This window comes from Canis aureus, chromosome 8, assembly GCF_053574225.1.
Source record: "Canis aureus isolate CA01 chromosome 8, VMU_Caureus_v.1.0, whole genome shotgun sequence".
NCBI lineage: Eukaryota > Metazoa > Chordata > Mammalia > Carnivora > Canidae > Canis > Canis aureus.
The window spans coordinates 59274202-59393936 of NC_135618.1; the positions used below are offsets into that span (position 1 = coordinate 59274202).

At 52.0% G+C, this 119735-nt stretch overlaps 4 protein-coding genes across 11 annotated transcripts; 1 reads left to right on the top strand and 3 right to left on the bottom strand.

Annotated features, from left to right (window-relative positions):
* Positions 1 to 6588: 6588 nt before the first annotated feature.
* Positions 6589 to 57747, top strand: SBK1 (SH3 domain binding kinase 1). 2 transcript variants are annotated; one of them, XM_077907132.1, is made up of 4 exons: positions 6589 to 8713; positions 52235 to 52467; positions 53172 to 53374; positions 53970 to 57747. In XM_077907132.1, exons 2-4 carry the CDS (start codon positions 52242 to 52244, stop codon positions 54834 to 54836), a joined length of 1296 nt encoding a protein of 431 aa, XP_077763258.1. In that variant the 5' UTR covers positions 6589 to 8713; positions 52235 to 52241; the 3' UTR covers positions 54837 to 57747. The 2 variants fall into 2 exon arrangements, with proteins under 2 accessions (XP_077763258.1, XP_077763257.1); XM_077907131.1 differs by lacking the exon at positions 6589 to 8713 and adding an exon at positions 33477 to 34296.
* A 27698-nt stretch (positions 57748 to 85445) lies between these two features.
* LAT (linker for activation of T cells) lies at positions 85446 to 89551 on the bottom strand. 4 transcript variants are annotated; one of them, XM_077907135.1, is made up of 12 exons: positions 89089 to 89550; positions 88882 to 88909; positions 88734 to 88768; positions 88368 to 88455; positions 88169 to 88233; positions 88048 to 88077; positions 87903 to 87966; positions 87728 to 87822; positions 86274 to 86336; positions 86078 to 86140; positions 85828 to 85941; positions 85446 to 85704 (listed from the first exon to the last, which is right to left on the bottom strand). In XM_077907135.1, exons 1-11 carry the CDS (start codon positions 89180 to 89182, stop codon positions 85835 to 85837), a joined length of 732 nt encoding a protein of 243 aa, XP_077763261.1. In that variant the 5' UTR covers positions 89183 to 89550; the 3' UTR covers positions 85446 to 85704; positions 85828 to 85834. The 4 variants fall into 4 exon arrangements, with proteins under 4 accessions (XP_077763261.1, XP_077763263.1, XP_077763260.1 ...); XM_077907137.1 differs by lacking the exon at positions 88048 to 88077 and having other exon boundaries at positions 89089 to 89551; XM_077907134.1 differs by having other exon boundaries at positions 85833 to 85941; positions 87903 to 88077.
* A 520-nt stretch (positions 89552 to 90071) lies between these two features.
* SPNS1 (SPNS lysolipid transporter 1, lysophospholipid) lies at positions 90072 to 98495 on the bottom strand. 2 transcript variants are annotated; one of them, XM_077907138.1, is made up of 13 exons: positions 98165 to 98495; positions 97873 to 98081; positions 97707 to 97772; positions 95373 to 95509; positions 94086 to 94237; positions 93911 to 93977; positions 92969 to 93114; positions 92517 to 92672; positions 92039 to 92228; positions 91571 to 91636; positions 91209 to 91307; positions 90704 to 90875; positions 90072 to 90424 (listed from the first exon to the last, which is right to left on the bottom strand). In XM_077907138.1, the coding sequence occupies exons 1-13, from the start codon at positions 98293 to 98295 to the stop codon at positions 90330 to 90332; spliced, it is 1686 nt and encodes a 561-aa protein (XP_077763264.1). In that variant the 5' UTR covers positions 98296 to 98495; the 3' UTR covers positions 90072 to 90329. The 2 variants fall into 2 exon arrangements, with proteins under 2 accessions (XP_077763264.1, XP_077763265.1); XM_077907139.1 differs by having other exon boundaries at positions 97873 to 98077; positions 98165 to 98390.
* Positions 98496 to 101735: 3240 nt separating this feature from the next.
* Positions 101736 to 115141, bottom strand: NFATC2IP (nuclear factor of activated T cells 2 interacting protein). 3 transcript variants are annotated; one of them, XM_077907142.1, is made up of 8 exons: positions 114740 to 115126; positions 114109 to 114181; positions 111584 to 111701; positions 110710 to 110790; positions 110432 to 110618; positions 108704 to 108848; positions 108466 to 108575; positions 101736 to 101888 (listed from the first exon to the last, which is right to left on the bottom strand). In XM_077907142.1, the coding sequence occupies exons 1-8, from the start codon at positions 115124 to 115126 to the stop codon at positions 101751 to 101753; spliced, it is 1239 nt and encodes a 412-aa protein (XP_077763268.1). In that variant the 3' UTR covers positions 101736 to 101750. The 3 variants fall into 3 exon arrangements, with proteins under 3 accessions (XP_077763268.1, XP_077763269.1, XP_077763266.1); XM_077907143.1 differs by lacking the exon at positions 101736 to 101888 and adding an exon at positions 104398 to 106588 and having other exon boundaries at positions 115115 to 115141; XM_077907140.1 differs by lacking the exon at positions 101736 to 101888 and adding an exon at positions 104398 to 106588.
* Between the last annotated feature and the right edge of the window lie 4594 nt (positions 115142 to 119735).

Sequence of the window (119735 nt, forward strand, 5' to 3'; positions counted from 1 at the left end):
CTTTTATAGTTTTATTTTTAAGTTTGAAACCCTTGCTCTATTTGGTGTTTCCCATGCTTTAAAGAGTGAGTTATCCAGTGAGTAAGGATCTGGATTTATCTTTTTCAAAGAAAATAGGGGAAAAAAAGAAAAAGAAAGAAAATAGAGAAGCTCATATTTTCCTCACTAATTTGAAACGCCCTCATGCCAGATATTAAGCTTAAACCTACCTCTTTACACTTGCTCTACAATGCGGAGGGCAGGGCTCTGCAAACTAGCTTTCTTCTGGGTCAGTGATCTGTGTACACAGAGGGGGTACTAGAGATAAATTTCAAGGCTGGAGGATAGAAAGGACCTTCCTGACCCTGATACTAGGACCCAGGGTCTGTGGTGATGCTAAGGGGTGGTTTGAGGGGCTTTCAACCTCCTACCAATTCATCAGATCCCCGTCAAGTCATCCCAAATAAGCATACTCCAAGTTCAGCAATACCCCTGCTCTCTCTCCCTGCCTCAAAACAAACTCCTCTTCCAATCAGATTGCCTTCCCAAAGATGCCTACAGAGAAATTCTAGAACTGATCTTACTAAAGTTCAGAAGGAGAGATCAACAAAACCTAAGGGGCTGCTGTCCCAGACCTGAGACCAGCCTCACTGAGATTTACACACAGCTCACTCAGCCCGTGAAACTTATCTTTGCAAAGCTGAGCCCACACGAGGGTACCAACTCAGAGATAGCATTCCCATCCCTTCACTCTCTGGTTCCTCCTCCCAGCCACATACCAATCCGGAAGAAGGACCCCGGTCTCAAGGCAAAGTCCCCTGGTGTCAGGGATGGACCCCACGAGACTGGGAACCCAGCCCATCTCTGAGGCCATCAGGCTTCTTCAGTTGTAGCTGGTGCCCCCTAGTTCTTTGGGCAGCTCCATCATAACACAGGATCATGGGGCAGCAGTTCTCTTGCTGGCATCTGTTGGCAGGACTGCTGTATTCAGGGGAGGGGTTCTATTCTGTATGACTCCCCAAGGACAGGCTCAAGAGCACAGGGCCTTTCCCATTGCTAGGAGCTGTCTTGGAAAGGAGTGAGTTCCCCATCCCTGATCCTTTGCCTGCAGTGTGTTCCCTCTGGTATTAACATGACTCACCACTCATCTCCTTCAGGTCTGTCACTCAAGTGTCACTTTATCAGGAGTCCATCTGTGACTGCCTTATCTAAAATTGCAAACCTCCCACTCCAACCCTCTTCCTTGATTCACTTCCTTAGCACTCATCATCATATATTTTACTAATTCATCTTGCTTCTTATCTGTCTCCCACCATTAGAATATAAACTCCACCCAGGCAGGGATTTCTAGGTTTTGTTCATTACTGAATTCCTCATGTCTAAAACAGTGCCTGGCACATAATAGATGTTCAACAAATATGTGTTGAACAAATTACTCCCACCCACTTTAGAGGTAAGTATTGTTTTTATTCTCATTTCACAGAAACTGAGGCACATGAAGGTGAAGTAACTGACTTTAGCAGCAGCTGTGAGTTTCCAGTCCCAGGCATGTGCCCAGCGCCTGTGCCCTTATCTCTACACTATATTGTGGTTACAAAATGCTTATTGCAGCATTGCCTGGAACAGAGGAAGCCTGGAAACAACCTAATTTCCCATTAGTAGGGGAGCAGTATAAATTACAATACTAGGCATCCTGTAATAGCCTATAAAACCAACCTATAAACGAATTAAGCAAATCTATATGCACTTTTTGGAACAGTCTCCAAGATATTGTTGAGTAAAAAATAGCAGGACTCAAAAGAGTGCATTGCATGTGCTTTTATCCATAAAAAATAAACAGGATAATCATACGTACATTGGTTGGATATGCAGAGAAAAGTTCTGAATGGATACAGAATGGATACAGTTCTACAGAAATGGTTGACAAGGCAAAAGGAGAGTTTGGGGGTCTCTCATAGGAGGAAGCCTTTGCATTCCATTTTGCATTGTTGAGATTTTATTTATTTTTAAAGATTTTGTTCATTCATTCATGAGAGATCCAGAGAGAGGCAGAGACACAGGCAGAGGGAGAAGCAGGCTCCCCACAGAGAGCCCAATGTGGGACTTGATCCTGGCACTCCAGGATCACGCCCCAATCCAAAGGTAGACATTCAACCACTGAGCCATCCATGCATCCCTGTATTGTTGGGGTTTTAAATCATGAGCATGATTTACTTTTTTTTACAGCATAATAGATCTTCCACATTGTTTAAAACTCAAAAAAAGCTATAGGGCTTATATAAAAAAATTGGCAGTCTCCTACCCCATCCCTTTGTACTGCAGGTCTTTTCCTAAAGGCAACAAATTCAACTCTTATAGCTGTTCCTTCTGTTTGCTATTCTAAGTTGAGTTTCTCAAACTTTAAGGAGCATGTGAATCACCTGGGATCTTATTAACATACAGGTCCTGGTTCAGCAGGTATGTGGTGGGTTCCAAGATTTTGCATTTCTAACAAGTTCCCAGGTGATGCTGATGCGCTGGTCCATGGATCATTCTTTAAATGGCAAGATTCTAAGTAACATGCTAATAACCTATTTCTTGATTTTTCTGTATTTGATATTCCTAATATAGAAAATGAAAACTTAGTTCTCTTACACCCTCACTCCAGCCTCTCCCACACACATGCATCCTGTCTTCATCCTCCCAACATAGTTATATACTCTTTTTGGTTAAAATAAATTTTTAGTATTTATATTATTATGCCTTCATAGATAAAATTCACAGCTCAGCCATATAGTATGTTATGATTACATTTCCCTTATTGTGCAACTTTTTGTTTTCCCTGGAGTTAATAATTGCTTTCTTTTTCTTTTTTCTTTTTTAAGATTTTATTTATTTATTCATGAGAGACACAGAGAAAGAGAGGCAGAGACACAGGAAGAGGGAGAAGCAGGCTCCCTGCAGGAAGCCAGATGTGGGACTCAATCCTGGTACTCTGGGAACACGCCCTGAGCCAAAGGCAAATGCTCAACCCCTGAGCCACCCAGGAGTCCCAATAATTACTTTATTTTTCATCTTAACTTTATTATTGCATTCTCAGACTCTCCTGACAAAACTGAAAATCTATTCTTAACAGATTCAAACACATCATATACTCTAAATCTTGGAGCCTCTGTTCTCTTGGTCCAATATAGATTAGTTATTACATATATTTCTTCAATTAAAAAGACCAAGAAATGAATAGGTAAACAGAGTTTGTGGCAGAAAGCAGAGAGGAGTGTTCAGTTCTTCAGCTGTAAATTAGGACTTCATGACTGCTCATTGCATCCTAATCTCCCTTATTCCTTTTAATAATACTCCATTCCTGCCCCAGTTTTTAGCTATGCATATTGCTGTACTGATAGAGGCTGAATTTCCCAGTGTCCTTTCAAGCTGGGGGACTAAATACTGACAATATGAGTAGATGTAAGGAATACCACTTCTGCATCACTCCATCTTGAGGACTAAAACATGAATGGGGTGCTCATAAGCCAGCTTCAGCCAAGAGGATCACCTACCTCTGGACTATTACCTGAAGAGAAATAAAATTCCACCTCACGATAAACTTGGACCAGACCTGGATCGACACAAAACTTTTCCCATGTGATGTAATTCACATGCTACTCTGGGAAGACATTGACATTCTCGACAGAATGCTTGAGCAACATTCTCATAAGCTTTAATTCATGTAAGACCTCTTCTAGGAAGTGAGCTTCCTACCTACTCAGCTGTCAGCTAGTCAGTGCCATGAATGATCCAGAATCAGACATTCTATTTTCTTGTGTCAAACACTGAATACCTAACCATTCTGTTCCCTATAAAAGGGAAAGAACTCTTTGAACCTAGCTGGTCATAAGCCTCTTTCCTCATGGCAAACTTGAAATAAAACTTTGGCATATGCTCCTAATTAACTTAAAAGACTCGTAATATGGGACCTCTTCGTTACAGTGGCTTAGCTGTACCCTAATTAAGAGAGAGAGAAAAACCACCTCCTACCCACCCCCACTGGACAGAAAATCCCCCACAGGTGGGACCCTTTCCTCTCTGGGCCTGTCTGGGTCCCTACATGCCTTGCCCAGCCCATGGCCTGGCCTAGAGCATGTACCCAGTGCCTGCTACATTTGAAGTTGAAATGCGAGGTAGCTGTGCTCATATTTGTTTCTTCACCAGACTGTGAGGTTCACCCCAGTGATCATGCAGGTCTTGAGTGAAGGACTCTGAAAACCAGCCGTGCTCACTATGCTGAAGGGGAAGTTGTTTTGTCCAAGCTTCAGAGAGCCCTGGGAGAGACGGCCAGCCCAGGAGATGGAACTTAACTGACCAGTTACTGTTGCCAGGCTTTTTACAAGCTCTGACTCATAGAATTTCAAGAGCTTGCAAGGTGGGTATTTGGAAGAAACCTCAGCAGCTTTTGCCTGCCCACCATCCATGGGGGGTAAAGGAAATAGGAAGATGAATAAAAACCGGGAAGGGCCCTGTGTTGACCAAGAACAGCAATGTGTCACGAACTGAAGAGGTGGATTAACTAACACCTGAATTCTAAATGGAAAATAAGGGGATGTCAGGGAACTTCTTCTGGGGCCTGGGTGAGGCCTGGCAGTCACCATTCTCCACATCCTGGTCCCTGGGTTCCGGAGAGCCCTGGCTCTAAGCTTAGGAACCCAGCAGACACCCCCTGCTGGTGGTCTGTTTCCAATCAGCCAGGCATGGGTCCGGGGTCCCTCAGGAAAGGCCTGGGTTCCTTTTTTGGAGGCTTGTTGTATTCTGGAAACATTAAGAAATGCCAAAAATAGCCTCAGGAAGACCAGAGGATTTCTTAAATGTTTACACTTGCCTAATTAACACTTTAAACATACACACAAATACAGTGCAACATAGTTGTTCTGTTCACAAGCTAATTACAGGATTCGTAAAGGATATTGACTCAGGGCACCCCATGGGATGCTGTGGGGAGGATGTGGTCTGAGATGGGATGCTAGGACATACTCTTAATGTCCCATGAATGTTCCCGCTCCTCAGTCCCATCAGGGAAATTCTCATGCCTGAATATATAACTGCACATAGAAATCATATCAGAAACTTACATTGAAGTCTCTTCGGGAATGTGAGGCCTGGACCAGATTTCCCCCATGCCCTGAGTGGGTCTGTGAGCCTGGGCTGAGCCCAGGAGGGTGTCTGGGGTTGACCCTGAGTTCTAGGCAAGGGAGCGCTCCCCTCAGTTGCAAACACTGGAGCCAAGGGCTGCAGGCCTAACTCTAGCACCCACAAGCTGATGGCCCATAGGTCTAGCAAAGGGACCATCCCTCTTGGAGCGAGGAGCAAACAGCTGAGAGTTAAGGGCTCAGACCCTCCAAGATGCTTAGGGTAGAGTTTGGAGCTGCCTGGTATCCCTAATCTTTCCTCCTCAGCTGGAATCAGAAGAGGGTAGGAGTGGGAGAGGGAAAAGTGAGGTCTCAGACCCCTACGAACTTGGTTCGTAGCTCCAACCCCACCCCCAGCCCAAGAGCCAGGCCCAGTCACCCAAACAGGAGACAGACAGAGCTTCACAGCCACTGAGAATTAAAACCTATTGATTTTCCCCATTAGCTAGAGAACGCCATCAGAGTGCATTAAAACCAGGCAAAGCACCAGCATCGTGAATAATTAACATCCACAAATGACAACCCATGGGGCCCAGAGGAGGGGGAAGGGGCACCTGGAGGCTTGGGACACCTTGACCCCTTCTGACTCCTACCCCAGGGAGCCATAGCCTAACCTGACCTGGCCTCCTCCTCCTCCTCCTCCTCCTCCCTGAATCTCCACTCTTCCTCCTGCCCACTCTCCTTTCCTCTCCTCTTCTCCAGGAAATATCAAGCCTCTAAGGGAAGATAGAGCACTAGGAAGAGAGTCAGGGTGCCCAGCTTTACTGGGTGTGTGTGTGTCACTGTATGTGTCACTGTATGTCCCCAGGGGAGTCAGCTCCTTTTTACGACCATTCCCTCCTCTATGGAGTGTCGGGGCTGGATCAGCGGGCTTCTAGCTAAGTCTATAGGTTTGTGGTTCCTGAGACAGACAGTACCTGACCCAAAGCATATGGCAGGACTGTAGCAGAGCCCACACCAGGGCCTGGGACCCCTAGGCCACTCCTCCCAACCTCACCTAAGGGGCACCTTTGTGCAAATCAGAAACATCACCCTCTTTGGATAGACCGATTCAAAGAAGGCATGCCTCTAGGTGGACTGATGTTAAGAAGGCACTCTTGAGGCTGACCCCCACCACACACACACACACACAGACACATCCCACGCTGCCGCAGGGCTAAAGACACAAGGCTTGGCAGAGCAGCGGAAGAGCTGGATATCAGCCCCCCTCCTCACCATCTGCCAGGATGCCCCGTGCACTGTGCATAGCCTGAACAACTACATGTGGGGGCTGTGTCCCCAGCCCCCACCTTCTCTAAGCCAAGGAGGTGCAGATCTGTCCTTCCAGCCAGTGGAATTCAGTTCAACAAATATAGATGTTTCTTTCCAAGCTTCTCCGCCCCCGTCCACCTCCTCAGCCCCTCAGCTGACCCAAGTTCCCGTTTCCATCCTCCTCCCATCCATCCTTCATCCCCAGAGCCCTGGGAGAGGCGCCTCTGCAAAGACTACCTGCTGCAGCCCTGACCGCATCACCTCCATCTGCCTGCCTTGCACCTCACCACCTATCCTTGCATCTACTCTGCTTTCTCTGCTCCTGAGCCCCTGGAAAAACTCTGCTCGCTCCTTAAGACCCAGCTTAAAGACCTGCTCCTCGGCTCCTCCCTGTCTTCCTCAGACAAGCCGGCTAGTTCTTGCCTCTGGGCCCTTGCACCTACTGATCCCTCTTTCTGGACAGTCTCTCCTCCAGATCTTCTGGCCGCCGCCTCCTCCCCCTCCTCCTGCTGGTTGCAGCTCCAAGGTCACTTCCCCTGGGGGTCCTCCTTGAACACCGTATCGAACCACCTCCCCATCTTCAGCCTCTCTCACATCTCCCTGCTTTATTTTTTCATAGCGCTTTTCACACTCGGAATTTATGTTTCCTCCGTTGATTGGTGTTTCCAGGGCCACTGTGAATGGTTGTGTGCGCTCTAAGTTGCAGAGGAGGTGAGTGGGGCTGAAGCCCAGCTTGTGATGGACACTACACGCTGCTGTTCTAGGGCCGTGTCTGCCTTTTTCTAATCCATACATGGGCACCACATAGATGAGCTGGGGCCTCACTGGCCTCCTGCTGGGATGTGCAAGCCCCCACTGAGGCAGGCATAGTATCTGCCCTTTCTGTTGCTGGGTGCCCAGCGCTCAGCACAGTGCCTAGCACAGAGATGCTTCAAACATTTCTCAAGCAAGCAAATTCTACCCAGGTTCCCCTACTCCCACCCTATTCCCAAGCCCCTCAATAAGATATATGACTGCATGTAATCCATTTCTGGGTCCCACAGGGGTTGCATGTAGTTCAACTGGGGGGCGTCCTAAAGGAAGCCAGTCAGGGAACTGGACCCAAAGTCAGCGACAGTGACTGTTCAGGGAATGGGGTGGGAGGATCCAGTGGGTTGAGGGGTGGATGTGTGAGTGCAGGAGTCCTGAAGATGCTCCCTGGAGCTCAGAGCCCTGTCCGTCCCAGGGGTGCTGTCCCGAGGCCCCTTCCTACCTGGCTCCCTGGAGGTATGAATGGGGGGTTGAGGTGGCCCAGGCACTGTGACCACGATGCCCGGTGCTGCACAGAGACTCCAGCGCAGGAGGGGGCATCTCAGGGTCCTGCGGAGGCAGGCAGGCTCGGGTGGGGCTGGACCTAAGGAGCCCCCCTTCCCTCTGCTCCCAGTGGTGGCCGCTGCCTCCCCGCCGGCCTTCCCAGCTCTGGCAGGGAAGGAGTTAACCTCCAGGCTTCTCAGCGTGAATGTGGAGCTATTAATACCCACAGCCAAGCGGTCTGCCAGAGCAGCCACTGGAGTCGGAGGGAGCAGGAGGGAGCGAGCTCCAGTCAGAGCCAGAGCCAGAGCCAGGACTCCAAGGGCCAGAACTTTTCTTGGGGGACAGCGTGGGCACTGTGCCAGCCTCACCTGGTCTCCACCCGCCTTCGAGCTTCAGGTCCTGATCCTCTCGCCTGGAGGCCACCCATGCCACCCACCCCGGGAGAGAAACACAAACTTTCTTAGCGAAATCACCTCTGCTGCCGGGCTGGCTGGACAGGGAAGAGCAGACGTCTGGACAGACAGATGAACAGATGGACAGGGCATCTGTGAGCCTGCCCGCCCAGTCCCGACTGACAGGCAATAGCAGAGCGGGCAGCCAGGGGGCCTAGTGCTCCACGGGGGGCAGCGAGGGGTCCTGCCGGACCTGTGTCTCCCTCCGAGTGCAGGCAGCTACCTGCATCCCGAGGCCGGCCCTGTGGGTCAGGACAGGAGTCCCCAGCAGACAGAGCCGCAGGCTCTTCCACCCACCGAGGCAACGGGTAACCTGAGTGAAAAGGCACAGGTGGCAGGTGGGCAGGCGCGGGGCCCCGAGGCCAACAGGCTGCTGACCCTGGAGCGCTCTGGCTCGGGCCCCCCTGCCCAGGCTGGGGACGATGCCGACGAGGCCACCACCAGCCACCCCTGCCCCGTCCTGGAGCTGCCTCCAGCCTGGCCTCTGGGCTGTGGAGCCGAAGATGTGCCAGCCTTCTGCTTCGTGTGCTTCCACAGAGAGGAGGAGGAGGAGCTGCTGGAAGAGGTCTCACTGCAGAGGTCAGTGCCCCCGGGGACGTGGGGGGTGGGCAGGCTGAGGGTGCAGCGCCCAGACCTCCCTAGGGCCTGGCACACCTGCCTCAGACTCTCCCTGTCCGTCCACTGCTTACCACTCACTGCTGCCTCCCTGAGTCAGACTCGCAGACACCTGGTCGTCACCGCAGCTTCCTCCCTGGCTCTCCCATTCTGGTGCCACGGTGCTTCTCCTGTCCTCTCCCATCGCGCTCATGACCACCCTGCGCAGAGCCCCCCGTGACTCTCCACCCCCCGGGATGAAGTTGTCACTCGGCTGGGCGTTTGAGGCCTGTGTGATTGGGCCGACCCCACCCACCTCATTGTGCTCTGCTCCCCTATATTCACCCCTAGAGAAGCCTCCCAAACCTCCTTCTCCACAGTTCCCATCCATCCAGGCCCGGCGGCAATGTGTCCTCCTCCAGGAAGCCCTCCAGGAAGCCCAGCCCCACCCTGAACTGAGAGTCACCTTTCCTCTCTACACTGACACTTAATAATGTTCAGTCTGTTGAATTACTCAGTGAAAATGTCTGTGTGTGTGTGTATATATATAGTATATATACTTGTGTGTGTGAGTGTGTGTGTGTGTGTGTTAAAGGGAGAGAGCAGCAAAGGGGTAGGAAATGAAGGTTTGTGTGGTTATGTGGTTGAGCATTTGCTGGGGGTGTGATTGTGAATGTGCATACATGCTTGTGGAAGTGGGTGTAAGTTCTATATACCTATGTAGGAGAGTTTGTGCACTCTGCCCGGGTGAGGGCTCGTGCCCTAGGGGCCATTGGCCCTTTTGCCAGCTCTCCCCACCCCCACCTGCAGGGAAGCCCAGGCTCCAGCCAAGTGCATTACCCAAGCTGTGACCACAGGCTCCGGGAATGGATGGAAAGTCTGCAGGGGACACAGGGGTCACCTCTGCTCCAACCCAGCCCGCCCACGCCTCCATCACTGCCTGAGTCAGCACTCCCCTGGGGTGTGTGGAGGGGGAGAAGGACAAGCTGAGGGCTGACCCAGGTGCCCCTTCTGGGCCTCTTTTAGGAGCGTGAGGACTGTGGACTGCTGTAGCCTGGATCAGGTTCCTCCCTGAATTTCTCTGTTGGACTCCCTCAGTCTATAAATTTCCCTCTGTGGGCCTCTGTCTCCTCATCTGTGGAATGGGGCAATACCCCCTGCCATGGTTGTCAGCTCATCACTCAGCAGTGACTGAGCCCTCCCCCCGCCAGAGCGCCAGAGCCCCTAGTCTTCACAGGGTCACAGCCGCTAGGAGGGACAGACAAGCAAACAGATCAGTTTGGCAGAGCGATGGGCCCCCGGATGGGTGTGGGTATACTATCCTCAGGGAGTCCGATGGGAAGACAGACCAGACCACTTGTGCCTGCAGGGCCTCTAGGAGACCTGCCAGGTCTGTCTTACTATCCAGGTCCTCTCCCAGGTGGTGAGTGACGTTGAGGAAAGAGCATGTGTCACAGGGGGTGGGAACAGCAAGAGCAAAGGCCTGGTGGTATGAGAAAGAAATTGTCTGAGGATGGGGAGTTGAGTCTGGCAGGGTCCAGGGGGGCCAGGTCACAAGAGGCCTTGACTGCCAAGCCAAGGACTTAATCCGTAGGTGGTGGAGTGAGAGATGGAGAGGGCCAAAGCAGGAGACTCAGCACCACTGTGAGTCCCAAAGCAATGGGCTCCTGAGAGCTACTATTATTTTCATAGTAGGGGCTCAAAATGCTTGTTGTGTAAGTGGAGATGGCATGGGGATATAGGATACCTAAATCACTGGAGTGGACTGTCAAAAAATACTCTGGGGGCACCTGGGTATCTCAGTTGGTTAAGTGTCTGCCTTCAGCTCAGGTTATGATCCTGGGGTTCTGGAATTGAGCCCCAAGTCTGGCTCTCTGCTTCTCCCTCTCCCTCTGATCCCCCGCCCCCCGCCCCTGCCATGGGGGATGCCCCTCTGCCTCCGGGGATACGATGGCCTGAAAGCCAGTCTCCTTTCCAGTTGGTGGGCTCTGGCCCTTTAAGGCCCTGAGAGGGGACACCACCAGGCTGGGCAGACAGTGACCACAGGTGCCAGGTGGTGAAGCTAAAAATACTGAATGATGTGGACACCCAGGCTGCAGGCTGGGGCGGGTGGGAAGGAAGGCTCTGGAATATTTCTTTCCTGCTGTAGGAGGGACAGTGAGTAGTGACGTTTGGTGGGGTCTCCTTAGGGGCTTAGAGAAGGTGCCCCCCTACTCATGTCCCTCTCAGCCCTCCTCCAGCCCCTGGAAGGCACCAGGATTCGCTCCCAGTAGCCACTGCCATATCTAGTAGCCCTGAGTCCTGCTGATTCTGAGGCATCCTGCTTCTCTGGAACCCTCTCTGGGCCTCAGACCCTTAGGGACAGAGAGGCAATGAGGGGTGCAGGCAACCAGGTCACTCATTTGTAAATTCAACATGCTTCCCCTGAGGTCCCCTAGGTGCTGAGGCCACAGACATGCCCATGACAGAGGCACTTCCCTGGAGGAGCTCACACCTGGTGAGGACAGGAGGACACCCACTGAAGTGATTGCACGCAGCAGTGCAACGTGCAAGAATAGAGATGTGAGCACCATGCAGGGTTTCTGTTGTGGGATGATGCAAGAAACCGCCCCGCTGAGAATACATCTGCATTTGATGAAGGCTTGTCAGCAAAAGCATCATGCATGGTGTTGCTTACCAGCCACCTACCTATGGTGCTTTGATGTATTAATTAAGGTGAAGCTACCTGTCATAACAAATAAGCCTGGAAATCACCGTGGCTTGACCCAGTAGAGCCTATGTCCTGCCCATGCAAAGTTTTAGAGGGGTTGGGGTGTCGAAGGAGACCGTTCCCCAAACAGTCTTCCGGGGACCCAGGCTCCTCCCACCTTGTGACTCAGTTGTCATCCAGGGCTTCAGAATCCACAGCTGGATTCTCTGCAACCACTCGCAGACAAAGAAGAAAGAGCACAGGAATCACATGTGAGGTTTTATGAGCCAAAGCTGGAAGTGGCCTACTTTACCTCTGCCCACACTTATTGGCTGGAACAGCTAATTGCAAAAGAAAAAAGAAAAAAAAAAAAAAAAACACCCTGGGAAATGTAGTCCAGCTGTGACAACCTCCTAGGGATGTAAAAATGAAATATTTGAACTATGTGAAAGCACCTGGAACATAACAGGTGCCCAGTGTGTCCGATGGGTCATTCATCCATTCATTCTACAAATCTCACTAGAGACTGGAAGGTGAAAATGCTGTGTGCGCGTGGGGCTTATATCCAATGCAGGAGCCACACAAAACATAAGTAAACAAATAAATATGATCAAAACCCATTGTTAAGGAAATAACCAGAAGGATGGTAGGGGAGACACCCCCTTTGCATAAGGTGAACAGGGCAGGTAGGATATTTCATCTGAGAGCTAAAGAATGAGAGGGAGCTGGGCAGAGTTGGGGGTAGGAGTATCACAGGCCTGAGGAACAGACGTGCAAAGGCCCAGGGGCAGATGAGAGTTCGGGGAGTGTGGAGAACGATCAGGCCAACATGACTCCACAGAGCAAATGGTGGGGAGAGTGGCATGAGGTGGGGAACAGGCTAAGTTACGTAGGCCTGGTGGACAGTGGTGAGGGAATGCATCTTATCCTGGATGAGATCAGGATACCTCCAGAAGCTTCTAAATGGAGGAAGAGATAACATCTGATTGACATTTTAAATGATGTCTCAGGCAGCTCCAGGGAGTTATCACGGGCAGCTGGGCCAGAGCAGACATGGGTACCAGTGTGGAGGTCACGGTGAAGACGGAGGGGCCGGGGCCTGGACCAAGGCAGGCCTTGGAGACAGGGAAGCAGATGTCTCCTAGGTATACTGAGGAGAATTTGCTGATGGGATAAAGGAAGAAGGGAATGGAAGATGAATCAGAGGTTTCAGGGTGGGAGAAACGGATGGATGATTGGAAGGCTCAGGGGAAGGAAGGTGTGGAGAGAAACTCAAGAACTCTGCCTCGGATGTTTTCAACTGGAGAAGCATGTGAGCTACCCACGTGATGATGTCAAGTGAGGGCTCGGTCCTGAAAGTCTGGGGCTCAAAGGGGGAGACTCTTGGCTGGTGAGAGACTGTCAGAGACATCAGCAGGAAGGTGGCATTGGAAGCCGCGTGTGTGCAGTCCCGGCAGCCAAGAGAAGAGCGTCTCCAGGAGAAGGGAGAGGAGACAACTGGACTCAAAGATGCCAAACAATCAAGGGAAAAGAGACGGCTCTTGAAGGGGTAGAGATAAAAGCAGACGTGAGTGGAGCCGGCTGGTTAGGACGGCGGATGGAACACACGCACTTAACTTCTCTGAAACCCCATTGAAAGGAAGCGAGTGGATGCTTCAAGGTATGCCTTTCAGTCCTGCATTTGCTGCCATAACAAATTACCTCAAAGTTGGTTGCTTAAGGCCAACCAAATGTGCTGTCTTACAGATGGTACGTCAGAAGTCCAACATATGTCTCCCTGGGCTAAAATCAAGGTGTCGACAAGGCTGCCCTAGGAAGCTCTCTCTGGAAGAACTTTCTGGAAGTTCTAGGAGAGAATCCATTTCCTAGTTTTTTTCTGAGGCATCCTTTTCCAGAGGACACCTACACTCCTTGGCTTGTGGCTCCCTCCCTCCCTCCCACCAGCAGGTAGCAAGCTCTGCTTCTTTGACCACATCGCTTTCTCTGATCACAGCTGGGGAAGAAAGGTTTTTCTGCTCCTTATGCTTCATGTGATTAGATTGGGCTCACCTGAATAATCCAGGATCCTCTCCTCACATCAAGGGCACATGGGCAAAGCCCCTTTTTGCCAGGTAAGGTTACATACTTAAAGGTTCTGGGGATTAGGACACAGACATTGGGGGCTGGGGGGGGGGCATTATTCTACCTACTGCAGTATGAATCAGCAGGAACTAATATATTGGACAGGAGACAACAACAAAAAATTTTGATTCCAGAAGGCAGATATATGCGTACTAAGTGGTTTCACAGCCTGGTGGCAGTGCACCTGAAGCCAGCCCCAAACTGGGAGGGAGAAAAGCAAGGAGCTCCACAGTTAACCCCACAAAACCCCCAAAGGCTGCAGTGTTAGTGGATTAAGTACTCCCTGGAAGTGGGAGTAGAGCTGCATCCCAAAACAGGAGGATTGGTGTAAGAAGGGCTTTAATCCTCAGCTTTCCTTCTCCCACTCTGCACAGCTGGGCAGCCACCCATCCCCTGCTCTGACAAAGGTTGAAGATTTATCCTCCAAAGAGGAGAAAACACAGGATCTCTGCACAGCACCATAAACAGGCAATGCTACACCCAACTAGAAAGATTAACTGAAGTCTACATCCTGAAAGTGGGAAGCCCTGCCCCCTACCCACCATCACTTGAGCCCTTCTTCCCCCTCTGGGCTTCCAGAATAGTGAGGTCAGGGCAGGGCACTCCAGAGTTTGCTCCGTTCAGCCTCCGGATAGATTGATGATGGGTATTTGGTTAGTGTTGTCGCTTGGTTTCCTATTCGTTTTCATTGTCTTCTCCCTCCATAGCATTTGTTTTCCCCAAACTGCTTTTTTTCCTATTACTTCTGTCCTTTATCTTAAGAGTCTGATGGGCCAGGAAAAGAATACCAACGTAGGTTGGCATAAGGGATTTCCCAATGAAACAGCCCGAAAAGAATTTCTAGTTTGAACCCCTGAGCCAGCCAGCCCCTGCCCCAACACAGGGCTATTCATCAGCTTGCTTTCATAAGCTATATTTTTGTATTCTTTAATCAAAATGTAGAGTGAAATACAAAGGTCTTAAGTGGCCACTTTAATGAGTTTTAACAAATGTATACACCTATGTAACCCACACCTCAATCAAGATCAAGAACATTGCCGTGTAAGGTAACACATTTGCAAGTTTCTTCATGCCGAGATCCATACCTGCCCCAACACACACACACAAGCAGCCACAATTCTATCAGCTCTTTAAATCTTTTAAGTATGAGCCAGGGACTGCCAACATTGGAGAAAAACCTGTAATATAAGAAGCAGAACAAAAACAAACAGAAAAACAGAATTTGGAGGAAACAGACTACACAAGGGAAAGAAAACCTCAGAACAAAACGATTATGACTATATTCAGAAATTTAGGAAACTACATTGCAACCATGAAACAAACACTAGATGCTATTTTGAAAGAAAAACACTCTGAAAAATGAACAAAACAAAAAAGTTCTTAGAGATTAATATCATCCAGAAATTTAAAATATATTTAAATGCGTTGGAAGAGGGGTCAGCAAACTACCACCTACAGGCCAAATCCATCCTGTCATCTGTTTTTTTTTTTTGTCATCTGTTTTTTTAAATAAAGTTTTATTGGAATACAGCCACACCCACTTATTTACTATGTCTTATGTACTATGGCTGCTTTCACATAAGCAGAATTGAGTAGTTGTGATAGAGACCATATGGCCCACAAGCCTCAAATATTTCCCAACTGGGCCCTGAATTTAAAATTTTGCTGGTTGCTGAATGAGAAGAAAAAGAAAAATTTCAAAAAGTAAAACAAAAAGGTAAAGATACATGAGTAGGTTTGGAACCTCCAGTCAATAGATGCTTCGATACAGAGTGAGGAATGCAAGAAATCCCGGGGGCAGATGTTCATAAAAAGAAAGGAAGAGGGGTGCCTGAGTGGCTCAGCTGGTTAAGCACCTGCTTTTGGCTCAGGTCATGATCCCAGAGTCCTGGGATCTAGTCCTGCATCAGGCTCCCTGCTTCTCCCTCGCCTTCTGCCTGCCATTCCCCCTGCTTGTGCTCTCCCTCTTTCTCTAATAAACAGATAAAAATCTTTAAAAAAAAAAAAACAAAGAAAAGAAAAGAAATAAGGAAAGATAGGAAGAGGAAGCGGGACTGGGCAGGGAGAGTCTTCAGACTGTGATGTAGAGCCAATCCCCATGAAATGGATACTGGAAGGAAACAGATCTAAGCAAGGAGGGTCTGACCTGGATACATATCAAACAAAATCGTGGCCAACCCAGGAGGGGCTCCTGGAGCAAAGACTTTCCATTCGAGGAGCCACATTGGGCAGAAATGGCCAGGCACTGGTGTCTCTGTTGAGCTCAGTTGCTAGCTGGGGCTGCCCAGAAAGACCTTGGTCTTGGATCAAAGGCTGTGGCAGATCTCAAAGACCCTGTATTTGGAGGTTGTCAGCCACATGCACTCCTCACAGCTGAGTTACAAGTTCTTCAGGAAGGGAGAACCCAGCAGAGCACCTCCAGGGCTCCCACGGTGTGAAAAGTAGAAAAGAAAGAATAAGAAAATGAGCAAGATTCCAGCGCAGGAATCTCACATCTTAACATGAGTTCCAGAAAGAAAAGAGGGGAAATCATCAATGAAATATTTCAAACATTTCTCCAGATGGAAAATCTGCATTTCTAGATCAAAAGTGTCCACTGTGTGTCCAACCAAAGGATAAAAAGAGACCTACAAAAAAAAAAAAAAGAGACCTACATTGAGGCCAGTCACCAGTGAATTTTAGAACACAAGGACAAGAAGAACATTCTACAAGATTCTACAAAGGATCAAGAATTGATATATCATTAAACTTCTCAACAGAAATCCTGAAAACCAGAAGACAATGGAGCTGTTTTCAAAGGTATGAAAGAAAGTGATTGTTAGCCTAGAATTCTATATCTAGCGAAACTATTCATAAAGTGAGAGTAGGAAGAAGGTTGTTTCAGATTTACAAGTACTCAAAAATTTTACCTTCCATGCACCTTTTTTTTTAAATTTTGTATTTAAAATCAATTTAGTTAACATATACTCTAGTATTAGTTTCAAAGGTAGAATTCAGTGATTCATCAGTTGCATACAACACCCAGGGCTCATTCCATCAAGTGCCTTCCTTCGTGCCCATCACTCAATTGCCCCATCTCTTACCCAGTTTGTTTTCTAGAGTTAAGAGTCTCCTATGATTTGCCTCCCTCTCCATTTCCATCTTATTTTATTTTTCCTGCTCTTCCCCTATGTTCATCTTAATTCTTACATTCTACATATGAGTGAAATCATATGGTATTTGTCTTTCTCTGATTGACTTATTTCCCTAAGCACAATACCATCTAGTTCCACCCACATCATTGCAAATGGCAAGATGTCATTCTTTTTGATGGCTGAGTAATATTCTGCTATATAAATATATCACATCTTCTATATCCATTCATCTGTTGATGGACATCTGAGCTCTTTCCATAGTTTGGCTATTGTGGTCCCATACATCTTTATTAAGAAGGATGTGTTTCACTAAAATAAGGGAGTAAATGATGCAAGAGAAGGACCTGGGATCCAGGAAACAAGGGAGCCAACACAAGAGAGAAAGGTAAAGGGCATCTTCCAGGTTATGGTGGAGGGAGATTCCCTGTGGCAGTGTCCCTGGACTGCAGGCGGCATCTCACACTGAAATAAGTCAGAAAGAGAGCGCCTTGCTGGCTCAGTGGGTTGAGCATAGGACTCTTGCTCTCAGAGTCGTGAGTTTGAGTCATACGCTGAGCTGGAGCCTACTTTAAAAAAAATTATGAAGGGACGCCTGGGTGGCTCAGTGGTTGAGCATCTGCCTTTGGCTCAGGGCATGATCCTGGGGTCCTGGGATCCAGTCCCACATCAGACTTCCTGCATAGAGCCTTCTTCTCCCTCTGCCTGTGTCTCTGCCTCTCTCTCTGTGTGTGTCTCTAATGAATAAATAAATAAAATCTTTAAAAAACATAAACACATAGAAAAAAACCTTTTGTGCAGAAAAGAGAAGGAAACTTAAAATTTAAAACTTCTGCTCATCCAAAAAATAAAAATAAAAAAATAAAACTTATGCTCTCTGAAAGACACTGTTTAGAGGATGAGAAGACAAGCCATAGAATGGGAGAAAAATATTTGCAAAAGACAACTGATCTGATAAGGAACTCTTAAATTTTTTTTTTACTTATTTATTTGAGAGAAAGAGAAAGACAGAGCATGAGCAGAGGGAAGGAGACACAGAGAGAGGGAGAAGCAGACTCCCAAGTGAGCAAGGAGCCCAATATGGGGCTTGATCCCAGGACCCTGAGATCATGACCTGGGCTGAAGGCAGATGCTTAGCCGACCAAGCCACCTAGGCGCCCCTGATAAAGAACTCTTTATCCAATAAAGGACTATTATCCAAAGTATACAAGGAGTTCATGTATACTCCTTGTATAAAAAAGAAAATGAAAATGAACAGTTCAATTTTAAAATGGGAAAAAGATTTGAACGGATACTTCACTAAAGAGTATATATAGATGGTAAATAAGCATATAAGCGATGCTCAACATCATATGTCATTAGGGGATAACAAATTAAGGCAACATGAGATACCACTACATACTTATTAGAATGGCTAAAATCCAAAACACTGACAACACCAAATGCTGGTGAGGATGCAGACCAAAGGGAACTCCCGTTCATTGCTGATGGGAATGCAAAATGGTACAGCCACTTTGTGGGGTTTTCTCCTTTTTAAAAAATTTTATTTAAATTCAATTAGTTAATATATAACTTATTATTGGTTTCAGAGGTAGAGCTCAGTGATTCATCAGTCTTATATAACATCCAGTGCTCAGCACATCACATGCCCTCCTTAATGCCCATCACCCAGTTACCCCATCCACCACCTCCTCCCCTCCAGCAACCCTCAGTTTGTTTCCTATGATTAAAAGTCTCTTATGGGGATCCCTGGGTGGCACAGCGGTTTGGCGCCTGCCTTTGGCCCAGGGCGCGATCCTGGAGACCCGGGATCGAATCCCACGTCAGGCTCCCGGTGCATGGAGCCTGCTTCTCCCTCTGCCTGTGTCTCTGCCTCTCTCTCTCTCTCTCTCTGTATGACTATCATAAATAAATAAAACCATTTAAAAAAATGCAAAAAAAAAAAAAAGTCTCTTATGGTTTGTCTCCCTGTCTGATTTCATCTTGTTTTATTTTTTCCTCTCTTCCCCTGCGATCCTCTGTTTTGTTTCTTAAATTCCACACAAGTGAGATCATATGATAACTGTCTTTCTCTGATTGGCTTATTTTGCTTAGCATAATATCCTCTAGTTCCATCCACGTCGTTGTAAATGGCAAGATTTCATTTTTTTTAGGTGGCAGTACAGCCACTTTGGAAGACAGACTGACAATTTCTTATAAAGCTAAACATAGCCTCAGTATAGGATCCAGCAATTACATTCCTTGCTGTTTACCCAAATGAGTTGAAAACTTATGTCCATGCAAAAACTTGCACATGAATGTTTATAGCAGGTCTATTTATAATTGCCCAAAATTTGGAAGCAACCAAAATGTCCTTCAACACGTGAATGGATAAACAAACAGTGGTCCATTCATACAATAGAATATTATTCAGCAATAAGAAGAGATTAACTATTAAGCCATGAAAAGACATGGAGGAACCTTAAATCCACATTGCTGAGAAGCCAGTCTGGAAAGGGCACGTACTACATGATTCCAACTATCTGATATTCTGCAAAAGCCATATCTATAGAGGCGGTGAAAAGATCCGTGGTTGCCAAGGGGCTTGTGGGGAGGGAGAAAGAGGATGAATCGGTGGAGCAAGGGATTTTTACGCCAATGAAATTATTCTGTATAATAGTGCAATGGTGGGTCTGTGACATTATGCATTTGTCAGGACCCATAGAAGGTGCAACAGAGTGAGTCTTCAGGTAAACTATGGACTTTAATTAGTAGTATGTCTATGGGTTCATCTGTTGTGACAAATGTACCGTCCTGATGCAGGACATTAATAATAAGGGAAACTGGGGGCGTGAAGGAAGGGTGTGTGTCCTTTCTGCACAATTCTTTCAACCTAAAATTATTCTAAAAGATAAAGTCTAAAGGTGCATGGCTGTCTCCATGGGTGGAGCATGCAACTCTTGATCTTGATGAGATACCACTACACACTAATTAGAATGGCTAAAATCCAAAACACTGACAACAACAAATGCTGGTGAGGATGCGGACCAATGGGAACTCCCATTCATTGCTGATGGCAATGCAAAATGGTACAGCTACTTTGTGGGGTTTTCTCCTTTTTTAAAAATTTTATTTAAATTCAATTAGTTAATATATAACTTCTTATTGGGTCATGAGTTTGAGCCCCATGTTGGGCATAGAGATTAAAAAAATAAAATCTAGGAGCGCCTGGGTGCTCAGTTGATTAAACGTCTGCCTTCAGCTCAGGTCATGATCCTGGGGTCCTGGGATCCACCCCCATATCGGGCTCTCTGCTCAGTGGGGAGTCTGCTTCTCCCTCTCCATCTGCCTCTCCCCCAGCCCAGCTCATGCTCTCTCTTGCTCTCTCTCTCTCTCTTGCTCTCTCTCTCTAACAAATACACTTAAAAATATTTAAAAGATAAAAGTAAAATCCATAAGGTTTCCTTGATATGTAGGCACCAGCAATAATCTGACGCTGATGTATTAGGAGGGCGGGAATAGGAAGTGTGTGGGGGACAGACGTAAGGGAGCTAAATCCTCATCTTCCAAAGTGGGAAATTGACAGGGAAAACCTAAAACTGGAAAGAAGCAATGTGAAGGTGCTAGGTAGGAAACGCTGAAATAAAAATCCCTGCAAGAGTCGAAGTGATTGTCCTTACGCAGCAGTACATGGCAGTGGGGGCTGCTCATGTTTCTTGACTCTAAGCTATGGGCACGTTTAACTGGAATAAAAACCAAAGCTATATGTACAAAAGGAAAGTGGAAAGAACAGTAAGAACAAAGGAGAGACCTGGAGGTGGCAGGGCAGCGACAAGAAGCCAGCTCTGCCAGGAGCTTTTCGCCCCAGGCGCGGGGTAAAGGAGGTGATGCCCGAGCCTGCAGGTGTCTGGGAGCGATCCTGGAACAAGGGCAAGGTTGGTGGAATAGGGAGCGAGGGGAGTCCTGGAGAAACAGGGTCCTAAGGGAGGCTGGGCCTCACAAGGAGGAGGGCTTCCCCCGACCAAAGCAGATGGGAGGAAGTGAGAAGTGAGCAGCTGGGTGGGTTTGTGCTTTCACGGCGGGAGGCAATCCGATCCATCTGTTTTCTCAGTGAAGTGGGAGCCGCGGTTGGAGGAAAAGGAGAAGGTGGGAAGGAGTCATCCAGGACCTTGCTGCTCCGAGTGGGGTGTACAGACCAGCGGCACTGGCACCACCTGGGGGCGGGTTAGACGTGATCCCCAGGGGGTCCACAGACAAATGAAACTTTGCCATCTCGGAGAAAGGGGGGGAAGGAGCTGGCAGGCATAGCGGGGGTCGTGGGGCAGCAGCACGTGCCTGTTCAGGACTGTGAACCGGGAGAGAGGCTGGCAGCCAGGTGTGGGGCGCTCATGCAGAGTTGGCTTGCTCAGTGCAGGCAGGATCAGGGACAGAAGAGGTGGGCACGGGAGTGGGGGTTCCGGACAGCAGCTCCGGTGACGTTGTGCGGAGCCCACACAGGACGAGAGGGATGCTGGTGGCTGAACGGGCTGATGGGCAGTGGACCGGTGGCCTCGGTGAGGTCAAGGAGCTGTTGCATGTGGGTACCAGAGTAAGTGATGAAGAGGATGGGAGAGGGAGACACTGGGATCTCAGGGGGTGAGGTGTGGGGTCATTATGAGATCTGGGGTGTAAGCTTGAGCCAGATGGTAAGCAGGTGTGTGTGCAAGCGTGTCGGTGCATGTGTGCGAGAGACCAGCCAGCCAGTCCCGCCGTCCGCCCTGCACTGTGTGGGACCAGCCACTAGAGGGAGCGCTGCGCCCACACATGCAGGGACTGGTCCAGCAGGCAGCCAGTCGTGAGCCTCGGGCATCTTCATCTGACACCTTCTATGTTCACCTTTCAGATTTTGTAGCCACACACCCCTGGGCTTAACTGCAGTTCTCACTACTTCCAAGGCCTGTGACCTTGGCCAGGTTACCCAACAGCTCTGTGACCCAATTTCGCCTTCGGTAAAATGGGCACACCCATGGTTCCAACCTTCTGAGATTGTTGGCAGCCCGAATGAGGTCATGCCTGGGACGCACGGTGCCACACTGGGGGGTGCCGACCCGATGTGATGGTGGAAGAGCTTTTTCTGTTGCCTCTGTCTCTCTCTGCTTCTCAAAAGCAGCCCCCCTGGCCCAGCCCAGATCCAGGAAAGTGGAGATGGGCTTTCTGGGTGTAGAGGGTGGTCTCTAGGGCAGGGACAAGGAGAAGCCCAGCCGTCTTCCCTTCCTGCTCAGTCGTGCTGGTCCCCTTGTCTTGGAGCAAATCTCACCTTATGGCTTATTCTTGGTCATGGTCTCACCCTACTGGCCACTGTACCTTCTTCCCTCCTCTGGGATGCCCAAGAGACCACACCTACCCTTGCCTGGCACCACATCATCCCTGATGCAGTGCCACTGCCTGGTATCCAAGAGGCTCGGAGAGGGTGTTCCTTCCCAGTCATTCCCCTATCTGCCCCCCACCCTGGCTCCTTCCCACACCAGTCAAGAGCTGGCTTATCATGTCGCACCCCAGGGAGATCTATGTTTCCCAGTCTGCAAACACCCCAGGTGCAGAGGTTTCCATGGGAAGGAGGCCCACAGAAGCAGCCCCTCTGTCCTTTCTTCGGGCTCACAAAGAGGTATAGCCTGCCCTGACATTAAACACTAATTTGCCAATATTGTTAAAAGCAGGGCATTACTTCCTAAGATCTAGATTTCCAACTTCCCTTGAACAACTGGAGGTTCTGAGAGCCTGAGTTTACATTCCCATGTGACAACAGTAGGTCGCAGGGGAGAGGAGGCCACCCTCGCAGTGAGCCAGGGCTCTCCGGTTTACCACTCTGTGGCCCCCAACCAGTCCCTCCCTGGGCCTGCTGTGAACATTTCAGTCTGTGGCCCTGGGCCTGAGAGTTCCTGGAAGCTTTTCACGACGCGTATGCTGGCCTGAGGATGGGAGTGCTCCCCAAATGACAGCAGACCCTCAAGGGCGAGGAATCCTGGGGACCAGAGAGCTGCTTGGTGTCCTCACCGGTTCGTGGTCGAGATGCCCAGGGTAAACTACACACACACACACACGCACGCATGCACGCACACACCCATCACCCCCATAGTCCAATCTGCCAGCAGATCCACCTTTCCTCCACTGCCCTGGTCCAACTGTCCAAGTTATTGTCCTCTCTCACCCAGCTGGGTGCAGAAACCTCCTCATTTCTCCTCCCCCTACCCCAAGAGGCTGTCTGCCCCACAGCAGCCAGTGGGACCCTGTTAAAGCCTAAGACATAGCTTATTCCTCCTCTGCTCAAAACCCCCCAGTGACTCCCACCTCACTCAGAATCAAAGCCAAAGGCTTATGGTGGCCCTGAGTGAACTGTCCCTGTTACCTCTCCTCCCCTCCTGTGCTTTACCAGCCTCCTCATTGTTCCTGACATCCCAAGCACACTCTGGCCCCAGGGCCTTTGCACTGGCTGTTGCCCCTGGCCGGCCTCCTGGACTCTGCCCCCCCCCCCATAACTGCACGGCTCCCTCCCTCAACTTCATCAAGCTTCTGCTCAAATGTAACCTTCTCTATGAGGATTTCCCTGTTCTTCCCGTCCCTTTTGGCTTTGATTCTTCCCTCACATGAATCCCTTGAAGCACAATTATTTACTTAGGCACCCTGTTTGTTGTCTTGCCCCCCTCTTTGCTCCCCACTGGAACGGATGAGGGCAGAGACTTTTTTCTGATTTGTTCATTGCATAGAGGAAGCACTCAATAAATATATGGTGATTAAGTGAGCGAATGAACAAATGGGAAAAATGAGGACAACAAGTGCACGGAGGGGCTGTGTGGACTATCAGATTGTGTGTCACTCAGGGCATGACCTGTGTCATCACTTAGAGCCCCGAACTTCGATTTGCTGCTCTGTAACTAGCATCTTGCAATTCTTAATAACTTCATCTTAGAATTTGTAAGTAAAGGCTGCTGGGACCATAGAGCGTGTGCCATGCACCATCCCGCCCTCCCACATCCACTGCGTGGGCTCCCAGCTACCCACTCTGTGCCCCACGCAGTCACCACTGCTGTCCTTGGTGTCCCAGAGGCCTGGGTGCAGGCAGGTCCCACACTGAGTGTGTAGTGCAGTGGCCCCGGGCACCTGTGAGGGGCTGCACTGGCGTATCGCGTGTCCCCGTGCCCAGTGGAGCATGACACTGAACAGTAACTAAACAAAAACCCTCAGGACGGGCTGAGAGAGAGAGAGCTGGGTAGAAGGGAAAAGCTTTTGTTCTGCTTTTTTTTTTTAAGATTTTATTTATTCATAAGAGACACAGAGAGAAAGAGAGGCAGAGACACAGGCAGAGAGAGAAGCAGGCTCCATGCAGGAAGCCCCATGCGGGACTCGATCCCAGGACCCCAGGATCATGCCCTGGGCCAAAGGCAGGCGCTAAACCGCTGAGCCACCCAGGGATCCCCTTGTTCTGCTCTTAGCAAGAGGCCCACATTCTGTGGCTGGCCCTGGTATCACATACTCACACGTCACCAGTGCTAAGGGCTCTACCCTCGGGAACCATGGTGGTGGCAGTGGAGGTGGTTATTGAGGATTCCACAAGCAGAACAGGGCTCAAGCAAGAGAGGGCCCCTAGGCTCTGGGAACATCTGGCTTCAGGCCTGGAAGAGAACATTCCCTTGACGTCCCCCAAGACCCTGCCTCCTGGATATGTGCTGTGAGCAGGAGGCTGAGGATGAGCCAGGGCAAGCTCCTTCCTCCCTGGCCTCAGTTGCCCCATCTGTGAGCTGGGACAAGAGCCCCACACATCTCCTTGCTGGCAGTGACAGCTGGAATGCTTTGCAAACTTAAACACGGTGGGAGATGTGCATGGCACACAGGGATTGCCATGGTTGTTCTGAAAGGTTCCTGGGCCAGGGCTCAATTTCTGTCCACATCCCCCAAAGGAACCTAACTTTAACCCCAAAGGGATAAGTGACAGGGGACCAGCCCTCAATAATGACTTCAGACCCAGATGTCAATAGTATGGACCTTGGAGAGGGCGTCAGATCTTGATGGTTAAGTTCTAACCAATCCCTGGCATGGCTGCACACCCAATAGCCACTCAGGTCTTGGTAGTGGCCTCAGACCCCCAGAGTCCCGCAGACAGACCCTAGTGACACCTGGGAGGCACCAGGCATCTCAGCTCCCCTCCCTCCATCCCGCCTAAGCCCCTATCCCTCCCCAGCCATTAGAATTTGAGCCATTCTCCAAGATCCACTTAATTAGCCAAGCTCATTAACTCCCACAGGCTTCTCCTCCCCACCTAATTAACTGACTTAATTAGGGCTGGCAGTCCCGGCTCCGCCCAGCCCCCTCCTGCTCCACCCAGCCCACCTCTTCCAGGCCTGGGCTCAGCCAAGCCACCAGCAGGCTGGAAACAGATGGGGGCGGGGGGGGGGGGGTGGCCTGGCCCTTCCAGCACCCAGACCTCTGCCCTGTGTCCCTTCCCTTCCCCTCAAGCCCCCCACCCCCGCACAGCAGCCCAACCCCACCATTGCCCCTGGACACCAGAATGGCCCCTCCTGGGCAGGGCAGCAGCTCATAGGCAGGAATAGATAGAAATCAGGAAACTGTGATGGGGAGGGGAAGTGGGAGAGAGCTGGGAATGAGGTAGAACGGAATTGGGGGAGAGGAGGAGGTGAGGACGGCTTGGCTGAGATGGATGGGCTAGGCGGTGCGGTGGTTGGGGGCCCAGACTCTGGAGTCTGCTTGGGTTCGAGTCCCTGCTAGGGTGTGAACTTCAGCAAACTCGTCGCCTTCCTGTGTCTCAGACATGATGACAACAGACTCACTGTAGGGTTGTTGTGAGGTCTGAATGAGTTAATATGCGTACGATGCTGAGGACTTGACCAGGCACAAATCTGTGCTTGTGAAATAAGCAGGCAGGGATGAACAGAGGTTTCCTGAGAGTTAGAGGCTGGAGGAAGGGATGGGATGGCCAGAGGGTCTTGTCCCAGGGGGTCAAGGAGACCCCCTCCCCAGGCAGGCTCTGGAGTGCCAGCAACAGATGGAAGCTGCCTACTGGGCAGAGCCCTTGGCCGGGAGACGTTAAAGGGAGAAGAACACAGTGTCCATTCCTACTCCAGGGATGGAAGAGGCAGGCTTTGTTGTTCAGGACCTCTATAGCTCGTGCCTCGGTTTCCCCATCTGGGGGAAGGCCTAGTCTTGTGGAAGTACCTGGCATGTACCCTAGATACCTAATGAACGTCCAGAGACTCATCCCTGAGAAGAGAGGTGACGCGAAAACCATTTGGGGGGCAGGTGCTCAGCTGCCCTTCACCTCTGCTGGGACCAAAGCAAGGAGAGTACACTGTGCTGGCAGCAGGCAGGATGCAGGTCAGACACGAAGCAGAGCTCCCTAGAGTTGAGGGGTACGGGCTCCGGAAGGTGGGAAAAGGAAGTGTGTCTGAGCTGCTGAGCAGGCCCTAGGGGAGACACGGAGGTTGATACCCGTGAGTGAGCACGAAGCGAGGAGCAGGGGCCTGAACACTGAGATGGCCCTTTACCTACGTAAAGGCCCCTGCTCACCCCTTGCCATCCCAGTGCAGCCGTCACTTCCTCCAGAAAGCCCTGACTTTTGTCTCTCCTTTGTAGTCTGATCTTGGGCAGAATTTGACATTTATTGGTATGATTAATACAGTGTCTCCCCCACTAGGCTGGAAGCTCCTGAAGACAAGGACAGTCTGTGTAGCTCATCTATTTACCCTAATGCCCCTTTATGGTAGGTGCTCATTATCAAGTGTGAATGAACGAATGCATGCATGAATGAATGAATGAATGAATGAATGAATTAATGAACGAATTAATGCATACATGCCCTGGCCTAGAACCCAGAGGTTCCTGAAGCTTAAAGGGAAAGGGTCCCCATGTGGCAGCCCAGGAACTCACCTTCGTGCTCTGCCATGAACACCCCGAGCTCCTCAAGTGGCCCCAAGAACAAGTGCCCTTGGGGAGCAGAGGCTGAACTCTAGGCATCTGAAACCCCTGCTCCTGGGCAGGCTGAGCGCCCTCTGAGAATTCCCTTTCACAACCTGGCATGCTGAGGAAATAGTGAGTATGGGGATAGATGGCAGGATCTTTCATTTACCCCTGCATTTTTAAACACTGCAGAAATCCACATTTATACATAGTATAAAGAACTCGGAGTTGTGAGTGGCAGAGACCCAAGTCCAACGGACTTAAGCACAAAAGGAACTTTAGGGCGGTACATACCCAAAAAGTCCAGAGTCTTCAGGTATGGCTGGATCCAGGGGCTTAAATAATGGCATGAGGACTTTGGTTCTTCATCTCTTGGCTCTGCTGTCTACTGTTCTGGCTTCACCCCCCGGGAGGGCCTCTCTGGTAATATGAACTCCAGACTTACATCTCTCTATCTTTCACTTCAGTGGGAAGAGAGTTCTATCCTATTGGCCTGGCTTGGGGTACAGACCTATCTCCCAAACATCAGGGTGGCCAGGGGGCTGACGTACATTAATTGGTGGGCACTGGGTCCCAAGTCCACTCCTACAGCCAAACGGATGAACCCCTCCTCCCCCCAACAAGGGGGGAAAGATATGTCAAGGAATAGGGGTCCCCAAGGGAAAACTGGGGTTCTGTTGCTAAGAGATGGGGGAGAGCTGATGCTGGAAAGAGAGTTCTACTCTACTTGGACTACGTGAGTGTCATGCCAGCCCCAGGGCACCGCAGTAAGTGCTAGCCATGGTGGCACACACTGTCGCTTCCTCACCCAGTCTTCCTGGGCCCCTCCTCCACTTCTACTTGCCAGCATCCTCATCACCTTTCCTATGGGCCTTATCTGATCCCGCGTGCTCTGCCCACATCCACAGCACTGCCTGCCTCCGCGGGAGCTCTCACTGGTGACTGACAGGAGCTGGGGTATAATACGTGCTCTGTGCATGTAGACACACATTCTACACTTGTCTCTGAGAGCTCCCCAGTGGGATTCCCTTCCTATTGCCCACAGCGATAATTTGCTTGGCATTGCCTTCCTGGCTCACTTCTCCCCTCCCCTACCTGAGATCACCTACCAAATAAACCACTTCCTTTCCAATTCCTGTCTCAGGGTCTGTTTCTGGGAAACCCAAACTAGGACATCATTAAATCTAGACCCCTGGGGATGTGTACTAGACAGCACTTGTCTCCTTCCAAATGCCTGTGTTCCTGGGGATGGCGTTGGCGATCCATCCCCAAAGAAGGAACTGGGAGTGAACAAGCTCTGAGCAGCCCTGGCTCTGCTGTGAGGATTCCAGAGGACGCTTCTTCCTCCCCTGCAATAAGCGTGGGGGTGGGGAGGTGAGCACCTACCAGATCCTGGCTCCACAACTTCCCAGAGAAACAGCCACATCCCGCCCTGAGGCCTAAGGTGTCAGGAGCCAGGGAGCCAAACTACTTTTCAGTCCTGTGTTTCTCAGAGTACAAGTTGAGATCATTTTAGAGAATTCCTGGATTTTCCTTTAGGAAGCACAGAATCACATACTGCGAAACCTATTCCTTTTCTTCTCCCCTTTCCCCCCACCGGATCTCATTTAAAAAGACTTCCACCAAGTAATTTTTAATTATTTTGAAAATTGTAAAAGAAAATAGAGAAAAGTATAAGCCTGTGCATATCCACAACTAGAATCAATGTTAACATTTTGTCATATTTGTGTCAGATGTTCTTTTAAAGATTTATTTATTCATTTGAGAGAGAGAAAGCAGAGCATGCATGCAAGTGGGGGGAGGGGCAAAGGGAGAAAAAACCTTCAAGCTGACTCCCCGCTGAGCAAGGAGCCCAGGGCCCCCACAACCCATGAGTTCTTGACCTGAGCCCAAACCAAGAGTCGGATGCTCAACTCACTGAGCCACCCAGGGGCGCCCCCCCGCCCCCCGCCGCCGGTGTCAGATATTTTTAAGAAAAAAAGAAAAAACATGACACAGAAAGATGAGTTCCCATTATCCACCCCGACCCCAGGCCCATTTCCTGGATTCCATCTCCAGGAGCAACCACTCTCATGATTTTAGAGATATTCTTCTCATATCCGTTGGCAAGCTTTCAGCTACAAGGAGCAGAATTCCCTTCAAAGCCACTCCAAGTACAACTCAGCAGCTTGGCAATGTCATAAAGAAGCAGGTTCTTTCCTCTCTGCAGTGCCATTATACTGTACTTCCCATCATCAGTGGCATCCTGCTGGCCGCGGTCACAGAGTTGTATTTTGACGCGGGAGGTGGGGAGCTCATCAGGACTCTTGCTGGAACACTATGTTTCTCACTTCAGAATATATTCTCCAAAAAGGTAATGAGAGATTTAAAGATCCATCACCTCCAGCTGTTGTACATCCTGGGCTGCTCTGCTGTCTTCCTTCTGATCCATCTTGGGTTCTGGTGCAACTGTTGGTTTTCGTTATTGGCAATAGCTTGACCCGTGTCTCCTGGTGGCGCTGGATACTCCTGTTCTTGACTGTGAACAGCTTCCAAACCTTTGCTCAACATGTCATTATGATCTTCAGTTTCCTAAACGTGATCTGCTCTCTGAATGAACCAGTCACCAGTGCCACCAGGATCTCTGACCACACTGGTGAGTTGGTCACCAGTGTCAGTGTCCTGGGCGTAATGGTGGCTGTCAGAAGGTTCTTCCTGCACTATTGTAATGCGGACCAACAAGCCAGGAATGCCTTCTCTTTGTCGTGACTGGGGTCATGAGCAACAAGGAGCATCGTACAACATAGACCAGACTGGGGAAATCCCCAGACACCATCATGACCTCCAGCATGGGGACTACCGATATGGCCAAGACATCACTTTCCATACAGCTAGGAGAGTCACCCAAACTCAAATAGTTTGAAACATGATGTATACATTCTAGGGGACAAGAACTCTGTTTTGATTCCTTCCCCAACCCCAACAGTAGCAAAAACTTCTGATACGTCAGTGAACATAAGATGCAGCCAAAGGGACACCTGGGTGGCTCAGTGATTGTGTGTCTGCCTTTGCCTCAGGTTGTGATCTAGGAACCTGGGATCGAGTCCCACATCAGGCTCCCTGTGGGGATCCTGCCTCTCCCTCTGCCTATGTCTCTGCCTCTCTCTCTCCCTGTCTCTCATGAATAAATAAATAAAATCTTAAAAAAAAAAAAAAGATGCAGCTAAAAGGAAGTCTGGGACAGATTCCTGGCCCCACGGTCCATGAGCCAGGAGCAGCAAACTGACTGCCCAGGAGTGTGAGGACACACCAGCATTGAAGAGGGTATGGGCCCCAGGCAGAGGAAACCTAACTGATTATCTGTTTTCTGATGTTTTTTCTGTGTTGTTATGGAGATCATAGCGACGTTTTATCTTTGTGTTCTGCTATCCAGATCATACCCACCAAGACCCTCTCTGGAAGGGCAGTATTGCTGTGGGTGCAAAACTTTGAGCTGGCAAGAGTGGATTATCCCCAGGTGTCAAGGGAAAAGGACTGCAGCATTATGAATAGCTGTTTTAGTTCCTGTGTTCAGATGTGTTGTGTTGGTTCATTTCTCCAAGAAGTGGGCCAAGATGGGGTCAGATGTGTAAGCAGCTATCTTATTGGGAGAAAACGCTTGGGTAGCAAAATCAGAAGGGAGCCAAAGGCGGCTGGGTGAACGATGAGGCTCAATAAATCTAAAGCATGGAAGAGGGAAAGAAGGAAGGAAGGTGAGATAAGAATGTTAAGAGAGTTTGATGGAGCCAATGGGAAGGCCTTGATCCCCAGCTGCCCATTGGGGATGCTCTGTGTCTCTAGGGATCTGGGCACTTCTGTGTCTTCGAGGCACTCAGTCATTGATGGGGATCAGCTAGAAGGGAGCAAAGTGGAGACTTCTTTGTGAACTCTGGAGAGCCTCCACCGCTGTTGCTCTGGGCAGTCACCATCCCGTCCCACCAACCCCTGTGGTCTGGATGGTCCATTTTCATGGCTGCCACATCCCACTCCTCTGGCCACACAGCTCCTCCATGGGTGCCTCCAGTCTCTCTCTCTTTAAAGATTTTATTTATTTATTCATGAGAGACAGAGAGAGAGGCAGAGACATAGGCAGAGGGAGAAGCAGGCTCTTCGCAGAGAGCTCAATGCTGGATTTGATCCCAGGACCCCAGGATCATGCTCTGAGACAAAGGCAGACACTCAACCACTGAGCCACCCAGGTGCCTCTCAACTTGACAGGTCCTGAAGGATCACTCGGTGGTGTGATCCAAGGTTTCCCTCCTGAGGGGTCTAAAACTCTTGGTTATCATAACCAATGGATCACTCTAATGGATCACTGGGTTCCACATGTATTTGTCCCTGCTCTCCTTTTGTAAGAGCAGCCCTGCCTTCTTCTAGTAACTGATCAGGGTACTTCTGTAGTAACTTCTAGAAACTAATTAGCTTCGATGATTGCTGCCAGAGAAGTGACTCTTCTTGCCTGCTGGTTATGAACACATGGAGCCCAAAATGCCCTGGCAGCAGCTGCAGCTTAAATGTTGACAGGACCCTTGATGGGACCCCTTATAAGAGTGTGCCCCCTTTGAGGACCAGGACTTCTCACTCTGCAGAGCCTAGGGTGGGGGGAAGGGGACTTGAATACCCACCATGCTTTTTGGCCAACGTTTTCTAACTGCATTGTGGATAATCAAATTCCTAAGCAAGGAATCTGGGAAGGATTCCATCCAAAGTGGCCTTGATAACCTTTGATGACCACGGTTGGGAGCATTTCAAGGCCAGATTCTGTTCCTGCCCTTCTCCAGGCCTCCGTTTTTTTTTGTTTTGTTTTGTTTTGTTTTGTTTTTGTTTTTGTTTTTGTTTTTTTATTTTGTTTTTTCATAACGAGAGGAAAATGCACTCTAAATTCTAATGTTCTGGGACTTGGTTACTAGACACAGGAAGATATTTTCTTCCCTCTTCCTCCCTCTCTGATCTCCCACTTCACTTCTTTCTGCCCCACAACTCAAACCCCTCCATTTGTTTGGGGCAAGCAGGCCTTACTTGGAGAGGAGTAGAACAAAGGCTGAAATTTGAAACTCTGGAACATTGGCAGGACAGGAAGGGTGAGAGAGGAAAGGCAGACAAAGATATCTGGGGGTGGGGAGATAACTTGTTTAGAGAACAAAGAAGAGAGGAAAGATGTTCTAGACAAAGGAAACCAAGTGTATGAAGGCACAGAGGTAGGAGAAAGCACATATTAAGAACACGGGCTGAGGTCAAGGCTTAATGAAGAAGAAGGGACCTCATTAGCGGAAGGGGTAGAAACCCCAAAGGTTATAGGCTTTGAACACCAGAACAAGGAGGTTAGATTTTCCGCCCTGGAGCTAACAAGGCATCCTTGGCAATGTTACTCAGAGGAGCAACCAAATCTACTTTGTGTTTTACAGAGCTGATTGATGATCGCATAGTACTTGGATTCTAGAACAAAAGTGGCTGGATAGAAGCGGGAGGGAGAAAAGGGGAACTGAGGCAGTATTCTCAGTAGCAGAGGTTGCAAAATGATGGCCCACGGGTTAGATTTGGCTCCAAAGCATGTTTTATTTGTCCCATTCTCTATTTCTAAACTTGGGGATTTGTTTCAAATACTGAAAAGTTGGAAGACTCTGTGTTAGGATATGGATTTCCTGCTTCTCTTGAAAGATCATCTGTCCCTACAGGCCCATGATGCTCCACTTTGCCTCATCTCCACCACTTACTTGCAGTCACCTGATGCCTGACCCCAGTCACTAATTTATGTGATCTATAGCTACTTGAGTCTGCCATCCCTGGTTCTAAACGATCTAGACACAGTCAGGGTGGTTGGGAAGAGTATGCTGGGTGGAGAAAACAGCCTGAACAAAGAGAAGAAATAGGGAAGGTGCCGGGTGTGTTTGTGTGTGTGTGTGTGGGGGGGGGGGCTTTCTCATTAATGAAACAAGTGTGGCTGGGGCAGCCTGGATGTGTCTGAGAAAGAGGCAGAATAGAGCCTGGGAGGACGAGTGGTCCCTATCTAATTCCCCCGCCCTCGTCATCTACCCTGCTTCCTTTCGGGCTGCCAATCTCCAGTGTCAGACGATGATGCTCCTTCATCCACCGGGTAGTGTCTTTGCACACACTGCTCCTCTGTTTGGAATCCCCTTTCCTCCCTTCTCTCCAGTGAGCACTGTGCATATCAGCTGTATCCCACCACTAGCCACTGCTCACAGCGGGGGTCACAAGCTGGACCTGGGCTGGACACGGCCCCCAAGCCCCCCAGCTCGCGACCTCTTCCCCTATGCTTCCCTGAGTAGACCGGTAATTGCCTCAAGTCTAGCTCAAAATAGGATGGAGGGATGGATGCATGGATGGGTGCATGGATGGGTGCATGGATGGATGCACGGCGGCGGCCGGATAGGACCGACTGATGGGATGAATGGAGACAGATGCACACGCGATTGCAGAGCTTGACTGTTTCCCTCCTTGAAACAGACACAAGCTCCGCCCCACAAGAACAGACTGGGACAGTCTGGGGCAGTCTGGTCCCGCGGGGACCAGGTGACCCTCTCAGACTCCCCCGAGTCCTCTCTAACCTCGTTCTCGCCCCCTCGTGGGTTCTGACCTAGAAAAGACGGGGGGCGGGAAGACGGAGCGGGAGCCTCGGGCGCTAGGACCCGGCGCGGCCGGAAGGCGGGGTGGGGGCGCCGCCCGCTCCGCGCGGGGAGAATCTGCGCCCCGCGGCGGGAGGGGGGGGGCGCGGCGGGGGGGCGAGCGCGCGCCGCGGGGAGTGCGCGTGCGCGGGAGCGCGCGCCACGCGGGGCGGACAAAGGGGCGGGCGGCGGCGCGCGGGGCGGAGGGCGGAGCCGCGGGCCGGGCGGGCAGGTGCGCGCGGGCCGGAGGGCGGAGCCGCGATGCAGCGATGGAGCGCTGCCCGGGCGGGCGCCGGGGCCGGGGCCCGAGCACCCGGCGGATCGCTAGCCGGAGCCGGAGCCGCAGCCAGAGCCCGGATCAGGCCGGGGGCCGGGCCCGCAGAGCCGGGGTGCTCGTAGCGGCGGCGACGGAGCCCCCCAGCGGCTGAGGGGCTTCCTCCCGGTTCCTGCCGGTGGCCGGGGCTCGGCAAGCCCCCGCAGCCGGGCAGCGCGGGGTCCCCCCCGACCACGTCCAGGACCCGGAGACCCCCCCGCAGGAAAGCGGGAGACCCCTCCAGATCCAACAGAGAGCGACCCCCCGCTGGGGAAAGCGGGGACTCCTCCGTATTCAGAAGACAGTGACCTCCCTACGGTACGGCCAAGACGCCCCCTCTTCAGTCCGGGCCCCCCAAGACCCAGAACGCAGTGACCCCCCGTCCGGGGTTGCCGGGACCCCCTGCCAAGAGCCTGGTCATCACAACTGCACACCTCAAGACACGAGGACCCAGCTCAGAACGCCCCTAGCTCAGCGGGTTCCTGGACCCCCCCAATTCCGGTACACAGGAACCCCGAATCTAGGGAACCGAGGACAGCGGGAGCTGCCCCTCACCAGCAGGAGGCCTCGGGGCCCCCCCAGAGCTCCAGGACCCGGGCGGCCGAGCCCTCGCGGCGCCCTCCGCATCCCAGCCCATGGTTGTGGCGCCCTGAGCCCCCCCGGGCCGGGCCGAAGGAAACCGAGACGGCGCCCAGGCCCCCCGCCGCGGCGTCCCCGCGGCCCCAGCCCAGGGAAGCCGGGCCCAGGTGAGTGGCCACCGACGCCCCTAACCCTGCAGGTGGGGAAGGAGGTATCGGGCGCACACTGCCCCCTCCCCAGCGTCGCCATGGAGCGGAGGCTGAAGGACGTCTCTTTGTGTCTCGCTCGGAGGAGCCGCCCCCTCCTCCTCTCCCTTCCCCCACCTCACACCCTAGCCCTGGGGTTTGGGCGCTGCTCCCCGGCCCCACGGGGGGTGGGGGGGCGTAGTGGCAGAGCCACCTCGTGCTCGGAGAGGGGGGCAAGAGGGTGGAGAGCCCCCCCCACCTCTGTAAACTGTGAGCCGGGAGCTGTTGGACTCTGGGCCGTTGGAGTATCTGTACCCCATCCCCCCGGCCGGGCTGAGTTCTCAAGTGAAGTCCCCCCTGGGAAGGGGAGATTGGGGATGAGCCCAGGTGAGGGAGCCTGTGGCTTGGGGCCCTAGGGTGATGGCTGGGGCTTCGGGTGTGTGTCTTTGTCTGTGAAACGGTAGGGAAGGGGTGTGTTTGAGAGAATGGGTGGGAATCATCCCATCTTTTCTCTGCGATCCCATTGCCCCCCACCCAGGCCACAGGGAGGGTCTTCCCCCAAGTCATACTTTGTATGTTTTGCAGGCGGGGACGGCTTTCTCCAAAGTGAGGCAGTGATTTCTGAGGAGGAGAGGTAGTCTGGGCAAAGAAGCCATTTCAGGTCAGGGCACCTTTCTGTCCGCATGTGCCCTAGGGCTAGCAAACCCAAGACCTTCCCTTCTCCTCCTGGCCTCCAAAATATCCAGGGCCAAACCTCAGGTTGGATCAGTGTGTCCTGGACAACCAAGCAAGCATTCTAGGTCCTTGCTTTAGCTTTGCAGGCTATACAAAGCAGCAGCCCAGCCCAGCCCTCAGTGAAGTCCCAAACCCCAGACCCTGCAGCTCATGGGAAAATGAGAGGGCCCGGGGATGTTGTACCCTGAAATTCTGGATCAGAGATCCCAAGAAGGTACTGGACGTGGCTGAGGGAACACACTCTGGGATCCTGGGGTTCCCCCAGTCTCTCCTCTCTGAGCCCTCTGCAGGCAAGCAGTGACGCTGAGGAAGGCAGGACTTGGTACAGGTAGCTCCACTGGGAGTTCCTTTGTTCATTTATTTATTCAACAAACCTTTAGTTAGTGTCTGTGATGTGCCTGGCACTGGAGTCCAGGGCTTTTTCCCCCACATCATCCCAATCCGCTTTTCTTGATCTGTTGGTCAGAAGACCCCGGTCTGTTCTGTTTGCCCAGGCCACTCTGGGTTGGGCCAGTGAAGGTAGGCCCAGTCAGGTCCCGCTGACCAGCTCTGACCCCACATCTGAAGCACCTGATCCTCATCCTGCTGCAGACTGGGGACCCCTGGGCCGGGGCTGATCCCTTTACTCCACTATTCCCAATACCAGGTGCCCCCACCCCACCTGCTGCTGGAATTGACCCAAGGGAGGGGATGTGACTAGCAGGAGAAGAGGTTGGGAGTGCTTCAGGCCAGACCTTTGGCAACCCTTCCTGCAAATTCAAGGACAGTTTGAGGCAGCCACCCTCAGCCCAGGCAGTGAAGGAGCCAGCTGCTCTGAAGACTGGGTGACCTTGGGCAAGTGCGTGGCATCCCCCAGAGATAATGACAGAGAGTGAGCCACTCACTCTGCAGTATATAGATCACAGTTGGGGCACGAAGAGCACCCAGGTGTGTCCTCTCCCTCTTCCTCTCCGAAGGAGTTCATTTTCAGGGGGTTCCCAGGAGCCCAGAGCCTTACCATATGACCCACAGGCAAGGGAGTGGAGCGAGAGGCCAAATTGCAGAGATTAGAGTCACTGCGACTAGCGAAAACCATCAAAGAGGCCAGAAGGGACAAGGAGTAAGATCTCCCCTCCTCATTAACCTGCAGTGGCTCCCCACTGAGTCTGGAATAAAGCACAAGTCCAAGCCCTTCATGGCTGTGGCCTTACCCCACCTCTCAGATGTCAGCTCTCACTCCTCACCATCTTATACTTCTGGCTCTTCTCTTCTATGTCTTCAGACTCCCTCCCTTCACTGGGGGCTGTTCCCACACCCTGAGAAGCCCTGCCATAGGATGGCTTAGGGGCAACCTTCTGCCTCACTTCCCCTTTTGACCTGAACTGGCCTGGGACACAGAGTGCAGAGCTGATTTGGACTAGTTGATGGTTGGTGGCTTGGAGACAGTCACACGTGTCTACATGTGCTAGGAGACCTTGTCCCCACATCTAGACCCTGAGCTCCAGGAGATGGAACCAGGTCTATCTTGTCCACACCACAATGGCTTTGCCCATCCTAGAGGCCAGAGTATTGTACAGCACCTATTGTAAGATACAGCTTCTAGATGCATTCTGTTGATCCAAATAGTATTTTTCTCATGTTTGCATTTGTTGCCAGTGTTGAAAAAAACACAGTTTCATACACGAATACTGATTTTTGGATCCTCTTGAAGACATCAGATGACGTGGCATCCCCAGGCCAGAGCTGAAGAATCACCACCTTCTTTAGGGCATTTGCCCTCCAGCTCACCCCAAGGCCTCACCTGGCCTGCTCATTCATTTACGTGACCTGCTGGCCCCTCTCGTAGGCATCTGGCTTTGCAAGCCCAGGTTGGAAGCCAAAAACTGTTTGCTCAGCGGTGACCTTCGTCTGTGTGTTTTGCACACGTGGGTGTTCCTTGCCTCCCCCATGGCCAAGTTAGAACAGGCACAGGGCAGTATCCCTCTGGGGCTAAGTGGTAAAGTAAACCTGAATCCCTCCAGCCAGAGCACCCCAGCCGGGCCCCACTTTGACTCCAGGCTCTGTCTTGTGACCGCTCATTGTGCCAGAAGGACTCAGCCACCAAAAACTTGCTTTTAATTGTCCCACTTGCTCAGGAGCAAAAGTCCAAGGCTCTAGGCCCAGCTACTGCTGAAGTCTCTTGGGGACTGCTGCTCTCTGGGCCTCAGTTTACCCATGTGTCCAGAGAGGAATATGACTTGAGGTTCTCAGGTTCTTTCTTCTATAAGCCTCCTTCTTGCTCTGACTTTCTAGGACTGAGTCCAGGCTACTCTAAGTTTTGGTCAGGCAGGAAAGGTGGGGGCCGAGACGCAGGAGTCACTCAAAATTATTGACATTTCCTAAATATTAATAAAACCAACGGGTGTTGCCAAGCGGCTGGGCCAGGGGCCAGGGGCCAGCACTGGGCCCCAGCCATGGGGCATTGCCCTGGAAGGGAGTGTGCCATCTTCCTGGATGAAGGTCTGTAGCAGCCCGAGGTCAAGGGAGATAGCAGAGCACCATGGTTGAGATCACAGGCTCTGGACTCTGCCAGGGTTTTCCACTTAGCTGCTGGGTGACCTTGAGGAAGTTACTTATCCTCCCTGAGCTTCCGTTTACTTCCGTGGAAAACAAAGATAATACCCACCTCAAGGTCATCTGGGGGATTAAGTGAGCTAAAGCATGAAGAGAGACTGGGTCTGGCACATGAAAAAGCTCAATAACTATTGGCTTTTTTTTTTTTTTTTTAAGATTTTATTTATTTATTCATGAGAGACACAGAGAGAGGCAGAGACATAGGCAGAGGGAGAAGCAGGCTCCATGCAGGGAGCCCGACACGGGACTCGATCCCCGGTCTCCAGGATCGCGCCCTGGGCCAAAGGCGTTGCTAAACCACTGGGCCACCAGGGCTGCCCACTATTGGCTTTTATTAAAAGGGGCATTGGCAAGTGGGTGACTAAGCCTTGGTGGTAATGCCACCTTGGTTTCCCCATAGCCAGTCTGGGGAGACCACAGGGCTTCTGCTGTCCCCACAAAAGGGGAAGGGAGCATTTGAGAGCTGGTACAGTGTGGTGCTTGAGAGCATGAAGCGTCTTGGTGCTGCTGGTGAGGGTGGGGTGGAGTGGGGTTCAAGCCTGAGAGGCTATGAGGGCCCTTCCAGAACCTTGCACTGAGGCTCTGGGGGTGCGATCTAGGGCAGCTTGGCCAGAGTTCTGTCGTTGAGGTCCTCCTCCATCCTACCTCTGCTTTCTAGGTGAGGTACCTGCCAGGCTTCTGCTGAGTGAGTTCCCAGGCTTTCTGCCCCAGGCAGTTGGGCATCAGGCCAAAGCCAGGACCAGCACCTCCAACAGATCCTGAGTCTTACCCAAACCACCTACTCCCTCTCATGCTCCCTGAGCCCCCTTTCTGGCCTAAGGAAGCAGCAGCAATAGGTCTGAAGGGTCCAGTTAGAGCCCCTCCTGTCTCCCTGCCATAGATTGGCTTCAGTCTGAAGAGAGAACAGATTCCCAGCTCAGCCCCCACATGGGGAGCCGTGTAATATCAGGGTTGGGAGGAAGCGGTGGAGCATTTTTCAATGTCAAGTGCTCCATGCTGGACACTGGGCACTGCTTTCTCATTTATTGCTGAGAACAGCACCACATTAACCCAGAGGGAGGATTTTGACCGTCCTCTGTGAGCCACCAAAGTGAAACTGGCATTTGAACTTCCTGGGTTCAAATCCCACCTGTACCATTTCCGAGCTATGTGACCTTGGACAAGGCAGTTGTCCTGTGCCTTAGTTTCTTCTGATGCAGTATGGGGGTGATAGTAGCTCCTACCTTCAAGAGTTATGGCGAGGCCTAAATGAGCCTGTTACAGGTAAAGTACTTTAGCAGTGCCTGCTACCTAAGTGTCTGCACTGTCACCTGGGCCACACCCTGAGGGGTTTGCAGATGAGCTGGTCCAGGCGGGAGGAAGCCTGGGGACTCCCCACTGCACCAGCTCTCCTCCCCTGCAACTTTAGCCGGAGAATGTTCCAACTGCCCCTGGTTGTTGAGATGGCCCTGAAAGGACCGGGGTAGGAGCCTGGACAGGACAGAGCCGCCTCATCTCCTGGTAAGGCCTCAGAGAGGCTGCTCAAATCCCCCCTCTCTCCAAGGGTAGTTCCTCTGCATCTGTCAGATCACCCACCCCATCATATCAGGAAGGCCCCCCATTCCCTAGCCAGGGCCCACTATCCTGCAGGGAGATCTTCCCACCCTGAGAGCCCAGATATCTGCTGGCCCTGACCCCAAGTGTCTCCAGGAGAGGTGGCGAGGCCCCCAGTTAACATATTTTAGCATCAAAAACCACGACTCCCAGACACTGCTTTGTGACTTTGGGCAAAGTGCTTTGCTTACCTCTCTGTGCTTCAGATCTCTCATCTACAAAGAGGGTGGTGCTAGTACCTGCCTTGTAGGATCACTGTGAGGATTAAGTGAATGTGAATGGCGCGGAGTACCCTCCCGGAAGGTTTGCTGTTAAAGTTAGTCTCTGCAAGTCCTGAGCAGAAAGGGAATGGTAGCCCCAGTTTTACAGGTTAAAAAACAAAAAATGGAGACTTGGAGATGAAGGTCTTTACTCAGGCTTCCATATCTAGGATTCAGGGAACATTCTGGCCACTTTCCCACCATTCACATACAGTTCGCAGGGCAAGGCCAGGTAGAAGGATACCACAGAACCTAACCTGGGCTCTGGCTGCAGTTCTGAACATCTCTCTCAGCTTTCCTGCTCCCTCACCTCTGCTCACATGGGGCCATGACAGGCGAGCACTGCAGCACGGGGGAATCTGCAGTGCATGCCCAGTCCTTTTCCAGAAGCTTCTAAGGCTTCCCTCAGCCCTTACTCCTCAGCCCCACGCCTAGGACAGTGGTGGAATTGCTGTGGGGGACTGGACTCCAAGTCTCTTAAGGGTAAGCTAGATCAGGTTCATGCTGTCTCTTCACCTCCCAGAGCCTGGCACGTGGGTTAGTTTCAGGAAGGGTTTGCTCCAGTCGGGGGTTTGGAGTGCATGTCACAGAGTGAAGGCCAGGTCCTGCCATGGCCTCCAAGGCCCTACATGCTGCCACTTACTCCGTGCTTCTTCTGGCTCCTCCTGCGCCTTGCCCTCCCCCTCCACTCTGCAGTCACGCTGGCCTCCTCACTGTTCCCTCAGCCTCTGCCAGGAAAGCTCTTCCACCATAATATCTACCTGCCTGTTGCCTCGTCCTTAGGGCCTTTCCTGACCCCTCAACCATCTATAATTTCCTCCCTCATCCCCAACATTTCCTCACCTCTCCCTGCTTTGCTTTCCTCTCTAGGACTTCGTACCCTCTTACCTACATCTCTTAGCTACCTTTCTGATTGTCTGCCTCCAAACTAGAATATAAGCTCCTTGAGGGCAGGTCTGTTTGTTTGGTTCCTGAATGGACTCCAGATCCAAGAACAGTGCCAAGCACAAAGGAGATGCTCAACAAATATTTACTGAATGTTCTGGAGCCAGACAGGTATCTCTAAGCCACTTCTTAGTTGTGTGACACCAGGCATATCACCTAATTTTAAATTCTCTGAGTATCAGTTTAAGGGACATAATGGGAATAATATGAACTTCTCCCAAGATGGTTGTGAGGTTTAGATGAGTCTCCATATATACATAAAGATCTTAGTACTTTTTAAAAAGATTTTATTTATTCATGAGAGACACAGAGAGAGGCAGAAGCAGGCTCCCTGTGGGGAGCCCGATGAGGGACTCATCCCAGAACCCCAGGATCACAGCCTGAACAAAAGGCAGATGCTCAACCACTGAGCCACCCAGGTGCCCCAAGATCTTAATACTTTATGTGGTTCATAAATGTTAGCTGTTATTTTTTTTAATTTGGTTTATTTATTTATTTTAGATTTTATTTATTTATTCTTGAGAGGCAGAGACACAGGCAGAGGGAGGAGCAGGCTCCACGCAGGGAGCCCGATGTGGGACTTGATCCCGGGACTCCAGGATCACACCCCAGGCCAAAGGCAGGTGCTAAACCACTGAGCCACCCAGGCTGCCCTTTGTTAGCTGTTATTAATAACCTTTTAACCTGCACCATATCATCCCCATTTTACTGATGAGGAATAGAGGCACAGAGAAAGTGACTTAACCAGAGCTTCATAGCCAGAAATGGTGGTGGTCCTACCCAGGAGTGCCAGAATGTGGGCTCCAGTCTCCTGAACTCAGCTCCATCCTCATTCTCCCCTCTGGGGGTTCTCAGGGAAGAGGTAAGGACTGTAGCTAAGGGAAGGGCTCTTCTCTTCAGGGAGCCTCTGGCTCACCCAGCTGCCTCTTCAGTGGTCACCACCTGTCCACTGGTGGACACCCAGCCACGGCCCCTGGGCCAATCCGCGAGTGGCAGGCCACCTCTGTGCTCTTAGCCCTCCACTCCTGTTGATCTCTCTGGGTCCTGGGCTGCCCACCTCACCCAAGCAACAAGGCTCATGCCGCCTCCCACACCCACAAGGGCTGCCACAGGCCTTGGGCCCTCAGGCAGGTGGGAAGGGGTGAGGGCCAAGCCTGCTGCTTCCCCCACAGGGTCTGGCTGGGGAGGGTGAAAAGAGGCAGAGAGCCTGTTCCAGCTCTGGGCACCAGCTGCAGGCGAATAGCGTCACAAGCTATTAATAACCACCACGGATGTGCCCCAGGGAAGGGGCAGACTGTGCCAGCTGGAGGGGAGGCTGAGGCAGAGCCTCGCAGCAAGGGGAACCCCAGGCCGCCCCTAGTGGGGAGGGCAGTGGAAAGAAGGTTATTTCCAGTTTCTGCTTCTTGATCCTGTGAACATTCCCGCTCTTCCTCTCGGTCTCCCCACCCAGGGTGGATGGTCTCCAAAGTCCCTTCTGGATCAAGCGGGTTCAGAGGGTGAGATTTAGCAGACCCCAGACAGCCCCAATTTCCAGCATAGAAAACCAAGGTGTGGGATCCCTGGGTGGCTCAGTGGTTTAGCGCCTGCCTTTGGCCCAGGGCATGATCCTGGAGTCCCGGGATCGAGTCCTGCATCGGGCTCCTGGCATGGAGCCTGCTTCCCCCTCTGCCTCTCTCTCTCTCTCCCTCTGTGTGTGTGTGTGTGTGTGTGTGTGTGTGTGTGTGTCTATCATGAATAAATAAATAAAATCTTAAAAAAAAAAAAAAAGAAAAAGAAAACCAAGGTGCAGTCAGGGTACGGCCTCAACTGAGGTGGTGCAGAGTCCTGTCCAAGCCAGGACAGAACCCCGGTCCCAGTCCCCTCTGTCCAGGCAATGCCAGTTTCATTCTTACAGAGACCCACCCAGTTAGATGGGCATTCTCAGCTCCCTTTTACTGATGGGCAGACTGAGGCTTAGACGAGGGGTACCACCTGTCCGGGGTCACACAGCAAGAAGGGATGGAGCTGGAATTTGCACCCTGAGGGGAAGACAAGGAGGTGTTTGAGAATATTCTTCTCTTCCACCTTTTAAACAGAATAGAATGTTTGCTGGAACCTCTCTTTGTGTTGAAGGACCAAGGGGAGGGAGGGGCCTCATCTGGAATCTCTTAAGGGCTCCCTCCGAGGCCCCAACCCCCTAGTGTTGCATGTAGAAGCGTGCATGGGGTGACTGGAGACTTTTTCAGAGGAGAGGGTGCTAAGCCTCGGTGACCCCTGAAGAGATAAGAACCACTAACTAGCTCCTTTCATACATTGGAAAACTTAAGAGAAGGAAAGACACGGGGCTGCCCAGAGCTCCCTGGGACCAGTAACAGGGGCTTGTGTTCTTCCAAGCACCTCATAGACCTTTCTCTAGGGCCAAGGACCAGGCTCTGGGTCCCCTCCCCACTCCCTGGCAGCAGATAGGAGAACCCACGTGAACTGAATTCTGCACTAAGGTAAACAAAGGAGGGTCAAGAACCCCTCTAGGGAAGGTAGCGAACAGCAGAGAGCCAGACTGGGGCACCTGCCTTGGGGACATAAGAAAGGCTCTGCTCAGGGTGGGGTGTCCTCTCCCAGGAGTCTCACCCTTCCTGAGCATGGGCTGGGCCACTCCTCCTCTGGCCCTTCCCAGGGGGCCGGTGGGGGGGGGGGGTATCACAGCCCTGGGCTATTGAGCCTGGGTGGATTGGCATGATCCCGCCCCCTTGCATTTTCCTTTGGCTTTGCTGGACCACCAGCCACGCCTAGACTCTTTTACTCCCTAGGATCGTACCAAGTGAAAAGTTCCATTCCTGACCTGCCTCTGTTCGCTCAGTTCCCACTCCTCTCCCCAGAGATTTGTTCACGCATTCATGCATTCATTCACCAAATATTGATTAAGTGCCTATGATGTACAGGCACTGTGCTAGCTGCTGGGGGATCCACAGTGAACAAAACTAACCCAACAACATCCCTGCCCTCCTAGGGCTCAAGTTCCAGTGGGGAGGAGAGACGGCCACAATAGATATAGGCAGGCAATAAATTATATAATAAATTAGAGTAACATCCTCTCATGGGGGACGCTAGGGCAGAATAAGGGGAGTGCGGTAAGGTAGCCCAAGCTGAGAAGATGTCATTTGAGCAGAACTTAGGGGAATGGAGCCATATGGCCGTTTAAGGGCAGAGGGAACCACCCCCAGGCCGGGAGCTGTCATGTTTGGGGAACAGCCCGGAGACCAGTGTGTCTGGAGCAGAGGGAAGGAGGAGACAGGTCAGATGGGTAAATTGAGGGCCCTTGTAAGGACTCTGGAATGAAATGGGAGCTGAGGGTGGGTGTGAGTGCTGAGCTGGGGAACAATGTGCCCTGAGTGGTTCCTGCCAGGCTCCCTGGCTGCTGGGTCAGGGACCGATTGTGGTGGGGCGTGGAGGGACCAGTTAGGAAGTTCCTGCAGTACCTGACGGACCAGGATGGCTCAGACCAGTGGGAGTGAGTGCTGAGGGTGGTGCAGTACCTTTATTAATGTCTGGTGTTGATTCCAGGGTTGCTTTATACAGATACAAGCAAGCGAGAAACCTATTCGTATTTTTTGCCATTTCAAAGTAGCATACTAAACTATAAAGTGATACAGAGGCCCAGAGAGGGCGAGGGAGCTGGTGGCAGCTGCTGTGCTCCACCAAGAAGCAGCTCTCTCTTACATGGCTGGAGGAGGGCCAGTGATCGGCGCGGCCCTCTGGGGGACACCGAACATTCTACAGAAATTCCAAACGCACTCACCCTTTAACCTGGCCACCCATTTCTAGAACTGGGCATAGAGACACATCTGCACACTGCAAAATGACTTAGGTACAAGGCTACTCTTTGTTGACAGTAGCCAAAAGGTGAACATGACCCAGTAGGAGTTTGGTTAAATAAATGGCAGTATATGCACGCATACGTTTCCAGCCCCGGGGAGGGGAGGGCCCGGGTTCCAGGTCTGCAGTGGTGCCTCCGTGGGGGCTGCGAGGCGCTCCCCTCCTCCCGCCTCTCCTAGCCTTGCACTTGGTGCTGGGCAGGCCTGGGTGCTGTCCTCGCCTGTGGTGCTGAAGACAGAAGGGCCAGAGACCAAGAGTAAAGAAGAGATGAGCCGGGAAGTTCAGTGTTCAGTCTTTGTCTCTACCCTTTACCAGCTGAGTGGCCTTGGGCAGGCAGCGTAACCCCTCTGAGCCTCAGCATTCTGATCTGCAACATGGAGTTGCTGTGACAATGACAGCCCCGATATGAAGCACTGGCATATGGAGAATGAGTGATGATTTGCACCGTATCAGTTTAGGAGCAATCAAAGAGAGTGGTTAGGCTTTTGGACACTGCAGTGACAGTGCCTGGCTTTGAATCCCAGCCCTGCCATTTATTGGATGATCTTGATCAAGTGACATGAGTGCTCTGGGCCTCAGTTTCCTCACCTGTAAGTTGGAGTGAATAACAGTCCCTGTGTCGTAAGATATTGTGAGGCTTAGATAAGTTAATTTCGGTGAGGTCTTGGCACACATCAGGAATCCTTAGTGTTACAGTTATATCACTTTCCTCTTCCGTAGCACCTCTAGGCTCTCTGTCCCCACCAGTGTCACTCCCAGCCACGCCCCCCCTCTGCTGTGCTCAGGCTGGGCTGTGAGAGGGAGAGCACACCTCACCCTACAGATGTCCTGGCCTCTAGCCCAGCTCTGCCATTGACCTTCTGTGTGATTTTGAACAAATCACTGTTTTCTTCTGGCCATCAGTCTCTGCGTCGTTAAAATGGGGCTAATGATACCTTACACAACCCCTGGGAAAATAACTATGTGCCTGCAGGGTCATTTCAAGAAAGCCAAGACATAAAAAGTTACAACTTGCCAAACACGTAAAGAATTATGCACCTAGCATTTGTCACACACTGGCTAAGTGCTAGGAATACTGAGGTGATTAAGGCTTGGGGCTTGCTTTCAAGGAGCTCTTAGGTTTCTTGCTGGATTGTCAATCCCCTTCAAAGCCCATTTGTGAAAAAACAAACAAACAAAAAGCCCATTTGTGTGTTACCTCTTCCCGGAAGCCACCCTGACCCCACTGCCATGCCCTCCTTGAAATGCTGGAGCACTTAACATTGCCTTTCTGGCCTTCCCATTATCTGAGTCCTTATTTTGTCTGCCTTCCTAATTCATAGGTTCATGTCTTTTACCTGGTGCATTTCTCTAACCTACTCACCCCATGCCAGCACCCAGCACAGTGCCCAGGCCTGAGTAGATACGCTTGTCGGGAATCTTTAGGTTGCAAGTTACATAAATTCAACTCAAAGTGGCTTAAGCCAAAAAGGAAATGTATCGATGCACAAAACAAATGGTCAGGAGTATAATTGGCTTTAGTCATGCCTACACCCAGGTGCCCAGAGTCATCAGAAACCTCTCTACTTTACAGCTCTGCTTTTCTTCTCTGATGCTTCATTCTCGGGCAGGCAGTCCCCACACGGTGGCAAAGCCAGCCCCCACAGTTCCAGACTTTGTCCTCCCGCTTTGCATCCCGGGGTCAGGAGGTATCTCTTTCCTAATAGCTGCAGCCAGAGTCCTAGGTCTAGATCCCAGTGGGTCCCCTTTGGTCACAGGTTCATCTCCGAACCAGTCATAGTGATCTGGTGGATGGGATGGATCTTCAGTAGACAACCCTCCTGAAACACATGGCCTGAGAGAGGGAAATTCATGCTGAGCAGGAAAAACACCAGAGGCTGACTCAAGAAGCCACTGAAAATGCTTGAGCAAGGCAAGGAGTGGGTTAAATGTGGTTTTAAGACATAGATAAGGAGGACTTGGAGGGAAAAGCCTAGAGGCAGGAAAGGGGGTTGGGGGGATCCCAAGCCAGCTCAGCCATGTAGGCTAGGGGAGTGAGGCTGCAGCCCCTCACTCTACATAGAAGCAAAGTGAAGCAGGCCCTCTGTCCCCACTCAATACCTGAAATAATGGCTTATGGCTGCATTTGTCATGGCTTTTAATAATAAGACCAACCCAGAGCAGTGACCCACTACCCAGCAACAATCGTCTATTCAAAGGAATCCTTCCAGACAGGACTTTGTTAAGGATACCCCTGGGGCTTGCCTGTGCTAAGGGCACAGCATGGGTGTGGTGACCTGAGGGAGGGGACCTGGGCATGGGGAAAGAGAATTAGACTCCCAGAGTGAAAGTAAGAAAGGGCTGGCTGATGGCACTTGGTCCAACCTCACCCCACCCCCACCCTCCAATTTCCAACAGATGGGCATCCAGTCTCTGCCTCTCTACCCCCAGTGATAGAGAATGCATTTCCTCCCTGATGTGACGGGAGAACGGTCTCATTTGGGGTTGCTCTCTGCTTGGGTTTACCCTCAGGAGCCTCAGAGGACGCAGTACATACAAGCATGGGACCTGAAGCCTGACACCCTATATTAAAATCCAAATTACTTAGCCCATCAATACATCACTGTCCCTTCTGTAAGATGAGGTAATAATAGTAGCACCTACCGCCTAGACTTGTGATTGTCCAATAATTTAATCCATTATAGTTAGCCCAGCACTTGGCATATGGGAACACTCAATATATATTTACCAGTATTCTTATTTTCCCAAGAGACAAGAGCAGGCCCCCCACTCTTTACAGACTGGTCATCCTCCAGGCAGTTGGACACACAGAGGTTCAAGTCCTAGCTCTTTGGCTTCCTTGCTACATAATCCCTGGATTAGCGTAGTTCTAGCTGCTATAACAAATAAGCTCCTATAGCTCAGCAGTCTAACACAACAGATATTTACTTCTGGCTTCCATAAAATGCTGAGTGGGTCATCCTCATCAGCAGGAGACCTCCCACAGCCAAGCACCCAGGCTCCTCCTAGCTCCTAGCTTCACTGTCTTATAGAACCCAGGAGGCCTCTGAATCAAGCCCAGGTATAGAAGAGATAATAGAGAAGCCCCGCCCACTCTCAAGAGACCCCACCCAGGAGTGACAGCCATTGTCGTTTCTGCTCACGTTCAACTGGGGAAACTGGTCACGTGGCCACACCTAGATGTGAGGCGAGCAGGAACCGTATAGTTAGTTCCCTGCTGACAGCTGCTTTCCAGCAGCAGCTCTGTATTATAAAAGAGGAAACACAAAGTTTCCATAGTCAATCACCAACTTCCTGGGCCTCTCTGCTTCATCTATAAAATATATATATATATATAAAAGTATCGCTCGGTTGTGGCAATGGACACTTACTAAAATCATTGAATTGTATACCTTCTGTGGGTAAATTTTGTGATGTATACAAAGTTAAGCTGTTTAAAAAAAAAAAAAAAAAAAAACAGGAGACATCTTGCCCTCCTTCTCAGGATACTTATGAGGACTCTGAAATTTTGCCAGGCTGGCACCGTGTGTATGTGTGTGTGATAGGGAAGAGAGGTTCCAAAGTGGGCCTGAGTTGGGTTATGCATTGGGTGTAGTTTTTATAAGAGAGGTACCCAGCTCAAGCCACCTGCCAACAGGAAGTGGTAGGCGGTTCTGTCTTGCTTCGTGCTTGGGAAGCCCTCCTGGCTTGTGGCGGAAGACCCAGCCCACAGGGCGAGAGTGCAACGGCTGCTGAGAAGATTGGGTGACACCCACCTGCCTTCAGCAACAGACGGGAAACCAAGGGCCTCCCTCGGGGCCAGTGAGGACACACACTTGAGGTGCAAGGCCTGTGGGGTCCCCCGGAACAGCACAGTCAGCTTGAGTGTGGATAGTAGTGTCAACCGCACAGGATGGAAGGGGAGGGGAAGAGGGTAGCCACGGGCCTCCATCACCTGCTGGTGGGAAGTTCACAGTCACCAAATCCACAGGCAATGGTGATGAAGGTAAAATCATTTTAGGTCAAGTTCCTGCCAATGCCAGGCAGGCGTATATGCCCTCAAGTGCTCGGGGAGCCAGTGTGTCTTCCTTTACTGTCTGGCCTCGAGCCCCCGCCTGAAAGAAGTTGCTCTGAACCCACTGCTGTGAAGATTAAGTGAGTTAATACATGGGAAGCACCTGGACAGTACCTGCCACCCAAGCCGCTCTCAGCGGGGGCCCAGCAAGGCATGAGTAGCTTTGGCTCAGGTTTTGTGCTCTCCTGGGCTCAGTTTCCCCACTTGGATACCCAGGGATCCAGACGAGACGCTCCAACATTCTGACTTGGGAAAACAGTAGTTAAGAGCACCGACTTTGGAGCCAATCCCAACGTGAGCCGTGTGACCTTGGGCAAGCTCTCTAGGCCCTCTGTGCCCCTAAAACAAGGATCATGAGAACACTTATCCGCTGAATCGTGAAGATGAGCTCATCCTTAGAGCAGGGCCCAATGTCAGTGGTAGCTGCTGCCGTTTCATTGTTGTGATTTCCTGGTTGTAAAGGTGTGGCCGCCGAGGCCCAGACAAGTGACTGGCTCAAGGTCACCCGGCTAAGAAGTGGCGTGCTAAGAAGTGGCGTGCGGCAGGATCAAGGGCAAGTCTGCTGAGCCCCGAGGCCCGTGCTGTTTCTGTCACTCCCCACTGTGACTCTTAAATCACATGCGTGGTAACTGGGTCAGAGGCAGTGTGTACCTGGGGCTGTGACGCAGGCTGTGTGGATTAATTCCTTGTTGCCTGCCGATGCCTTGCAGAGAACAGGCCTGAAAGGGGTGGGGGGGTGGGGTGGGGGGAGGTCATGAAGGAGGGACGGGTCAGTAGTGAAGACCCCCAAAACTGGGTCCTGGGAACCAAGGGAAGGGATGAAAGAAAGTTGGATCATATGTAGCCCCTAGCCCCAGGAAGCTCTTGGTCTGTTGATGGGGACAGACGGGACAGGGTTGAGACCACCCCAAGACATTCAACAGGAACTGTCAGAGACACGCCCAGACGCTGTGTGAATCCTGGGGCTCGGCAGAGGCAGAAATCAGCACCCAGGGCAGCAGGAAGGCTTCCTGGAGGAGGGGGACCTGAGGGTGAAGGCCCAGAAGATTGCGGCTGGTGCAGGGGTAGGTAAAGGCAGGCAGCAAACCCGGCAAAGGAGACCAGAGAGAGGCAGTGCAGAGTGGTGGTCAAAGGGCTGAACCTGGATGCAGGCAGCAGATGTGGGGCCCAGACCCACCCCACTGTGGCTGTGCGCCTGACCCAGACTGGTGGCTGCACGGTGCAGCTCTGAGGCCAAAGCAGCAGGGATGAGATGAGCCACGCACCCAACAGTCTCTGGCTGAGGGAGGAGGGGAGAGAAGGAAGAAGAGCTAGCAACTTGCAGCTGCCAGTCAGTCTCCCAGAGGATGCAGACACAGCCCAAAATGGCAGGGCCAAAGCCCGAAGTGGAAGCATTGCACACGCGTGTGCCCCTGTGCCTGCACACCCACGGCCTGCCCAGCACAGCAACCGTCGCAGAGTCCACACATCAGGAGAAGTAGGTCAGCAGAGCAGCTCGCAGCCTCTCACTGGCGGCCAGGGGGAAGAGTTCAAGGCACCGAGGGGGTGTACTCACCGGAACCCCTGGGGGAGAGGCCCACACTCCCCTCGGAAAGGGCCTGAGGCCGCTCACCCACAAACGGCCTTCCCTCTCCCTGCTTCATCAAAGCAGATCGCCCATGTTTCCTCACTCAGAACCACACTCCCACTGTGTATGGGCATTGGACAGAGGTCAGGAGGGGTGACCCCTTCCAGCCCTGAAAGCAGGGCAAGACCATCATGGAGAGAGGCCGTCCACTTTAGCCTAGTTGGTGGCTGCAGTAAGAAGGACCCAGTGCTATCCAGCCAGGGCTGGGACTGCAGAGACCTGGTGACAGGTGCCATGGCCCAGTTGGGTTTAGCACATGGAGGGTGGCGGCGATAGGGGCAGCAGGACCCCGAGTCCTTGGGCCTGGCACCATCCCTCCCCCTGGGGGGGTCTCTGAGACAGGCTGATGCAAGCCCCAGGCCAGCCCCTCTGAGGGCTTTCATGTGGTGTTTCAGGCAGACTCCTGGCATATGTTCAGACCAAAGGAATTAGGAAGGGAAAGGCAGTGGATGTGGCAGGGGAAGGTTCTATAGAACAAGGCTTGCTCATGAATGGAGGGGAAGGGGGCTGATTGGGGGAGCAGGATCCTGAGGCAGCAGAAGGGGCAGGAGCCAAATCGGAGGAGGGGAGGAGGGCCCCCTGCTCCCCCAGCCAGCCGGAGGACGTGCAGATGGAGCTCCGTTTGGGGCTGGGTGGGAGGCCAGGAAGTTCCCTCCTGATGTTCCTCCTCTCTGTGTGAAGTGGGAGTCTGGGTCGTGCCAAGAGGGAAGGGGAAGGCAGAGGAGGAGACTGGCAGGGGAGCTGCTGGGCCAGGGGGAGCACAGAGGGGCTCCCGGAGAGCCCACCCCTACTCACGGCCTCCGCTGGCTCAGCTGAGGGGGAACACAGATCACACTACTGAGGGCACACGACACCTGGCACTTAGAGAGCACTTACTGTGTACCCCGGCTAAGTCATTTAGGAAGTCACAAGCCCATAGGGACAAGGCACTGCTATATCCTTTATGTGGATGGAAAATTAAGGCAAGGAAAGATGAAGGTACTTGCCCAAGGCCATCCAGCTAAGCAGGTGACAGCTAGATTCAAAGCCAGGCCAGCTGGTTCCAAGCCTGCTTTCTCTCTGAGAGCCCTGGGCCGTCTTGTAGAGGTGGGGGGCTGGGGGAATGCTGGCTGAGTCACCCGGGACTTGGAGGTAGGAGGGAGTGAGGTGAGGGCAGAGGAGGTGCACTGAGAGGCAGGCTCCTGGGGCTCAGCTTATGGAGGATTCTGTGCCTCTCCTGCCGGTACACGCACAGACATGTGGACACCTGCTCCTGGAAGCTCTGCTCCCCAGCCCAACCCCCCCCACACACACACACACTTGACAGACAAGAAATGCAGGCCCCAGATGGGCATTTGCTGGACTCTGCACGGCAGCTCTCTGCCCCCCAACACCGACTGGGGACAGACTCAGTACCTCTGATGCGTGGGTGTAGTTTGTGTGAGTCCCAAAAGGGTCAGTCAGGCTATGAATGTGGAGGGTGGGGCTAGGGCAGGGTGGGTCTTTGCGGGACCTGCACTCTCCTTGTGTCTGGGGGAGACTGGGGGAGGCTGGGTGGCACCCTGAGAGGACACATGTACCTGAGCAGGGCGGTGGTGTCTGTGGAGGGGCAGGGGTAGAAGGCCGTGGTTGGGTGTGTGGCCATAACTGTGCCATCCTGCCCGAGTTTGGGCTGAGACTACTTGGTTGAGGAATTTGATACTGTGACCCCTGCCCTCAGATATCACCTTCCCCACCTCCTGCCTTCTGTTCTCAAAAGCCTAGACCACATTTTATCATAATATATAATTCATGTGTTCACTAGGTTTATTGTCCATCACCCTCCTTGGAACATAAGTCCCATGAGGGTGGGATTCTTATGTGCTTGTTAGTGTTGCGTCCCCATGTCTCTGAACAGCAAGCCCCTGGCCAACAGCAGGTGCTGATCAGTATCTGTGAATCGGAGCACCCGTGTGGACTTGGTCTGTGGAGTGTCTTTGTGTGACATAGGTTATGAGGGTGTGCCTTGTCCAATGCTGTGTCTGGATGACAGCTTGAGACAGACAGGCTGGTGGTACCCAGTGGGGACTGTGGGGGCAGTGACTGGTGTCTCCTGGGAGTGCTGGCTCAGCCCAAGGCCCTGATGCTTTGGGGAAAGGGGATCCAACAAAGATGCTTGTCGCCCCCTTGTGGTCATCTTGAGCCTGATGTCCCAGGGCCCTAGGTACTGGGGAGGGAGGAGGTGGGTGGACTAGGGGGCCCCCCAGCTTGACGTCACATTTCATGCCACATCCCCCATAACAGGGAGAAGATGAGCGTGGGCTGCCCAGAGCCCGAGCCACCCCGCTCCCTGCCCTGCTGTGGGCCAGGGACTGCCCCTGGGCTGGGTGCAGGCGTGCCCCTCCTCACTGAAGACATGCAGGCACTGACCCTCCGCACACTAGCAGCTAGCGATGTCACCAAGCACTACGAGCTCGTCCGGGAGCTAGGCAAGGGCACCTATGGGAAGGTCGACTTGGTGGCCTATAAGGGCACAGGTGAGCATCTGGGCCACAGGGTGGCCAATTTTGAGGGCCAGGGTAGGGACTTGTCTCGGGCTCTCGGGGACTCTCTTCAGGAGCCAAGAAGTCAGCAGGGAGACACAGTTAGTGATCCAGGGGGAGAGATGCAACCTGAACAGCCCAGGGAGACCTGAGAGGGAGGTACAGAGCCCAGACTGGAGGGTGGGCTGCTTGGGGCCAGCTGAGGTCAGGAGAGAAGTCAGGGCTGGCAGTGGTGTTTGGGGAATCACCGGCATATTAGTGATCGCTGACCCCAGGGAAGTGGACAAACCTGAGGGTGGGTCCTTGGAAACAGAGCACCATTCTTAAGGAGAGGTAGGTGATCTCTCTGGGAGGTCAGAATGGCCAACTCCATTTCTCAGATGAGGACACTGAGACCCAGAGATCCAGTCAGTCATCTAAGGTCATGCAACTAGAGATCCAGGGCCAGACCCCAGTAGCCTGCTCCAGAATCTTCTCACTAAACCAGGAGTGTGATGCCTTCCCCACGCCATAGGCTCACAGCCAGTCAGGGGCAGGAACTGCATGACTTCCCTGCATGGCTTCTGGCAAGTCCCTTCCTCTTGCTGGGTCTCAGTTTCCTACCAGTAAGACATGGACAGGCTCGCGCTGTCTCGGGGATGTCAGGTGCAGGGGCGCAGGGACAGAGGCCTTCACTGCTGTGGCTGCTGCCCCATCAGGCACGAAAATGGCGCTGAAGTTTGTGAACAAGAACAAGACCAAGCTGAAGAACTTCCTGCGGGAGGTGAGCATCACCAACAGCCTCTCCTCCAGCCCCTTCATCATCAAGGTCTTTGACGTGGTTTTTGAGACGGAGGACTGCTATGTCTTCGCCCAAGAGTATGCGCCCGCCGGGGACCTGTTTGACATCATTCCTCCTCAGGTACATGGTGTGGTGGTGCAGGGACAGGAGAGGGCCTCCTGGCCCCAGGACAGCCAGGCCAGGCACTCCAAGGGCGGCAGCTGGAGGATGGGACAAGGTCCAGTGGACACCTTTCTCAGCAGCTACGTAGGAACAGTGGGGACACCAGAGGGGAGATGAGGCGGCAGGGCCTCCAGGGGCCTCCTGGAGCAGGGAGAGTGCCAGGAGGGTTCCAGGCTCCTGGCTCTGCATTTGGTGGTGCCTGCTAGGTGCGAGTCAGCTCTGGCGCCCAGGTGGCCAGTGGCAGGGCCTCTCGGAGCCTTAGGTCCCTATGAGGGAAGCAGCGCAATCGCAGCCACCAGGAGTTGGTGAGATGGTGCGGGCGAGGGCGCTCAGTGGGGCGCCTTGCCCACCGTGGGCGCTCGGTGACCAGGGGAGAAGGGTGCGGGGTGAAAACTAGCGGGCCAGACTGGGAGCAGGAGCACCCCCCGCGGTGGGGTGGGGGCGGGCAGCAGGTAGGGGCACAGGCGAGGGGGCACTGGCAGCAGTGGGGAGGGATGGGATGGACGGGACGGCGGACCTGGACCAGCCGTCCCTGAGCGCTCCGCCCCCGCAGGTGGGGCTCCCCGAGGACACGGTGAAGCGCTGCGTGCAGCAGCTGGGCCTGGCGCTGGACTTCATGCACGGGCGGCAGCTGGTGCACCGCGACATCAAGCCCGAGAACGTGCTGCTGTTCGACCGCGAGTGCCGCCGCGTGAAGCTGGCCGACTTCGGCATGACGCGCCGCGTGGGCTGCCGCGTGAAGCGGGTCAGCGGCACCATCCCGTACACGGCGCCCGAGGTGTGCCAGGCGGGCCGCGCCGACGGCTTCGCGGTGGACACCGGCGTGGACGTGTGGGCCTTCGGCGTGCTCATCTTCTGCGTGCTCACCGGCAACTTCCCGTGGGAGGCGGCGTCGGGCGCGGACGCCTTCTTCGAGGAGTTCGTGCGCTGGCAGCGGGGCCGCCTGCCGGGGCTGCCGTCGCAGTGGCGCCGCTTCACCGAGCCCGCGCTGCGCATGTTCCAGCGCCTGCTGGCCCTGGAGCCCGAGCGCCGCGGGCCGGCCAAGGAGGTGTTCCGCTTCCTCAAGCACGAGCTCACGTCCGAGCTGCGGCGCCGGCCCTCGCACCGCGCGCGCAAGCCCGCCGGGGACCGCCCGCCCGCCGGGCCGCTGCGCCTCGAGGCTCCCGGGCCGCTCAAGCGGACGGTGCTGACCGAGAGCGGCAGCGGCTCCCGGCCCGCGGCCCCCGCCGTGGGGCCCGCGCCCGCGCCCGCGCCCGTGCCGGTCCCCGTCCCCGTGCCCGTGCCGGTGCCGGTGCCGGTGCCCGTGCCCGTGCCCGAGGCCGGCCTGGCGCCCCCGGGGCCCCCCGGCAGGACGGACGGCCGCGCGGACAAGAGCAAAGGGCAGGTGGTGCTGGCCACGGCCATCGAGATCTGCGTCTGAGCCCGCCCCCGCCGCCGGGACCCCCGCACCCGCACCCGCGCCGCGCGCGCCACGCCGGGGGCGGGGGCGGGGGCCGCTGCGAGTCCGACCGCCTCCCCCCCACCCCCACCCCCACCCCCACCCCCACCCGCGGCGGCGGGAGGCAGGAGCGCGGGGCGGCGGGCGCTGGGTCAGCCACCCAAAGACCTCTGGCCCGCCTGTGGGGCGGGGGCTGGGCGCAGCGGAGCCGAGCCCCACAGACCCGAGGATTCAGAGGCCCCCCTGACACCGGAGCAAGAGAGCTTGCGGGCAGACCCCCCCCCCCCACAGCACACACACCGTCCCGGACCCTGGAACCCTGACTAGTTGCTCCCGGCCCTTCGCACCCCCTGGCAGATCGTCCCGCAGCCCCACCCCTAATCCCCTCTCCTGGCCGCCCCAGCCTGCGACCCCCAGCCCCCCCCCGCCCCCCACCCCCCGCACGCACCCGGGCACAGAAGAGGAAGGACGCGTTGGGGCCGGACGCTGGCCGGGAGGGGAGGGCCAGGAGCTGAGGGCTGAATGTTGCTCAGCTGCGCCCTGCCCCTTTCCTAGGAGGCTGCGGGGGAGAGGCCAAGCCCTCTGCAAAATGTAGCAAATGTCTGGATGTGGCAAAAGTGTGTGTGTGCGCGCGCGTGCGTGTGTGTATGTGTGTGTGTGTGTGTGTGTGCTGGCACAAGCCGGAAGAACCTGGTGACCCCCACAACCCATTTGCCGATGAGAACACTGAGCCCCTGGGAAGGGCAACCGACCCGGACAGGTGGGCTCTAGAAGCCCTCTGTGTCCTCCCCAGGAATTTCCCGGCAAAGTCGCAGAGGGAAGGGCTGCCAGAGGGGGCCTCAGTGCCTGGGCATCCCCAGGACAGGGGCAGTGAGTGCAGAGCCCCAGGCCGGCGCAGCTCCCCGTTCTGGCCGCACTTCCCCAGGCCCGGGGACCTCAGATCCTCTGGGTGCTCACCCTCTGAGCCCAGACACAGCCGGACTTCTGGCCGGTGGCGGCGAGGTGATCTGGGCCAGGAATCCCCCTGGGTTTCTGCTGGGGACCAACATGTGAGCCTACGGCTGCCGCCATCCCAACGTCCTGGTACTGAAGTGTGCCCCCGTGGGTGTGAGGATGCAGTGGGAACGAGGATGGGGGTCTGTGGAAACACAGGGTGGGGGGGTGAATCGGTGTGTGCCCCATGAGTGTGAGTAGAGTCCACATGTATGCGTGTAGTCTTATGTGTTCAGCGATGGCATCCAGACGCCTCAGCAGCTCCTCCTGGCCCCAGGATCCAACCCAGACAGCTGCCAGCAGGTGTCCAGGCCTACGCTTCACCACGCGCCCCTCAGGGAATCTGGCCAGGAGGCACCCGCAGGTTGGTTCGGGCCCCTAGGCAGCAACACAGGACCCCAACCTCACCCAGTGTTCCCTCGTGACCCCTGCCCTTGCTGTGGAGGCCCAGGACCCCGCAATAACCTCAACATGGGTGAGGCCACTCCTGCCTGGCAGGGTCCCCTCCGCCATCCAGGGCCACACCTGCCAGGGTCCTACTGGGGTTCTAGGTCATTCGAGGGGGCCCTCTGATGAGCCCCACCGGCTGACCAGAGAGGGCCCAACTACCATCTGGCCTGGAGCCCCCACCTCTCCACTCCTCCCTCATTCCCACCGCGCAAAAGGGCTATAGGTCCCCCTGCCCTGCCCGGGTCCAGTTTACAAAGTGTGCGGTTGCCCCAGGGCCTGGCCCTCCCCTCTTCGGTGTGCCCGCCCACTTGAGACCCACCTCTGCAGTGGGCCCCAGGGCCCTCCACATGCCAGGTAAGTAGCAAACCCTCCTCCCACCATGGGCCCTGTCTCAGAGAAGGCCCCCCATCACTGCCCCCGGCCCAGCTGGAGCCCACCCGGGCCACCTCTCTCTCCCAGCCGCGACGTCTCCTTTTGCCTTAGGCCTCTTGACATCCTGTCTCTCCTGCAATAACACGGACGCAAGATTCCAAGTAGATGTCCCTCGCCGTGCGCGCTCTCTCTTTCTCTCTCTCTCTCTCTCTTTCTCTGTTAAGATCCTATTCGGGAGTTTCTCCCTCGTCGTAGTATCTAGAATGTTAGAGTTGGAAAGGGGACTGTAGTTACGTAGCCCAGCCCCCGTGTTCAGAGGCACAGAGAGGGCCAGCGACTGCCCCACACGGGAGCAGGACCCCAGCCAGGCCTGCTCCCTAGCTGTCGGGGCCCTGCTGCTGCCGCCGCCGCCGCCACCACCACCTCTGCTAGTTGGGCTGGGACCCTTTGCCCCTTAGGAGAGGTGTTGGTTACAGATGTTTACCTCAGTTTACGTCACTGTCGAAGAAACAAATAGCAAAAAATTAATAACACCGTAGACACGAAGACTTAGAAGACAACACACAAAATCTTCCTCTTTCGATTCTTCTGTGAAAGTGTGTGTGTTTGTGTGTGTGTATGTGTGTGTCCCACTCCAGGCAGGCCGGGTCATCCTCGATCTCTGTCCCTGCCCCTAGGCCCCCACACTGCCCCGTCCTTCGGTGCTTCCCAGAGACCCCTCTGAGCTGGCCTGTGGGGTGTGGGGAGCCCCCTGGGCGGGAGGCAGGGCCACAGGTTAGCTAGAGGGCCTCCCATCAGGCCCACCGAGCAGAGCTGCCAATACTCCCTGAGCCCGCGCTGTGGCCCGTGGGACAGTCGTGGTGGCTAGCATCAGCACCCAAGCCTGGCTCAGGGTTTGGGCGGAATCCGGGGTCCCCGAGCCGCAGCCCCTCATGTCTCGCCACACACACACACACACCCCCACCATGTGTTTGTAAATACTCTGGCATCCTTTGGCCCTGAGAAGGTTTTTAAATGTGTTATTTACTTCTCTAATCATGACAATTGCTATAAAATAAACAAAAGTCTAGAAAAATTACCACTGGGTGGCTGTCTTGCCTCAGATACGGATGGAGCAGGGAGGGGACATGCAGAACTACTCCTGAACTTTGAACCTGACAGATGTTCTCAGGTGGGGTCTGCAGCGTCTGAGCACCCACCTCAGGCCCCCTGGGACCACTCAGGCCTAGAGCAGGCTTGAAGGCGATGGGAACAAGGACCAGGTTCTGGGAGGGAAGGGGTGGCGCCCTGGCCCCAGCCTGATGTCCAGCTTCAGCTTGGAGCCCTTCAGGCTGGGCAGAAAATTGACGCAATAGCCCAGAGGAACAGAGCAGGCTGATTCATCCGGTCGCCACCCAGCAAATATTTACCGAGCACATTCTGTGTCCCACCCGGGATACAGCAGTGAGCAGGGACAGATGGTGTCCTCAGGCAGCCAGCAATGGAATGATAGAGACAGACATAACCCATATTTAAGGCTGGGTGTTGGGAAAGTATGTAACTGGGAAGCTCATCAAGTCTGGGGGTGTCGGGAGCTCACCAAAGACAGGAACCAGAGGAGTCGGAGTCCTCTGGGCAGCGGGACATGGCCGGGAGGCAGAGGCTGCATGGGTGGTGCCTGCAGACTCCAGGCAAGGGGGCGAAGTGGGGGGAGGGTTGGGTGGGCTTTAAGGAGATTCATGATTCCACATTCATTCAGCAAAGATTTATTTCCTTTTCATAGATAAGATCTGTCACTCTGTTCCAGACCCTTCCATAGCTCCTTAGACCACCCAATCAAAGCTGAAGTCCTTAGGGTGGCTTCCAAGGTCCCACCCCCTGCGCTCCTGCCTTGTCCTGTGCTGCCTCCCAGCCACATCGGCCCCTAGGACTGCCCAGCGTGCTCTCTGCTCTGGGCCTGGACCTTTGCCTGGGACTCTCCCAAATCTCCCCCCTCCCTCCAGTCCTCAGTCCTTCAGGCACCTGCTCAAATCTCAAGCAATCAGAGAAAACTTCCTAGAGTAGAAGCCTCCTACCCTGCAGAAGCTACCCTACCCTCCTATGCTGAGTGCTCACCGTCACTCGCGGTACCATGTTCTTGTTTGTTCTCCATCTCTACCCTCTAGAACGGAAGTTCCATAAGAACAGAGTCAGTGTTTGGCAAATTGCTATCCCCCCCCCCCCCCGATGCCTAGTAGAGGGCCTGGCACAGGACAGACCCTCCCTAATGATTTGTCAGCTTAATGAATGAATGCCCAATGCTATTTTAGGGGCCAAGGATACAGCAACAAACAAGACAATCCCTAACCCCTGAAGCTTACTCCCTGAAGACAAAAATAGACATTAATCAGATCACACAACTATCTATGAAATGAGGGTGAGGGTAAAAAAAAAAAAAAATAGGAAAGAAATAAGAGAAAAAAAATCCACCCAACCTAGATCAGAGGGGTAAGGACTCATCCCCAAGAATTTTCTCTATGGTATGTTAAAGAAAAACCTTGTTGGAACGCCTGGGTGGCTCAGTGGTTGAGTGTCTGCCTTCGGCTCAGAATGTGATCCCAGGTCCGGGAATCAAGTCCCACATCATCGGGCTCTCCACAAGGAGCCTGCTTCTCCCTCTGCCTATGTCTCTGCCTCTCTCTGTGTGTCTCTCATGAATAAATAAAATCTTTAAAAACAAAATAAAACAAAAAAAAAAAAACAAAAACCTGCCATTTCAAACCATCTGCCACTTCTCTGAAATGATAAGGGTAGACACCCAGGGGCTTCACAGAACACTTTAATGGCTTATTAAGGGGTGGAGGGGAAATCTACAACTAGAAATAGCATCCCTGGTTCCCCCACCCCTCCGTGTTCAAATAACACGGGCTGCCAGTGTGTCCGAGAATGCCAGGACCTACCACTAGGGGGCCTTGGTTTTCCGCCGCTCTTGCTTGTGTCTGCCACTCCGCATCCCTACTGAACTGGGTGAGTGTGCTCTGCCCTGCCACGGGACTTGACCAGGAGGCTTTCCAGGCCCGCCCACACACGGTATCAGAACCAGACCAACCCCTGCAACCCCAGAGGTTCTCCCATTTAGCCTGGGCCACCTGCCCTTGTTCGTGGCAAGTGCCTTCTCAAGGGCACTTAGTCTTCTCCTGCCCATGGTCTTCAGGCTAGACTCAGTTCACCAAAAAGGTTCCAGTAACACTGAACTTCAGAAGGGAAGGGATTGTATTCTTTGTATTCTTCATTTTCTCTCAACATGCTTCTTGAGTTCTAGGCAAGTTTTCCCAGCTACTTGCCAGCAACAGCTTACCGTGCCCAGACAGGGAGTATTGAAAGGGCAGCCTCTGCCTTCGGCTCCGGTCATGATCTGGGGGTCCTGGGATCAAACTCCTTGCTTGGCAGGGAGTCTACTCCTCCCTCTCCCCCTGACCTTCCCCCCCGCTCATGCTCTCTCACATTCTCTCTCTCTCTCTCTCTCTCAAATAAATAAAATCTTAAGAAAAGAAAAAAAAAAGGCCACCCTCAAATTCCCATTATACCCTTCACACAGGGCAGTAGAGGCCAACTCAACTTACTTACTGAGGGAAAGAGTCCCCAAACAGCATTTCTCTTTTTAAAAAAATGTAGAGCCTTACCCTCCGCCCCCATCTCGTGCCTGGTTCAGGGTGGAATGTGGGTGTAAAAAAAGTAATTTAGAGTTATTTACTGGCAGTTGAGCGGAGAAGAATGTTCCTCACCCAGCTTGGTTTTTGGTTCTTGAAGGGCAATGGAGAAATTCAGGGGTTTTCATTTGGAGCCAAAGAAGGACGAAAGAGTATGGTGGCTCCAGAGGCCAAGAGCATACAGGGACAGCCAAATAAGTAGGCTGTGTAATTAGCAAGTATTGTATACTTGAAATGTGCGAAGAGAGCATAATTTTAGGTGTTTTCACCACACACACACACAATCACACACAAAAACCCTAAGTATTTGAGGTGATACATATATTGGCTTGTGGTGATCACAATGTACACATATTTCAAAACCTAAGTTGTACACTTGAGGCATATGCAGTTTTAATTTGCCAATTACACCTCAATAAAGCCAAGAAGAAGAAAGAGAAGTAGGTTGGTCATGACTGACTCGAGACCGTGAGCCCCAATTTGGAAATCCTCAGAGAGATTATGGCGGGACCTGGTTGTCCTTAATACGTGGTAAGGGAGCCTTAAGTCATTCTATTTGGGAGTTAAAGGAAAACAGAAGGTTCCTGCAGAAGGTGGAGGATTTATATATGTGGGCTGGGGTATATATATATATTTTTTTTAATTTATTTATTCATGAGAGACACAGAGAGAGAAACAGAGACATAGGCAGAGGGAGAAGCAAGCTCCTCAAGAGGAGCGAGACTCCATCCTGGGACTCCAGGATCACACTCTGAGCTGAAGGCAGATGCTCAACCACTGAGCCCAGGCGTCCCTGGGGTTATATTTAATTATAGTTGTGATAAGAATCATGGATGCTAAGAATAGCATAAGAGGTAGTAGACATCTGCTATTTTTGCCTGTTTAGCATCCATTCACACCCCCTTTTGGTTGACAGCCCCCTAAGTTTCCCGTCCATGTTCTTGATCCACGTGGTTTGGGAGGGGTGGCCACATGACCCACGTCTAGTCAACCAACACATTCCATCCCTTGAGCCACAGCAATTGGCTCAGATGTGGAAGTATAACCCAAGTGAGGCAGCTCCTGGCCTTTTTCTATACCTATTAGGGGGTCAAGTGTTCTCTTTTCATTAGACTTGCTAAAGTTTGTGGGGTGTAAGGCTGGACCTGCTGCTGACCATCTGGGCCACCACTCGGGTAAATTCTGTCCAAGCATGAAACCCATGCAGAGCAACTGAAGCAAGGCCAAGAGATTAAGAGGAAAGGAATCTGGTGACATTATTTGAGCACTAGGATCCAAGATTGGAATTAGATATAAGTAGGTTTTTCAGTTACATGAGCTAATATATGCTCATAAATCCATTTGAGTCTGGTGTGTGTAGTCTGCAAACAAAGAAGTTCTGGCTAATATCCAGAGAAACTTAATCCACAAGATCTCTGAAGCTCTGCCTTACAGCATCTCCTGACTGACAAGTGGCCTTGATCAAGAGAAGCCACTGGGCCTTTCTGCGGCTGGATGCTCACTTCTGAAGCTGAGATTACCAGAGTATTTGCCAGGGCTCATTTGGTTCCAACTGACAGAAAACCCAACTCAAAGTGACTGATTTGAAAAAGAAAAGTTCTGAGATGGAACCAACTTCAAGTGTAACTTAATGCAAAGGCTTCAACTTTGACACTCGGATAGGTTTCTCTCTCCAGCTGCTCTATTTCCCAGGAACCTGAGATCATGACCTGAGCGGAAGGCAGACGCTTAATGCGTCTAATGGAGTGAGTCACCCAGGTGCCTCGGAAAACTTCCTAAGTTTGGTGGAAAACACGAATGTCCACCCAAGAATCTTTCTTTTTAAAGATTTTATTTATTTATTCATGAGAGACACAGGTAGAGGGAGAAGCAGGCTCCATGCAGGGAGCCCGACGTGGGATTCGATCCCGGGTCTCCAGGTCAGGCCCTCGGCCGAAGGCAGGCGCCAAACCGCTGAGTCACCCAGGGATCCCATCCACTCAAGAATCTTACCGAACATTTATTATTATATTACCCGACCCATGTAGTAAATTATGATTACCTTTCTTCTCTGTATGATCTTTTATTCTCCTGGTATCTCCTTTTTTATTTGTGTAGAATAATCTATGTACTTATTATTAATTCAACTGCAATCTCTCCACCAGTTGTTTACATCATTTCTCAAGAGGTTCAGTTTGATTGAGTGGTTTCCAAATTTAACCTTCTAGAAAATGGCTAGAGCCCCCTGCCCTGCTCCTGGATGAACTGGCTGCTCTCGAGACCTATTGCAGGATTATCCTGGGATCTATCTGTCTTCTCTCATCATTTGTCTGAGGGGTTTCTCTACCTCTTTTCTATGTTGGAGCTCCTACTCCTGTATTGAATTATGTTTCTCTTGCTTGATTTACTCTCTCATTTTGATGGAGCACATTGTCGTGTAATTATCCAATAAGGGGTGTGTAAGAAGTAAATTTTTTAAGATCTTCCAAACAAGTAGTATGGGATATTGCTAGATTTCTCTTTAAAAGAGCTATTAAGAGTTTGCCTCTCCATGAGCAAAAATGACAGTGTGCCTCCCTAAAGCTCCCCAGTCATTCATTGTTGCCTACCTCTCAGCATAAAGGGCTAACTTGGGGATCCCTGGGTGGCCCAGCGGTTGAGTGCCTGCCTTTGGCCTGGGGCGTGATCCTGGAGACCTGGGATCGAGTCCCACGTTGGGCTCCCTGCATGGGCCTGCTTCTCCCTCTGCCTGTGTCTCTGCCTCTCTCTCATGAGTGAATAAATAAAATCTTTTTAAAAAAATAAAGATTAAAAAAATAAAGGGCTAACTCATGGGTACTTTAATTTGCCTTTCCCTGGTTTCTAGTGAAGCTGAAAATCTTTAGTTTATGTAGTTGCCATTTGAATTTGCCCCTCTGTAAATAGTCTCTTCGTACCCTTTGCCATTTTTCTTTGAGGCTGTTGGTCTTTTGCTGTATGGACTGTCTGTGCGGCGCAGGGATGGCTCATTCACCTGCCAGGTTTGCAAGTACAAATCATCTTTTTTTAAAAAGATTTTATTTATTTATTTGACAGAGAGAGCGAGAGGAGCTGGGGGAGCAGCAGAGAGAGGAGGAGAAGGAGGAGAAGCAGGCTCCCCATAGAGCAGGAAGTCCCATGCAGGGCTCAATCTCAGGACCCCGGGATCATGACCTGCTGAAGGCAGACGCTTAACTGAAAGAGCCACCCAGGTGCCCCCACAAATCATCCTTTAACTTAGCTTGGGTATCTTCCCATAATCTTCCCTCTTAATTTTAAATAGATTCAGCTAAAAGAGTTTCTATGGCCTCTCGGCTTCTTTTCTGGGTTTGGAAATGGTCCCCAATCCCTAGATTTTAAGTATAGTTCTCTAAGTGTTCTCCTAAGACTTTTATGACGTGTTAATTCATCTATAATTTACTTTTGCTGCTGGTATTAGGTATTGATCCAATTTGATTTCCTTATTTCTTCCAATGGATAGCCAATTGTGCTGGCACCTGTTAGTAAGTAAACTGGTCTCTTCTGACTGACTCAGACTCCCACTTTTGTCCAGGCGTCAACTCCCATGGGATAATGGGTTCCATTCCTGGGTTGTTTATTTAGTCACCATGGTTGCAGATTTGGGGCATTTCCCGTGTGCAACGTAATGTAGAGTTATCTAATTTATGAAAGGCTCTGTTGTATTTTGATTTCCAATACACATGGGGACAATCATGTTTTTCTGAAGTTTTAACTCATACTGTATTTTGATGTTAGTTCTGTCTTCTTTATCCTTCAGCACATTTTTTCTTCCTGGAGCTCCTACACCTCCTCTGTTAGATGGATTCCCCTAATAATATAAATGCGGATGAAATATTTTTCTTTTTCTATTTCCAGCCAATGATTCCTTACAATATCAAGTTGCCTTATCTCATCTTTTTCAGTTGTGAGCATTTCATTGTTTTTTATCCTGGTGCATTTGATAGAACCTCCAAAAACACTGTTTTTTTTTTTTTTATTCTAACATAAATGGTTTTGGTATCTGGAATGATGTTTGCTGTTAGTTTGGGCAAAGAACCGTTATCATACTTTAGTAGTTTCTTATTTTTTTAGTAGTTTTTCCCTAAGAAAGCAATTGAGTTTTTTCAACATCAGTTGATAGGATCACATTGTTACTCTCTTTCAATGTAATGTAAAGAATTATGTTGATAAATGACTTGCATTGCTGAAATGAGCTCTCTTTGCTCAAAGTATGTTATTCCTTTGCTATTGATAAAATACAACTTGTATGTATTTGCTAGCATTTGATTTAGAATGCTTGCATCAAAATCAGAGGAAGATCAGTCTACAATTTAGTGGCTAGTGTTTTGTTTGTGTTCTTGTTTTAATTTATTAGCTGGTTTGTTTGTCAATTTTTTTTTAAGATTTCATTTATTTATTCATGAGAGACACAGAGAAAGAGGCAGAGACCCAGGCAGAGGGAGAAGGAGTTTCCTTGCAGGGAGCCCGATGTGGGACTTGATCCCAGGTCTCCAGGATCATGCCCTGGGCCAAAGGCAGGCGCTAAGCCACTGAGCCACCCAGGGATCCCTGTTTGTCAAATTTTTATGTTAAGGTCAGGCTGCCTTCATAGAATAAAGTAGAGAGTGTCTGGAGTGCCTGAGTGGCTCAGTCAGTTAAGTGTCTGCCTTCAGCTCTGGTCATGATCTTGGGGTCCTGGGATCAAGCCCTGCATGGGGTGGGGGGCAGTCTCTGCTCAGTGGGAAGTCTGCTTCTCTCTCTCTCTCTCTCTCTCCAAAATAAATAAATAATCTTAAAAAATAAAATAAAATGGAGAGTTTCTTTTTCTTTGACCTAGAATGGCTTAAGTAGCATTAGAATTATCTTTGCTTTTATGAATGTAAACTATTGGAAGATTAGCTAAATTCATTTGGACCTAGTACCTTTACAGATAAGTTTACGCATACAAAAAAGGTATGTAACAACAACAACAACGACGACGACAACGACGAAAATGGTACATAACAGAAATGTAAGTTAAGAGACACAGAATGAGCCAATTTAAGGTAGATTTGTGACTTTTTTGTCTGGGTCACCAAGGTTTAGCTTGGCTAAAAGGGGAAGGAAGAGGGCGACACCCACTACATCTTCCTAGCGGCAATGCTAGAGTAGGCCAGACTGTCTGGGAAAGTTCCTTGGGAGGAGGTGAGATCCTGCAGTGTGACTCCTGGTTTTCTCTTCTTCCCTCCATTCTTCTCTGTAATAACCACGTACCTGCAAGTAAACCCTGCTGTTTTATTAACAGGGCGAGGCTATGTAGCCAGCAGAGAGATGGATTCTGGGGAGAGAAGGACACAGAAAGGTTTGAAACCCACCTCTGCCCTGGGCAACTTGGGGCATCTGTGTGGGGCTGCTTTCTCAGTTGTAAAACAATTCTGTGTGAAGTTTAAGATAAAGACCGCACAGAGTCTGCAGATACTCCACAAACATGTCACCTTCTTACCTACTCCCACCCCCCGACACCCAACTCCTGACAGAAGGCTGCACTTCATTGTGTAGGCAAGGGGGAGCCATTGCATATATGTAATATATGCAATAAGGTACCATAGGAAGGGGTTAGCGCCAGGAGGTGGATTCAATTAGCCTAATGTTACAGGAGAGGAAACCAAGGCCTGAGATCACACAGCTACAAAGTAACAGTGCTGGAACCTGAACCCAGGCCCTATCAGTCACAGAACCCATCCATTCCCTAACCCTAGAATCTGGGAGCCCTCCATAGACCACTGCGCAACCCACTTCTTGGGAGGGATGAGCATCTCCCCTTGTGCCCTACCACCTTCAGTACCTGCCCCCGCATGAGTCACTCACCAGAGCCAGAGTGAAAGAACGTACCTCCTGGGGGAGTTCTCTGTGTGAGTGCATTTCAGGTTCCCGTCTTAGTCACCGCTGCTGTTGGTTCCCACCCCTCCCCCCTCCCCCCCTCCCCCCCCCCCCCCCCCCCCCCGCCCCAGACTGCCAGGAGCCTCCAGGTCCCCAGCCAGAGCCACCTGGGCCACCCCCACTGGGCTCAGGCCCCTACTGTGGTGAGGGTTTGGTGGTGGGGCTGGTGAGGCCGAATCTTGAGATGTGGGCAGGGTGACTGACTGGGGGGCACTGGGCCCCATAACCACCATTGGCTTTCCTTAACCTAAGTGAAAGCAGTGAACTTGTCAGGTGGACAGTCTCAGTACTAAGCTGGCATTTCGAGAATGCTGACTTCAGCCAGGCCCGGCTCGAAGCCCTTTGTATCTATTAAGACACATAATCCTCATACAGGCCCACGAGGCGCTAGCGTGCCTATTTTGTAGCTAAAGCAACTTTAAGGTTCAGAGAGGGCAAGTGGCTGGCCCAAGGCCACACAGCCAGCGCAGGACAGAGCAGGGAGGCTGGCTCAGGTAGTGGGCCTGCCTCATGACGGGCATTCCAGCACTGACCCCATCCCCAGGGCCGGGCAAGGCAAGTCTCTGCCCCGGGCCTGGCCCTGCACCTTGACCCCAGCCCCACCAGAGTTCCTGAGAACTGAGAACGGTGAGCAGGGGCCAATCCTCTGGGGAGTCACCAGCTCCACTCGGCCCAGGTGAACTCTTGGCCAGGCCACATGCAACTCCCCCAGTTTGTCAACCAGCTCAGCCTCCTGGCCTTTGTGGGTGGTTTCCTTGGCATGGAACACCCTTCTCCTCCCCTCCACTGGACCAATCCCATGTTCCGTGCATCTCGAGGGTGGCAGCATCCCCTCTGGGAAGCCCTCTGGGATGTGCCCCCACAGAACCCTACACTTCCCCTAGTCCGTCCCAAATTTGCCACTTGCTTGCTGCAACCTTATGCAAACTACTGGATCTCTCCAAGCCTCACTTTACTCATCGACAAAATGGGAACAATGATACCGTGAGGGGTTTTTGCAAGAATGAAAAGAGATAAGTCATGCTTATAACAGGGCGGGGCCCGCAGTAAATGCTCACTCAACGGGCTCATCTTACAGCATTGATTTGTGTACATTGGGTTGTAACTGTTTGTGTCTGTCCCTCCTTCTGGACCAAGTGTTCTCTGCAAGAGCAAAAATGGTGTCCTGTTTCTGTGCTTGTCCCAGATCCCAGCACTTGGCCTGCCCTGTGGGACATCTCAACACATATCCTATTTATTGAATGAATGGCCCAGGGTCCAGCTCCCTGCGTGCAATATGGTGCTGAGGGCTGGGGCAATCAGGCTGGGCTTGGCCTGGACCGGGAGCAGCCTCTGCCTGGATGGGTGACCTTGGGCAAACCATTTAAATGAACCTCTCTGCAACTCTGTGTCCTTGGTGGCCAAGTGGGGATGACAGTAGTCCTGCCTCCAAGGGCTCTCATGAGGATTAACTGAACTGGTGTGTAGAAAGCACCCAGGACGGAGCCAGCCCACAGTCAATGCTGTATGAGTGCTGTAGAAATAAGTGGTTGCATCCCCTGCAAGCCTCAGCCTGTCCTGTTACCGCTAGGCCAGCCCTCACTTCCCGCCCCGAGGACCTCGGGGTCTAGGTCACAGGGAGCCCCCCTCCAGCCGCCTCCTCCTTCATGCCAAGGCCTCAATTGGCCTGCTCACAGCCCAGCCTCGCGTTCCAGCATCTGGGGCCAGCTGTCCCTCATGTAGAGCCAGGAGGACGGTCTACGGAATCCAAGAGCAGAAGCAAACAGTTAGGACCTTATCTTCCAATCCAACACAATTTTCTGGACTCTGATCCCCCACTGCCTCTGACAATATAATCAAGATAGGTTCGGGGAAATGCAGTCCAAACCGGTGATTTCTCAGCCACATGGAGGACTCTGTGCCTAGCCATTGTATGACATGCTGTTTTTCCCCAACGCTTGCCTCTGGGCCGGTCCGCGGACCCCAGGCCCACAGGGCCAGTAAGAGGTGAGTAGGAGCCCTCTAAAGTGATGAGACAGGTTGGGGTGCTGGGCAGCAGGGGTGGGGGTGGGGGTGGGTGGAGGCTGGGACTGAGCTGAGGCTGGTTGCCACGTCAGTCCCATCCCCCACCCCCCTCCCACCTGCCCCAGTGGTGGGGTGACAGGAGTGCTGTGGTTTCCCCTGCAGCTTCAAGGCTTCTTCGCGTTAGCTCTGCTGTGGCTCCTAGGGCCTCCTGCTTGACGCCCAGTGGGGCACCAGTCCTGGGCTCCAAGGTCACGATCTCCCCAGAGAAGAATGAGCCAGCCATTCCTCCTCGCTACCTTCTGTGTAGAGCAGAGCCTGCAAAAAAATCTGGAAGGCCTGGTCTCTATGCAAAGGATGTAGGATACTCTTCCCCCCAAATGCCCTCCCATTTTCTCTCTCTGCCCTGTCCCCGCTTTGTGCCTGGGTGCGCTTGTCAGATAAACCACAGGACACTGGTTCAATCTGAGTTTCAGACAACCAGCGAGTAACATTTTGGGATAAGTATGTCCTGAATATTGGATCTGGAATATTTATTTGCCAAATCTGGCAGTGTAACGAGGGGGCCTAGTGAATCCAGGTGCAGAGAGGGTTGTTGGTCCTCTTTCCCCTCAAAGGCACTGAACTCCTTGGGGACCCTTTCTCTGCACTTCCTTCCTTCCCTCTGTCCCCCTCCCACCAGCCTCACCCCCTGGACTGGCCCCAAGGTGAGTGAGGGAGGAAAACCTTCACCTGCTCAGATGTTCTCTCTCCATTCCCTTCCCAGCTCACTACAGTTCCTCTCGTCATGGCGCTCAGCCTCCCCTCCCCGGTCCCTTCTGCTCACACCTGGCACAACTGAACTGACAGTTTGGGCTCTGCATCCCCACTCCCAGCTGTTTTTGTGGGGGTGGTAGAAAACAGAACACTTGTTTTGATGTCTCAAGTGAATAGGCCATCACAAATCAACCCTCCAAGCCGTTCTATTGCACATACATCCTCTGCTTTTGAGTCCCACTACAACCTACCCATTTCACAGATAAAAACAACGAGGCCGGGATCCCTGGGTGGCGCAGCGGTTTGGCACCTGCCTTTGGCCCAGGGCGCGATCCTGGAGACCCGGGATCAAATCCCACATCGGGCTCCCGGTGCATGAAGCCTGCTTCTCCCTCTGCCTGTGTCTCTGCCTCTCTCTCTCTCTCTGTGACTATCATAAATAAAAAAATAAAAATAAATAAATAAAAAAAAAATAACGAGGCCCAGGATGCCTGGTGGCTCAGTGGTTGAGCATCTGCCTTTAGCTCAGGTCATGATCCCCAGGGTCCTGGGATCAAGTCCCACATCAGGCTCCCCACAGGGATCCTGCTTTTCCCTCTGCCTGTGTCTCTGCCTCTCTCTCTCTCTCTCTCTGTCTCTCATGAATTAATAAAATCTTAAAAAAAAAAAATAGAACAAGGCCCAGAGAGGTCAGGGCCTCCTTCCCGGGTCACACGGCTGGTGAGTGGCAGACTAGGAGTCTCTTTCAAGGGCCTCAGGGATGCCCAGAGCGAGCCCTTGCCTCCTGAGAGACCTGGCTGAGGAAGCCCTGTAAGAAGGGGCTGAGCGCTCGAGGCCCCAGGTCCCCCAGGTCCCCTAGGCCTTTTCACAGGGAACCTGGTGCTGAGGCCGCCTGGCGAAGCCTCATCCCACCCCCCTGCTGCTGGGCCTCTGCAACATTTCCTCTCTGAGGATCAGCCACAGCCTTGCTGGGCTGGGGGAGCCAGAGGAAGAGGAGGCCCCTCGCACCCATGGGAACCCGTAGTCTCACTGCTCAGGGCTGCCAGGCTTGAATGCATGGGGCTCAGGAATGGCAAGACCCCTTTCAGAACCAATGCTGCCACTCACCAAAGTCCCTGGCAAGTCATTTCTCGGCTCCAAGTCTCCATTTCTTCATCCAAAAATAGGGTCAATGATACTTTCTCCGTCACAGAGCTGACGGAAGGATTAAAAATAGTCTTCAGGGCTCCTGCCTGACTCCGTCAGTGGAGCATGCGACTCTTGATCTCAGGGTTGTGAGTTCAAACCCCACGTTAGGCATACAGTTTCCTTAAAAAAATAAAATAATAAAATAAAATAAATAAAATAAAATAAAATAAAATAAAATAAAATAAAATAAAATAAAATAAAATAAAAAAGGGGCACCTGGGCGGCTCAGTCAATTAAGCATCTGACTCTTGATTTTGACTCAGGTCATGATCTCATGGAGCCTGCTTAAGATTCTCTCTCTCAGGCAGTCCTGGTGGCTCAGTGGTTCAGCACAGCCTACAGCCCAGGGCGTGATCCTGGAGACCGAGGATCGAGTCCCACGTCGGGCTCCCTGCATGGAGCCTGCTTCTCCCTCTGCCTGGGTCTCTGCTTCTGTGTGTGTGTATCTCTCATGAATAAATAAATAAAATTAAAAAAAAAAAAGATTCTCTCTCCCTCTGCCCCTCCCCACAACCCCCCTAAAAATGGAAAGAAAAGTAAAATAAATATTTTTAAATGGCTTTAATTAATTAAAATAAATGGTTAACACTTAAGGTGTATTATATATCAAGACACTGTTCTAGGCACTTTACATAACATTAAATTACTTAATCCTCTCAACTACCCTAGGAGGTAGATACTACTATTATCCCTACCTGACAGAGGAAGAAACTGAGGCAGAGAGTTGAAGTCACTTGCTGCTGGAGTCAGTAATTCGAACCAAGGGCCCGAGGGTCCAAGCTGTTAGCAACTCTATCTTCCATGTAAAACAGCACAGAAGTATTCCACAAACCTCCAAATCAGAGATCATCAACTGAAATGGCCCATGAACAGATAGATGTTATCATGCAGAGAAGAAAATTCAAAAACAGGCTGGGGAATTTTGAGGATGTGGCACCATTTCATATTAATGAAGAAAATATGGATCATTCACTAAATGGCATTGGGACAAGGTTTTGGCATCTGAAAAAATAAATAATAAAAGGCTGCTCCATACCTCACACCTTACACCAGAATATTTTACTTTAAAGATTTCAATGAAGCCAACAAACCACTACATAAAAATTTTAAAACTTCTCCCAGCAAAATCCCCAGTGACAATCCCCAGTGGCAATTGAGAGGTGACACAGGTGGGCTTGCTTTGTGAAGATTCATCAAGTTGCACAGTTCAGTCTGGTACTTTGCTCTATATGTTATACTTCAGAGGCCTTTGCATTTGTTCTGGGGTTTTTTGTTTGTTTGTTTTTATTAAAAGGGCCAAAATGAGAAAGTGACAAACTGGACAAATATACTTGTTCCCTCAAATAACAAAGAGTTAATTTTCCTAATATGTAAAGTGTTCCTAGAAATAAACAAGAAATAACTACTCAAAAAAGTGACAGTGTATACAAATGGGTCACAGACAAGAAGATACAGATGACTTTTAAACACATAAAGAGAGCTCATCTTTTCTTCATGAAAAGAGAAATGCAAATTAAAATTGCAGTTAGATGCCTGACAGTTTGGCAAAAAATTGAAGAGTTCAATAGCACTCTGAGTTGGCAAGGATGTGGGGAGACAGGCACTGTCAGATATTGCTTGTGGGGGTGTCAGCCGGCCCCCTCCCCCAAAGGGGAATTTGGCAATATCTGTCAAAATCACACATGCTTGTTCACTTTGACCTAATGACTCCGCTTCTAGGGATCTGTTATACAGAGATACTCCCACGTATGCTAAATGGCTTATGTATAAGGTTGTTCAGTGTAACTGTTTTTTTGGTAAATTATTGAAAATAATCTACAATGTCCACCCCTGGGGAGGGAGTGTAGAGGTAGGGTAACTGGATGATGGACATTACGGAGGGCATGGGATGTGATGAGCACTGGGAGTTATATAGGACTGACAAATCCCTGAACTCTAACTCTGAAACTAACAATATACTATATATTAATTAACTGAATTTAAATAAAATTTAAATAAATAAATAAATAAATAAATAAATAAATAAATAAATAAATAAATAAAAATGTCCATCCCTGGAGACGGCACATCTAGTAAATCCCTAGTAAAGGCACATTCATCCAAAGGCAGACAATGCAACTGTAAAAGGAATGGATTCCCGGTGATGCTGTGAAGCTGGCACATCTCCCTGGACTGCTCACCTCACAGGGTGCTATGTCCACAAGCACTCTGCTCACACAGTGGATGCCGCAGATCTATCTGTATATTGTGACAATTTTCTGAAATAAATGTATTTTTCTACGAACAAAATCAACATATTACAACAATTTCCAACAAGCAGGAATAAAGTCTCTGGAAAATGGGGCATCTTTTTGTAATTTATACAAAGACCTAAGTGCCTCTCTCCAGTCTTTTTTTTTAAGATTTTATTTTTAAGTAATCTTTACATCCAATGTGGGGCTCAAATCCCGAGATCAAGAGTTGAATGCTCCACTAATTGAGTCAGCCAGACAGCTCTCTCTAGTCTTTTTTATTTTTTTAACACCCCAGAGAATTAGACCATCATTTTTCCTGAGCTATTGTAGTCAAGTCTCTGCTACTTATAGTCAAATTCAATTCTAACTAATAGAATAATTAATTTTAAAAATTTAAATAGAGGGTCACTTGGGTGGTTTAGTCAAGTATCCGACTCTTGATTTTGGCTCAGGTCATGATCTCAGGGTCATGAGCTCGAGCCCAAAGTTAAGCTCCACACTGAGCTTAGACCCCAAATAGCCAAAAAAATCTTGAAAAAGAAGAAGAAAGTTAGAAGACTCACATTTCCTGATTTCAAAACTTATTACAAAGCTACAGTAATCAAAACAGTGTGGTACTGGCATAAAGACAGACATAAAGGGATGTCTGGGTGGTTCAGTGGTTGAGCACCTACCTTTGGCTTAGGTCGTGATCCTGGGATCCCAGGATTGAGTCCCACATCGGGATCCCCTCAGGGATCCTGCTTCTCCCTCTGCCTATGTTTCTGCCTTTCATGAATAAATAAGTAAAATATTTTTTTAAAAGACAGACATATAGATCAATGGAATAGAACAGAGTCCAAAAATAAGCCATCACATACTTGGTCACATGATCTCCAACAGAGGTGCCAAGACTACTCAATGGGGAAAGGACAGTCTTTTCAACAAATGGTGTTGGGAAAATGGAAATTCACAATTAAAAACAAAAAGTTGGGGCAGCCCCCGTGGCTCAGCGGTTTAGCGCCGCCTGCAGCCCAGGGCGTGATCCTGGAGACCCTGAATCAAGTCCCACATCAGGCTTCCTGCATGGAGCCTGCTTCTCCCTCTGCCTGTGTCTCTGCCTCTCTGTGTGTGTGTGGTCTCTATGAATAAATAAATAAATAATATTTTTTTAAAAGTTGGAGCCTTACCTAACACGATATATGAAAATGAACTTAAAATGGATTAAGATCAAACAGAAGACCTAAAACTATAAAATTCCTAGTGAGGGAAGAAAACAAACAGCTTCATGACACTGGATTTAGTGACGATTTCCTGGTTATGATGCAAAAGGCTCAGTAACAAAAAAACAAAAAACAAAAAAAAAAGCAAATACATGGGACTACATCAAACTTAAAAGCTTCTGTGCATCATACAAAATCAGCGAAGTGAAAAGGCAACACACAAAATGGGAGAAAATATTTGTAGATCATAGAGCTGATAAAGTATTAATATCCAGAATATATATAAAGAGCTCCAAAAATTCAACAACAAAAAAACTAGATTTTAAAAATGGGCAAAGAATTTGAGTAGACATTTCTCCAAAGACAATACACAAATGGCCAACATGCACATGAAAAGATACTCGGGGGCGCCTGGGTGGCACAGTGGGTTGCACACCCGACTCTTGATTTTGGCTCAGGTCGTGATCTCAGGGTTGTGAGATAGAGCCCCACATTGGGCTCTACGCTCAGCACAGAGTCTGCTTGAGATTCTTTCTCTCCTTCTCCCTCTTCCCCTTACCCTGATCATGCTCTAAATAAATGAATAAATAATATCTTTAATAAGAAAAATAAGATGTTCAACATCACTCATTAGGGAAATGCAAGTTAATACCACAATGAGATATCACCTCATATACATTAAGATGACTACTATAAAAAACTAGAAAAAAACAAAAGTTGGCAAGAATGCAGAGGAATTGGAACTCTGCTGTCCTGCTGGTAGGAAGGTAAAATGGTACGGCCAGTAGGAAAGATGGTATGCAGTTCCTAAAAAAAAGGAAAAATAGTATTACTATAATGATCCAGTAGTTCCACTCTGAGTATGTTCTCCAAAGAACTGAAAGCAGAGCCTTGAAGAGGTATTTGCACACCCGTGTTCATAACAGTATTATTCACAATAGCCGAGAGGTAGAAGCAACTCTCAGAGTCTATCTACCAAAGGATGAGTGGATACACAAAATGTGGTGTCTATGTACACAATGGAATATTATTCAGCCTTAACAAAGAAGGAAATCAAGTCTCGTGCTACAATACAGGTGAACCTTGGGGGCAGACTAAGTGAAGTAAGCCAGTCACAAAAAGACAAATAGTGCATGATTCCAATTATATGAGGGACCTAACATAGTCAAATGCATAGAAACAGAAAGTAGAATGGTGGCTGCCAGGGGCTGGAGGGAGGGGGATATGGGGATGAGGGGGAGGTGTTGTTTAATAGGTACAGAGTTTTAGTTTTGCAAGAAGAAAACGTTCTGGAGATCTGTTGCACAATGATGTGAATATATTTTAACACCATTGAACTGCACCCTGAGACATGCTAGATGGTTGAATTTTCTGTTATGTGTGTGTTTTTTTACCACAAAAAAAAAAAAAAAAAAAAAAAAGGAAAAGAAACACTGCAGCGGGCCACCAGTTTTCAATCTCTCCTTTAGACAGTGTTACCCTGCCCCACCCCGGGGCCGGGCATGTAGCACTGGCTAGGACTGCAAGGACTACGGGGAACTTGTCACGTAGGGACAGACGGGCTGGTCTTAAGCTCTCTTTTGCTTGCTTCACTCAACAATCCTTACCCGGATGCAGACTCCACTCCAGGCTCCAGGGGCCTGGAGCAGCAGAGATGAGTAGGGAGCGCACAGTGGGGACCGAACAATGACAGGCAACGAACCCATGAAAAGATCAGCATTGACAATACCAATTCAGTGGGGTTACAGGATCTAGGGTGACCGGGAGGGCACAAGATTACATGGAGCGGACTGGAAGGGCTCTGAGATGGGGAACTTCATCTGTGATCCCAGTGACAGAGGCTTGGGGCCTGGGAGGGTGTGAGAGAGCACGAGCTGGGAGGGGGAGCAGGCCGGAGATGGCCTGATGGCAGGGGCGGGCCTGGCCGGGCAGGAAGGCCTGACTCTGGAGCTGGCAGCAGCAGGGAGGATGGCTAAAGTGCTCCCAACCGCCCCGTGTGCAAGACACAGAAGAAGCCCAGTCTTTTAGGGGTATAAACCTGTGGATTCAATGTGTCTTTTATGATAAAAAATAAATAAAACAATAAAACTGCATTTTCCTAGAAAAAAGGCTGAGTCCATAGACACCCTTCAAACTCTCATGTTTGTCTCCACACATCGCAGGGCTGCTGAATCTCTGATTTAGCTCCCTGGCATGGTTTAAAAACCACTGATCTGCTTGGGCCCCGTCACCCCCACTTGAGATGGGTGTGCTTGAGGCCCAGAGCATGGAAGGCGTTCCAAGCAAGCCCAGGGCTGAGCAGGAGTTAGGCCTGGAAATGAGGGGTTCCTGGCTCCCAGCTCAAAGGTCCGGGAGCCCCTTACTTATGTGGGGCACTGGAGGGCCCTGGGCTCCTCTTCATTTATGGGGGAGAACCTGCTCCCCAACCTTTGGGCAGTGTGGGCATGGGCATGGGGCCTGGGAGGGACAGCTGGGGGTCAAGCCAGTGGCTTGCTGGCTGGGCTGGAGGTGTCTGGGCACATGGGCAGCAGAAGCCACCTGCTCAGCAGGACCGTCCCCTCCCTTCCTGCTGGGCGTCCAAGCCTACTTCACCCCTCTCCCATGATCCTCTGGGCCCCTCTGGGGCATCTCTGAATCAAACAGCCCCTGTTGGTTTCTAGTGCTTGCTTGCAGGAACTCCGAAGGAGCCAGATGGCCTCTCAGCTCCAGGGCCACAGCAATGATCCCACAGCCTGTGTGGTGGCTGCGAGGGTCCCAGCCCTGCCCCTGACCAGCCCTATGGTCTTGGGCAGGCGGACGTGAGCTCTGGCTGCCTGGGAGGGACTCAGCAGAGCCACTAAAAGGATCTCATTCTCTCTGGGTTTCCTAAGACTCAATCCTGAATCCACACATAGGACTTTTTTACCATATCCACAGCTGCCTGAGCTAATTTTCTTATTAGTTTTCTTTAAAATGACTTCCTATTTAAAGTGAAATTCATTTCCAAGGCAACTACATGGCACACTCTTAAATCGAAAACCAATGTTGCCTGCCCTAAGTTAAAACAAATCCAGCAAAAATTAAATTAAATTAAATTCCACAGAGCTGCCTGCTTGGGGTAATGAGCTTGAGGCTTTCCGCCTCTGTGGAGGAAGGCACAGCAGCAAGTGTCTCAGGGTGTCAAAGAGCAGCTCCTAAAAGAGCCTCTGTCTGGAACCAGAATCGGACTTGAGAAGAAAAGGACTTTCTCTCCCCAAGATTTAAAGCAAATTAACGCTGCCTGTTTCAAATGGGCACACCTACAGCACGCCCCAGACTCTGGCCACGAGACCTGTCTAATTCAGAGTCCTGGCACGTGGAGGGTTCCCAGCTGTGTGACCTTGGGCAGGGCACTCAGCTTCTCAGTGCCTCAGTTTCCCCATCTGTAAAATAAAGTGGATAACTGTACCCACCTCAGAGGGGCGTCATGAGGATGAAAGTAGTGAGTATAGACAGGACCTGTGGCAGAGAAAGTCTGCTGAGCAGCTGTTAAACACGGAAGCCCACTAGGTGCAGACGGCGGGGGGGGGGGGGGGGGGGGGGATGGGGGGCAACGAATGGGGTGCGAGGAGGGGAAGAGACAGCCCCAGGAGCACTTGGGAGCCTCCCTGCTCCCCAGCCAGCCTCACGCTGACTCCCCCGCATGTGTCCTCCTTCCTGTCCCCCGTTCCCCAAACTCTCTGAGCACCTGGTCTGGCCAGGCTGCTAGATTTACCTTCCCCACCAAGCCCGGGAGGGTGCTCATTCATCAGGCCCAGTCCATGGCAGGGGACACTGAGGCCCAACCAGGGGACATGATGCCTCTGTGTGCACCACATGGAGGGGAGGAGGAAGACGCAGCGGATTCTGGGCTCCCCCACCCCCATCCAGCCCCAGCCCCCCCCCACGCATTATCTCTAGGCGGCAGCAGCTGAGCCTCCCAGTATCTCTCTGATCCCCCAAATTTCCGGTTCCCCAAAGACAACTCAGGATGTGGGGAGGGAGGGGCAGGGAGAGGAGGAGGGAGACAGAGAACGCGAGAGAGACGGAGAGCCATAGAGAGATGACAGAGACAGAGACACAGAGAGGAGAGAGACAGTCGATCTGAGAGAGACAGAGAGAGACACACGCACAGAGAGAGAGAGACAGGGCAGAGAGACAGATGAGAGATTTGAGAGACGGCACTTCCAAGACAGATGAGCAATGGATTGAGGCAGGGAGAGATGGAGAGACACAGGTGGGGAGAGGAAGCCAGAGAGGGGAGGGGCGCCCCAGACACCCAGACCCAGAGAGAGACCAGTGGGGAGCCTAAGGGTGTGAGGCAAAACCGAAAATGGCAAGTGGGAGAGGGAGAAGGTTGGTGTCACGGCACGAGGCTCGAGGTGCTGGGGGGCATCCGGAAACAGCTAACTGGTGAGTGTGGGAGCCAGCTGGGAGGAGGCGAGGAAAGCTCAGAGGCCTGCTCAGGTGCACAGGGCAGCAGCCAGGACGGGGCCCAAAGGGCTCCAGGAAAAGGAGAACAGAGGCCCCACTTCCCCCTCTTTCTTGGAGCCCCCGCAGGTGCCGCAAGCGTCCATCCCCTGGGCTCACAAACCCCTGTGTCCTCAAGAAAAGGAACTTTGTTCAGGCCCCGCAGAGCCCCAGAGCCAGCAGTCCCAGTAGATGCCTGGGGGAGAGTGCACTCTGAGTGGCCTCTGCGGCCCACACCACTCGCTTGGGGACAGAGGTGGCCTGGGGCCTGCGGGAGGGGCCCGGTGGACACAGGGAGAGGGTCTTGGGAGCAAGAGTGGCCTGGCTGCCAGGGAGGGAGCACCAGCACCCTGCTTGGTCCCATCACCTGCCCTCTGTGAGCCTCAGCTTCCTCATTCACACTAGGGTGGTCATAAGAAGAACGTCCTCGGGTCACAGTGAGGACCACATATGTGAGGTGTGTGGCACGGCATGGCACATGTCAGCAACCGAAGGTGGGAAGGTGGGCCCGTTGAAGGCCAATGCTCTACAGCATCCTGTCTAGATGAGTCAGGGCCCTTTCATTTGCAAATGACAGAAACCCAGCTGGAGCTGAGCCAAGCAAAAGGAGGGTGTTGGTAAACTCAAGTAGCTGAACCGTTCTTGGTGCTTGGGTGGAGGCGGTTTCAGGCACTAATGGATCCAGGACCTCAACCCCCATTCCCAAGAACCTTTCTCCCCTGACTGGGCACCACTCACCTCTGTGCTGCCTTCTCTCCCTTGGGTGCCCTTCCCATGGTGACCTCTGGCAGCTCCAGGCTCATGTCCTCCCTGTCGACTGGGAGAGAGAGAAAGAGAAAGAGAGAGAGCCTTATTCCCCAGAGTTCCAGCAAAAGTCTTTGTGCAGAGCACAGTTTACCCTCTGCAGAATTTCTCTCTCTCTCTTTTTTTTTTAAATATTAATTTATTTATGATAGACAGAGGGGCAGAGACACAGGAGGAGGGAGAAGCAGGCTCCATACCAGGAGCCTGACACGGGACTCGATCCCGGGGCTCCAGGATCGCGCCCTGGGCCAAAGGCAGGCACCAAACCTCTGAGCCACCCAGGGATCCCCTGCAGAATTTCTCTTTTGGTCTGCCTCTCTGTTTTCTCCTTTTGCACTAATTTTTAACCAGAACATAGCCTCCCTTCCCCCATCCCAAAATAAATAACTATGCTTCCATAAATAACTTTGGAATTTGCTGTGTGACCTTAAGCAATTCACTCAACCTCCCTGAGCCTGTTTTCTTTTCTGCAAGAAGAGCTCCTCATACCTTAGATAGACAGAAGTGTGGTGAGGTTCACCAAAATAACGAGTGTGGCACACAGCAAGTGTGGAACAAGTGCAACTCAACAGCCATTTTTCCTTTCTACCAGCAATAGCCGCTAGGCTCGGCCGCCTTCCCATTTCCAGCCCCTCAGAATTGGGCTGGAGCATGGGACACAGGCCTATGTCAGTCTCAGCACAGGGCATTCTCCCGGCCGGCCAGCCATTGGTTCAAGGAGTCATGTGCCCCAAGCAAGGGCATTTAGGGTCTGTGTAGGGCGTTTGCTGGAAATGCTCAGACATTTGCCCCCCAGGCTGGGAACCCAGAAGCATGCATTGCTGCTAGAACTGTCATGTGTCCACACAAGGGGCGACGACAAATGGAGGCACTTGAGAGAGGAGGGCTGGAGAGAAACTAGAAGGTGGTGATATAATAGGCCTCTGACTCCAGCCACACTTGATAGTTTCTGACCTTCTTAGCAACCAGGGATCCCATCCTTCCACTTCTGGGAACATCTTTTGAGGCTACAGACATCAAGATGAAAAGGTTTTAAAACTGAGGTCCAACATCCCCAAAGGTCCCCAAAGTTCAGAAATCTAGTGGCGGAGTCGGGACTAAAGGAAAGTCTCCTCACTTGTATTCCAGTGCACTTGGCACCAAACATCGTCCTCTTTCTGGAATTATTGCTCATCAGCTCCGAGACTAAGTATATACATACCGAGTCAATAAAGCAGAAGTAAGGAAAACCCAGAGAAATTCTCCTGAGGGGACTGAGGGGGCTAAGATGGGATGCAGGGCATGCACAAAGGAGGGGTGCCCAGGATAGATGGGTCAGCTGCCTTAAAGGGTTCGCTCAAGTGTCTCTGAGAGGCAGTTAGAAGAGGTGGGGGGTGAGGAAGAAATTGAGTCTAGAATTTTTTCAGATGGGTTACTAGGTGCTCGTCATGAGGCCAGGGTGGCCTGACTGTGGGTGGGATTTGGTGGAAATGATAGCAGCCATGGTTAGAAATTTTACTCCTGCAATGGACAGAAAGTCTGGATCAAATTAGCCTTAAAAAAAAAAAAAAAAAGGTTGTTGGCTCTTCAAAAGTAATGGCTTCAGGAACACTGATCTGGGTGCTTAAACAGGCTATCAGAACTCACCTGGCTCCCTGCTCCATGGATGTGGCCTGTTTCTCCCTCTCCCTCTGTTGCTCCCCCTCTTTGTGCTCTCTCGCAGTCAAATAAATAAATAAAATCTTGGGACACCTGTGTGGCCCAGTGGTTGAACATCTGCTTCCAGCTCAGGGCGTGATCCTGGAGTCCTGGGATCGACTCCCACATCAGGTTTCCCACATGGAGCCTGCTTTTCTCTCTGCCTGTGTCTCTGCCTCTCTATGTCTGTCATGAATAAATAAATAAAATATTTTAAAAATAAATGAAATCTGGGGATCCCTGGGTGGCTCAGCGGTTTAGCGCCTGCCTTCGGCCCAGGGCATGATGCTGGAGTCGCTGGAGTCCTGGGATCGAGTCCCACGTCGGGCTCCATGCATGGAGCCTACTTCCTCCTCTGCCTGTGTCTCTGTCTCTCATCTCTCATGAATAAATAAAATAAAATCTTTAAAAATAAAAAATAAAAAATAAATAAATGAAATCTTAAAAAAAAAGAACTTTTTTACTTCCATTTCTGTCCACTATGCTTTCCTCTGTTGTGCCTTCATTCACAGGCAGGCTCTGCCCAAGCAGAAGCGTGCAAACAGGGGATCCCTGGGTGGCTCAGTGGTTCAGCACCTGCCTTTGGCCTGGGGTGTGATCCTGGAGTCCCCGGATCGAGTCCCACGTCCGGCTCCCTGCATGGAGCCTGCTTCTTCCTCTGCCTCTCTGTCTCTGTCAGAGACCCATCTCTGTCTCTCTCTCTCTCTTTCTCTCTCTCCCTCTCTCTGTGTCTCTCATGAATAAATAAATAAAATCTTAAAAAAAAAAAAAGCGTGCAAACACTGCATTTGGACACCTCTTCCCCCACCAGTGCATAAAGAGCTTCCCTTTGCCCGGAGTTCCCCCCAAAGTCTCAGGAACGTGTCTCATTGACCTGAGTGTTCCAGTATCAACCAATTACTGGGCCAGGAGGTGGGATATAATGTTTGGCCATCCTGGGTCACGTGCACATCCAAGCGGGGCTGCCACGCGGCAGCTGCGTGAACACTGGCAAAGCAAATCTGATGGCAGCGATGTTAGTGCACTGTTGTTGGAAGAAGGAATGGGTGCTAGGAAGGCGACAATAAAAATGTCCTCTATAGATGATAAAAGGTGGTCTGCAGATTGGTAATAACAACTTTTTTTTTTCTTCCTGGAATCAAATAAGTTCAGGAAATACCAAGTTAGGCAAAGAGAAACATATTTTATCACAGGATCTCTCTCCAGCACATTTCGTCCTGCAAGGGGGTCTGAAAGAACCCTGCTTTTCCCAGGCCCCCCGACCACAGAATTCTTTTTTTTTTCTTTTTAATGATTTTATTTATTTATTCATGAGAGAGAGAGAGAGAGAAAGAGACAGAGACACAGGCAGAGGGAGAAGCAGGCTCCCTGCAGAGAGCCCGATGCAGGACTTGATCCCAGGACCCTGGGATCATGACCAGAGCTGAGCTCAAGTACTGAGTCACCCAGGTGTCCCCCACAGAATTCTTTCTTGAGAAGCTGCCCCCAGGACTCAGGGGCCACAAGATGCATTTTGAGGAAAACAACCCCGAGCACCACAAAGAGCCCAAGCAGTGTGGGTCAGCGTCCCTCACAGTCCACAGCTCGCTGGCCTGAGCTGCCGCGGGCACTTGCCTCCCTCCGCCCCAGGCTTGCTTCGGGCACCAGAAGCAACTGTGTCCCTGGGAGCCACAGCCAGAAGTTCTGGAGAATTAGGTGGGGACTACTGGGCAGAGATGTAGAAATACTTGAGGTCCCTCCCCGGCCAGCACGGCCCACACCCACATGCTCCTACCCCTGCACTCTGCCCCTGGCTGGCGTCCAGCATGCTGTCACAGGACGGGGCCCCAGGGCCCTGTAGTAACCTGCTTCATAATGCACCCTTGTCGGACGCTTTCTTTTTCCCATCTCACTCCCCTACTCCCCTGTTTTTGCGACCACTTCCCAAATAAACTACTGGCACTAGGACTCTCACCTCAAGGACTGCCTCTGAGAGAACCCAAATCAAAAGAGCTGTTGCTTACTGATGGCTTTTAGAAGCACCCAGAGGTCTCCCCCAACAATTTCAGAGAACACACTCTCTTATCACTAAATTGACCTTTCCTCTCAACAGCAGACTTCAATTAAAAAAAAAAATCTTTTTCTTCTCCTCAGCTTCCAGGGGAAGCTTGCAAAGATTCTTTCCACTGGCCACTCCAGCCCCATAGACCTCATTGCATTGACTCTGTCTGTCCTGCCTGGCTCATCGATTGGTGGAGGCAAAGCCACATATTCTTGCTGGTCCAAGAAGCAAAAATGGGCAGCTTTTCATGTTTCAGGGAATGCCCCTACCCCCAATTCAACAAGACAAGGACCAGAGTCACCTTGGATTTCCCCATGCCTCACAACACAGGGCCATCCCCACATCCCTCGCTTCAGACTCCCAAACGGCTCCTTCTACCTCTCTCCACTGCCTCTCCTTCTTTAGCTAGCCCACCACCACTTTTCACAAGGATACTCCCAACACATCACAAGGATGCTCCCACTTCAGGGCCTTTGCACAAGCTGCTCCTGAGACCTGGAACTCCCTGTGCAACTCACTCACTTGGCACAGACCCTTGACTCTTGGCCTATTTACTGTCTCTTAAAACTGCCCTATCCCCCCTTCCCCCACTCATTCCCTCCTTGGGCCTCGGCCTCTCTTATTATGAAATGGCTCAGATATGCAAACACTTAAGAGAATCACACATCAAACACTGGTATACCCAACCCTGCTTAAGAATAAGACATGACACTCACCACTGAGGCCCTCCTAAATGCATTCTCAACCATTCCCCACACTCTGCCACATGGTTGCCTCTCTCCTGAACTTGGTATTCCTCGTTGCTTTGCCTACCTTGCATACGTGTGTATCCCTGAACTATAGGTATACCCATTTTCTTTTTTTTTTTTTTAATATTTTATTTGAGAGAGAACAAGCAAGAGAGCATAAGTGGGGGGAAGGGGCAAGAGGAGAAGCAGACTCCCCACTGAGCAGGGAGCCCAATGCAGAGCGTGACCCCAGGACCCTGGACCTGAGCCGAAGGCAGACACTTAGAGCCACCCCAGCGCCCCTATATACCACTTTTCATGTTCTCAACTTTATATAAATAAAACAACTTGTTTTCCTTTTCTCGCTCCATACTCTCTTGGTGATGTTTGTCCGTGCTGACAGGTGCCACCCCAGTGCACTCATTTTTACCTGCTGGGGAGCATTCACGGTGTGACAAGGCTACAAGTGCTCCATCCACTCTCCCCCAATCGCCTCTACTGTTGCCAGCTGTTGGCCGTTGGCCATTGCGACGCTGCCCCAAGCCTCTGGCACCCGCCCCCTTAACCTGCAGGCTGTTTGCTCAGGATTTCTACCCAGGAATCTGCTGGGTAAGGAGACACACCATCTTCAGCCTTACTGATGTTGCTAGATTGTTCTCCAAGGTACTTGTACCAACATACCTGTTTGGTAAACTTTCTGTTCCTCAGCCCAGAACAGGTGCCTCTTCCCTGCTTCCTCCAAACAAACTCTACCTGTTGACATCCAGCCCACCCAGCCCTCTCCCCAGGCCTTCCTCCCCCGCTTCAGCAATCGGGCCTCTTACAAGCCTCCCTGGTAGAGCAGCCGGCAATTTGCACAACAGCCGGAGCAAGGACGTTAGCAGCAGTGACTCCAGAGGCCAACAGCTATGGATGGAATCCCGGATTTGCCATCTGGGCTGTGTGCCTTTGGGCAAATGGCGTCTCGTCTCTGGGCCTGTTTCCTCACCTGTGAATGGGGATACCCAGGGTAAACCGACCACAGGGCAATGGCAGTGATCAAACGAGATAAGCATGGAAGCATGGTGGGTGCTTGAAGATAAGTTGTTACTATTGCCTTTGAAGCCCACAGGGGACGCCGACAACTCCACATCACTCAGGACTACTTTGGCTATAGGCAACAGAAACCCCAAGTCAAGTCGGTGGAAGACAACTGGTAATTTATTGGCCCAGGTAACTGGGAAGTCAGAGGCGTCTCGCTTTGGGTGTGACCAGATCCGGGAATTCCGACGCCATTAGGAAGCTGGCCCTGTCCAGATTTGGGCCATTCTGTCCTCCACATCACCTTCATTCTCGGGCAGGCTCTCCAAGTAGGGGCTCTAGGAAGAGCCAAGTTTACCAAGCTGTGTGTAAGAAGAGCTTCGCCTTCCAGACACTTTCTGCCAAATCCCAGGGTTGGACCTCAGGGGCCCAGGTTAGGTTTATGTGCCCAGACCAGAGCCAGTCACAGTGACCAAGGCATCCACCAGAAGCTGCTTGAAGTGTGCTTCTCAGAACAGAGCTGTTGGAACTCCCTGGTAGCTCCTTTGAAAATGCAGACTCTCAGGCCCCATTCCAGACCTACTCATTTGGAATTTGCATTTTGGCAAGACCTCCAGGTGAGCCATCTGCACACCAAGGTCTGAAGAGGCTACACTGCACATTACCTTTCAGTTGCCTGGGGTCAAGTCCATCCCCTTGCCTTAAAGATGGAGAACCTGAGGGCCAGTGGGAAGCAATCTCGTTCTATGCATCCACTCTGCACCCAGGGCTTCCTCATGCATTGCCCTCCCATCATCCCAGCCATCATCTGCCATGTCCGTGGACTACCTCATGGGCAAGGGATGCACTGAAGCCTGGACAAGCCAGCCTGGGTTGGACTTGCCTCGCACCAAGGTGCCGTGTCCCGGCCACCATTCAGCCACTCCTAGTACCTGTCAGGCCCCTCAGGAGCACGGCAGCCCCCAACACAGACACACACAGGCTCGTGCACACATACACTCCCACACAGGTGCTCAGGCACAGCCCACCCTCATGTAGACTCCCACCCACCAGGCCCCCCAAAGGCAAGAATGCTACAGACCACAGCAGCCTTTATTCTACTGCAGAACAGGGCTGAGGCCAGGGTAGTTCATTCTCAGGCTGCGTCAGAAGGTGCAGTCTCGGGGCACACACACTGCACCCCAAAGTGACAATAAGTTAGGGGGGAGATTCTCAGACTGTTCTCTGGCTGGAGTCAGGGTGGGGTGCCAAGTGGGGGCCCCCCAGAGCCCTGCCAGTTGCCCAGCTGGGTGCTCCCAGGACAGGCTGGTTCCAGGACAGGCATAGCCTCTCCCTGAAACAACAGGGCAGGGAGAGGAAAGGGATGTGACGTCAGGAGGTCAGTGGGCTCAGAGGGATCCCCAAAGGAGTCGGAGGATGGGCTGACGGGCAGGGCGGGGCAGGCAGGACCTCTCACCGGACCCTCAGTTAAGCCCCTGCAGATTCTCATAATCTGGAGCTCCCTCTTCTTCTTCGTCATCGTCATCATCATCATCATCATTGTCCTCCACCTCCTGGGAGCTCAGGATGGCTGGGAGGGGAGGGAGGTCTTCGGCTCTCAGACCATCCCCCCTTCCCCAGATGGGCTCCCCAGGCTTGGAACCCAGGCTGGGGGTGGTTGCCCCACCCCCACCCCCCACCCCACCCTACCCCTGGCCAGCACACACCAGGGTCGGTCCCAGCCAAGGACGGCAGCTCCTGAGACACATTCACATACTCCCGGCTCCCATCTGCAGGGACGGATGAGAAAGGAGGCGGCCACGTGGAGGGTGAGAGAGCAGGACACTCAAAGAGGGGGTCACAGCAGGGTGAGGGAGGGAAGGGGGATTCCAGGGAGCCCCCCCCCCCCCCCCCGCCACTCACCCAGAGATGCATTTGCACTTTCCTTGCTCTCAGGGACGTTCACATAATCCTCCCCCGACTCCACTGTAGGAGAAGCAGGGCCCCCGGCACCGTCACCCAGAGGGCCGAGCACAGGCACCCACGGCATCCCCACTGGACTCCTGACAAGACCAGCCCCAAACTCCCACCCACAGACCTCAGAGGTCACCCCATAGCCAGCCCTGGGGGGGTCCCACAGAGGCCTGGGTGATGGAGAGAAATAGGGTAACTTGGCCAGAACCGATGAGAAGGAGAGGAATTGTGGGAGAGAATGGACGGCAGACCCTGCCAGCATGTGCCCCAGGCTGGGGGTGAGGCTGGAGAACGGCTCAGAGCTGAGGCACCGGTGCCGCCGGCCAGGCCAGCCCTGCACCCCCAATCTCGTCCCAGTGCCCTCCAGGCCCTGGCGCTCGGCACCGTCTTGCCCTTTCATGCCGACTTGCTCCTCCACGAGGCCGTGGACAAGGCGGGCTCTGGAGCCAGAGCGCCCAGGTTCACGCCCGGCGCCAGCGCTCACAGTCGTGCAACCTCACAAGAGGTCCCTAACCTCTCTGGGCCTCGCTGTTCCCCCCAGTGTAAGAGGGTGAGCAGCAGCACCCCCTCCCAGGGGTGTCGTGAGAACTAACGCAGAGAATATGGAAACAGGGCCTGTCCTACGGCAAGTGCCGCCGAGGGCCCGTTAAATAAATAACCCCTCGTGTCGTACAGTCGGGACAACCGAGGCGCAGGATGGGGAGACGTGGGCTCAACAGCACCTGGGAACCGTGACGTTTAATAAGTTAGTGCACCAGACACTCAGGAGGCAGGGAGTAGGCTCCCGACAACACTAGGCCTCATCCTGACGCCGCCTCTTGAGCTGTTTGATCAGAGGCGCCCAGTAAATATGGTGAAGGAGGGAAGGACAGGGGATGAACAAATGAAGGAAAAGAAGCCCTGGCACAGATGGCGAGTTGGCGATTGAGTTGGCAAATGGCACCGGATGGGCCGAACAGGTTTGGAGAATGAGGACAGGGCTGGAAAGCTAAGCTCGCCAGGCGCGGGAGGAAGCCTCCAACAGGCAGCGTGAGACCCACGCGAAGGGAGAAAAGCAGCTCAGAGGAAACCGAAACGATGCCGGAAGCAGAAGAAAACTTCCCAAAGCCCCTGCCGAAGAAGACAACCTATAAGATTTACAAGATGATGTGGCCTCCATGAGAAAGGAACAGAGGCCAAGAGAGAGCCTCCGGGTGGGAGAGACCGAAGAACAGAGGCCAGAAGAAGAGTGAATCAGAGAAAGGTCGCAAACAATAAAAGGGAAAGACCACGAAGAAGGAAAGAGGATGGGAAGGAAAGGAAATCAGGAGGTCGGAGTGGAAGTGCACCCTGAGGGACAGGCATCCTAGAGAGAGGAGAGACTGCGGAGGGGCGGCCACAGGGACAGTCGCCGGGGAACTCACTGGAGAAGGCGCTGTCTCGGAGGCTGGGGTTGCTGGGCACCGGAGCCGGTGGGACCGCAGTGCCGGTGGCTGGCGTGCTGTCAGGAAGCACCTCCCTGAGGGGGAGTCGAGGGGCGGTGAGTGAGGACCCCCCTCCGGCCAGGGTCCCCACCAGCCCGCCCACCAGGCCACTCACAAGTAGCCCTCGTTGTGATACTCCTCCTCCTCGTCCTCGTCGTTGTCCTCGCAGGAGAGGTGCTCTGGGGTAACGACACAGCGATCAGGGCGCAGGCCAGGCCCCAGCCTCCCTGCAACCAGGGCCCCCGGGGCCCCAGACGCACCCTCGTTCTCGTAGCTCGCCACACTGTTGGCTTCGGAGAGAGAGCAAGAGGGAGACAGTCAGCTCAGAGGGGGTCTCGCCTCTGCCCAGCCCCAGCCGTCTGAGCCCGGCTCCACACTTACCACCATCTGAGTCCTGCCGGGAAGACGGCATGCGGTGGGAGCCCCCGGGGGGCTGTGGGGACCTCCTGGGAGTCAAAGGTCACAGGTTATGCTGGGGTGGGGCTCTGGGACAAGCGGATTGTCACAGGGAAGGGGACCCCCAATCTACAGAGGTGAGCCGGGTAAAGAGGGCGTTGTGAAGGGGGAGGATGCTACTTACGGGATGGGAAGCAGGTCCGGCTGGCTCAAGGGTGGGTAAGAGGTAACAGGCCCATAGGATGGGGCCGATGGCCAGGGCACAACTGTAGCTGAGGACACAGGACCAAGCACAAGGAGTGACTCCAGACATCTTGCCCCTACTCTCATTGAGGCCTCAAAGGATAGACTAGCCCCATGAAACCTCCTGTGCCCTGGACAGGCCCGAGGACACCCATCTCCCTCCCTAGTCCCAGATCAGGTCAAAGCCATGTGGGCAGCCACGGTGGAGGGAAGGCAGGAGGGGGGACCTGAACAAAGGCACACAATCTCTCATGCGCCAGGGACCCTCTCTCCTACACCCAAGGGAGGGGACCCTCCAGGTACTCACGAGGTCTTTTGATCACAATGCTACTTGGGGTCAAGCTGGCAAGAGAGACAGAGCTTGGTCAGGGGCAGGAGAGGCCCCAGCTCCCATCCCAGCCCCCAGGGTCACACAGGGTAGTGAGGGAGCCACACAGGGCCCATGGGCAACTCACCTATCAGAGGCGGTGCTGTCATAAGAGCCTGGGGAAGAGAAGTCAGTGAGGCAGGAAGAGGGGTGGCGAGGGGAGAGGGTGGGAGCGCAGGGCTCTCAGGTCTCACACACGCAGGACAGAGGTAGGATGGAGCAAGGGGGTCAAGGAGGGCCGAAGATCCCCGAAGGCATGTCCTGAGAGCGGTGTTACCCGGCAGCCCGCACTCACCTGGCAGCTCTCGGCAGCGCACGCACAGCACTACGGCCAAGAGGGGCAGCAACAGGAGGCCCAGCATATAGGGGATCAGGACGACGGCCTCCATCTGCAGCAGAGCTTGGACCAGGCCTGGCTGCCTGCCGCCCAGCACGCTGAGCTGCGGCAGGGTGTGAGCTGGGCCAGCACGGGTGCGGGAACCCAGTGGGCACCAGCCTGGAAGCCTGACTGCGGGCCGTCTGTGCCCTCCTTGGGCACTCCTTGGACCCCCTGCCCCTTGCCGGGCCTCGCAGGGGTCGGCACTGCCTAGGGAAGACCCGTGATCCCAGGGCAGACCGACCAGGGTCTGGGCCGGAGTCTGGGGCGCCAGTCACCCCTGCGCGGCCCCCGCGCCCCAGCCCTACCTGCCCCTCGGCTAGGCGCCTGCCTCTCAGAGCCTGCCCGCCTGTGGCAGGAAGCTGTGGTGAGCCCCGGGTGAGGGCAGGAAATCATCGGGCTCAGCCGGCTGCCCCCGCCCCCTTCCCACCCCCACCCAGCCAGCGGGGAGGGGGAGGAAGAGGCCTTTGGAGCCACCCCTGGGTCCTCAGGAGGGGTCTGCTGGCCTCCGGGACAAAGAGCTATTCCTACCAGGGAAGGAGGGCAAGATAGTTACAGGCCACCCGACAGCCATGGCGTCCACAGCCAGGACTCAAGGGGGCAGCCAGGAGGGAGGCCCGGACGCTGGGAATCAAGGGGCACGGGGCAGTACCCACCCTACCTTACCCTGGCTGGCCTACCAAGAGGGGCAGGCTCGAGGGGAACCATGGGCGTGACTCACAGTCACACTGAGCTACTTCACTCCGCACTCTTTTTCACCCGGCCCAGGAGGGCACGGATTTGCCCAAGGTCCCACACAAGTGACCCCATAGCCCCAGGAGTCCTGGGGCCAGAGTAGGGGCATCCCCTGCAGACAACCAGAGGTCAGTAACACCCACAGAGACTCAGGCAGGCACTCAGGGTCTGGCTACAAATTTTATTCAGTTACAAATAGCACCGAGCCCCTGGGGCTGCTCCAGGGGAGGGGAGTCCCCCTCCCAGACCCCCCAGAACCTCCCCACCCTGCCCTTGGCTGCTGCCTGTGTAGTGTGTGGGAGCCGGAACATGGCCCACAGCCACTCCTAGAAGCCAGGCCAGGCCGAGGGTTTGCGCCTGGGCACCTTCTGGGGTGGGCCTGGAGCCAGCTGCGGTACGTATGCAGGTTGGTGTGCAATGGTCCCTCAGATAAGCACACTGGACACAGGGACCCGGGTGGAGCGGCCTCGCTGGGGTACCACAATTCGGTCATCTGCAGGTCCAGCCTCACGCAGCAGACCTGCCGAGGGAGGGGTCAGAGCCAGGGCTGGATAAACAAAAAGACACAAAAACAGGGAGGGAACAGAAAGGCAGTGGAAAGTGGACAGGGCCAGCAGACCCACCAGAGCCACGAGCACAGTGGGATATCAGTTCGTTGGCCAGGCAGACCCAAAGCCGAATGAGGGAAGGGCTGTGGGCTCAGGGAAGCCAGGGACACGGGCTGGGACAGATGGACAAGCAGGCAGTATCCTGAAGTCGGCAAGGAGCCACGGGCGGACAAAGGGAAGGCCCCACTGACCCTGCACGTGCAGCTGGGCCCGCCGGCGGTCGCCCTCGATGAAGATGGCAGTGCCCAAGAAGGCCGCCCCACCCAGGGCCCCCACGAAGGCGCAGAGCATCAGCGAGAACTGCAGGGCACGGAACTCGGACAAGAAGGAGGGGGGCCAGCTCCGGCGGAGGCGGTCGGAGATCTGCAGAGAGACGAGTAAAGGAGTGCCAGGAGAATGAGCCACAGAGAGGGAGCCCCTGGACTCCAGAAGGACAGAGGTGTCAGGAGCCGGCAATGAGGGGCAGTCTGGAGGACTGGGGAAGGTCTTGTGGCCCCACTGTTCAAGGTGCAAACAAAACCCTGGATGCCCGGCTGAAGGTCCAAGGTGAGGGGTACCTAGCACACAACACACAAACACCCAACTGGGGTCAAACCTTCTATGTCGGCCCAAGCTCAGGCCGCTGCCTGCTGGCAGGTGCCAGGAATTCAGTGTCCCCGAGCCCCACCCCAGGCCCAGCTGAGGGGCAGTGCTCACCAGGCCGATGAGGTAGGGGCTCCCAGCATCACCCAGCAGGTGGGACAGCACGATCTGGAAGGCCTCAGCAGTGGAACGTCGTGTGGGGATCACCACGTACTGGGGAGAGGAGGGGCAGGGGGCAGAGGGCAAAGACAGGGCCAAGGCTCAGCCCAGGCTGAGACCAGAGGTGAACCCAGCTCAGGAGTATAAATGGGGCATACGCCCAAACTACAGGCCCATCTGGGGCTGACTGTGAAGTCAGTCTGGATTTGGGTTTTGGAAAAGGGGCACAGGCCACAGGGAAGGCAAGCGAGGCCTCCTGCCCCCAGTCCTTACTTCCGTCAGCCTCTGGGCCAACCCTGAGCGGCCCACCTACTCACCAACAGAATGTCAGCCACGATGGCCCAGTTCATGGACAGCAGTGTCTCTCCAATAAAGATGAAAATCTGAGGGGTTGGAGATGGGGAGACCGAGGTGGTGAAGAGGTTGTCTCATCACAAGAAGAGCAAACACATGGAGGGTACACCATGTACCAGGGCCATCTACTAACTCACTTAATCAAATCCCCAGAATACCCCTGTGAGACAAAGCCATCATTCCTTTTTTTTTTTTTTTTTTTAAAGTCATCATTCCTATTTTACAGATGACAAACTGAGCACAGAGAGGTTAACTCACTTGCCTAATGCAATGTCACACAGCTGGGAAGAGCCATACCTGAGGTTGAAAACCAGGCATTCTGGTTCAAGTTGTCTCCAAACCACCACCTGGTTGACCCCAGGCCTGCCCCAGTATACCGTTCCTCCCCGCTAGACCCAGAACACCCGCTGTGACACCTGATGGCTACTCACATAGGTGGCCACGATGCTACCACGGGCACAGGCAAGGGACAGGAAGAGGAAGGGCGCAGAGCCCAAGAGGCCAGCAGCACAGACCAGAGGGTCAGCACGGGGGTTGGATCGGCGGAGGCGGCGGCTGATCTCCACGCCCAGGCCCACACCCAGGACCCCGGTCAGGCAGGTGATGAGCCCAAAGATGAGGCTGGGAGCAGGGGGAGGGTCATGGAGGCCAGTCCGTCTGCCTGCAAAGCCCCCTCACCTCACCCCCGTGGCCTGGAGAAGATGCTCTGTCCCAGCCACCCACACAACTCAGGTCTACCCGGGTCCCCGTGGGTCACACAGCTCCGAGAGGAAGGGATCAGCCCATCACCTACTTCCCACACCGGGAAACTGACACTGGGGGAGGAAGGAGCCTGAGTCTGAATCAAGACTCTCTCCATTCCACCCCCTGCCACCTGCAGGTCACCTAGCCTAACCCCCATTTGGGTACCTGTCAGAGGATGAGCAGGAGTCTCCAGGGAGGCAGGGTGGGGTCTCCCCCAAGACCACACGAGAACGCAGCAAGAACGCCGGAGCCCAGAGAGCCAGGGAGCCCGTGACAAAGGCCACAGCAGTGAAGCCAAGGGAAGAGAGGATGAAACTAGGACTGTAGATAGTTGAGGGGGAGGAAGTCAGACTCCATGGAGGTGTCAGGGTAGGAGACCTCCTTTCCTGGCGTATTTTGGTAAGGCCGGGACACTGGGTGTGGAAGCAGTCTTGGATGGGCCTGGATCTAGGCCTATAATTCAAGCTGCTGCCACGTGGGGGCAGTGATGACTGAACACCTGGCCTTGGGGGAGGGCCAGTGGGCAAAAAAGAGGACACTTGCGTAAATCTCAAACCAGACACCAAGGGCCTTGCCAGGAGGCCTCAAATGTTGGGTTAGAATGGAACTAAACTCACTTTCTTGCCAGAGCCCTCAGATCTGCCCACCACGAGGTGGGGTTGAGGGGCGGTGAGTCTGAGTGGCGCTCCACAGCTCCCCTTGGCGGCTCCCGCACTACCAGGAACAGCAGCAGAACAGCCACCACCCCTAGACCTGGTGTCACCTGGGGAAAGAGTGGGCTTCAGGACAGGCATGGACAGGGAGGCTGGGAAAAAGTGAGGGTATATAAAGATAACTCAGACTCCGAGGCCTGAAGCCCAAGGCAAGTGCCTGCCCATAGGCGCTGAGCCCACGTTCAGGAGTAGGGGGCAAGTGCCACTAGGAGCCCCTGTTTCTGCAAGCCTAACTACTTCCTCTTTGGTAACAGCACCCTAATTTCCTTCTAGGAAAGTACTCCCCCCACTTCTCTTAATCCATGTGGTTCAAACACGGGGGGGCTTGTAACCCAGACTTGGCTGACAAGAGTAGTGGTAACATCCCTGGCCTCTGTCATTGATTCAATGGCAGGAACGTGACACACGTTCATCTAATCAGACACCATCCAGGACTATTGCTCAAGGATCTGGGGTGCCAACATTTCTAAACGGGAAAATAAACATGTGGAGCTTTCACTTGCTTGAGAATGAAATTAACATAGAGCAAAGTAGAGCTGAGAAAAAGAATGATTGAATTCTTGTGACGAAGTGGGAGTCCTGGATCCAGCTCTACCTGAAGCTCACTCTGGGACTTTCCATTAGGAGAGCCACCAGAGTCCCATTTGGGGGCTTACAGTTTTACAGGGCACCTGTAACCCGCAACCAAGAGTTTTGTCTAGCACATGGCTTCGTGGTGAGGGCAGCCAGGCTTCCTACGGGCTTGGCGGCACAAGCACTGCCTTCAAAGGGGGTGTGTCTGGAGGCAGGAACGGGAAAATCCGTGAGAACGTTGCTGAGCCTCCCCCAGGTAGTGTCCACACTCACCCGCAAAGCCCAGTGCCAGTCCCCAGCCACGTCCTTGACTTTGGAGCCTGCAATGTAACCCAGACCACTGGGGAAAGGGGATGGGAGAGGGGAGGGGCAGCCGGTCAGTCAGGCCCCACGCCAGGTCCTCTGCCACCCCCGCATGCCTCCCCAGGCCCACGGCCCCCTCAGGTACCTGCCCACGGGGATGGCAAAGTAGAACACACTGAGCATCCGACTCCGCTGGTCTGCCACGAAGAGGTCAGCGATGAGGGTGGGTGCGATGGTGGAGTAACTGGCCTCCCCGACCCCCACCAGGCCCCGGGTCAGAAGAAGCAGCCAGAATCGCTGGGAAACGAAACGTGGGGGAGGTGGCACCCCGCCCTGCAGCCAGCCTCCCAGCCTCCCTCACCGGCCAGCTCCGGTGGGCGGCAGGGATGGCAGGAGAGAGACCGGAGCCTAACAGACCAGAGCCTGAGTCCTGGCTCTACTACTTACTAGCTGTGACTTTGGGAAAGCAACTTAACCTCTCTGAGCCTCAGATTCCTCATCTGCAAAAGGGGGAGAATAATAACTTGCTCACATAACTATCGCCAGGATTAGATAAGAGAAGTTCTACTCAATACTTTGCACCTAGCAGGTGCCAAATTAACTAATTTCTACCACCCAAGACACCCCAACAGTGAGTGGCGATCTTAGGCGGAGGTGTATTTGTCTACGGAAGACGTCTGAGGCTAAGGACAGGGCAGGCTCAGGCGAGGGGAGTATGTGGTGCCTGGGGCTGACGACAAGTTCCAGGGCAGAGAGTGCAAATGGACAGACAGAGGAGATTTCAAAGGAGCAGAGAAGCAACAGCCAGGGAGGCAGGAGGAAAACCAGAAGAGTGGCATCACAGAAGTCAGAAGAGAGTTTCCGGAAGGAAGAAGTGGGTCAATAGAGCCGGAGGCTCCCAGGAGATCTAGCAAGAGCAGGATTAGGAAGTAAGAGCTACATTTAGCAACCAAAAAGTGACTGTTGACTTTGGCAATGGAGTGGTGGGGGCAGGTTGGCCAGCAGTGTTCCGGGGTGAGTGGGAGGAGAGAAGTGCAAGCAAAGTGAGAGCCTCTCTCCCTGGCTGCTCTTTCACCCAGACTGGCACCAGGTCAAGGGGGCCTCGTGGGAAGTCTGACGAGAAAGGAGAAGAGGGAGAATGAACAGTCCAGGTGAGGTCTTTTCTGTGGTATGGAAATGTGAGTGCTGAGGTGTGGAGTGGAAGGAGTCAACGGTTCAGGGGAAGTGGGCGATGGACAGAAGAATGCTCTAGAACAACAGGGGAAGGGGAGGGGTGGGCAGATTAACTCAGGCAAGCAGGGGATAGAGGATGGCATGGACCAAGGGAAGTGCAGAAGTTCCCCAGGTCCAATCTGCAATGACTCCAAAGAGCAGCAGCAAAGACTGATGGGTAGTAGGGGGACCAGAAGCAGGAACTAGCATGGGGCCTCACCTCTCTGGGGATGAAGGACGACCCCAGTGTCACCAGAGACCAGAAGGCAATGCCCCCGCACATGAGATACTTCCGATTGTACCTGTCACCCAGGTAGCCAAACACAGGTGCCAACACCATGTAACTGGAGATGAACACTGAGAGGAAGCAGAAAGTCACAGCCCAGCCCCAGTACCCCTCGCCCACCCTGACCCCAGCTCAGGAAGGGCAAGGGGGAGCAGTATTACCTCCTAATCCTGAAACTACCAGAGTTTCCTGCCAGAGAAGTCCAGCCCCATTTTCAGCATCCTCCAAACCTTCCTTCAGCCGGGCTGACCCATCACTTCCTCCCATGCAGCCAAGAGCAAAATCCAAACTCCACACCATGGCCCATGATGTACTATCTGATCTAGCGCCCCCTCCACACACACACCTCTCCAACCTTGCGCTCATCCTCTCTCTCTTCTTTGCATCCCAGTGGCCCAACTCCCAACCTCAGTATCATTAGGATTTCTGGCACCTACTGTCCTCTCCATTGGGAACATATCTCCTCTCACCTGAGCTTCACAGAACCTTCAGGTTCCAGCTTAGATACCTTCCCAGCCCCCACATACTCGATCTCTATCACAATTACTCTGTTTTCTTTCACAAAATACTCCTACCAAAAATCATCTCATTTTCAGTTTTGGTTTTTAAGGACTGGTGCTCATTCCCAGTAGAATGGCAGTTCCGTGAAGACAGAGACCTTGCCAGTAGTGGCCACAGCTGTATGTCCACCACTGAACACATGGCATCACACAAAACATAGGCTCAGTAAACATGTGTTGAATGAAAAAAATGAATGTGGTTGACAAAGTCCTGCTTCTTTTCTACCTCAACAACTTTTTTTTAAATTTATTTATTCATGAGACATCAGAGAGAGAGAGAGAGGGAGAGAGAGGTGCAGAGACACAGGCAGAGGGAGAAGCAGGCTACCTCTAGGGAGCCCGACGTGGGACTCGATCCGGGGTCTCCAGGATCATGCCCCGGGCTGAAGGCGGCGCTAAACCGCTGAGCCACCCGGGCCGCCCTAATGCAACAACTTTTTAAAGCTTTGCAACTTTGACCTATGATCTCATTCTCCTTCCTCTAGTCTTTACCTTAATCACTCTAGGTCCTTACTGGTCTTGGGTGGAGCAAAGAACTCTTCATTATCTTGTTTCAAACTCCTCCCCTCTCACTTGTGTGACTCTGGGCAAGCCTGAGCTCATCTCTAAGCCTCAGTTTCTCTATAAAAATGTAGACAAGAGGGGCAGCCCTGGTGGCTCAGCAGTTTAGCGCCACCTTCAGTCCAGGGCCTGATCCTGGAGACCCAGGATGGAGTCCCATGTCAGGCTTCCTGCATGGAGCCTGCTTCTCCCTCTGCCTGTGTCTCTGCCTCTCTCTCTCTCTCTGTGTCTCTCATGGATAAATAAATAAAATCTGTTTTAAAAAAATGTAGACAAGACGACCTGATTTCTCTATAAATTAAAAACACCGCCAACTCTTTGGCTGGTGAAAAGATTAGAAGACAATGGGCGTAAAAGGTCTTGGCCAAGTTCTGTGTATGTTATCACCTCTTCCTCCAGGGCCTGGCACAGAGTAAGTGCTCAGAAATGTTCAATAAAGGAGTGAAGGAAAAGAGGATTTGGCCTTGGCTTTGCCTCTCCCACAAATCCCAAAGTTCTGAACAAGTAAAACTCAACTCTCCCCATTCCAGACACCCACTTCTGCCATTATTTATTGGGTGCTGATCATGCTCCCGACACCATACCATGCACTTCACAGGCTTTGGTTTGCACATAATCCTCACATCAGCCCCAGGAGGTGCTCTGGGTTACTACTAGGTCCATCTCACCGACCAGGAAAGTGAAGCTTACAGAGACTGAGGACCTTGCCTACCATCACAGTAAGTGGAAAGCTGAGATTTAAACCCAGGTCTGTCTTAACCATTACACTAAACTGCCTTTTAAATTGCGGTGTCCTAACTGAACAGGTCAGCCCAGAGCAGAATGAGGGCCATCTTCCCACCACCACCACTACTAAGTCTGGCCTCTCTCACTCTCTCTTAAGATTTTATTTATTCATGAGAGACACAGAGAGAGGCAGAAACATAGGCAGAGGGAGAAGCAGGCTCCCCATGGGGAACCCTATGTGAGACTCAATCCCAGTACCCCAGGATCATGACCTGAGCTGAACACAGACACTCAACTGCTGAGCCACCCAGGCGTCCCATGGCCACTCTATCTTACTGAGGTCCCAGGCATGCCAGCATGTAATCCCATTGGGGCAGAAATGAAAGAAAAGCTGCTGTGCTGCGGAGGGGCCTCCACTCACCGGTCTGGATGAGGCCAGAGCTGCTGTCTCCGATGTCGAAGAACTGCTCAATGTCTGGAAGGACGCCTGGGAAGAAGACTCGGGATGGGCTCGGCGAGGCAGCCCCGCCTCCGCGACCCCCTCCCTTCCCCTAGTCTGACTCCCCAGCCCCACCCCAAGTCAGTACCCGCCACGGTGAAGCGGTCCATGTAGTTGAGGAGGTTGATGTAGCACAGCACCGCCACTATGAGTGCCGAATGGCCCGGAGACAAGCCGGTGATGCGCTGCAGCCCCTCCCGGTCCGGGACCTCGGGATCCTCGGACTTCGAGTTCCCCAGGGCCCCGGGTAACCCCGGGGTGCCGGGCACCGGCCCGTCGTCCGTGTCATCCGCCTGGCTGAGGAAGGGTGCGGTGTCGGACCCGGACATGGTCCCCGGGGGCCTCGCCCGCCCGCGCTCCGGTCCTACCGACGATCCCACCTGCGAGGGGAGGTTGCTGGAGAAAGGAGGATGGGGGGAACCCAGGCGAGGGAGGGGAGTCCAGGCACCCGCAGGCGCTTGCCCGGAAGCACGGAGCACGGCTGGGATGGAACGCGGGCCCGGCCTGTCATGCCTCCCGGTCCCGGCAGACACAGCAACGCGGCGAGCGACGCCGGGGACAGGAGCGGGGCGGAGAGGGCCTGACCCCCTCGCCCAAGCCGAGGCCTCCCCTCACCCCCGACGGGAGCCCACTGCAGTCACTGTCGCTCAGCCCCGGCGCTGCACCACGGCCGCCGCCATGTTGGCCTGGAGCCGGTCATGTGACGCTGGAGCCCAGGAGGCCGACGCCCCCTCGCGCGTGCCCTCGACACGTGACTGCCGCGGCTCCCCCGTCACGTGACCGCCGGCCGGTCGCCAGGGTAACGAGAGGCCGTCGCAGACCCGCGCGTGCCCCGCCGCTGGGGTCGGGGGGAAGCGGTGCAGTCGCCCAGCGCTCCGAACCTCGGCTTCCCCGTGTGCGCCTCCCACTGGGCACACTTCTGATCCAACGAGATCAAACGAGACAATGGAGTCGTGAAAGGTTCTGGAAGTACTTTACTTCCAGAAATGCCAGCGATCCGTTCTCGCTCTTGGCAATTACCCTTCCTCGATGTCCGGTGTGGGCTTCAGACACGCTCAGGAAGCGTTGAAGGAGTGAATGGTGAACAGCAGCCCCTAGCCCAGCCGCTCCAGCGGGCCGGGTCCCTAGCATTCGGATGCCCTAAGCAGCTGCCCGTCAATTCCTGAGCTTCTCCCCCGGTGGACGTTGACCCCACACGCCACCCAGGATCCGATTTCCCTCACCTCCAGCCGAGACTGAAGCCCTCGCGCCCCCTGGTGGTCTCATCTGGGATGCTCCTAGCTGCAGGACTGAGCTCCCACACCACCATTTATTTCCCTGCAAATAAATGTGCATTCAAGACCCCTCTTCCAAACTGACTTCTAAGCCCTTCTCCTGAAATTCTGGAGTCTCATGGGGAGAGCATGGGGTACCCAAGGTCTTACCAGAAACCATTTGAGTCATGAATATCGCTTGTTGGCGCCCCCCCCCTTCCAAAATATTTCATGTTTCATAACCTTAAGCCTAGTCTCTCCCCTGAGGTCTAAGGGGAAGAGACAGAGAGGAACTCCAGATTGTAGTTCCTGAATTTCCTCAACAAAATATTACTGAGCATTACACATTACTATGTGTCTGGCATCATGCCAGGTGTCAAGCAAAGCCGATTTAGTCCCTACCCTCAGGAGGTCTATCTGGAGGAGACAGATATCCATACGTATCCATACGTAAAATTGCACCTGCGAAAAAGCAAGCTACAGTTTGAAAGAAAATATTTGCGAAGCACGTGTCTGACAAAGGACTTACATCCAGATGTACTAAGAATTCTTAAAACTAAGCCAATAATACAATTTTTTAAGTGGGTAGTAAATTTGTACCGACATTTCACAAGAAAGATATATGCATGGCCAACAAGTATATGAAAGCTTGTCATTAGGGAAAACACAAATTAATACCACAATATCACTATGCTAGGGGTCAGGGGGAAGAGGACATGCAAACAGGCACCAGGAACCATTTTCAGGACTGTGTACATCTACTGAGACATCTTGACCTGTACACTTCAACCAATAAAGTTTAAAAAAAAAACTAAAAGCCTGTAATCCAAATTCAATACACTGGAGATTAATGAAAATCAAATAATTTGGGATGCCTGAGTGGCTCAGCAGTTGAGCATCTGCCTTCGGCTCAGAGCGTGATCCTGGAGTCCGGAGATCGAGTCCCACATTGGGCTCCCTGCATGGAGCCTGCTTCTCCCTCTGCCTGTGTCTCTGCCTTTCTCTGTGTCTCTCATGAATAAATAAATAAAAATCTTTTTAAAAAATCAGGGGTGCCTGGGTGGCTTAGGGGTTGAGCATCTGCCTTCCGCTCAGGTTGTGATCCCGGGGTCCTAGGATCAAGTCCCACATCGGGCTCCCTGCATGGAGCCTGCTTCTCCCTCTGTCTGTGTCTCTGCCTCTCTCCCTGTGTCTCTCATGAATAAATAAATAAAATCTTTTTAAAAATATTTTTTAAAAATCAAATATTTTGCTTATAATGGCAAATATTTTGGGGCGCAGGGGCGGCTCAGTTGGTTGAGTGTCTGCCATCAGCTTGGGTCATGATCCCAGGGTCCTGGGATAGAGTCCTGCATGGGGCTCCCTGCTCAGTGGGGAATCTGCTTCTCCCTCTGCCCTTCCCCCCACTCATGCTTGCTCTCTCTTTCTCTCTCAAATAAAATCTTAAAAAAAAAAAACAAAAAAAAAAAAAAAAAAAAAAACAGGAGACACCACAGACCGGGGACAAGATTAGCTTGGAGGCAGTGAATAATAGCTCTTCAAGTCTGCAAAAAAATAAAATGGCCCCCAGGGGCACCTGGGTGGCTCAGTGGTTTAGCACCTGCCTTCAGCCCAGGGCGTGATCCTGGGGTCCTGGGATCGAGTCCCACGTCAGGTTCCCTGCATGGAGCCTGCTTCTCCCTCTGCCTGTGTCTCTGCCTCTCTGTGTGTGTGTGTCTCTCGTGGATAAATAAATAAAATCCTTTAAAAATGGCCTCCAATAAAAACACATTGCAAAAGATGGGAAAGAAACAGAATGGAAAGTAAAAAAAGTAGAAGAGGTAGAGCCTAAAGAATTTGTGATGGGGGATCCCTGGGTGGTGCAGCGGTTTGGCGCCTGCCTTTGGCCCAGGGCGCGATCCTGGAGACCCGGGATCGAATCCCACGTCGGGCTCCCGGTGCATGGAGCCTGCTTCTCCCTCTGCCTGTGTCTCTGCCTCTCTCTCTATCATAAATAAAAAATAAAAATAAAAATAAAAGAATTTGTGATGGAAAAAGTACTGCACTGTGAATGGGAGGATGGAGTGTTTCCTGAAGTGGAGTTGGATTTACAGATGCTGACAATACTTGGGAACCTGAAGAAAATTTAGATTTTCCAGACTTAATTGAACCAGTTTTTAATTCTCAAAAAGCTGCTAAAGAGAAAGACAATACAAAAAGAAAATCTTTATCTGACAGAGAATCCTGGGACTCCAGGACCACGCCTTGGGCTGAAGGCAGGCACTAAGTCGCTGAGCCACCCAGGTGTCCTCAAATAAATAAATCTTTAAGAAAATAAAAATAAAAACCGATTTGCATTTGAGAAGATCCCTCTGGCTGCACTGTCCTTGGATTGAAGGGGGCCAGAAGGGCAGCAGAAGTAACCTGTCAAGCAGCTGTGTCACTACACACGGCTGTAGGCAGCAGTGGCTTGCACCACGGCGGGATGGAGAGAAGGAAGTGGACCATGTTTAGAGCCACCTGGGGCAGTTGAATGGAGTCAGGATGGGTGGATATGGGGGTTAAGAGGTGTCAAGAATGAAATGGGTTTCTGGCTCATGCAATGAGATGGAGGGTAGTATTGAGAGGAAGAATTTGTTCATCCAACAAACATTTGTCAGGTAACTACTAAGTATCAGACACAGAATTAGGGATTTTTTTAAAGGTTTTATTTATTTGGGCAGGGGCTGTTGGCTCAGGGGCTTGGTGCTGCTTTCGGCCTAGGGTGTGATCCTGGAGACCCAGAATCGAGTCTGGCATCGGGCTCTCTGCACGGAGCCTGTTTCTCCCTGTGTCTGTGCTTCTCTCTCTCTGTATCTCTCGTGAATAAAATATAAAAAAAAAAAAGAATTAAAAAAGTTTTTATTTATTTATCCATGAGAGACACTGAGACATAGGCAGAGGGAGAACTAGACTCCTTGCAGGGAGCCCGATGTGGGACTCGATTCCAGGACCCTAGGATCATGGCCTGAGCTGAAGGCAGACGCTCAACCACTGAGCCACCCAGGCGTCCCAGAGCTAGGGATCTCAGAACAAGATACAGTATTTGGGGACGCCTGGGTGGCTCGGTGGTTGGGTGCCTGCCTTCGGCTCAGGTCATGATCCCAGGATCCAGGATCAAGTCCCGCATCAGGCTCCCTGAGAGAAGCCTGCTTCTCCCTCTGCCTGTCTGCTTCTTTCTCTCAGTCTGTGTCTCTTATGAATAAATAAATAAATCTTTAAAAAAAAAGATACAGTATTTGTTTTCAAGGAGCTTACAGTCTAGTAGGGAAGACAAAGACCAATGGGCAGAAGAGTGTGCTGAGCCAGACCCCTGTCTCGGGCTAAAGTGCAACACACACAAGAGGACACAGCCAGTCCCATGCAAGGGGAGGGTGGGGGTAGGGAATGTGCCTTACTGAAGGAATGGCAAGGATCAGGAGATGGGACACTGTGAGGCTATAGGAAAAAGGCAGACCACATCTTGTTCCTCCAAGTGTAGCCAGCACAATCACAACTCCTAAGAGCTCATTAGAAATGCAGCAGCATCTTGGGCCCCACAGCATAACACAGACCCCATGTGTGCATGGTCACAAGCTCCCCAGCTCACTTGTGTTCAGGTGTGAGAAGCACTGGTCTTATCATAGGTTAGGCACCCCATCTTCCAGCCAGGTCTGCATTCAGTGGCAGTGAGGCCTGGGGCAGGTTCACTACTCTTCCATTTCTTTTCTGGAGATTGGGAATAATACCACCACCTACCTTGTAAGAGCTCTAAGGCTGAATGAGATCATGACAAGTACCAAGTTTGACATGTGCCACTGAGTTAAGGGTTCTAGTTTTGTAGGTTTTTAATCAGGGGAGGGTTTTTTGGTTTGCTTTGTCTTGTTTTTTTCAGGAGTTTAAAAAGACCACCAGATGAGGCATCTAGTTGACTCAGTGAGTGGATCACTCACTGAGTGGCTCTTGATCTAGGGGTTGTGAGTTCAAGCCCCACATTGGGTGTACAGATGACTTAAAAATAAAATATTTGAATGGGCTCATTCGATTAAGTGTCTGCCTTTAGTTCAGGTCATGATCTCTGGATCCTAGGATCGAAACCCCACATTGGGCTCCCTGCTCACCAGGGATCCTGCTTCTCCCTCTCCCTCTGCATGCTGCTCCCCCTGCTTGTGCTGTCAAATAAATAAACAAAACCTTTTTTAAAAAATGAAAATCTTGGGACACCTGCGTGGCTCAGCAGTTTAGCGCCTGCCTTCAGCCCAGGGAGTGGTCCTGGAGTCCTGGGATTGAGTCCCACGTCGGACTCCCTGCATGGAGCCTGCTTCTCTCTCTCTGCCTGTGTCTCTGCCTCTCCGTGTGTGTCTCTCATGAATAAATAAAATCTCTTAAAAAAAATGAAAATCTTTGGGGAAATAAATTTTTTAAGTCTTTAAAAAATAAAATAGGGACATCTGGCTCAGTCAGTGGAGTGTGCAACTCTTGATCTCAGGGTCATAAGTTTGACCCCCATGTTGGGTGTTGAGATTGCATAAAAATAAAATCTTAAAAAACAAATAAAAAAACAAAATAAAAAGACCACCTGATGAGTGATCCTTCGATCAAAAGGATGAATTATCTCTCTCATCATAGAAATGTGATTATTTTAAAATGAGTAGTCTTTCCCATCTCCTCCCCAGATTAAGTGCTAGGGAAGAAGAAACTGGAATCTTCTAGCACTTGCTAATGGATTTATCAAGAGGTCCAGTCACTTTGGTCAGCAATCTGGCACTACTGAAGAGAGAGAGGACAGGAAAATGCATGGTCAGTGACTCCATTCCTGGATATAAACCTGGGAAAATTTCAGCTGGGGTCCCTACAATACTGCTTGCAATTGATACATTCTGGGTTACCAGGGACAGAAACGCTCAAATAGCCAGTGATTTAAACAGGAAGTTCCCCTTCCCATGAAAGCCCAGAGGTCAGTAGCACCGGGTTGGCAGGACCCAGTCTCCTTCTCTCCTTGTCCTGTCCCATGTGGCTTCCTTCCCCAAAATCATCTTGTGTCAGCAGCGCTGCTCCACTTCCAGTCGGCAGCAGGAAGAAAACTCAAGAGAAGGGCTCATGCTGCCTGCTTTTGAAAAGGTCCTGCAAGGTGCATCCCTCTCCCCCTTCCACCCATGAGCCTGAATGCGCACCTAGCTACAACAGAGGCTGGCAAGTGTCCTCACTCTGTAGTCTCTGCGCTTTGGTAAAAACCAGCAGTTCCATGACCCTGGAAGGAGGCAGAATGGATGCAAGGGGACAACGAATGGTCTCAATTACAGGGGCTGTAGAAGGGGGCCTGTGAGGGCCACAAAAACAGAAATCCACAAGGAGACGCAGGCTCAGTGTACTCTCATTTATTTTGTTGAGACTGAATACACAATTTTAATATGTCCAAACTTCTTAATGGACATAACATATCTGGAAAAAAAAAAAAAAGAGTTATACCGTACATAGATTACTTAAATGTTACAGAGGCTTCTTTCTGTTTTTCTCACATTGTAAGGTCAAAGGAATGGCACATTCCAACAAAACAAGGTTTTAGAAGGTGACATATTTTTGCCAAGACTGTACCACGTATCAGTGGAAAATTAATGGCTTTATTAGTAGACAGCATTGAGAAGACTGGCTCATTCTGGGGTGAAAATAAAACTTGGATCTCATATGCAAAGCTAAATTCAAATAGTTTACAAATAATATTCAATATTTACCAGCCAGTACAGCCCAGAATCAACCAAGGACAAATGTTTCATCACACAGAACAGATGCCAGCCAATGTGCATAGCGGGCTGTACTGGCTGGACTTCAGCCCTATTTAGTGTCCTAAATGTGAAAGGACAAACTGACAAGCTAACAGCAGAAAACGTAAACGATCTAAACTACTTTTAAATAAAAAAACAAATGCAATAAGTGATATGGTAAAACAGCTCATGCATCTACATTAAAATCGAAAAATTCATGTTCGGTGAGAATACGCACCCCTAAATCATCAAACACGAGTGCTATCCTGAGAGCTGTTTGCAACCATCAGGGCGGTGCACAAAAAGGGATCCTAAAAGGCTGCTAGGTGTATGAAGAAATCCCCCCAATTACTGCTGATCAGATGAATGTACATTGAAACAGGCCACCACTTTTTACCCAAACAGACTGGCAAAAATTGGAAAGCAGGGCAGCAAGTCCTGGTGAGGATGAAGAGAAATGAGGACCCCCGACAAGGAGGCTCCATGACCATTCAAAAGAAAAATTTGATTCAACCATAGGAAATTAACCTGTCTGACCCGTCATCCCGTCCTGTGCCAGTACCTACGCCAGGAAACCTTCCACGCAAGCTCAGAAGGGGACACACAAAAGATGGCCTCATTTATGTGCTCAGGAGTGGTGGCACCAGGGTGTCCGCCACTAAGCAAATGTGTCAGGTGCAGCTGAAGCCTGCGGGGGAATACCACAGAGTGGTCTAAGCATCTCAGCATGTGGAGAATAAGCAACACATGTTGAGTGAGAAAGAAAAGAGCCCAAGATCTATAGCACAGTGACACCACATGTGGCAAAAGTATATTCACATACACAACAGTGTATCTGACAAGGATCCGTTTATATTAAAAGATGTATAACTCACACATTCCAATGGGTGCTTGGGATAGCACAAAGAAACAGGAAAGAAAAAGCCATAAATAACTAGAGAAGCCTTTTGTGGACTATCATCCTGAGATCCAAACAAAGAAGCTCGGATATGTTCAATTATGCCTTAAATTGTGTGTGCACATTGGGAAGGTTGGCTCTAAAGGGTCCTGGGGTGAGGAAGACATGCAAGGCTGAGAATCCACTCTTTCAAAAGCATAACCCGCTGTCTGCCTGTGCTTAAGTGAGCGTGTGCATGAGCTGGCTCGTTCAGGTTCCGCAGGCTGGGGAACCACAGCCATGTATGTGCCTCAAGCAAACTTCATCTGCTGCCCACCCCACCTCCCCCAGGGCCACTACTAGTCTCAGACTCAGCAGAAATCCCAGGCCTGGAAACCACACCCACTCTTCATTTATTTCAACTCACTCTCTAAGTTAAGCAGTCTCACACAACAGACATTACCAGGAAGAAAAGGGTAGGGGTGGGGGATACCTTCTCTTTGGCTCAGCGAGGCTGCAAAGGCAGCCAGCTTACCACGTGGATAGAGCCACAGACCACCCAGGGCGGTGAAAACTCATTCAACTAACCAAATAACTAATGGCTTGATAACAGGGTAATGGTGGTGGTAGTAGGGGTGTGTGTGTCAAAGGTCACTACTCAATTTTGCTTCAGTTTGAGGATAAGCCCGTGTAGGGCCAAAAGGGGCAGCTGTTCTCCCCAAGTCCAGACTGGGCCTCCAAGCAGGGAGTGGGGTTTCAGCCCCAGACCTCAATGAGGTCCCCAGATTCCATGCCCAGATCAGTAGGCAGCTCCTTGCCTGTAAGCTTTGTCCCATCAAAGAAGAAAGAGAGCTTGTGGCCTGAGAGTCCCATGGCCTCCTCATAGCGGGACATGAGGGTCTTGAGAGGAGAATCCTGGGCAGAGAGGGGAAAAAAATGGATGTAAGAATTTGAAAGAGGCAGGGTGCCTCGCTGGCTCCATCAGAAAGAGCATGTGACTCTTGATCTCGGGGTTTTGAGTTTGAGTCCCACATTGGGAGCTTCCTCACTACAAATGTAGAGATCACTTAAAAATAAAATCCTAGGGCAGCCCAGGTGGCTCAGCAGTTTAGCGCCGCCCTGGGCCCAGGGCATGATCCTGGAGACCTGGGATCGAGTCCCACGTCGGGCTCCCTTTATGGCGCCTGCTTCACCCTCTGCTTGTGTCTCTGCCTCTCTGTCTCTCTCTCTCATGTCTCTCATGAATAAATAAATAAAATCCTTAAAAACAAAAATAAATAAATAATAAAATCCTAAGGGGCACCTGGGCGCCTCAGTCTGTTAAGCATTCAGCTCTTGGGTTTTGGCTCAGGTCATGATCTTAGGGTCACAGGACCAGGCCCTGTGTTGGGCTCCATGCTTGGCATGGGAGTCTGCTCATCCCTCTCCTTCTGGCTCTCCTGCCCCTCTCTTTCTCAAATAAATAAATAAAATCTTTTTGAAAAATTGAAAAAAACAAATAAAACCTTATTTAAAAAAAAAAGAATTTGAAAGGGCTGAGAACTTGTAGGGAAGGATAGAGGACTCAGGCCAGAGAGGACAAGGGGACTAGTCAGAGCCCACAAGGCAAGTGGACAGAGAAGTCAGCACAGCCAGGCTCCTCCCTGGGGGACTGAGTCACAGATCCCAGGGCTCAAGACATAGGCTTAGGATCAGGCAGGTTCTGCAAGCCCCAAGTTCCCACGTCCTGATGGAGGCACCCAACACCATGATGCAGACAGCCCAGATCAGCCGTGCCTCCCACTCACCGGAGACAGCTGAAGGCCAGGCTCTCCCACTCAACTGAGGCACAACTTCAGGCAAGTATTATGGGTCCTGGGACACCTGAGTGGCTCAGTGGTTGAGCGTCCGTCTTTGGCTCAGGGTGTGATCCCGGGGTTCCAGGATCAAGTCCTGCACTGGGCTCCCTCTAAGGGGCCTGCTTCTCCCTTTGCCTATGTCTCAGCCTCTCTCTCTGTCTCTTATAAATAAATAAGAAAAATCTTTAAAAAAAAATCTGTATTATGGGTCCTTGGTGGTCCTGAGTCCTGGTAAGTGCAAGCATGACCTTATTGTGAAATAGGGCCTTTGCAGATGTCATCAGGTTAAAAGGAGGGCACGCACTCGATGAGGGTAGGCCCCAGTGACTGGCGTTCTTGCGAGAAGACACACAGGGATGACACCACCTGAACACAGAGGCCGAGACTGGGTGATGCAGCTGCAGGCCATGGACTTGTAGCCACCCCGCAGGAGCCAGGCAGGAGTCAGGAAGGATTCTACCCAGTGTCAGGGGGAACATGGCCCTGCTGACCTCCAGGAGGGAATGCATTTGTTTCAAGCCACCCAGTTTGTGGTATTTTGTTACAGTAGTCCTAGGAAACGAATACTGCCAACTGTCCCACTTCTCAAGACCGCATCCCAATTTGTTAAATGAGGGTCATGACAGTGGTTTCCATATAAATTGGCTGTGAAACTCGCCAAGGCTCTGACTATGAATTCTCTTCAGCAGGGGTACTAATTGCTTAGAAGTGTGGGGCTGTAACTCTGATGGGTTTCATCAGTCACCACCCAAGGGTCCTTTCCATTTTAACCAGAAAGAGGAGTCAGGAGGCTGGAGCAGAGGTTCCCAGCACAAGGGGGATGGAAGTTGAGCAATGCACTTCTTCTACTCTAGGATGGGCAGGAACTCCAAACCACTCGGGCCTAAAGGGAATCCTCCTCCCACCCCCCAGTTAACTGATGGGAGCGAGGGGCCTGCCATGCCTCCCACTCACCGGAGACAGCGAGATTTCCAGCATCTGGTGTTTCTCCTTCCCCTGCACCCGCAGCTGGAGCAGTTGGGACATCTCCGCAGCCTCAGGTGAATTTGCTAGCACCACACAGTCTGTGGGAGGATCCGGAACCCAGGCCTAAGCGGGGCCTGGAAGCAGGGCCAACCTCCCAGCCTTTCCCTTTACCCCTTCCCTGTGGCAACAGCCTCCTCGAGGCCCCACCTCCCTGCCTTCCTCTCACCGATGATGTCAGCCACTCCAAGCTTTAGAGTCCGGGGAGTGGCAGTAGGGGATAGCTCTGTCTCTCCGAAGAGCAAGAGGATCCTGCTTGGGGACACCCCGAGATGGGTGGCCATGTGGTTCACCACACTCTGTAGGGGCTCCGACTAGGGAGGGGACAAGAAGCAAAGGCGGCCACCTCTGGACGCGCCCCACCCCACCCACCACCTCTGACTCATTTCTGGCTGAGCTCCTCAGCTGTGAGTTCCATAGACTGCCCTGGCGAAGTATAGAATAAAGTCATGTCAATATGGGGTTCAGGGAAGTACTGAAGCAGTCGTGGATCAGGAGGGAAAAGGGTAGTGGTGAGGACTGCAGTAAAGTGGACCTCATGTGCCCCATGCAACAGGCCAGCTGTCCCTGGCTCTTGCCAGTGGGTGCCATTTGGGAACACAGGCCAGTGCAACCATGTCTTCCTGTGTAAGAGAGGCCAGGCAGCTGGTCCTTTGTATGAAATCACTCACTCCAAGGGTTGGCAATGAGCTCCTATGTGTTAAAAGCGTTCTACAAGGGGGTGCCTGAGTGGATAGTCTGCCTTCAATTCAGGTCATGATCCAGGTCCTAGGATCAAGCCCTGCCTCAGGCTGGGGGCGGGGTGTGGTCCAGGCTCAGCGGGGAGTCTGCTTCTCCCTCTGCCTCCCCTTCCTGCTCATGCTTGCATGAGCGGGCTTTCTCTCTCTAATAAATGAGTAAAATCTTTACAAATAAATAAACAATAAATAAATAAATAAATATTTATTTATTCTTTTTTTTTTTTAATTTTTATTTATTTATGATAGTCACAGAGAGAGAAAGAGAGAGAGGCAGAGACATAGGCAGAGGGAGAAGCAGGCTCCATGCACCGGAAGCCCGATGTGGGATTCGATCCCGGGTCTCCAGGATCGCGCCCTGGGCCAAAGGCAGGCGCCAAACCGCTGCGCCACCCAGGGATCCCCTAAATAAATAAATAAATAAATAAATAAATAAATAAATAAAGCATTCTACAAGGGCCCCTGGGTGGCTTAGTCAGTTAGGAATCTGCTTTCGGCTCCAGTCATGATCCTGGGGGCCTGGGATCAGGCCCTGCATGGGGGCCTGTGCTTCTCTCTATGCCCCTCCCCAGGCACATGTATGTGCTCTCTCTCTCACAAATACATAAATAACATCTTTTTTAAAAAAAATCAAGAAATAAAAGCATTCTACATCTACAGGGCAAAAGAAGGAAAAAAACACTTGATTGAGCTATGGGCTGTGTGTTTTCAATGTCTGGCTCAGCTGCTTTCCTGACACACAGTTACTGCTCAACAAATGGGCATTTCTGTTATCACTCTTGTTTTAGATTCGGGCTCATCTCTACAAGAACAGCCGTTGCCACTCAGGAGGAGCTCAGAATGACTGAATGGCATGTGTGTGTCCAATGTAGTAAAAGCAAGCACTGCTGGGAAGCACAGGGTCCAAGGGAAGGAAAGGGGGAGGGGTACCCAGCCAGGCTTCTCAGGGCACGTCAGTGGAGCCCTGAAGGTTGGGTGGAAAGTCTGCCGGTGAAGGGAGTGTAAGGAAAAGACCACGGGGACAAAGGGAAGAGCAAACCCAAGGCATGGGGGTCCAAGGGAGCATTGGGAAGAGAGGCAAAGCGGGGCACTGCCCCTTCTGCCCAGACACCTCACTCGCTCCATGGGGCCCAACTTCCACGGGCCCTTCAGGCACCTACCATTCTGACAGGGAATCTGACCACATCAGCCCGGCACCGGATTTTTAGCGGGAAGAGTCGGGGACTCTCTGGAAGGATGGGACCCTCCACCAGGACCACCTCATCCTCTTGGTTCTGGTGATCCTGGCCCTGGTGCTGCTTGGGGCTCAAGCAGGAACGGAGATCCTGGAGGCGCTTGTTCACCTCCCTGGGGTGCAGAGAGGACTTTGCATCAAGGCAGGCTGGGGTACCCACCCTACTGCCCCTCCGTACCCCAGCGAGCCCCTGGCCCTCAGCACCTCAGCTTCTGGAGTGCCCTGGAATGCTTTCTGCTTTTGGTCCTTGGTGGAGGTGAAGGCAAAGGAGAGGTGTCCTGAACCCTGCAAAGAGAAGAGAGGGTTGGATTGGAGGAAGGGGGGGGGAGGATGAGGAGGGGACCCCAGCCCCACAGCTGTCCTCATAAGCTACGGACCCCTGGGGGCCCAGAGGGGGGTGCCGGATAATCAAGAGGAAGCACATTCCAGTGAGATCATCTTGTGGACAGGGGGAGGTAAGGTCAGAGAAAACCTAAGTCACCGCTGTTACATTGACATGACCCAAATATGAACGAGGAAAATGCCTAACTTTCAAGGTAAGTCACTTTCCAGGTGAATATCTGGTAACATCCAATGGACACCAAGTGCTTACCATAGGCCAAGTATTAACCCTTAATTTTTTTTTTTGAAGATTTTATTTACTTATTCATGAGAGACACACAGAGACAGAGACACAGACACAGGGAGAAGCAGGCTCCCTATGGGGAGCATGATGCGGGACTTGATCCCAGGACCCTGGGATCACAACCGGAGCCGAACACAGATGCTCAACCACTGAGCCACCCAGGGGAGCCTTAACTCTTAATCTAGGTGCCGTTATTATCCCCATTTTCCAGAAAAGGGAGGCAAACCCCCGAGATAAAGGAACAGCTAGCTGGATACACACAGAGATAAAACATCCCACTCCCGGGGGTGGTCCTGAAGCATTTCATTCCTCACCTGAGCCTGGAGATTCCCTCCAGGCCCTCCATCTCTTCTCCTTACCGTTTCAGGAGCCACTCTAGGATCATGCCCACCCTAGCCCACCCCTCCGGCTCCCTTTCTGCTCCTGGGGCCCCAGTGACTTGGCTTCACTCACAGAAACACCTCCTTCGACTTCTTTTCTGAATTCTTACTCCTCAGCTTCTTCTTCCAGGGAGAATCTGGAAACGAGACATCCTCAGGGTGGGGACTGCTAGAATCTGCCATATCCGCCTCTGGGGACAGAGAAGGAAGAGTGGAAGGAGTCAGCTAGGGGAGGGCAGCAAGAGGCCAAGCAGAAGCATGTAAGGGTTTCTCCAGGTCCCAAGAAAGGAGGAGACTGAGGAACCCCAAGACGCACATACAACCATGCAATAATGCTGGGGAAGTGCTCACGAGGCAGGAGTCATAGGGAAATACCTAGTGCAGAGAAAAGAATGAGTTGGGGTCTGACATAATTGGAGTGTCTGAGCCTCATGCTAAGGCACAAGTTGGCGTGGCCAGTGTGGACGATCAGAAAGTGGCCCAGTCCAACTGAGTTATGATTAAGTTAATCTCGTCCTACCTTTTTTTTTTAGGATTTATTTATTTATTTATTCATGAGAAACACAGAGAGAGAGAGAGAGAGAGGCAGAGACACAGGCAGAGAGAGAAGCAGGCTCCATGCAAGGAGCCTGATGTGGGACTCGATCCCGGGTCTCCAGGATCACTCCCTGGGCTGCAGGCGGCGCTAAACTGCTGCACCACCGGGGCTGCCCTCTTCCCACCTTTTTGATCACATGCACCCCACGAATAAAAAACACACATAACCTAGGAAATATGCATTTACTTAATACAATACTTTTTTTTTTTTTACAATACTGCTTATTACACATGTACATACTATTGTGTATGTGATAAAACATACTTTAAACCAGATGTTGGCAAAGGACTTTTTAAAAAAAGTTCCTCTTATTTTCTTCCTGTACTCAATTGGATGGACAGAGAGACACTATGGGAGTCAGGGGTAGAAGGTGGCATGGTGCAGTGGGGAAATGAAGTAAAGAGATGAAGACAGGCCCTCTGAGCCCATGTTTCTCAAATTTCATCCATGTGAGCATCATTATCACTTTTTGCCACATCTCTATAATATTTCACATCTTTCTTTAAAATCCCTCATTGTAACTAAAATTTCTTCTAACACAAAACTAGAGATTTATTCTAGAATATAGAAGCCGCTTTCTATTGTTTGCCACCAATAAAGGATTATCGTTAACCATAAAAGTAATACTGCAAAAACAAAGCAATGATAAATCCTAGATCAGCGGTTCTCAAACAGAGGCAATTTTGCCTCCCATGGGACGTGCAGCAATGTCTCAAGACAAGTTTTGTTGTCACAATGAGGGGGAGAGAAGGTTGGAGTGTGTGATACCGGCGCACAGAAGTCAGAATGCTGCTAAACATCCCACAATGCACAGGACAGCTCCACACAAAGAACTACTCAGTCCAAATGTCAGTGGTGCCCAGGCTGAGAAACCCTGTCTTCAATGTGGCAGCTGCTAGAGACCCGAGATTCTGACCTTCTGACAAGCTCCTGGGAGATGCCCAGCACTACTGGGCCTACATTTGGAGCAGCAAGTGCAGAGGTACCTTTGCACTTCTATGGTCCAGGTACTGTCCTAAACCCTGTATGTAGCCCAAGAGAGAGCTCTCTATATATTCTCTTTAATTAATTCTTACCAAAATCCTTGACATAGGTCCACTGTTATCCCTATTTTCCCGACGGCAAAATTGAAGCATTAAGAGATGAACCTGCACAAGGTCACACAACTACTAACAGGTAGAGCTGAGATTCAAACCCAGTCCAGCTGGTTCCTAAATCAGCTCTTGCTCACCCTACCATACCTGCTTATGGTATAGAAATTTCTGTCCAAGGTCTGCATTTGCCCACTGGATCACTGCCTTTTTTTTTTTTTTTTTTAAAGATTTTGTTTATTTATTCATGAGAGACAGAGAGGGAGAGAGAGAGAGAGAGAGAGAGAGTCAGAGACACAGGCAGAGGGAGAAGCAGGCTCCAAGCAGGAAGCTTGACGCGGGACTCGATCCCGGGACTCCAGGATCATGCCCTGGGCTGAATGCGGCGCTAAACCACTGGGCTACCCGGGCTGCCCCTGGATCGTTGCCTTATTAAACTTGAATCCCACTCACTGCCTTTGGGTGGTTTGCAAAAACCACATCACTGGGGGAGGACCAAGGCTGGCAGCCCTGATAAGATTCAAAGAACACTGTGCGCTGCCTCCAGAATGTTCCCAAGGAAGTCGTTGCAGATGTATCAAGATGTTGCAGATTCTCAACAGCTACTCCTCCTAGGCCCCCAGGACTACAGAATCCGAATCTCTGGGGATGGTTAGAAATCTGTAGATTAGCACACTCTTGTGCCTATCAGGTAGGAGGAAGGGTGGTTTGGCAGCACTTCCAATGCCTGCTGGTTAACACTCCATCTTAATTCAGGACTGGAGCTTTTTTCTGCCTAGGATGCAGGAGTCACCTCTCCCATGCCCTTCCCATGAGCCTCAGGGAAAAATGGACTACAGGGATGTAAACTCCAAGAAGCTTCCTCAGAGAGGCCAGCACTGGGCACCTCTCCCGGAAGCCCGCCCCTACCTTCCTCAGCCTCTGGGGGACAGAGTTTCAGGAGAGACAGGTGATCTGGGATGAGATGAAGGCTGCTTTTCACCTGTAAAGACAGAAGTGAATCAGTCCCAAGTCCTCCCTCCACTGAAAGGGAAAGCAGGATGACTCTTGTCTTCCTCCAGCTCCCAAGTCCAAGTTCTCTCTGGGGAGTTAGGAGCCCAGCTTCCCCGAGATCCCCAACCCTCACTACTACACCCTCTTTAAGGCATTCTGAGGACGCAAGTTTAATTCTTCTTTTATTCTCTTACTAAGTAGCTTGCTATCTTGGACTCCTGGGAAATCCCAGCTCCCCAGCGCACTCGGGAGTCCCCAAGTCATCTCTGAACTTCCATGGCCCAGCTTCCAACCTCAAAACCCAACAGTCCCAGGTCCCGCTAGCCCCCTCTCTGAAGCATCAGGCATCCCGGTCCCTTCGCCCCTCTCTCCTCCCGACACTCCAGCTCCCCGGCATCCCGACTCGGAACACACTCCAAACCTCTCCAGCCTCCAGAAGCCCTGCATCTCTCTCCCCGCTCCTGGTGCCATCTGGTCCCCCACGACCAACCCCAGAAGCCTAACCTCGGCGGTCCCCCAACCAGCCCTCCCGGGCGCCGGGCAGCACCTTCCCGGAGTACACGGGCACAGCCGGTGCCTCCCCCGGATCCAGCAGCAGCCGCCGCCGCCGCCTGACCGTGGCCCGCGGGGCTCCGGCCGGCCGCGCGTCCGCCCCTTCGCTGTCACTGTCGCTGTCGCCCCGGGGGGCGGCCGGCACCGGGGGCTCCGGGAGAGGGACCTCGACCGAGTCCGCGGCGCCGCGTGCCGTTGCGACCTCCAGGATATCCTCATCGCTGTCGCTGACCAGATCCACAAACAGCGAGTCCGGGGAACGCCGGGCTGGAGACCGAGGGACGCGAGGACGCCGGCCCCGGCCGCCCCGGGCTCCGCGAGCCCCTCGGCTGACACCGCCTCCCCGAGGCCGGCGGCCGCGCTTCCTCACCGGTTCCGCCATAGCAAACGCCCGCCGACCACGGTCCCCCGCCTCTAGACGCCTCGCCCGACCCCCTCCGAGCGACTGCCGCCTGTCATTGGGTGACCCGTCCGCCAGTCAACACCTAGCCCCGCCCACACCGTCTGGCTCCTCCTCCCCGCCTGTTCATTGGCCCCTGCACCCGCCCATCAAGCATCCGCCACTGAAACCGAGGCGCCAAAGATTCCAGCCAGTTTCGGCGCAATGGGTCTAGGTTTCGATTCGTTCCAGCTCACCCATTGGCCGGCTGCCTCCTTCCGGACCAGCCCACCCGAGGCATCGGCGCTCGCGGTGGGTGGGGGAGCGGGGCATCCTGGGAATTGTAGTCCGTAAGTCCTCCGAGTACCTGGACGGCTTCAGAATTGCTTTCATTTTATTTATTAATTAACTTTTTTTTTTTTTTTAAGATTTTATTTACTTATGAGGCACACACACACAGGCAGAGGGAGAAGCAGGCTCCATGCAGGGAGCCCGACGTGGGACTCGATCCCGGGTCTCCAGGATCACGCCCTGGACTGAAGGCCGCGCTAAACCGCTGAGCCACCCGGGCTGCCCTAATTAACTTATTTTTAAGTAATCTTTACACCCAACTTGGGTGAGATCAAGAGTCATGGGCTCAGGAGCCTGAGTGGCTCAGCGGTTGAGCATCTGCCTTTGGCTCAGGCGTGATCAGGATCCCGGGAATGAGTACCCCGTCCGACTCCCTGCAAGGAGCCTGCTTCTCCCTCTGCTGAAAAGAAGGGGTGTGGTTCCCGCCCCCCCCCCCCCCCCCCCCGCCTTCCTGCTTTTGTTTCAGAATTTCTTTCTTGGTCCTTTTCATATGTATGTAAATCTCCATTGTGGTTAAATAAGCCTCTTGGAAATCTCGTAACTCAGGGACTCGGAGAGCTGGAAGTCATCTTTTTGAAATGCAAACATCTGGGGAGCTAGGTCCCCCACATTCTAGGGGGGAATAACAGTCTAATGTTGGGGGTGGGGGCTTCCTGCTACATATACTAGACTACTTCTGGCCATAAATAAGTGAGAATCTTGGATGAAAGCCAATGACCATGATAAAGTTAGGATGAACTTTGCGGGACAAGAGGTGTTGCTAAATCCTCTTGAAGCCTAGCTATTGTTTATCTTAGAAACGAGAAAAGAAAAAAAAGAAAAATGAGATGTGGGTTTTGGAATTTTATCTTGAAAACAGGATAGGGGGTTGTACCTGCTTGGCTACTTGTAGAATTGCTTGTGGGAAGATGAAGAAAAAGAATCTTATTCAAAATGAAGTTTGGGGATACCTGGCTGGCCCAGTGGGTAGAGCATGCGACTTTTGATTTCAGGGTCCTGAGTTCAAGCCCCACCTTGAGTGTAAGTGCAGCCACAAGTGGGTTGTCAAGGAAGAATTCTTGAGTTGTTTTCAGTGCAAAAGGTGCTTTTACTGTAGTACGGGGACAAGACCCATGGGCAGAAAGAGCCGCACTTATGCTATATGAAGCTGGTAGTTGTATGCCTAGTGCTCAAGAGAGAGGGGACATGCAGAGACTATTAGATCATGAATATCTTCGGGGCACCTGGGTAGCTCAGTGGTTGAGTGTTGGCTTTCTGCTCGGGTAGTGATCACGGGGTACTGGGATAGAGTCCCACATCAGGCTTCCCCGCAGGGGAAAAAAAGATTTTATTTATTTATTCATGAGAGACACAGAGAGAGAAAGAGAGGCAGAGACACAGGCAGAGGGAGAGGCAGGCTCCATGCAGGAAGCCGGCGTGGGACTTGATCCCGAGTCTCCAGGATCACACCCTGGGCTGAAGGTGGCGCTAAACCACTGAGCCACCCTGGCTGCCCCAAATAAATAAAATCTTTTTAAAAATCATGAATATCTTCTTTGAATTTCTTTTATTTTTAAAAAAGATTTTATTTAGTGGGGTGCCTGAATGGCTAAGTTGGTTGAGCATCTGCTTTTGCCTCAGGTCATGATCCCAGGGTCCCAGGATCCAGTCCTGCTTCAGGCTCCCTGCTCAGTGGGGAGTCTGCTTCTCCCTCTCCCTCTGCCTATTACTTTCCCTGCTTGTGCACGCACGCTCTCTCTCTCTCTCTCTCTCTCCTTCTCTCTCTCTCTCAATCTGTGTCAAATAAATAAATGAAATCTTTAAAAAAATAAAGATTTTATTTAGTTATTTTAGAGAGAGGGAGGGACCATATGTGGAGGGAGAGGGAGAGAATCTCAAGCAGACTCCTTGCTGGGCATAGAGCCCCACTGGGAGCCCCACTGGGAACTTGATGCAGGGATCAAGCCCAGGACCCTGAGAATATGACCCAAGGGAAAATCAAGAATCAGATATTCAATTGACTAAGCCACTCAGGTGCCCCTCTTCTTTGAATTTCTACTTGTAAAACTACCTTCACAAGATTTCTCTGGTGCTTATCAGTCAGTTCAATACTATTGGTGACATATATAGTCATGAGACCCTTTAAGAATGTAGCAGCCAGCATGTATTTGATCCTTGTTGGAACTATGCAGTCTTTAGGTCAGCCTTCTGAGCTAAAATGAACATTTTTCTGCTTCTATCCCTCATCAGAGCTTACTTAAAAATAAAAATTAAAAGCTGGGAGACCAGCAGGGGGAGCTCTCAAGTCCTATCACTCCTTGCACCCCTTTCCAGAACCAACAAGAAACTTAGAAAAAGAAAGATTTAGCTTGTACTTGTAAGAGGAAAAGCCTACCCCAGCAGAAGGAACTTTTCCCTTCATCCAGCAACAGCCCAGCCAATGTGACACTCATCACCACTCAGCCAATGAGAAGCCACTATGTTCATAACTCCCAGTTCACTCCAATGGACTTTTTATTTATAACAGCCCCTCCCAACTCTTCTCTGTTCCACAATAAAAGAGCAGTTCCTCTCCAGCCTGTCCTATGATTTTGTCAGAGCTTGCATGTCCTGGATAGCATTTCTGTGCTATTCCTGGATAAACCTGTTTTTGCTGGAAAAACACCTGACAGTATTCTTTTTTTTAGAGAGAGTGCATAAATGAGCGGGGAAGTGGGGCAGAGAGAGAAGGAGAGAGAATCTTAAGCAGGCTCCACATCCAGCACAGAACTCCATTCAGGGCCCTATCTCAGGCCCTGAGATCACCCCATGAACTGAAATCAAGAGGGGATGCCTGGGTGGCTCACCAGTTTAGTGCCTGCCTTTAGCCCAGGGTGTGTTCCTAGAGTCCCGTGATCAAGTCCCACATTGGGATCCCTGCATGGAGCCTGCTTCTCCCTCTGCCTATATCTCTACCTCTCTCTCTGTCTCTCATGAATAAATAGGTAAAATATTTAAAAGAAAAACGTCAGGGAATCCCTGGGTGGCTCAGCGGTTTGGCGCCTGCCTTGGCTCAGGGCGCGATCCTGGAGTCCCGGGATCGAGTCCCACATCAGGCTCCCGGCATGGAGCCTGCTTCTCCCTCCTCCTGTGTCTCTGCCTCACTCTCTCTCTCTCTCTCTCTCTCTCTGTCTATCATAAATAGATAAATAAATCTTTAAAATAAAGAAAGAAAGAAAAGAAAAGAAAAGAAAAGAAAAAAGTCAGATGCTCAACTGAGGCACCCAGGTGCCCATGACAATATTATCCTTCAGGTTAATGCCTGTAACATTTTGGTTTAATGCTTTCCATAATAAAAACTGTTTTGTGTTGGGTGCCTGGCTGGCTCAATGGTTGAGCATCTGCCTTTGGCTCAGGTCATGATCCTGGGGTCCTGGGGTCGAGTCCTGCATTGGGCTCTCCACAGGGAGCCTGCTTCTCCCTCTGCCTATGTCTCTGCCTCTCTCTTTGTATCTCTCATGAATAAATAAATAAAATCTTTAAAAAAAAAAAGTTTTGTGGAGGTTTTCCTACTACCTTGGTAGAGTTGGAAGAAGATTTTGTTTTTTCATTACATTTCCCCAACACACCCACCAACCACATTGTGCACTTCAGAAGCTACATATCCTCCACACATCTACCTTATTTGCAGCTCCTGCATATCATGTACCCCAACACAGCACAGACCTACCCCCTCAACACTTCACAACTCCCACATCACCTCCAACTGTATGACCCCGGACACCTCACCCCACACCTCCCACACCACACTTCACACACAATCAGCACGCATCACACAACCAGTACCATTGGCTCTCATACACATAATGTTCACATAACTTGGACTTCATACATCCATGTAGTGCAGCTTCTTGATCACCACGCACATCCTATTTCATCCTCCTCCTCCACCACACTGATACCCCCAACACATACACCCCAACTCCATCAGCACACACCTCACCCACCTCAAATCCTCTGTGCGGGCTGAGCTCAGGCTACTGAAGACGCACAGGTCCAGCAGGTGGTGCTGTTTACCAAGTGACAAAGGACCTAGGCTCTGGTAGAGGAAACCTTCAGCCACTTTTTTTTTTTTTTTTTTTTTTAAGATTGATTTATTGATTTGAGAAAGAGAGAGCAGCAGTAGAGGGCAAGGAGAAGCAAGTTCCCTGCTGAATGGAGAGCTTGATTCAGGGCTTGATGCAGGGCTTGATGTGGGGCTCAATCCCAGGACACTGGGATCATAACCTAAGCCAAAGGCAGC

Coding starts and splice junctions, on each gene's coding strand:
- SPNS1 (XM_077907138.1), bottom strand. CDS start 98,295: ATGACAGGCCGGGCCCGCGTTCCATCCCAGCCGTGCTCCGTGCTTCCG. Junction 95,510..97,706: donor CTCTGGCCTCATCCAGACCG/GTGAGTGGAGGC, acceptor GCTTCCTCTCAG/TGTTCATCTCCAGTTACATG. Junction 93,978..94,085: donor TTTGCCATCCCCGTGGGCAG/GTACCTGAGGGG, acceptor CCCTTTCCCCAG/TGGTCTGGGTTACATTGCAG.
- LAT (XM_077907134.1), bottom strand. CDS start 89,182: ATGGAGGCCGTCGTCCTGATCCCCTATATGCTGGGCCTCCTGTTGCTG. Junction 88,910..89,088: donor GCGCTGCCGAGAGCTGCCAG/GTGAGTGCGGGC, acceptor TCTCTTCCCCAG/GCTCTTATGACAGCACCGCC. Junction 87,823..87,902: donor TATCACAACGAGGGCTACTT/GTGAGTGGCCTG, acceptor ACTCCCCCTCAG/GGAGGTGCTTCCTGACAGCA.
- NFATC2IP (XM_077907140.1), bottom strand. CDS start 115,126: ATGGCGGAACCGGTGAGGAAGCGCGGCCGCCGGCCTCGGGGAGGCGGT. Junction 114,182..114,739: donor TGCCCGTGTACTCCGGGAAG/GTGCTGCCCGGC, acceptor CTGTCTTTACAG/GTGAAAAGCAGCCTTCATCT. Junction 111,702..114,108: donor TCCCCCAGAGGCTGAGGAAG/GTAGGGGCGGGC, acceptor CTCTGTCCCCAG/AGGCGGATATGGCAGATTCT.
- SBK1 (XM_077907132.1), top strand. CDS start 52,242: ATGAGCGTGGGCTGCCCAGAGCCCGAGCCACCCCGCTCCCTGCCCTGC. Junction 52,468..53,171: donor GGTGGCCTATAAGGGCACAG/GTGAGCATCTGG, acceptor CTGCCCCATCAG/GCACGAAAATGGCGCTGAAG. Junction 53,375..53,969: donor TTGACATCATTCCTCCTCAG/GTACATGGTGTG, acceptor CCGCCCCCGCAG/GTGGGGCTCCCCGAGGACAC.